Below are 144,179 nucleotides of genomic sequence, written 5' to 3' on the forward strand. Positions count from 1 at the left end.
CCTTATTTGTCTCTGCAGTGTATTCTGTCTGACAGCAAACACAGTGGCTAATCCATCAGGTTCATGACCAAATTTTATCCAAACACAAATAACAACATGTTTTCTTCATAGGAATATCGTTGGGTTTAGTTAGCTTTGTACCTTTAAAAAATGTGAAATTGTAAAATATCAGGAATTATAATACATAATGTTGTGGGAAGCACTGTATAATATAACTTTTGGAATGGCATAAAAATTACAGATTAATAAAAATATCTCTTAAAAGTGAGGAAGTATTATTACGTTAACATAGTTTTAAAGCCATACTCCGTTGTGTACCTGTATAGAACCTTGTGGACATTGTCTGAGGAAGTGTCTTCTCCCTTAAAACTCAAGGGAAGAAAAATGAGCAGTTCTGCTGAGAGTGATAGGAAGAGAGACAACGCTTCAATTTGCTATCAGTTGTTATAATCCTTTACTGGATTGTTTGATTAAACATTAAACACTTAAAAAAAAAAAAAAAAAAAGAGTCAAGGAAATAATTTTCTTAAGTAGGACCTTTCAAAATTAGTGTTATTTCAAAACCAATTCATTTTCATGCCTGATGTTTATAGCTTAAATGCAGATCGACAAATTTGACCCTTTTAGAAAGATTGCTATAATTTAGTGTCATTAACTATTTTCAGCATGATATTAATTAGAATATGCAAGTTAGCTGAGCATTTTAGAGATTAAATTCATTTGATGGGGCTGTATTGATAACAAGTAATACTGATGTAATACTTGTTTCTCAAGGAGAGCCTGTTTATTGTGTAAAGAAATCTTAATAAGAGTAGCTCTTGATATCTGCAGCTATGTCATAATTTGTGTCAGAACATTTCAAAAAATTGAATATTGGAAGCCAAGAAAAATCTGTGAGAGGTAATGCTAATGTAGAATTTTTTTTTTGGTCACTTCCAAATCTTTACTCTTCCTTGGAAGGAAAAGAGATTTTCACCAACATTTCTTTAAATTATGTGGGTTGTTACTAACCAGCTGCTAGAGTGACCCTCTGAGGATTATAGGCAGAACTTTTGTTTTTTCAGGACAAGTAACATAGGAAAGTGGTATTTATCTGCTTTTGCCACTTTTCTGTTACACTAAGTGCAGCTTGGTTTCTCCCCATCTCAATAGAGCTAGATAATTATACCATCTAGTGATCAGAGGTTGCATTTAGCAGGACTGAAATTAGATGTCTCCTACTGTGACTCTTCCTGCTCTAGAAGCCAAAAGTATTTTAATTTAGCACTGGCTGTACTTGCATTAATATGGGAGAAGCATGACAAATTCTTACTATCAAGAGAGTAAAGTTTGACATTTAAATTACGCTTTTTAAGATTCTCAAAAATTGTTAGATATGGTGGCTTAGTAATCACTGGAACTTGGGCTTCATGCAGGTGTCTGAATTCTTTATCCGATCTTTATTGAATCAGTAGGAAAAGTTCCATTACTTAATATGCTGAAAGGTTGCTGAGAAGTGACTGTTTGAAGGTTTTTTGAACCTCTGCTCTTTCAGAGTACAAACCTCCATAGGTATGCTTGAGCATGTGGGGAAAAATGCTTACAACTGTGCAGTTTAACTTAATCCTGTGAATAGTGAATCTTATTTTAGCCAGTACAAATAGATGCCATGTATAAATAGTCATTCACAGGGTGTAAGTGGTTTTTGGGATTAGAATTTTACTTTAGTATATTTGTTAATACTTAAGGACAACTGATTTGATAGTACTTTAGACCTTTAAAAATGCTTTTGTAATCAGCAAAGCTCCAACAGGATTTTTGAAGTAAGCTTTATGTAGTTTGCTTTTGTCTTCATTTGCATTTATACACTTCTCAGCAACAGCTCAGCTGTGCCTGGCACTGACACTGTCTTGAGCTGATTTCCATTTCTTAGTATAGAAAATATTAAAGGTTTGACAGAATTGTAAAAGTCATTAATACCAAAACTAACATCTGGCAGTTCTTAGAGCAGAAACATGCATAATTTCAATTTCTAGTTCCGTCACTCTAATGCACTTTGTTGGAGAGAAAATTATTTAAAGGGCAACAAAATGGTAGAGATGTACAAGCAAACAGAAGCAATATGGCTAAATGAATGTCATCATAGTGTAGATCATGATTTTCATAGTAGGCACTATTTACATATTAGGGAAAAGTATTTTTCACAAAACACTGTGAAATTTATAAGAATGTCTAATCCATCTTCGGAGTTTTTTAAAAATGATGCATTTTGGTAAGTCTATATTGATAAGTGCATTATTATCTTGAAAATTTTCAGTTGTCTGTCAGACCTAGAAACAATAAACTTCATTGTGTCAATTTCAGTATTTTTTTTGACTTAGGTTTTTAAAACGTATATATTCTGACTTAAAAAAAAAAAAAAAAACAAAACTTGGAAATTGTATGAAGAGGAGAGTTTTATATAATTCTTTTTTTTAAAGACTTTTACAGTAACTTGTTGCTTAGATGAAATTTTCCATTCTTAGTTTCTGCCCACAACTTAAATATTGTTTTTAAGAAATAACAAAAGACTCTCACCTGGTTTTTAAGTTGTGTAAGAATGAGGTAAATAGGATTACCATTTTAAAGGAATGATATTAAAAATATTTTTTGGATAACTTCAGAAATAGATGAATGTTAGCTCTTCAAAGCTTTTTGGTTGGATAGACTTAACTCTACTAATTGCTTGATTAACTGTATTCTGGAATTCTAACTGTTGCTGTTTTTTTAATCAATGGTTATCTAAAGGAAAATGAATGAGCAATTTGTGAGCATGGGTGATAATAAATCAGACATAATCTTGTGCCTTAATTTTTCTTAGGGGAGCTCTGGAGGCTCTCCAGTTTGTTTGTAGGAGTACTGCATATTTAACTCTTCTTCATTGGTAAATTTTCACATCTGAGGCATCTATAAGCATTCATCTTGGTCCAAGGGCTGGCTTTTTAAGCACTGAAAAGTCCAAGGAGTCAGTTCTTTGGTCAGCAAGTTTCTAAACTGTGGCAAATGTAGAAGGCTTAATTGAAGTAATTCGTTTCATTAAAAAAAAAGTTATAAATGTTTGTAGACTCCCAGATTATACCTCTGCTCTACTGAGTTGTGCATCACTGACAAGTGTAAGTTGTATTCCTACAATCTGAAGATGAGGGAGGAGGGAGGGGAAGAAGCACAGTACATATTTTCACAAGGAATTGTTGTCTTGCAGAGGCTTGCGGACATAAAGCCTGCTGACAGCTCTGGCTGGGTAAATTTGGAGTGTTTCTTGAATATCAGGTACTCCATCAAAATGGAGTACAAATAAGTAACACATATGGAAAAACCTCTTTCTTTTTCATTAATGTTACCTGGCCAATTTTTTTTATTCTCATGTGGAGTATTTAGTAATGTATATTTAACAATTAAAAAATTTACCAGTTTAGGAGATACTAAAGCAAAAGCACAATGACTAAACAAGGCAGGATGCATCTAATGTAATTAACATACTTCAAAGTAAGATAACTTTTTACTTTTGTGATTGTAAATCTTTCAAGGTAACATTAATGAAGCCATGCTGTAACTGTGATGTACATTTTTTTTTCTTACGAAATAGGTGAATTGCCAGTGGAGTTAATGGGACATGGTGGAGTTAATGGGACATGGAGTTTCAAATATTAAAATACAGTGGCAGCAGACAGACAACTTTCAGGGTCCCACAGTGGGATTTAAACATGCTTTTAGTCAAGCAAATGCTTGTGTTGTCAATGACAAGAGTATTTTCAGTATAAGACTCTTTGACTTTTTCTTTTGTAGAACCGGAGTCTGAGGGGTAAATATGAGTTAAATTTAAGTTAGAATACATTAGGAGAAAGTATAACTATGTAAAGGTCTATTTTTATCACCCATATTCACCCTTACCCATTATGTTTTAAATATATGCTTCTGTCTTGGGTTGGGTCAGTTGATTTTTATCCAATAGGTAAACTCTTGAAAAAGATTTTCTTATGTCCTAGTATTTCTTTGAATTGCTACTTGTATTAAGTACGTGTGGCAAAGTTTTGGTAGCAGGGGTTAGGGGCTGCAAGAGTGGCCTCTGTGACCAGGAGCTGCCCTGTGCCAGACATAGCTGGTTCTAGGCAGCACCTCGATGGACCTGCTGTAGGACACATCTGAGTCCACCCACCAATTTGGTGGAGTATTTGTGAAAACATTTACAAAAGGGCATAAAACCTTAGACAGAGGAGGAGGGAACTAAAAGTGATCAACAGCAGAGCGAACGGCAAGGTCAAAGAAGGAGGAGGTAATCCAGGTATCAGAGCAGATATTCTCCTAAAACCTGCAGAGGACCCATGCTGGAGCAGATGGTTATTTTGGAAAGACAGCAGCCTGTGAAGTGCCCATATTACAGCAGATTTTTGCTGATGGGAGCTGTGTCCCATGGAAAGCCCACACTGGGGCAGATTTCCTGAATGACTGCGACCTTTAGGGAAACTGCTCTAGAGCAGAGGAAAACTCTGAGAAGGAGCAACAGAGAGACACTACTATGTACTGACAGCAGCCCCTGTCCTCAGCCATCCCTGAACCTCTTCAGGGGGGCTGAAGAATCTGGAATGGAGGAGTGAAGCTGAGCCTTGCAAAGGGGGCTAGGAAAGGTGTTTTAATATTTGTCTTTTTGTTTCTCACTACCTGAAGCTGCATCAGAGAGGTTCAGGCTGGGTGTTTGGAAAAGGTTCTTCACCAAGAGGGTGCACTGGGACAGGTTCCCCAAGGCAGTGGTCACAGCACCTGGACTAACGGAGTGCAAGAAGCATTTGGACAACTCTCTCAGACATGCGGTCTGATATTTGGGTGCTCCTGTGTGCAGCCAAGAGTTAGACTCCTGGGTCCCTTCCAACTCAAGATGTTCTATGGTTCTGTGATCCTATGAATCTATTTGACATTTTGTCTAATTGACAATAATTTAAAGTAATTTTTTTTTCCCCAGGTTGAGTCTGTTTTGCCCACTATGGTAACTGATTAGTGATCACACTGTCTTTATCCTATCCCATCCTATTTTCTCCCTGTTGTCCCACTTAGGGGTGGGGAGAATGAGTGAGCAGGTGGGTGGGAGTTCGGCTATTAGCAAAATTTAATGTACAACATTCTAGTAGAAAACAAGATTTAAATCAACAATGTTAACGCTTTGTTACAGGCATGAAAGATTGGGTATAAGTTCCAACTAAAATAATTTTGTGATAAATCTGTACTGGAAAAGATCAGACTAAAACTTTCCCTGTCTTGTTTTAATGGTGGCAGCGGTGCTGTATGAATATTGTAATGGTAACCATGTGTTATGTGGACATTAATGGGTGATCTCATGGATAATTAAGAAAACTTAGAAATTCCCTGTTAAATTGGAGGAAGTGAGCTGCTTCGTGAAATCAGTTTCTCCTTGAGATCTTATAATCCTGCAACACAACTGATAGCTATTAAAGAAATCCAGTTAGTAAGTCTCTGAGATACAATATCAGGCTGAAATTTTCAAGGTTGCTTAAGGGAACTAGGTGCCCATGGAAATATGATTCTCTTCTGTTACTTTTGAAATCCCATTGCTACTGATTCTATTTTTTTCTTTTTCCCTGCTGATCACATTTTGACCAAATCCCTCATGAAAATTAGAAATAAACAAATTTCTTTTGTGTTAATATTAAGTGATTCTAGTATCTAAAGCTTTCCTATATTTGAAGAGATCCACCAAGGAAGGAACATGTATCTCAGCTTTAAGCTAGGTCTTATTAATGATATTTCTCATACTTAAGCCAAAATAAAGGTTTTGCATATGCATATTTCCTTGTAATGGATGTCCTTTTCTGTGGTAAAACAACAACACTGCTGTTAAATACCCTTCTATGTGTCCCTGGGGTTATTTATATTAAACAGAAGCAAGCATTTATATATTTGTGGAACACTTTAGTTCAGTGTTTTGTTGAAGTATTTCTTTATGTTCTTGGGGAGGAATTAAAGGTATTCTGGATTACCTGTAAATCAGTTTGTGATCAGTTCTGTTCGGGGTTCCTGTTTCTTTATTAAAATATGGATGAAATTGCTTTCAAATATATGTCAAGTTGTTAAGAATTTACTTCTCTAATCCATATAGAGACATTCAAGATTTTTAGATTAAAGACTGTAAATATATAAAGCATTCTTCTTTTTATACAAAAATAAAAATATTGTATTATAATTGATGGTTGGACTGGTTCAATGTTCTCATACATCCAAAATGCAGAGTAACACTTTCTGGAAGAAAGAAACCATCCCAGTGATAGCACTGTTATTTTTGCCTAATTTGTTTTTCCACTGCTGATTATGATTCTATTTTTAGTTTTATTTTGAATCATTAAAATCTTGTAAGCAATACTTGCAGTTCTGTCATGTTTTGCTGTCTTACAGAATAAAAACAATTTCTGAACTCTCACTAAATCTATAACTGATAGCAAACATGGTTAAGTAGTCCTAATTTTTTGTCTGATACATGTTCCCACCCATTCTAGTCCAGAAAATTTTGATGCTAACAATATAAACTGATCTAAGTATTATGTTTCATCTGAATGCTTCAATAAGACATGGTATTGTAATTATATCAGTTTAATGAAAGGGTTAAAATATAAGAATGGTGTTTAAAAGCCATCAAACATTAACTTGTAAGTATATGTTTTTATGGCAGAGATGGTCAGAACAAAATATTCTTGCCTACTGCAGTGAATAAACTACATAAATCAGTTTTCTGTACTTTAAAAAAAAGTATTGTAATATAAGCAGAGCTTACTAGACAAAGTAAAATCTTAGTAAAAATGCATAGTCCTAAAGAATAACATGCTGTTCTTTTTAAATTATAGGGAAATATTGTTGATATATAAGGATTTTATTATACTCAATATCTTCTAATTTATAACATTGCGTTTCATCATCTACTGAAATATCCTACCATACTGAAGAATTTTCTAATTCTGTCATCTTCCATAGCTTGTATGTACCATAAGAAAAAAGTAATTGATTTTTATTTTTTTCCCTGAGAAGGCTGAGGTCATGTTGTAAAACACATTGATATATTAGACACAGTTATTCAGACTTTGCTGTCTGTAAAATTAGTAAACTTGTGAAATTCCAAAGAAGAAAAATGTTTTGTTTTGTTTTTTCACTTGCACCTTCTAAGTTAATTCTCTTACCTCAGAGACTGGACACTGTTTCACATCCTGGGACTGGGTAGCTTTAGTTGACAATTAAAGTATTGCTCTCTCTTCATTGCCATAGTAGTAATGTACAAACAGTAGTAATTGGTTTTCCTTCAAATTAAAGGAAAGGTAAATGATTATACAATAAATATTACAATTTATGAAATACTGTCTCATAAGTATGAGAACCGAATGGATCTTAAGGTTTGCAGATGGAGTGGAAAAGCTGCATGTGCATTATTAACCTGAGTCTGTGTAACTTAGAGTTAAAATGTTTCAGCTCCCACCTATGTTAAGTATTTTAAATAACAGGTGCATTATGACTATAAGGGAAGTGCTCTCAGTTGCAATATGATTCAGATATCTTCAAAATATATTTTCTCTTGACTTGAATTGCTGTAAATCACTCTGAATGCTAGTTGTAAACTCTGTCATTTTTTAACAGATGTAAGTGGAAATTGAGCTAGGCTGGCAGGAATGCATATGTACATCTCATGTCATTCTTTTGCTGCTATTCAAATTCAGAACAGTTGTGATACAGTCAAGCTAAAGAAAAAACAGCTCTGCACAGATATTTGGTTAAATATTTTTTACATAAAAAAATGCTGGCGTGTACAGTTGCAGTTTGTATAGAATTTATTGAATACTTCTGATTTGGATTTTTTTTAAATTATATCAGGTACATCATTTTAAGGACAACATTTTTCATTTTATTATTGCAGATCAACTCAAAAGTTGATTTTCTATTCTCTTTAGCCATATGATCTCTGTACAAGGCTTGCTTGATCTAAAGCTGTTCGATTTTAATAAATTCTTGGATTTGAGTATGTAGGACAGATATCTTTTTTGAAACACAGAATATATGTTAACTCAGGCTAATGTAAATTTATGTTGCAGTAGCATAAAGAAGTTTTGCAGATGCAAAATCTTTTCGGTTCTGTAAGATGGAAAGTATGCACTATGAATTAGACAATCAACTGTTAATTACAGTTCACCAAAACCACTAATGTCATGTTCTAATAACAGTCCTTCCTGGTATTGAGCATATAATGCCATAGCAATTTAGTAAAATGCTGAATTTGAAGTAAGTTCCATACCTAAAATTTTAAACAAGCAGCAATTTCTTTAAAGTTTGCTTAAATATGATTTATTGTGCTTTTTGTATGAGAGGAAGCACTGTGGTTATGCTATCACTTCTGTAGACTCAACTAGTTAGGATACTACCAACACCAAGCTCTGCATGTGCCCATAACTTGTCAGCATGCAAGACAGACAGTAGTTGTTAAATGTGGAATAATTTTCGATTAAATTATTTGAACTGCAATGCACAATTTTTTTTTTCATGAAACCTCATGAAACACTTTATTTTGTATATTATTGAGTAGTATGGAGGTGTTTAGAAAAAATATCTTATGTTCAAGTATAGAGATTTAGTTTTAATTTATCTTATTATATTTATATGCGAACAAAACAAGTGGTGCTCTTCTGGAGGATTACCATATTAACTACAACATCTGACCTTGTTTTCTTCAAACAAAAGAGATCCATGCAAGCTATATGTAGTCTTTAATGTAAACAAATCTTGCATAAGCAAAAATTTCCAATTTATTGTCTCAGTTCACATAAGATCATGTAGTATATTTCTGTTTGTACTATGAAGCATGATACCTCATCTGAGTATTTTGAACTATGGAGCAAATGTGAAGAAGCTAAAGGACTTTTCATTAAATCTTACTTTTGCTGCAAAGTGTTTGAATAAGGGAGTCAAATCACAAAACAGAACATTTTAGTAAGTCAATACTCCATATACTGCCCCATCCCAACCCTCACAGTGACTGGTTAGTAGTTCATTTATCTATGTCTTAAAATGAAATAGACATAAGCATTCACTTTTAATTTAACTTCAACTTGATACATACATCAAGCAATTGTTGCTTTCCATAAATATGTAGATAGTTATATGACATGAGTTATATATTTTTTTTCAGGGTTTTCAAGGACCTGGATAATACGAAATGAAAAGTCAGTTTTGGAAGAAAGAAAACATAACACAGAAGGGAAATTAATTTTTGTGTGCTCCATTTCTTTCAGAATATCAAGTAAGTCACATGTGTTCTTCTTTCTTCGTTCAGAAGTATTATAATAACCTGAATAGTAAAACAGTAAGATAACTGTCAAGAAATAATAATTGTAGTGTTCCATAACTGTGTTTAATTTCTTTGTATGTTTTTGCATTGTTTAGTCTAGCTGTTGATGTTGAGATCTGTATGAAAGTCCATCAGATATAAAAGTACTTATGGATCCAAATGTCTGTGTTTATGTATATACTTGAAAGTTCTCACATAAATAACCAGTTTGAATCTTGCTTTATTTCACATGCAATGCATGGAGAATTTCACAAACCTTTCAGTGGTTATAGATGTAATTCAAATAATGATAGTACATAGGTGTGTGCTTTGAAGGCATGGTGACAGAAATAAGTGCAATCTTTTTTGAGCGTGTAAACCAGTGTAAAATGTACAGTGTATACACTTACAATGGGTATTGCCTCATATTAAAAGGAGGTTTGCACTGAACCATACATAGGTCAGGTGCTGGACTTCATACGATATTTGAAAGTCGTTTACATATATATATATATATATATATATATATACACACACATATAAGCTAATTTACATCTTTCAGCTCTTAGTGATTCAAGCTGACATTTTCATGACTCTGTGACCAAATATAAAAACTTATTTATTAAAATTATCATGAAATACCCAGCAAATGCAAGCTGGCAATACACATATAATGTAGTATAGTTTTGAACAAATCTTTGCTTCTCATTTCTCTTTCCCTGTTATTTCTCCCATCTGTATTCAGGCCTATTTTTCTCCCATCTGTATTCATCTTCATTAGCATAAGATAGCTGCCCCAGTTTTTGGGACAAAACCTGATTTTGTTTCTATCAATTAGATTATCTTTCTGTTTTTTTCTTCTTACTCACTAATAATGTAATGTATTCTGAAATTATAGCTGAATAAGCATGTCTGGCTTTTCTTAAACACTTTTAGAAAGTTTCTGTTCAGAAAGTTACTGGTTGGGTTTATCGAGACAGTTTTTTTATTTTTCACACTTTATAGTCAGCTAAAATTTACTGTATGCTTTTTACTTTGTTTTTTCTTTTAAAATTCCAAAATAATCCATGTTCTATTTATGTTATATAGAACCATGTGATAGTTGTGTGGGAACCAGGCTTTGAATAGCTTGTAGCTCCTAAGCTTTAGCAGCTTTAAAGGTTTCATCCCCTCTACTTTATAGTTCAGAAACATTTCTTTTCTGAAAATAATATTCATGGGGGAAAAAAAAAAGCAGGACTGAATAAAATGAAACAGCCTAAAAACAAGGGTGTGTACGTATTTTTTTTTTTAATTTATTTTTTCAGCGATGGTGAGCACAACTAAGTTTGATGTTTGCATTGGTAACTGGAGAGTGATTCCATGGAGGAATATTAGTTCAAGTGTTTTGAATAAGATTTAAAAAGTCATGTGGTTTAGGGATATAGTGGCCTTTAGTGGGACTTATCTAAACACAGTAATTTCAGCTGGCTGGGGACTGTGTTCCATACAAAGGATTATTCTCATGTGCCAAGGCCAACTAGTATGGCACAACTCATGCCCACACGAGCTAAATTCTTTTCCCCTAAAATGTATTTACAATTAATTTACAATTCTTTCCCTCCTTATTTTTTATGTCTACTAGTTGGTTTGTGGTATTTAAGTATCAAAGTATAAAAAATTATTTTGCAATTTATGCAAATTGTATACAATATGCACTATGTATAGAAATAGCAACGACGAAAATTGCAAATAGAAGGCATAATATTTCAAAGGTAGCCATGGCTTTGAAAATATACCTGTAGCTATACCACTAATGCACGGGCTGATGGAATAAACATTTTGCATATCGTCAGCTAGTCATATGGCTATCTGTTTGTGGGCATCTATACAAAATACTCTGTATAAACAAGTGGTGTCAATGCTTGCCATTAATATGCAGTTGAAAATCACTCCTATGTGACCAGAAAGATTCAAGCTGGTAGCTGCCACAGTTTCTAAATTACATTCATAAAGAAAAAAAAAGTACAGTACTGATGTAAGCACTTTCTGCTTTTGTAGTTCCTGAATGTGCTGTAGGCTATCATTGGAATATTTTTTTTCCTTGTGCTTCACTAGAGTTTTGTACATGTGAAATCAATCACACCAACTCCTGGCACATATAATGAACCACACACAGCTCTCAAGTCCTTGAACAAAACATCAGGAATGAAAAAGATCCCATTTTGTCAAACTGCTCTTCGATTTGCTCAAGACTGCAGGCTAGTATATACACTAGGTTTGCAATTAATCCAAATACTGGCATTCAGGGCACATAACCTAATATAAGTAAGACTGATATTCTAGGATGCCAGTAATTAATCTTGTAATTGAAAATACAGTAAACATGAAGTTAATTTGAAAGGAAAATAAGAATTAGAGAAAAAATATATATTGGATTCTGGCCAAAGGGATGAAAATACGGTTCTCAACAGCATTATTTTGGGTTTTTAGGAAATCTGAACACATGTTTATCTATGCAAACTAATTTATAATAGTATGTTTGGTTTACTTCGTTTATAGTATTCCTGACTAATGAAGAAGCAATATAAATGGAATCTGTGGTTGTTGCGTTTCTTCTTTTTTGGTATTTAGGGGTAGTATTAAATCAGGCTGTTTCTCCAAAACACAGCCACTATAGTTATCTATAAACATAAAATACTAAAGATGCATTCTTTCCATGATTTTACTTAGGTCAATACATGAGTAATAAATTCTATTTTCACTTTGCTGGAAAGTTTGTGTCTCACACCAGTTTATTAGTGGTATGTGAATGAAAGGGCAAGTGGTAGAATGCATCTTGAAAAGGCACATTCATGTAAGCATGCTCCTTTGACGTTGGCACATGATCATGTAAAGTCAAAGGTACTTGATGGCAAATCAATTCTTTTTGGTCATCAGATGTGACCAATCACTTTGAACAGACTTCTTGATGCCCTCTGTAGCTTTTTTTTTTTTGCATTTGCTTCTTTGTTTTGTCCTCATGTCATGCCAGTCATTTGCAGCTGGTTTCATTGAAGCTTGCTTTTCACAATTCTTGACATATGTAGAAGTAATGTTTTTGTGGGCCAGTTGCCCAAGCCACCTAGATAAATGACATGTATCCTCCTACTATTTTATCTGCCACTCATTAATGCCCTGTGCTGGAAACAGAGAAATATGCACAGATACCTTCTGAATGACACTGCAATGTCATCCTCAGAGTAATATGATATTAAAAAAAATATTAAAATTAACAATAACATTAAAACAGTATTAAAAACCGCTTTCTTCCCTGATTTGGTGTCATTTTTGTGACTGCACCTGGACTCTGGCATCCCTTTCTGGTCTACCCCATACAGGAAAGATACTGATGGGTGTCGAGTGGGCCCAGCCCAGGGCACTGGAGGGAGTGAGGGGTCAGGATGGACAGCGAAAGGTGAGCAGTACCAGGCCCACGCTTGCAGGTGGAGACAGCCCAGCTAACAAGAGGAAAAGATTATCTCTATCCTAGCTGAAACCAGGACAGTATCCACTCCTTATTCCACACCATTTATGTTGTGCTCTGGTCCCACACTTTCCAATGAATCACCACTTTTCATATGTGTATATGAAATTTCCACTGAGTTTGTTTAGTCTGTGACTGACTTTGGGTTCCATCTGCCACTCTGGTCTTTCAGGGCAGATGAGATGGTCTGTGGTGTTGGATCGTCACATGCTGAAGCCAGTTCTGATTCCATCACACCACTGTGCTTGTCCAGTTCTATCAAAATTCATTTGTTATTATCTGCGTGACTGTTACCGTGATACCATGAATAGGACATATAGCAATCAAAGTAGTGATGACATACAGTATTATACAGTAATTAACATAATACAGTTCAAATCATGGGCTATTCTCACCCATCATTTGGCATTTGGATCTTCAGCTCCTCAAAGTTTACTTCTCTTTTAAGAGCCTCAGTACTTTGGACATTATAGTAACTCTTCCAAATGAATATTATGTTTTTGAATAATAATAATTTTTTTCTGTAGAAATGAGCTTAAAGGCAAAACCAATCAGTTTTGACCTTTTTTTTTTTTTTGTCAAAAGCAGACAATATTTTTATCACAATGGTGCCACATTTATTTTTGTCTGTATTTAAAATTAAAAGAACACCTTATGATTTGGGAAAATTATGTAAATACTAGAGAACAAGTGGAAAAAAAAAAGGTGGTGAATTAGAGAGTTTACCAGCTGTTTTTGGAATAACAAGTTCTGAGGCTCTTCAGCATTCCTTCTTAAATTTCTATTGTGTAGTCTTTTTGCTTTTATTCACAACTTCCCTATCTCTACTTGCAAATAATAATCATTTAAAAATATGTTTCACTACTTTCTCTAAGTGTTGTATAGTCTTATAACATATTGTGACCTGGTTCTAAGTCATCATCTACTGAAAGGAAGTATTTAAGAGCATGATTGTAAAGCTCCATCACCATGACTCCATGTTTATGTTGAATCCAACTCATAGCAAAATATATTATCATATACTCACATTCACTAATGAATAGTCTGTTATTTTTAAAATATATAGTTACGTTGCTAGTCCTTCTGCCCTAACTTCTAAGGGAATCATTCATCATTCTAATTTGAACACTGAAATCTAATTTGATTTGAGTATAGAACACAGAAGTAAAATTTAACGTGCTAACCAAATCTTGGAACAGTGAATAGAAGGTGCGCAAATTAGAAGGGTAAAATAAAGATCACAGTAATCAGATAATTAACAAATTCTGAAAACTTAGGCAATCATACATATTTACAAAACACCCCTTAATGCTATTTAGCAATAAGAAGAGCCTTAAAAGTAGCACAATTTTTTATCTCAGCACCCAATATAAAGACCTATTTTTTACAAAGAGTTAACTGTTTTAAAAAAAAATAAATCTGGAGGTTGGAGTATGTTTTGTCCCTTCTCTTTTGCTACACTTAATAAGTAAATGCTCTACTGCTGGGAGCCTAAATTTGTGCTGCATTGTGTCTGAGGGCTTCTCATTCTCTGATCATTAAAAACTTGATTATTGCTCACTTTCACACTGGGTTTTCCCATCCACGGAGACTGAGATGTTGGTTTGTGCCCAGTCTCACCAGGATGAAGAATCAATGTATGGGTGAGGAATGTGCTTCTACCCCAAGGCACAGAAACACATGTAGCCCAAAATGAAGATGTTACTTGAATGAGTTCTTCCCTTGGATGTGTAACTCAGTGATACTATAGCACAACTTTTTCCTGGCTTTCATACTTTTGTGTGTGTGTAAAACAGTATCCCTAGATGGAACAGCTGAAATCCTTTTACTTCAGCTAAAAGAGTCCACTCTGTTAGGCTGTGGGTGTTGTTTTTCTTCATTCACTCCTTTTTTTTTTTTTTTTTTTTTAATTTCTTCTGGTTCTGCAGGTGGGTAAAGAGCCACAGCAAAGTTTATTTCTCTTTACAGTATAGTTTCATGATTAGCATTTTGGTTCTCTTTAGAATAGATAGATATTAAATAAATAAATAAAAAAATAACAAACATAAATAAATACAATAGATAATAAATAAATAGATATTAAATCCCATAACCTCTTGTTCTGTCTGTCTTTGTTACAGACTCTCCACAGTAAACCATGCATTTAGATTTTGGCAAAGAAAAATCTTTGCAGTTTTTGAAGTATGGCTACAGATAGTGAACACGATTCAGTTTTTCTCACAAAGTAGATTTAAGTAAGAAAGGTGAAAAAAAAGCAAGGTTTACCGGTCTTGCAGAACAGGCTAGTTGCTAGTATTATCACTGCTGATTTTCTTTGAAAGGTTCTTCCTGGTCAAGAAAAGATTATTTTGCAGACAGAATATGCATCTGGAGACTCCCTTCAATTTTATAGGCATACATTTCCACACAACTACTCAAAGAGGAACTTCACTAGGTGATAATCACTTTCATTTGTAGAAAATAATTAATTACAGTGTTTTCAACTGGACAATGGCAAAATGTGAATCATATTGTCTGATGAAAAGGTTGGTAATTTTATGCCAGACTTTTGGGTTTACGAAGTCTTTGTTATAGTTTTCTGTTTACGTTATTATATAAATGAGCAATTATTCATTCAACTATATAGCATACACAATACAATCTGTTTTTAAATGTACTTAGAGTCATAGAATCATCCATAGACCTCTCCCTCTTTTGTACATTTTTCTTTGCATTTTATAGAAGGAAAGATACATTTCTTGATTTTTATTTAAATACATATATAAAATATAGCTAAGATCTTAAAAGGATTAAAATACAAAATTACTGCCTTTCTCAATTGTGAGATGGTTATGGTGTTCTGCCGTTTATTCCCTTATACATGACCATCTGAGAATCCTCATAAAAGACAAAGGCATGTGTTTTGCTAGCTAGATTAAATGCTAGGATAGATTTTTCAGCATTACAGAAACAGAAATAAGAGAGTTTCCTCAGGTGTTAATCAGCCAAACTCAACTGCTCACTTATATTGTCCTGGCAATTAATCGTAGATATATTTAGATATGGCACCTGTATAATCAGTGTTGGAACTAAAGATACTTCATGTTCCCCAGCCTATATACTAAAACCAATTGCTAGCAAAGATTGATGATGCCTGTTTTCATTTGGAAAGACAAAAATATCTGTAGTTAACATTTAAAATTTCAATACTTTGAAATTTTATTCAATATTATAAAAATTAGCTCATTGTTTAAAAGCATTTATCATGAGACAAGCTCAGTGTTACTATTTATTTCATTCTTCATAAAGATTAAGATCTTCATATATGAATTTTTGTAAGAAAAAAAACCCACAGTTGCATAAAAGTTGTGAGTAGCAGAAGGATGTAAATTTGGAAAGACACATGATTCTAAACAAACTCCACCCCTTCCCACAACAGTTGTGTGGATGCTTACTGAGCCACAGATATACAAGTGCCTTCTCTTTTCTCTGCTGCCATCACAGAATACAGTTGTTTTAGAAACAGCTTCTGATTTTGTAGTCTTAATGGATCTACCCAATTGCTTAGACTTCTCTCTCAGGGTCCTAGGGTTCTTTTTGTGCTCTATTTCTTTTGGTGGTTAGGAGCAAATTCTTATGTTTCTGTAGTGGGTTTACGTGGCAAGGTTTTGGTAGCGGGGTCTGCAGGGGTGGCTTCTGTGAGAAGAATCCAGAAGCTGCCCCATGTTAGATAAGGGCCAGTTTCAGCCAGCTCCAAAGGGACCCGCTGCTGGCTAGAGTACAGCCGATAAGCGATGTTGTTTGCACCTCTGGGAGAGCACATTTAAGAAAGGGGGAAAAGACCTGCTGTACAAAAGCAGCCAGGAGACTGAGGAGTGAGAAAGAGCCCTGCAGACACCCCCAAGGTCCGTGCAGCAGGAGGGCAGGATGTGCTCCAGGCACGCAGCAGCAGTTCCCCTGCGGCCTGTGGAGAGGCCCCTGGTGGAGCAGGCTGTCCCCCTGCAGCCCATGGGTCCCACATGGAGCAGATCTCCACGCTGCAGCCCCCCCGTGGAGGAGCCCCCGGTGGAGCAGGTGGATGTGGCCTGGAGGAGGCTGCGGCCCATGGAGAGCCCGCGCAGGAGCAGGCCCCAGGCCGGAGCTGCAGCCCGTGGAGAGGAGCCCACACAGGAGCAGGGGGTCTGGGGGGAGCTGCCGCCCGTGGGGGACTCGTGCTGGAGCAGTTTGCTCCTGGAGGATGGACCCCGTGGTACGGAGCCATGTGGGAGCAGTTCTTGAAGAGTTGCTGCCTGTGGGCAGCCCCCGCAGGCTCAGTTTGGGAAGGACGGCATCCCGTGGGAGGGACCCCACGTGGAGCAGGGGCAGAGAGGGACCATGAAGGAGCGGTGGAGATGAAGCGTCATGGCGTGACCACAACCCTCTTTCCCCCATTCCCCAGTGCTGTTCAGGGGGAGGAGGTGGAAGACGGTGGATAGGGTGGAAGGTGTTTTTAATTTCTTTCTTTTGTTTCTCTCTTCTCTAGCTTGTTAGTAATTGGTAATAATTTTCCCTAATCTCCCAGTGCTGAGTCTGTTTTGCCTGTGATGGTAATTGTTGAGTGATCTCCCCATCCTTATCTCAACCCCTGAGCCCTGTGCATTGTATTTTCTCCCCCTTTCCCTTTGAGCTGGGGGAGTGAGAGAGCAGTTGTGGTGGAGCTCAGCTGCCTACCTGTGTAAAACCACCACAGTTACATACCAGTTCTTAGGACAAATTCTATACATGTGACACTGGACACTGGAAGCCCTGCGATATTACTGTTGTTGCGTAGATCTAAAGGCAGACAGCTAAGGTTGCATTAACAACCTAATTCAGGAAATCATCCAAGTTCATTTCAGTGTCAGATGCGAATAGGAGCTAAAGTTGAGGATATTTAAGAATGCACATACAACCTGAGTGCCTCTCTGCATCTTTTCCTGAAAAATGGTGATACAATGACACCTCAGTGCATGCATGTTCAACTGTTTTTCTCACATTATAATAACTCAAATGGAGTTTAATTCATTGGGACTTAAACACATTCTTAACGTGTTTCCTTGAGTTAGATGTCTGAAACCAAATGTGTTTTAGATGTTAGATTAAGTGGAAGTGACTGGATGCGTGTTTTAAATTTTTTGTATCTTATATAGCTGGAAAGAAGTGATAGATATATGTTATAGCCTACAATCAATGTTTTCTGTATTCTTTCACAATAATTCAGAGATGTTATTTTGGTATTTTTCAACTAATGTTATATAATTTTAAGAGCAAAGCTCCAATGTTAAAAGGAAATGTGTTTTTATGTATTTTTGGTCTTCATTGTTTTTGACTTTTTCTGATTTTTGTAATAGGCATTTACTTTTTGCAACTATTACGTAAAATGTTCTCTATAAAATATGCAAGTTGAGAAATATGGCTTCTAGTGTTTTTGTAGTAACCATAGCTGTTTAATTTTACAAGAGTTTTAGTATTTAACGTTTTGTTAGTATAATCTGTTCTTCATTTTATAATAAAATGTAAAACTTGTCTGATGTATAGAAACAGTAAAACTAGCAGCATACACTGAAATTGACTTTAGATCATTAGTTCTAATGTTAACAGGGTTCACATGAATTTAAAATATAAAAGGCAGTCGTAAATGAGTTATTCTTAAAAGGCTATGTTGGAACATTTCTGTATGCTCTATAATTTTCAGGTCAAAGAAAACACTGAAAAACTACAAAAACAGAAACCAGTATCTGTCTTTTCAACAACAGATAAAAGCCCAGCAGCTGCTCTGGTAAGAAAACTTCCCAGATTCTTGTAATTCCTCTATTGTTTTTAAGTTATTGAATGAAAAAAGGTTTGTGGGGCTCAGCAGAACTAAACAATTTTTCTTGAAGAAAGTCCAGCATTGATTTTCTATGTTGTCTATGCAATATCTGTGAGAATAACGTATTGCAGAACACATGAAACTACAAAGTATTTTGTCAAAAGTACTTTCATTTTCATTTTTTGTAATATTGTCTTTTTAACACTTGCACAGTGATCAGATTTTTAGACAATGTGATCAAAAGATCTTTTTCCTAACAATTACAGTTTATTTAGAATGCAGCATTTCACATGTTTAGTTACACCTTCTCACATAGCATTGCATGTGTCCACAAAGTACTGGTTTCCATTTTGCAGTCATTTCAGCTGCCTCTGTTTAATCACTATAGATAGCTTCAGCTTCTTCTTGATATGGAATTAGCTTTATTTCTAACATTTACAAATTTTTCTCCTGTTTTATATGGTTACAATACATTAAGCACCTTTATATTCTGCACTATCCCTGTATAACTTGTTTTTTTTTTCCCCTATGTTTCCTTACTGGGTTTTGAGACAGTATTTTTTTGCTTTACAAAAACCAAACCAAACCAAAACCACCACCACCACCAAAACAACAGCAAACAACAAAAAACAACAACAAACAACTGATTTTCTATAGGGCCTTAGTTTTTTTTTTGTTTTGTTTTTTTGTTTTTAAACTGTAAGTAAAACCTGAATGAGACATTTTGTAATTTGGATTTAACATCCTGTTTCTCTGGCCCTGTGTCCAGGTTCATGGTCACCTCCTGTCATATTGAGCCCCTTTCCCTGGGTGGCAATGGCAGCAGCAGTCAATGGAGCTGAGGGCTCTATCTGGAACTGCTTTTACCCTCTCCTTGCTGGGCTTTGCTAGCAATTTACTTTTCATCACCAAATTTTTCTTTGTCTGAGTTTTCCCGTCTTTTCTTAAAGTCTTAGAGAAGATTGAAATGATAGCATCTTTTCATAGAAATTATATCGCGTTGTCCCTGTACTTTTACAAGCTTTTAAGATCTTACCTTAAAAGATTTGGATTGTATTTCTAACTGGCTTATCTGCCAGTGTGTTGTAATTTCCTGGTTTATCTGCAGCACTAATTTTAAAACACGTGTCAGGTAAGTATTGCAAATTTTGTTAGCAGATCCTTTTTGATAAAATCAGAGGGTATGCAGTATTTACTTCATGTGACTTCTATTCCTCATTTATTTATTAGTTTGTTGTAGTATGATTTTTTTTTTTCCTATAGCTGGGACCTATCCATTCAACATACATATCCATTTGATTTTTTATTTTTTTTTTGAAAATTTGTTGTGTAGAATGTCTTTGTCTTGCATGCTTTCATTTTACTGTTTCCCTCACATGCTTTGGGCTTCCTTCTGTCGTTTTTCTGGTCATGTCTTCCCATGGATTTGAATATTCACTCAGGTGGTCTGTTCATACTTAACTGTTAAAATAAGGGTTTTTGTTGTGTTCTGTATGCTGCTTTTGTTTGCTTTTATGTGTTGCTTCTGCAACTCAGTTACAATATGTTTAACTAGCATCTGTTCTATTGCTATGGAGTTCGATGCCTTCAGAATTTAGATCACCTTAATTAAGTAGCCTCATTCTTATAAGGATAGGCTATTGAAAAAATATATTTGAACTGCAATGTTTGAATGAATTTGAGGTTCCTATAGAAAGGTTATGTGACTGTAAATGGGTATGTAGAGTATGATAAAGGAGAATATCTGAACAAATTTTGTTCAAAAGAAAACACAGTAGTCCACATGAACATCCCAGTGCCATTTTCAACAACACTTCTGAGATTAGCTCTGCATTGTAAGGCATTAAAAAAGTTGAATATTTATTCTGGAAAATTATGCTTATAACTGCTGCATATTGAATAACATGGAAGTCAGAGTTAGGAAAATCTAATGGTTAAGCAGTTTGGATGATCAGGAATCTACTGGTTGACCAGTGTCACATATTCTTTTTTGTTTACATTATCAGTATACAGTTCTTCAGTGAAATTATTGTTAATGTAACTTGCCACTTGGTCTCAATGCCCTGCCTGAAACCTTTTTCTGAGGAACAGAACACTGGTATCTGAAACTTACGGGAAAGAGGAAATGTCCCTGAGGATATCACTGGCCAGATGACCCCAGAAAAATCATTTTCTGTATTTACGTAGGAATTAATATGGGATGATAGAAGCAAAACAGTACTAAAAAGGAAGAATGGGTTGATTCTTTCGTCTAAAGAATCGTTACCATCACTAGAAAATTGCAGTTGCATTCTCCCTACCTATGGGCAATGACTGACTACTTTGTTGTATCTTTGAATTCTCAAGAAGCTGTGTATTGAGACTAAGGGTTTTAGCAAGAGAAAGGCTCAGAGGTTTTTACATCATTGCCTTTGGTTAATGAAGAACTACCTGGAACTGTCAAGAGGATATCAACATTTTCTGTCTTTCCCGTAACTCAGTAGAAAAAAAAATAAGTGCCAGTAAAGACTACTACATTTATTTTTAAGTTAGGCATCTTTGTCAATTCTACTTTTTAAAAAGTTAGTCCACTGAAGAGCTAGGATAAAGAGAAATACCAAAAAAAGTCTCGCTTATCTTGTCAAAGACGTTAAGGAAACTTGCTGCAGTTTCTAACAGACAAATACTAGCTTTTTGTTTTCAGATTTTCCTTGAAAATGACACTGAGGCAGAGGTGACTGTAATTTGTAACCACGGTTGTGTAAGAACAAGTTAGTAGTGTAGACACCTTTATAATTAGTGGAGAAAGAATGTATTTTTACGGCTAATATGTTCTAAGGTAGAACCAAGATGTATGTTACAGATGTTCAATGAATTGAATTACAGCCCATGGAACAAATCTTGTGTCTGTATCAGACGCTTGTGCATATTCTATGAATGAAATTATTACAATTATTTTGGGTCTTTTAGTATTCTCTTTGATCTCATTACTTTTTTTTTTTTTAATGGAATGTTTTTATGTGAATAGGGGGTATCACTCCAGTCCTGGTACTAGTCCTGATAACTAGACCATCTCTTCTAAAATAACACCCAAATGGGGAAGATAGTGTATCTGTGTTACTGGGCTGCCTAGAAAACCAATAAATCTTTAGTAGATCATCAATGGTGTCGTTGTCTTGCTTTAGAAATATGGCACATAAAACAGCCTTCTGTCTAATAAAGGCTCTGAAAGTAAGTTGTTCAAGGTATCTTAATTGCATGCATAAATAATTTTATTCTGATTGAGTGGTAGAAAGAATTGGTGCAGTCACTCAACTGCAAAGCATTGTGCACTACTTTACAAAATTGTTAACATAATATATATCTTACAGATTTACTAGGACCAGGTTAATTTATGTAATACTTTTAAAAACATTGACTAATTTATTTCACCAGGAACTGCTTAATGTAAAAATCCTTGAGGAAGTAGTCATGGATAGCAATTATGAAAATGCCATTGTGGGCGCATTGAGAGGAATGATAAGAAGCCATTGATATATCTGAATGAAATAACATTGTAGACTTGGATGAGTTGTGAATGTGTAGGTGTCATGGGAAACTCTCAAGACTCTAGGAAAGACTTTATGGGCAGAGCCATTGGTCCTGGTCCCTTGGAGCCTATCATTACTCTCCAAAAAGGAATAGGAAGACAAGTAGGAGGGCAGAGTAGGACACCCTGGAGAGATGGAAGTTTTTGAATCTCTCTGCTACCGTTTGTCTGAAACAACCTCTACCTTGGACAACTGTTGCCAGGTTATTATTTTTCAAGTATTCTAATAAATATCAGTACTGGAATATTTGTTCAGAAAATAAAGGTAGCTCTGATAAAACAAGTCAATATCAAGTGCACTTAGCTGTAGCACCATTATTATTTTTTTCTTAAAATGTTGATACTTAGCACTAATCATGAAAAACGTGTATTTTTATGTGAACATTTTCCAGCAAGGAAACAGTTTTCTTATTTGAAATTTTGATTGTTACCACAGAAGTGAGAAACAAAATAATTTTGAAACTGTGAAGATCACCTTGGCATTTAAAAAAAATGTATATTTTGAATAAACCAATAGACATGCATTTTTTTCTCACTTCTAGCTGTCATACCTGTTTGCCAGCCAACCAACTGAAAGATTGACTTTCCTTTGACTGCTTTTGAATATGACAATTTCTGTATACTTCCTTATTAATCAGAAAATTTATAATTTTAGTCCATGAGAAACAGCTTTTTTTGTGTGTCATCTTTTAATATTAATTTAATTTTCCAGTGGTGACAAATTTTAGTACTTTTTTTTTGTATCCCAAACCTTTAACAGACAGTTTATTTGTATTTATAATTTTATTTGAACAGGTACTTAAAAATTAAATGTCTGGTCATATGCAGTGGAATAACTGTTTTGGTATTACTGACATCTCATAGTATATCAGATGTATATAACTAAGTTCAGTGATGCAGCTAATCATACTTTTGAATAAAATCACCTTTAAAAAATAAATATGTGTATAAATAAAACAATTTAATAGATACTGTTTAGAATAAGTATAAATTTCAGTACTCTTCCTTGATAAATTAATCTTTATTACATTATTCTGTGATAGATAAAGAAGGCGCAATAATATTTGAGAACGTTGTTTTGCCCTGTCATTGTTAGTATGCACATACAAAAATAAATTAATGAAAGATTTTTAATTATTTCTGTTCTTTTGAAGGGTCAGTAGAGCAAATAATACCAAAGGTAATTAAAAGAATATAATTCAAAATTGCTTTGTGTTATATTCAAATATTCTTTAAATATCCTTTTTATTTAGCATAATAACTATTTCAAAATTGATCTTCATGTTATTGTTCAAAAGAATAAAAAAAAATCAAGTGATTACATACTTTCAAATATAATGAAAAGGTAATATTTAACTTTTTTTATGCTGACAGCCTTTGAGTATGACACAAGAAAGCGTTTCTCTTTTTCAGCCACGTAACGTAAATGTGGATGAGTCTTTTACTAGCATTGGGGATTTATGCTGCAGGGCTACTCAGCAAATAGTATCTGCATTATAGTAGTTATGCTTGTATAAGAGGCCATATTTGTAGGAAGGGGAAAATTATTTTTGTTAGACCAATTACTTTTGTTAGACCACATAGTGTACATATGTGTGAGAGAAGATGTGAGAGGTGGAACAAAAGCTTTTGTGAACTTTAACCCTTCTTTAGATGATGTGTAAATAAATATTTTCCCAGGAAGGTCACATTAAGAATGGCTTTTAAAAATTTTTTTATTTTTACTTTTTTTTTTTTTTTAATGTGAGAATGAGCTCATTTCTCTGGTTTAAATAAAGTACTCCAGTAAATGATTAACTCTTCATATGAATTTTGTTGCCTTAACACAGAATGCTGAGTTCATTGAGTGTACAGACTGTTGAAATGAATAGGATTGCTCATAAATTGAAGCACATTGAAGGGCATGACAAGCTTTGATAATCTGCTTGTTATTCTTTGCCAATACGCCACTTCTCAGTTTCATCAGTTGCAAATTTTTTTTGCGTTGTTTTCTGAAACTGAATTACATCTTTCCTTGATATGTCACAGGCATACTTGCATGTGCTATCATACAAGGCAAGTTAAATAATTATAGTCTATAACCGATGTAAGTTGCAGAAAGATTAAATGGGTGAATGTGTTTAATGTATCACATGTATGTCTGTTGAAACATGCATGCTTTTATCTCTGTGCCTATTTTGGAGCAGGTCACAAAGGACAGTCTCTTCACAATGCTTTCAGTGAACTAAAAATTAATCCAGTTATTAAAATCTACCATGGATAAGAATAAAGTTTCTGAACTGTAAAATAGGCTGAAGTTGGCAGGTTTAATCTGCTATTAAGCTGTAATCATGTAAACTGCTGGTAGACTGCCATTAAGCTATTAGCAGTGAGCAGTACTCCTGAAGAGGACTTAATTAAATATAGTCTTTTATGGCTGCTAGTACACTGGTGTATTACTTTTGGAGAAGAAGAGACCCCTTGCTGATTCTGGCCTTTACCTAATCTTTCAATTTTCATGCCCCTGAAGTATACTGAGATTGATTAATCGAAATTGCTTGGATTAAAGAAAATAGAATAATAAACTGAATTCTTTAGAAAATGTTGAAACGTTTTAATCCATAAAGTGCATTTGTAGTTAGTTTGTTTTTGTTTCAGTTGACATATTTTATTGTTTATATGCCATCAAAATGTAGTTCAAGTCTACTTATGAGTATATATTAGTAGTCTGAAGATAAGCATTTAATTCTTTTGTTTTTTTATATATAGCTTTTGTATATATATATTTCATACATATATGCGTATGTGTATATATATATATACATATGCAGTAATGAATACTACTTTTATGGGAGGTAAGGAATAGGCCACTCATATCTTTTACAGTATCCTCTGTGATTCCTTTTCTGTAAAACAGAACAGGAAACAAGCAAACAAATGAAAAATACCCACTTCTTTACTTTCCTTATATTTTAAAACTTACAGGAAAGGAAAAACAAATTAACAGAAATCAGTAGTGAATTTCCATATGTGTTTTAGGTAGTAAAAGTTAAAAGCATTTATAAGGTGATACACCTCATTTAAAACTGTTTTCTTATCTCTTTACTTTTAGAAGGCCCTATAAACTGAACAACAAAAATTGCTTTGTGTTGTGTCTTAAAATTAATTTTCTTGCATGCTGATATTGGTATGTAACTGTTCTTGTTTTGATGATTTTGTATATTCATCAACGCTGAAAACTTGATCTTCATGTGTTCAAGTGTCGCATCTCTCACTGCTGGAAGTCTATCTTCAGGAAATTGTGAAATAAACATCTGAGGTAGATAAATGTGAGGGGTATGGTAAGACTGATCTCTGTCAAACATGTACATCAGTCCTAGTAAAACATTTTTAGTACTAAGAACTTTCTAGGGAGAGCTATCTAGAAGTCTGGATAATTAAAATGGGATCCCAACTGCTCAGGAACGTATGGAAGCTTTTTATTCTCTTTCTGAGCATCCTTTGTTAAGAGTTGTTTAGCTTATTAAGATGTTTAGCTTATTACTTTTCATTGTTTTGTTTGACTTTATCTTAGAGCTACTTTAGTTGGAAAAGCTAACAAGATGACTTCAGTTATGACAGTGTGTTATATAACAAAACTAATCGATATTTGAAAATATTGTCGACACATTTTATATTTACTGGAAAAAATAGCATTCTAGGTGTCACTTTATGGGGCTAACAGTCTGATTTGGATTGAGTAGCAGCTGTAACAGGAGTGCTCCAGAGGATACTCTCTGAATTACTAGCAGAGTTAAAGTCCATGGAAATGCAGAACATAATTTGCAGAATTCTGATTTTAGAGTGCTTAAGTAAATCAAACAGCATGCTAAACTGTCTTTTGTGAATAGATAAGCGATAAATGAAAAGAGTTTCAGGAGATATAAGAAACAATACAAAGACTGATAAAGAGGCAAGTGGGTTTTAAAGGAAAAAAGGAACTTAATAAAAGAATCATCCTTAGAAGAATGGAGGAAAAAAACAATGATAGGGTGATAGGGATGAAATGTAATTGGAAAATAGCAAAAAAAAAAAAAAAAAAAAAAAAAAAAGCAAAAGGAAGGTCAGGAATTATTTTGGACCTGATTTTGTGAAAGACAGGAAGAAAGTAAAGAATGAAAGACAAATTACACTAGAAGTTATATGGTTTTAGTAGAAGTCTTTAGGTCATATTTAAATCTGAAACAATGAAAGTGCAGTAGTGGTGCTAGTAATGATGGAGAATGTGGGTGGAATGTAAAATATTGTTGATTTTTGTCTTTTGGAAACTCATCTTTGTTACTTATGGCAAAATAGAGTCTGAGCAGTGTTTCTCAGAAAGTTTCTCCTGTTCTAATATGGTAAGATTTTAACCATTCCAAGTGTGAAATGTGCCTGTGGGAGATAGGAATAAATATAATTCTGAAAATGGCTTAGGCTTTTTAATGTTATTAGTCTTTTTTCATATTAGCAAAATCTCTGAGAGTTTTTTTTATTAAAAATAATTGTTGTGTAACCTCATTTTGTTTTCAAGAAGTGAATGCATGTGAAAAGCTAAAATATTAAAGACAAGAAATATAGAAAATCTATAGCTTTTTGAGTGATTTAGTAACTGGATTGCTTCTAGCTTTGTTCTTTCTGCAAGTATATCTTGTATAAGCAGTTAGGTGGCTTCTATTTCAAGGCCAAATAATTTTCAGTATATTGGCAGAATTGCCTCTTTCATACTGAATTGTTAGTACAACCACTTTGGGGCCATACTATATGCAGTGCACACCATGTACCCCAGTTAGTTGAAGAACTAAGGTTTACAGGATGACTTTGTTGTGTAATTGCAGGTTGATGGCCAAAACTTTAAACTTATGGATCGTAAACCTACTGTAAACCCTCAGCCCCTCTCTTTTGCATGACTACTCTGCCTTCAGATTAGGTTGCAGACATTTTCATTGCATAAAATAGCCACTTACACTGTGAAAAAAAAATGGTTACATTTTGTGTTGGCAGATTTCTCATATTTTGCTTCTGTTTAAGGGTTTTCTTAGTGTTAAATTGACTGCTTAGACTGTTTTGTGTATTTGCACAACATTTTTTTTTAATTTGAAGAAAATACTTTAACATAATAGATTAGAAAATAAAAATAATAAGTTTATGATTATAAAAGAGCATGGGACTGAAAAACAGCAATAATAATGCACATATTTCAAAATAAATATATGGAAGTAAGATTTGCTAAGTATCTGCTAATTGTATTATTTATAATTATCTTTTTTTTCTAATAATTATTTTATAATTATCTTTATATTTTATTTATATCTTTTATTTACTCTGTGTACATCTACTAAGTGACAGGTAGTAACTTTCACTGTTTAACTCCAGCCAATTTAGTGGTAAATATTGATGTTTGAAAGGTGATTGTCAAGATGAAAGTGGGCAGAATAGCTAAGAAAAATTATTCATAGGCAGGTAGTTTGTTTCCCACGCCTGTGATTCTGTGGGAAAAAAGATATGTATTCTAGCAAAAAGACACATACACTTCAGGTTGAATTAAATATGTAGGCTAACCTTCCCCTTGCCCCTATATTCTTAACGGTCACTTTCCACTCAGGAGAGCAAGCACTCCATAAAGCAGGTATGTTATGCCTTGGAGAGTGTCCTTGGTATATTGCTTTGCAGTTCAACTTCATCTACTCTACCACTGTTATTTTGTATTATAGCTATACTCCTGCCTCCTTCAAACAAAGCAGTCCAATTACAATGCCATTTAAATTGGCTGTTCGAGATTTAAAATTTTGTTAGGTAGAGATAATAAAAATTTAATTGTCTGGCATTTATGATACTGGTAATTTGTTGAGACTACAGTGCTTTGAAAACACATGGCATATAAGCACTAGAACAATAGTAAAGCCAAATGCAACTGAGGCTTTCTGCTTACTAAGGTATTTAGATCCTGGAAATTTTTACATGTTTTCACGTGGGATTTAAAAATTCATTTTAAAAGATAAATTACTCCATTAACTTTACAATAGGTAGCTATTATTTTATGCTCATCTAATGCTGTGATACCATATGGCAATGGAGATCTGTGAGCCTCTAAATGCTTCACATTTATTTTTTTTTTCATTTTGTAGTAAATTATATTCCTGGAAAGGAAGATCTTTTTTTGTGCGTGTGTTGTGGCTACAATGATTATATTTGGATACTGCTTCTTTCCAAACTTAATTTTTAGAAAAAATCATCCTCAGTTTGCTTTCGGGAAATTGTGTGTGTTAACCCTGTTAAGAGAAAATACACATATTTTCACAGGCACTCGGTGCTTCTTGCACAAAGAATATCCTTTCTTGGTCAGTGCTATAAGCAGCTTGTTTTGTATTTATGTTCAGTTTCTGACAAAAAACAACTTTCTATGTTGTGTATTTGTCTTTATTTCTTAATCCTTCTTACAGTAGCATCTTTGGAGATGGTCTACTGCAAAAATGCAATTATATGCATTGAGGTTTAAAAACCAGCCTAACTCTGGATTTGAGTATCTCTATGAAATATTAATAACAAAGGTCCTTTGTAATTTTTAATTTGCATTTAAGATCAATTCTGTTTTAAAAAGTTAACTTCTGAGATGATGTTATTTTTTTTTCTCTATCAGAGTTGGATTTTTATACTCAAAAGGATAAAAATATTATTTAAACTTTTTTTTTTAGCTCCTATATCCTTTTAGTAACAAGCATACTTCATACTCTGTTGTAACTGACACATTGCATCAGCAGTGTCCCAAAAGCCCCTTGCTGTCTTTATAGTCCAGACCACAAAAAGTTAACCTGCTGTGTAGATGGCCAGCTATGAATGCCAGTTTTGTGCTTCTCATACATACCTGCTGTTCAAAGGTTAAGTTTAGTGACATAAAACATTCTCTGTCATGATGATTAATTGAAGGATATCAGCTGATAGCCCCTGCACTGAAGTCAGAAGTTTCATACCTTCTTGTTGCTTGACAACAAATTCCTAAGAAATAATGTGATACAATGGCTTTCTACTGGCTAGTCATTCTTGTATGTATAAAAAAGAGGATGGATTTCCTGATAAAAGTAGAATGCTGTTAAGGAACACCTTTTCAGAAGTACAGAAATAGAGAACTGTAAAGCTTTTAAACTAGAGATGGATTAAATACTGTTGTATCCTCTGCAAGTATGGAAGCTGGCCCAATTACGACTTCAATACAATCTTGGGCAATGGTGAATAAACAGGTTTTGAGGCATGTCTGAATTACTGCATCTCTGAGCAAAGTGAGAAAATGACAAACGAATACAAGTTTCCTAGACAAGTAATAAACTGCAATAAAACTTTAAGCGAGTCAGTTACAGTTATTTTGTACCAGCAGATTGTCAAAACTGCTTGTAATACCCTAACAATGATAGTTAGATAGTTAGATAGATAAATAGATAGATAGATTCAGTTACGTTTTCTTCACCACATGAATTTGCACCACAGAAGAGCAATATATAAACAGTCATTTAAGATAGCATAGTCAACTCCTGTAACTATTACCATTGGCCCCCACTGGTGAGGGAAGGGCAAGTCTTTCTTTTAAATTAATGTAATAATGTAATGTAATACTTTCTCATAGTGGTGCCACATACTTGCCTTTGCGGGTTTTTGCTGAGAACTGTGTGAGATAGTTTAATAATTATCAATGCTTATTTTGGTCAGTTGCAACTTCTAGCCATTCTAATAATATTTGCATTTTTTTCAATACCTGCTTTACTTTTTCATTTCTGTGAAAACTGGGATATCAGTTCATGCATGCGGAGGAATATCATGCTCAGCAAGGTGGCATCTGTTCTAGAAATAAACCTTAGCTTTTGTTTGTGTGTATGAGTTCTTTCTCAGTTTTGATAGTTTTGAAGGTATTGAAGGAAAACAGTCTGATTTTCCACTTCCTGATGTATGTGTGTCATCAAAGATTTTGTGTTTATTGATTGATACTTGAAAATTTGGTTTTATGGTTAAGGTGGGTTCTTTTAGTACCTTTATTGTTACTGCATCTTGTAGTTCTTGAACATTATAATATTCCTCCTTTATGTACTTTTTGACCATGGAGATTGTTTGCTTTGGTTTAAATATTCTTTAAATATTCTGAATTTTTAATCTGAGAAGATGGACTGTTCCTGAATAGGTATTTTTAAAGGCGAATTGAATTGTATTTGAAAATAAAATTTCACTAGAATATTTTCCAGCCACCTATTATTCATTATAAAGAAAACCACTCTTCAGCTAGTGTTTCTTCTTTGTTATGAGATCTTATTGTTAGCAAGAAAGTTATAATTAATAATAATTGATAGTAGCAGTTTTGGATTTGGTGAGTGACACCTTGTTATAGAATGCGGTATAACTACCTAAGAAGGACTTCATATGTAAGCTGCATGCATCTAAAATCAGGGAAGTAAAATGAAATGTTTAATCCAGTTTGAGGGTTCAAAGGGAAGGGAGTGCAATAGGCAGAACTTAAATTTACATGTAGACAACTAGAATCTAACTGTGTATATGAAAAAAATAGATAAAAATCACTTGCAATGACATTAAAAAATATATATCTTGTTTTATGCTCATGTCAGTGAGCATGAATGTGTCAACTGTTAGGGCTGAAACGTCTTCTTTTTTTTTAATACCAAGCCGAGTAGACAAGTCCTGGCGGCATGGGCTGATTGGGGACCATGTGGAAATGTTTCTTACTGGTTACTGCTTGTACATGCTATATCTTGATCAACACAGTGAAAGATTCATATTCTTAACTCCCAAATAGTTACAAGACATCTGGACTATTTTCATGGAACAAGAAGCAAAATTTCTTCTTTATGAACCCTTTTCTGTGTTTCTTAATTGCAGACCATTTTTCTGGCAAGTACTAATCATGGTATGTTTCAGTTGGGAGAGAATCAAATGAAAGCAGCAATGAAAGGTATTTTATTTATTTCATTAGTGATGATAGTAGGAAAGAGCAGCTAAAAACTCCAGTAACATAAATAGAGTGAGAAGAAACACCCATGTGACTCTCAAACTGGCAGGTGTAGAAACTGGGGAATTTGTCTTTTTCAGAAGGACTATGATGAAGGAAAATAACAATCAACTTTTGTTCCCTGGCCTCCTCTGATGTTTTTCAAAATGCTTCACAGAATCACAGAATGGTTTGGGTTGGAATGGACCTTAAAGATCATGCAGTTCCAACCCCCCTGCCATGGGCAGGGAAAGGTTCCACTAGAAAATATGCACACTTAAGTGTGATATTTTTGTTTCTGTATAATGCTTTCTCTGAGATATGATTTTGCTTTCTATATCTTTAAAGGACCTTTTGTTCTGAACATCAGTGCGGGAAAAGGAAGTGAAAAATAATAATCTGTTCCTGTTCTTAAACACATGCTAGTCTTTATGGGGGGAAAAATATCAAAATCTGCTGCTACATTTATAGCATTGAGAATTTGGCATTTGCCTATAGCATCCAGCTGCCTAAATTCCTCACATCTTGCTGTTTAGAAAGTCAATTTATTTTTTGCAGAACTTATGTTCTTATACAGATAAATTTGAGACTATCACAAAATGAGACACAGTAATCAATTTAAACTCAGCAGTTGCCTGCTATTAATTGCCATTTACACACATTTAAATGCAAAGCTCATGATAGCTCTGATTCATAAAATGTTAAAGATACTTTTAATGGGGAAAAAGGCTTGAACTCTGTATGTGGCAATAGGAATTTGCATTCCTTCTCAGGTAGGCACCTTACAATTCTGTAAAGGTTTTCCATCAACACAAGCTTATTATTGTGGCTTTTAAAGCTAACCAGGAAGATATTTCTTGATTTGCATTATAGCGCATATATTTATTGCAGCATATTGAACAATAAGTTACAAGAAAATCAGGTAATTTAACTAAAATATGGTGTTTAATGTGTTTTGGTTTATGTTTATCCTTAGATAACATTAACTGATAAAAAATGATGGGTTCTGTAGATTTAGAATGCTTACTTTCATGTGCTAGCATTATTCACAGAAGAAGGCCCATGCAGCTCCGACCTGCATAATCTTAAATTTGGAGATGTCAGAGAGGCATAGTCATGTACATCTCTAGTCAACACTTATTCTGGAATTAGTTTATGGGTAATTTGTACATTTTATTAGCACAAAGAAAGAAATTGAGAAAACACAACAAATGGAAAACGAGATAAAACTAATTTTATCTTGATAATTTTCTCTCTATATAATTTTGTATAATCATGTATATGCATACAATAATATATACATATATTGAAACTTAAATATCAAATTTATGTAGTGTTCAGAACATAAAGAAAGACCACTTTCTTTGGTTCATCCAGAACTATGCTATAATTGAGGCAAATTAAATTTGCTTTGGAGTTCCAAGAAAAAGTACCCAGATACTGGATTCAAGTAAAAACTGCATAAACTGCAGTTAATCGTTTCTTCCTGTGTTTAGATTTTAAATAGACAGGATGTCAATATTTTATATAATAAACAGAAAGCTAGAAACATGAATAACTGTGTTATTTTATGCCCAACAAGTAAACAGTTTTGTGATTCGCTGAGCAAGTGATTTACTTGGGAAACCATTTGATTATACTTGCAATACTGTCTGGACAGAATCTAGTGATCCAGTACAGACAGTTAACAAGCAGCGATGAGATGTAGAGGTAAAAGTGTTGCAGTGTAAGTGTAAGGCCTTTGCAAAGGAGTCAGTCTGAGACAGTTTGGTTCCATATCCTTTGACTAATGATAGTGAAAAGTGCAACTTCAAGTGAACTCAGTAAGATTAATTTGGTGAAAGGAGTAAAATTCCAGCACCAGGAGTCTGTGATTAGGCTGGCATTTATTCGTTGACATTTATTGCCTTTCAACAGCAGATAAATAGAGTGATAAGATCTGGAACAACTTCATGCATTGCTATCAACAGATAGTATACAACAGTTGTATCACTTGGAGTAAGTGAAATTTTTCAGGTTATTTTTAAGGTGATTGAACAAAACTTTTCTTTGGAGAAATGCTTTTGTCTCTCAACCGTCTTTTCTCTTGGTTATATCAAGTGGTTTTAGAAAAGGTAAGATATTACCTCTTTCTAAGTTCTAGGTTCTAAGGTTCTAGGTTCTAACTAAGTTCTAGCCCTCTTTCTAGGTTTTAGAAAAGGTAAGATATTACCTCTTTCTAAAAGCCTTGCATCCACCTAGATGTCTGCTGGAAAAGGTACACAGCAGGCTGTAAGCAATCCAGGGGACTCCTGGAGTACGCTGAGGATAACTTCCTGGTCCAGGTGTTAAACAAACCAACCAGAGGATAGGTGTTACTGGACCTGGTGCTCACCAGTGCAGATGAACTCATTGAAGAGGTTAAGATTGGAGGCAGTCTGAGCTGCAGTGACCATGCCCTGCTCAAATTTGTGATCTCGAGGAATATGGGCCTGACAAAGAGAAAAAGTCAGAACTTGTGAAGAACGAACTTCCATCTGTTTAAAGACCTAGTGGACTAGGTTGGATGGGGCTTTGGGCAACCTGATCTAGTGAGTGGCATCCCTGCACATGGCAGGGGGTTTGGAACTAGGTGATCTTTCAGGTCCCTTCCAACAAAAGCCATTCTATTATTCTGTGTTACCCTTCAACCACAGCAACATTACTTCCACATTTTATTTTTAACATTTAAGTAGATATAAAAAAAAAATAATCTTTGAATGCAAACCTTCAGTAAAATATTGATTAATTTGAAAGTTCTAAATCCATGTATTGTTACTGGTGGTGTTGATCCTGATTCAAAGCATCCAAGATATGTTGATATCCACCAGTGAATTCTACCTCAATGAGATCTTTTTAACACTAGTATATAAAAGCCTATGATGTCATAATTGCATGATTGGTGATTAAGCAGCTTTTTTTTTTTAAGAACATCTGAGCAAGTCTGTTTAGCTCAGTGTCATGCTTTGAACAGTAGTCAGTATATGTTTGGCCAATATATAACAAAATAGAAGATGTGGAAAAAAACACAAGGCAAATTCCACAAGGAACTCTCTTGATATACCTCTTAATTAAGTGAAAAAGAGCATACACACACACTCACAATGTGAATCTTGCCATACAGGAGGATTTCCACCTAGCATAAGTTTGAGAACCTTATTTTGTGGCAAACTTCATTTCCCGAGGTCCAGCTTCTAATTTATAGGAATCTTAATTTTGTGGGCTGAGCGTGAACTCATTTCAATATGTAAGAAAGTGACAATTACCCTAGTAATTGATCTTAAAATTTAGTGGCAAGAAAATGTGGCAGTAATATCTGATGAAAACAAGAGAATGATAAAGGAACAGACAAGTAAATGTCAAGAAAAGTCTTGTGTAACAGTTTTTTTTGTGGTTAATTTGGAAGGGTGTATCCAAGAACTCAGTTACTATATGTGTTGCAGGCAGTTTCATACAGTATATCCAATTTAATCAGTTTATGTATTTTAGATGAACTAAATCTCATCCTTAGTGGTGGTAAATTGATGTAGTCCAATTATCTTTTGTAGTTGCAAATTTAACTAGTATCTTTGCAAGCCTTCTGTCAGTTTGTTGTTTTTATGTTTTATCTTGAGGAGAGTCTGTTACTTATTCTCCCGTGATTCTGCATGCTATAATGAACTATGCAAGAATGCCTAAGCTGGAAGGCTTTTATTTATCAATTGATTTGCAGAAACAGCTTGTAAAGATTTTGACTAATTTTGTAGGCTGCTCTTACTTTTATTTACTTATTTATATATTTATATTTGCACCTAGAAGCCCCAGTTAGGGATCCCATTGTGATGTACAAACATTAAAAGACATAGCCATTTCTCAAATGAATGAAGTTATGCTCAAATATATTTAAGAAGCTGAATTAACAAACAAAAGGGAAGATGAATAGTGACAAAATGTCTTGGCTAGATATTGTGTGTGCACCTCTTTACTTAGGGGAGGTTCAGTTAGTTGCCTGAGCAGGCTGCTAGACTAGAAGGTAAAAAAGACCTCTCCTGACTGTTCCAAATTAAGATCTACAAATTGTTCATCACACGGAATTGTAGCGTTCTTTATTATTTTTATTATTTAAATCACTGACAAAGGTTAAGATGCATCTCGGCAGAATGGTTGAATAATACCGAGTATTGGAGTAGTTATTTATTTATTTTTAAACATGAAATAATGAAATAAATGGTTTGTTTCAGAATAGAATCAATCTTTGGATGCTTTCAAGTTCTGCGAAGGATTTACAGCTGTCTGTTCTCAAGATACTTCCATACTCTTCTAGTTTTTTTAATGATCTTGTTATCCATAGGTTTGTGCCTGGTGCATCTCACCAATAAGCATACAGAGTTGGAATCCACACCAAGGTCTTTTAATTAAACAATTAGTTATATAACTGTATAGTCAGGTGCTTGGCAATCTTTCACAAAGTAAGCACAGCTCTAACTCGAATCACTGTTATTTATATACAGCAAACTTGTAAAACTATCTCTCTGGCTACTTTTGACTCTGTTCTTTTGATTGGCTCACCTAACTTATCTCTACCGAGTTTGTGCATTACAGAGGACCGATGGGGTGGGGTGGGAACAAATCTCATATTTGTATTTTGATGGGTGTGTTTTTAATATGTTAATGACCCTTAATGAGCAAAAGGTTACCATGGGTCATTCCGGAATCTTCCTTCAGCTGTTTTCCTCCTTGTTTTCTAGCTTTCATCCCTTGTCTCCTTTGCCTCTGCTAGCTCAAGGCTACCTGATTACTTCAAGGTTTCCTTGTCTTCTTCAGTTTAAGACTACAGTCTGAGAGATCCTGAAGCTTAAACACCCTTCTCGTGAAAAGAAGGGGGCTCCTTGCATCTTTTTCCTTTCCTTTGTAGGTACTACTTTCCTTTATACTGTGATGTATCTCAAGGTCTAAAGTAGCTCAGATTGATCTGTAGAGCAAGCTGATAAGTCAATTTGTCTGTATAAGCAAAGATAAGTCTTAAGCATCTTGTGTAGGGATGTTTTTAATGTGGTGGTGACACCACTGTTTGAATGTCTGGATGGTGAAGGGAAGAAAATGCTGATAACTTGGCTGATTTCTTCCTTGGAGCCTATATACAGTTATTTTAAGGTATGACAAGAATGCCTTGAATGATATAAATGGAAACTGTCTCTGTAAGAGGATGCAATTTGCTATATGGATATCAAAAGCTAATTACCAAATTCTGGGTCATTTTAAAACTTTGAGTATTTTCAAAATTACTTTCACAGTGTGGTTGCTGTGACACAGATGTAGGAGTATATATAGTATTGTGATGTTTTGCTTGTCGCTCAGATTTTTTGGATGTGCTAAGTCTAAAAGTATGGTTACTATTAAGTTCACTGAAAAATATAAACTTTTTTTCTTTATAACAATTTTTAAAACCACAGAATTCTACTCTATTGATGTGTATAATTTTATTTTTATTATATAATATTACTATATGAAATATATAGCTTATATATAAGCTACTGTTCTATAAATTTACTATTTAAAAAACAAGTTTGTATCTGGGTCATTAAAATGCAAAAATCAGTTTGAAACCTCTAAGGACTGACGACAGTTTTAGATCTTTAGAAATAATCAGATGACAGTTATGTGGTTTCATTATTTCCATTTTCTTAAAACCATTTCTAAGTAGCTGTACTGCTAGTTTTAAAGAAAGATAGTTTCTTTTATTACCAAGATAGAAGTGTGGAGAAAAATTGCATTATTGAGAAAAGGCTGACAGAATCTTAACTGTAGAAGGCGCTAGCAGGTGTCACTATAAAAAAAAAGAAAAAGTGATTGAGAATGATGGCTATAAATAGATGAGCCATTTTAGTCATTTGCCTTTGAAAGCAATTTAATAATTCCATGCTGAGTCCCCTTTCAACAAATTTAATGAAAATCAGCATGATGTTGTGGCAGTTACTATTGGATTCTTTTACCATCTTCTTGTGTTTCATGGTGTGAGAGATTAAAATAGCATCTAATAAACTAGTATTAACGGTTCTACATTCCTCATCTGAGGCACAATTGCATACAATTCCTCCTCCTCTGGAGGGTGCCCCTGTTTTTCTGTTCATTGTTACTACGTCTAGGAACTACGAATTGCTAAATAGCAATTCTGTGGCTTTATTCCCTATTCATTACAGTTGTCAGTGTGGAGTTACTCTGAGGCATTCTGAACAGGAAGTAATGATTTGATTTGCAGCCTACTGTGAAAATTTATTAATCTGAATGGACCCTTCTGAAATTCTACTTGATGAGCATAAGAACAGATGCCTGTATCAATGCAGTTTTCCATTGCTTTCCATAGATACGAGTAAGAGAGCAATCTTTTAAGCCTAAGAAAATGTTTTTCAATAAACATTGTGTTTCTGTTCTCAATATGTTCAAATGTTCTCAATAACAGTCACTTAAAAGTATTTTTCCTCTTGTGTTTGCTCTTTGCATTTAGAATCAATGATCAAACTGTGTGCTTATTACAAAGCTTGAGGAACTGTGCAATTTCAAAGGAGTTCAATACAGGGTTTAACTGCTGGGTACTTCTTATGACTTAATTATTTTTATACTTCATGGTTTCCAGTAAATTCAGAGTCGGGTATAGCAATGCAGAAAGATTCATGACTGCATTTTAAGGGGCTATTTTAGAGATATTTGTTTTCTTGTGAAGTTTCAGTATACTGTTGGGCCAGTGGGAGACATTAATTCTTCTTGGATGCAAAGTACAATATTTATAGTGTTCTTAGTTTTTTTCCAGGTTTGGGAACAGCTCTTAGAGCTACAGGTTAGCCACAGTGGAAGGGGCAGGCTAGTTAAATATTTAGACTGTGTATCTATACATGTAATATATACACAGTACATTATGAATTAGATGCACCTTCTCTAGTAAATAATGGAAGTTTTAAAATAATCAGAAATTTGTATACCTTGGACTCAACCAAGAGATAAGTCTGCAAGTAATACAGACTTGCTGACTTCCAACAGCAATAGAGACAAAAAAAAAATACATACATATATATATATATATATATATATATATATATATCTTTACGGTTTACTTTCTAAGCACAGGAAGTCTTATTTCTTGATTTATTTATTTTACATCTAAGTTTGTGTTTCCTTCTCAGCAATATGTGGCTCACCTATTCCTGCAAGTGTCATATCAAGGACTTCCCATGCCTCCTGGATTTTTACACCAGGACTAGTTTCAAAAAATCTTTTACATGCTTCCAACTTCCAGTGGTCTCAAATCCTGCAGGTTTCTGGCTGTTTTGTTCATTTTTGCTGAATTTCTGGGACTTAAATGGAACAGACATTTTATGGTAGCCTCTTGCAACAAATAAGTTGTTAGAGAATCTTGAGTTGGAAACATAGTGCAGCTAGAAGTTTTCCTTTCCCCAGAGCAGGATACATAAAATAACATTAACTCATCCTATTACCTTTAATTACCCTTAATTCTCCAGTTCCCTCCCTTCTCCCCTGCCCCAGTAGTCACAGTCCTCTAACTTACTCTTCTGTGGCATAACTTTCATCACTTTCTACAAGCATGAAGAAATATGATTTTGGGGGTCTGATACTGCTATTAAAAAGATTATTATTATTATTATTTTTAAATCATGAATTAAATAAAGTTAAATCCTGTGAGTGGGTGCTGTGATGCAGCATATTCGAATGCATCTATTACTGTAAGAGTCTGTTAAAGGGTACTGATTTTATACTTTTTTCCTCTGATTTCCAAGCAAAACAGAAGCTTTGTTCCTAGAAGAAATGTTTCCACTTACTATAGAAAATGATGAATACTTTGTTATGAGTTTTCCTGTTCATTTAAAGATGATTGTTATATATTTGAGAAATACTGTTTTGAATAATTCCTTTGAAATGAATGTGTAAAGCTAAAATGTAGTTTTATGGAAAAAAAATATTTATCTGAACTTGCAAGCAAATTGAAACAACCCTCCCCAAAATTGCTTGTTACAAAAAGTAGTATTACAGTGCCATTTAAAGACTTGTAGAGGATACAAAAAGAAGGGTTGAGTGATAACAAAGACTCAGAAAATCTATTTGAAAAATAAATATTGTATGCCATAGATTAAGGAAAGGTTGGATATGGTGCTTAGGGACATGGATGTGGTGCTTAGGGACATGGTTTAGTGGGTGACATTGGTGGTAGGGTGGTGTTTGGACCAGATATCTTGGAGGTCTTTTCCAACCTTAATGATTCTATGATTCTTTGTATTTTCAGAATACAGAGATGTCTTTTTTCATATCAAATATAATCTTATGATTTTTTTTCCACTGCATATGTTTCTTTAATCATTCTTGCAATCACATGTAGTTATGTCATGTGAGGGAGTTTTGATAATACTATAATACTCGTGTGCAATGACTGTGTTTTCACGGTGAACAGTGAACGTGGAAAAAAAACAATGTGATTACACGATTACCAAGTTAAAGCAGAACAAAAAGGCAAGGAAAAGGCATAAATATTGTCCCACTTCTGGGTAAGTTTAAGTAACTATTGAGATCTACTATGAAATATGTAGCTTTCTCTGGTATAAGAGTAAAGGTGATTCACATGTTCAATATTTCAAATGTTCAACAGTGTCCTTGATTGAATTTATTATATTGTTTCTTCCATTCTTAGTTCTTTTTTAGTAATAAATGGTGTATGTTTTCCAATAATAACAGTGATAACCTCAGTGTTGAGGGGTTTGGGAATTTTTATCATCAGCTATTAGAGAAATAAAAATACTTGCACTCAGCATGAGCTACTGTAACTGCACAGTTGTCGAGGAGTGGGGATACATTTTCCTGAAATGCTTATTTTAAGTGAGAATACTTAGGGCAAAGGAATAAATTTCTTCTCTAATTTTATGCCCTTTTGTAAAAGGCTTTGTGTTTGATACAGAATTTGGAATTTGGTCCTTGAATCAAAAAAACAACCAAACAACAACAAGAAAACACACCACCAGAACCCCCTTGTAAATCTAGAGTTTTCACTGGGATCTTATTACTTGTATAATTTCTTTCTCTTTCATATGCTCTCATAGAACCAAAGTCTCCTTGCGACAATGGAAATACATGCTTTGATGCATGATATGAAACTACTTACAAATATTGTTCAGCCAATTACAATATAAGCCAGATGAAATGCTTTGAACGCTATTCAGCAAATTACAACTTTTTTTTTGTTTTTGAGATGGTCCCCATGTGGGGATGGTTCCTCCATGCCAGAGTTGTGGATGGAAAGTGTTCCATTTCCTGGAAGTGTTGAAGTCCAGGCTGCGTGGGGCTTTGGGCAGCCTGGTCTAGTGGGAGATGTCCTTGCCCATGACAGGGAGGTTGGAATTAGATGGTCTTTAAGGTCCCTTCCAACCCAAACGATTCTGTGATTCCTTGATTCTATATTTAAATTTCCCGTGGACAGTAGATCATTTTTCACAGATACTTTATAGAGGTAAATTACAGTGGGATGGCATTTTACACATAGAACAGGGCTGCTTGATAATAAAATTTCAGTTTTGTGTAGAAAGTTTACCTCACTTACGTAAGGTATTTGCTATTGCATAATTTATTTTTCACGTGAGTACATAGTAATGTTTTTTAGTACTTGTCCAAGTTACCAGTACACTGGAAAAATGTGTTAATCTAGTATTAAACTGCAAAAAGTAGTGGCAATAGAGAAGTAGAGAAAGGTGGCACAAACACAAGAGAACTAAGGAAAGGAAGAACCAAATATCATGCAATATGGTTTAATTGAGCAATCTTGCATGAACAACAGCATGACTTTGAGAAAGGAGAAGTATAAATGGTAAATGCAAGGAGCTGAAACTAAAGAGGAGGATGGTAATGCTGCCAATAGTAATGTTATTGGAAGTTCTGATTGTCCACTGCCTTTTATATGAGGGTATTGATGAAACCAGTTGATTTCACTAAGTCATGGAAAAAGTTCATTAAAAAAAAAAAAAGAAATATTAGGAACTTTCTAAAGATGTGATTGTAGACATTTCTTTCTAATCTGATAAAGCAGAGAGCAGCCGTCTACTGATGGTGGATTCAAGAGAAATAAGATTATGAAACTTACAGAGTTGCATTACAGGAGCAGTGAAAGCTTAAGCGCATGTGGAGCAGTAGCAATGTACAATGCAAATGAGTGGTGTTGGTGGATGGCACCACCACAGCACCTGAACCAAGGTTCAGGTTTCTGGACTAAGCGAACTAATTGAAACACTTTAATACTTTGAAAAAATGGGTCTTATTGCTTGAATTTGAGATATTTCCTTGTGCCTTAGACTGTTAGTCTGTTAAAGAATAATATTTAATGACTAAACTGTTTATATTAATAAATGTGCAGTGATTTAGAAATGAAGACTATATAAAGTATTATTCAGTATAACAATAGAGCATTCTGTCTGAAAGGATCTTTTGGCTAGGTATATGTCAGAATATAACTGCTTAATCTTCCTGTAACCACAAATTTAAATCTTCTCAGGGCCCAGCTGAGCACTCACTGGTGGAGCAATAAATTTGCTATTTTTTTTCATTTTTTAATAAGCAATGAAAGTTATTGGAAATAGAAAGTCTGAAGGGCATCCAGTGAACAAATCAATGGAAGCTTTTTCTTCTATTATGACAGTAGGAATATTTCAATATCCTTTCTGTCTTGGTAAACCCAAATAAAGAGATGCCAAGGATTTTGTTTTAGACCTAATTTTCTAGTGTGTGCTAGTCATATGTTATTGTTTATTTCATTTATTATTCCTTTATTTAGCAGGAGGATTACTAAAACTGTAGAGCATTGGACTGTAGTGGTACCGCTCTTGGGTCTAATTTATTGCATCTTCAATATTAATAAGCAATTGATTTTGAATTTAATTCTTGATATTGATGGATATGCTGCACTGATTTCCTGATCAGATTTACTGAGTGTTTGTTATCAGAAGGAACTGTTGTTTCATTCCAGATGCAGAGCAGCATAAATCAACCTAGACATATGTCATTAAAGCCTCATAACTATGAGCAAATCATCTGAGTCTACAGAGACTGTTGCTGTGCACTGCAAGAGTTTGCCACCTGACACTTAACATTTTCCATCACAAATCATTTGAAAAGCAGCTTTAATCAGTACATCAATGTTTCTGGCCACCCCATTTCTTTTCATACTATATTCAGGTCAGGCTATAGGTCTGCGAAGAACAGCTTTAGTCCTGTTTCTACATCCAAATAAAAATAACATTAATTTTGTAATAAAAATGTCTTTGAAACACTGCAGATAAAGACTTGCTCGAAATCAAATGTTTATATAACACAATTTCAAGGAATACTTCATAATTCATTTCTCCTTTTATGTGGGTACCATCTAATTTGGTTAGAATATTCTTTTGTTATATACTTATAAATGACTAAGATATAGGTGTTTATGACTTTTTCAGGTGTGAGGGAGTTAAATTCAGATGTTCTGTGTTTTGATAAGTTCTTGAGAAAGCAGTGGCAATGCTTGAAACTTTTCTTCCCTTCTGAGGTGTATTGGGTGTTTGCTTCTGGTAGGTATGACATCTGTGAGAAGAGGCTGGGGGATGCCCACAGCCAGTTGCAGCTGGCTCCACAATGCTCTGCACTGCAGGACACACATATCTAATAATCAGATCTTAAAATATTGTAATATGACTTTTTCCAGAGTTTCCTTTATGTTATCTGAAAGGCCTGCATAGATCAGTTAAAGTTGGAGTATTTTTTCCTAGTCAGTGAAGCAGTCCTTAGTTCACCCATTGTGAAACATTGAAAGAAACCTCACTATAAAATATATACTATATCAAGTTGCATATTTTCCCTTAATAATTTCTAAATGCCTAGAAGCTGAATTTGTGAATAGTTGTAACTCTGTATGGCCTGAAGTTCTGTTTCAAAATCTGTTGAAATCAATGGAAGTCATTGCATTTATTTGGACCAGATTTAGGTCAGGGTTTGAGATATTTAATTGGGGTTGTTGCATAAGAAATTTTCATAACTTATTTATTTTTTGCTATGGCTCTCTAAATAATTTTGGTTCAACATTGTTGTACAGTTTTGTTTAACCTATGCAGTTTTATTGTAGTCTTTTTGAGTTTTTACAGAAATTTATACTCTTCATTGGAAATTGAGATTTTAAGGTTTTTGAAAATTCTGAAATTGAGAATTTAAGGCTTTTCATATCTCAAGCCTGCTGATGTATATCTGTAAATTTTTCAATAAAAGATCAAACTCACCATTTGTATTTTTAAAATAGTTGGGTTTCCTTTTAGATGAAATTATATCTAGATCCTGATTTTTGGCTGAATACCTAATCATCTTATACTTGTTCTTGACCTTATACTTGTTCTTGAATAAGAAATAGGAGGGGCAGAGCGTAATACTATGATATACTCTTCACTTCAGAAGTCTTTCTTAGCAAGAGAGAAATTTTTCCAGTTCTACTATTTAGTTTGTTGCAAGAGAGAGGAATACCTTGGGAGTTAACACTATGTATTACGAGCACAAGAAAAATATAATGAAGATGATGTTTGCACTTAATTAACTAAAAAAGGGAATACATTAGTTTAAAAAAATGTTTGGAATAATTTTCTTTGAAATAAGCTAATATATTTGAGTCAAATATTAGTTTTTCAAGGAAGTTGTAACATTTACGTAAAAGTGCATGCTGTGCTGAAAACATGCTGAAGAATTGCTTTTGTAGGACCATAAAAAGAAAAATAATAAACTAAGCTTTTGTTATTTACTTGTGTGGGAAAGATCAAGTTGTTTGTATTTAGTTTTGGCTTTTGCATTTTCATGGTGTATGTTATGACTGGAAGAAAATATTCTAAAATAGCTTCCTGTTGAGTACATTTTTTCACCACAGTTTGTGTTTTGTACAGCAGAAGAGGAGATTAAGAGCATTGAAAAGAGCATTTTATTTCTTTGTATCAGTTCAATGTGTTTTGAGGAGTAAAGCTTACGAAAGCTCTATGATAGTTGAAGCACATCTACCTGTCCCCACCCCCGTACTGTTGATGATTCCTTCAGAAAATAGAGGTACAGAATCTGTATGTAATGGCCTACAATAATGAGCAAGTTGAGAACCTTTTCCAATCTTAAGAAAATATTCATTTCCTCTTAGGGATGTTCCTACAGCATTGCAATATAGTACAATACATAAATGGTGAAGTGTATATGTCTCTGAACGGTGTGATATTTGACAATACCAAATGGGATACCTCCAGGAGGAGTTAAGGCAGATGCATATTTTGATGGTATATGGCTTACATCGAGTATTTGTTTAAATGACTAGCATCTGTTATTTAGTAAATTAAAAGATCCAAGCGGTCCTGAAAACTTTCACGTTTCTTAAATGTGCATGTATCAACTGCTTACCCATGTGTACAAATACTTAAATCTGTATACACGGCATTCACAGTTCTATTAAATTATGCTATGGTTTTGTAACTTAGGTAGGATTTGAAGCACTGAGATGTAACATTTTCTTGCACCTTTACAATATTGAAAGATTACTTTTATGGATTTTGAAAATAATTAACCATTGTTCGATGGAATCTGAATGGTTGATGGAACTGGAAATATTTGTACTTTCTACTTGCATATCTTGAATGCTATAGCCAGATTTTTTCTATTTCATTTTGATGTGTTAAGCTATAGATTCACAATGACTATGATAAAGACATTAAAAAATTATGCAATAAATAATGCAGAAGACAATTTAGCTTAATCCTGCAAAATACATGGGAAAAGTCAGAAGTAACTTTTTACTATGACAGTTCCTCAGTAATATTAATGAATGATACAGTCATTTGGAAGGTGCCTCATCTTTTTATGTCTAGTATAGATATTAGTAAAATTGCATTATATTCTGAATCAAAATGAGTTACAATTACATGACAGTTCTTATGCATTTAGATATTTGAAATTGATTTGAAAACTACAAGAGAATATGATTATATATTTTTAAAGAGCCTTCCACTGAAGAATTTCTATTCCTTAATGAGTATTGCGTATCCTAAATGTTCCAGTCAACCTACTGTTTTGCCTAGTAGAAATAGACAACCAAGTTAAAATATACTAGGCATCCAGGAACCATCAGCCACACAAAATGTGATCGTGAAGTCATTTTTTGATTATACAAACAATGAAAATGTGAGGTCATTGGTATTCAGATAAATCTAATAGATGCCACCATCTTTATTTGTTAGCTTCCAACTCTATATATTAAGAAAAACAAACAAAGAACAAACAAATAAAATGTAGAAACATATGGACCTGAGATAAAGATGAAAAGCTTGAAAGAAAAAGAGAGAAGGGCCTCTTAAGTGATGCTTTTTTTGTGTTGGTCTTCCTGGCATGTGGTGTGTTTACAGATGGTTCAAAAAAGTATACAAAGGCAGGGTGAACAGACTAAGGTTACTTCATCTTTTATTTGTGCTACAGTCACTCAGAAGCTTGTCAGATCATCTGTGTAGGCTATGTAGAGAGTACACAGTAGGCAGTACTCCATGTCGATTGTCAAAAATCATTACAGTGATCTTACTCATCAAGCTGTAGACAAATGGGAAGTGTTACATTAGTGTTTAACCTTTATATAAGTACTTGAAAAGTTGCAAAAATGCCAGACTGAGGACATTGTGATCCTGAAGTTTTAAGACTTAATATACAAAGTAGTAAACTCATGGCCTAATTTTGCAAAGTGTTGTTTAGCCAAATACAGTATTGGTAAATGCACCTATAAACCTTTCCTACATAATACATTAAAGTTGTCTTAGCTTCTGTAATCTCAGTCCAAGTTCCACTATAGTGAAACAAATCTATTGCTTTAAATGAAGTAGGATTTCATATGTATTTATTTATCACCTGTTTATATTATTTTATATTGGGCTTGATGTTATATTCATTTATATATATTTCATGTTTTATATAATTTCAAGAAGTTTCAAAGCTCATTCTTTTCACAAGAAATAGTGGTGGTGTGTTTTTTTTTAAATGTGAAGTAGTCAAGTCTATTTCTGGGACAAGGGATTGTAGCCCATGTGTCCTTGTCTCCAAAGTTGGTGCTGTAACTACCAGGCTCGATTATCTATGTGTTGCTGTGTAGGCTTTTCTGTGAGGGTTAGAAAGAATGAGTGAGAGATTGGCACAGCTGGTGTGTAGTTAATGAAGAGTAGAAGCCAATGAACCAGAAAGTACCTGCACAAACTGAGCATACCCTCCCCAAAGCTATAAATAGGCAGAGGCCAGGACAAGCAGCAGGTTTTGTCCAAGTTGAAGTTGAAAGACACTGCAGGTGGACAGTGAAGGCTGTATGTGTTATATATCTCTTTGTTTTCTTTATGTTTTGTTAAAAATATTTGAAGAAAACAAAACAAAAAACCACTACATTAGATAAAACACATTCCTGGCAGCATCAGTCTGGTACAGATTCTCCCATACTTTTTGTATGTGACCTCAGAAGAGAAGGAATTGCTGGGTTGCTTCTTTTGGAACACAAGATGCCTGCCTGAATGCTGTATTTGGATCGAAGACTGATTTGCACTGACAGAAAAACCAAAGCAACCATTCTGAAATTGGTGAAATGATTTGAAAAGATGGCTTCTTAATGTTCTCTGTTGGTTATTAGATGTTTGTCATGAATAAGGGAAACATTAGGATATGCTGCTTCTTTCCCGGAAGTACTTTAGGCAGAAGTATTTCTACTTGAAGTAAAACATACTGGCTGATTTGCTGTGGCAGATATGTTAACCTTTTGATGCTCCTTGATAATTAGCACATAAACAGAATTTCAAAGATCTTTTTTCTAAAAAACAAAACACAAACAAAGTCCGATGCTTTATGAGGAGTGGATAAGGGAGCAGGGGTTTAGTTTTGAGAAAAGGAGGCTGAGGGGAGACTTCATCACTTTCTACAACTACCTGAAAGGAGGTTGTAGTGAGGAGGGTGTCAGTCTCTTTTCTCAGGTGACAAGCAATAGGGTACAAGGAAATAGCTTCAAGATGTGCCAGGGTGGCTTAGATTGGATATCAGGAAGAAATTCTTCATGGAAGGGGTGGTGTTGGGCATTGGAACAGGCTGCCCAGGGAGGTGCTGGATACTGGCTGGAGACTTGAAATTTATTTATTATTATTTATAATTTATTATTTTTATTTATTATTTTATTATTTATTATGCCAAGTTTCCAAGTGTTTGCTAATAGCTGTCTGTCATGTGAAGTGGAATGCCTGATTTATCTAAATCCTTTTATTTTGATTCTCCTCAGAGAAGAAACTTCCTGCTCATCTCTGTTGTAAGGTGGATAGAGTTGGTGAAGAGTAAATTTGGTATGTCAGTTGCAGTTGATTATGGTCTTTCTTTGGAGTGATTTTTTATTTCATTGGTAGCTACGTATGTTAAGAAAGAAGCATTATTCAGGCTGTTTTTGCTGTCCAGTATGCCTGTTAGCCAAGATGCATTTTCCCTCAAATGATAAACAATTTGGAATAACAATGGTAAAACAAACAAAAATTGTAACCTTTTAACAGCCCTTCTGTGGTCTAAGGAGACTGAAATTACTTTGTCCAGTATTCATGATGTTCCTCCAAAAAGGAAGCATTGTAATAAGATGATGTACAAAAATAAGAAGTCAAATCTTAATGTCAGTGTTGGTCATTTAAGGGACTTGAAGTAACTATTCTGTTTTAGTAGTGAACCTTTTTCAAGTTATTGTAAAAAATCAGATAGGAATTTTGCAGTCCTGGGGAAAAAAGTCCAAAGTTGAATGCCATTATGTGAATTGTTGAGGGAACACTTCCTGTCTATTTCCTCCTTATTTTAGAAAGATAATTTCATGAATTTCCCCAAACTGGTTAAAAGCTTGTTTTTGTTTATTTTCCTGTTAAGTAAATGAAATACTACTTGTATGATAGAAATTCTGACTCTGTAAGAGAGCCAGAAAAATGAAGACTTTTGGACACTTAAAATACGACTTTGCAGATGAGGTGGTGAATAAAGCTTTCTTTGATTCTGCTAGTTGTACTTTAATAGCTGCTGCATTCATTTTGACCCAGCACAATATCTAATTAAAAGTTTTTTCAAATGACAAGTGAAGAAAAGGAAGCTTAAAAAGATGTGAATATATGAGTAAGTGTCTGACATGATACAGGATCCTTTCAGGGTTGTCTTCTGTGGAGAAGTGAGAAAGTAAATGTGAGTCTAGCAGCTTTCATAATTAGGCCATTGTCCATCACCATGAGGATGTCCTGACAAAGGGGTGATTTCAGCTCCTTTCTGACAAATGTCACTCATGTATGTGGCTCAAAAATGAAAATTAATGTATACTGTATTCAGGACCAGTGTTATTGCTTTGTTAACAAAACAAAAAATTATTGTTCTGAGACAATCAAAAAATTGTTCTGGGATAATATTAAAAAAAAAAGGGAAAGAAATCCAGAATAAACACACCTTTCTCCAGGGTTTATGCGTAACTCACCTGTTCACCTAGACTAAAGTGCTGGACATTAGTCCTAGGCACAGTATTGAGTCCCCATCCTTTAGTTTGGGTGGCTAATATATCACAAGCCTTTCAAAATTTTTCTTGTTCTAGAACTTTAGTGAAACATGAATAGTTTTGAATTGGTAAGAATTTGAAGCCAATAACTTCCAATATGCCAGTACAGTAATGGTAATTCTTGGCTTTATTTGTATAACGGACAGTTTAACTTAGCACAAATGAGACTGTAAGTTAAGGACTTGTCTGGTTGGTAATGTGGATATGAATTACTCTTCCAGCAAATGAGAGGAGAAATTGAGAAGGCTGGAAGAGCTTTAAAGGGCTGAGTAACCCATTTTTTTCTTAGCATTTTATGTTATGTGTAACTGTGAAATTTAAGGAAGAGTCTTCTGAAACCAGTGTACCAGTGTGTCTGAGGCAAACCAACTAAAAAAGAAGATTGAGAAATAAAAGTACAAGATTATTTTTTAAAATCCCTCAAACTGTTCCTCTTTGTTATACTTACTCTTTTTTTTTTTTTTTGTGTGTGATGTTTCGTTTTTACCCTGTTTTGTTGATTTCGTGCTTAAAGATGCAAAATCTCTGGATAACTTCCAAATGTAAGATGCACATGTCAGATACTGTGCTTGACTTGCAAGACAAAAATTACTCTCCATGAAAAGTGAACTTGACTTTGCAATATATAGAATATATAACATTTGCTGGTTGCCTTTCATGTTTTTTTTTTTTTTTATGTAGTATTGATTAATATATTTTAAAACTTCTGTATTGTGCTTAGAGCATTTTGAGAAATATAAATTGTAGCAAACAATATAATATTTCAGGAAAAAAGAAAAAGCCATTTCAGCTGAATGCTGAATTGTTGTGCTGGAGTGCATTGTTTCTTATGTTCAATTGTCATTTTCCGTATTTTAATTTATGGACGTTGCCTCTTGTCTTATCTCTGGATACCAAGAAGAAAAGTCTGGCACTGTCTTTTTTACTTCCCTATATCAGATATTTATATACAATAAGATCCCTGTGAGTCTTCTCAAGAATGGGAAATGCAAGGCTCCTGTCAGCACTTTTCTCCAGCTTGTCCAGGTCCCACTGAATATGGCTGTTGGGTGTACTCTTCCTGATTTTTTTTGTTGTCTGCAACGTTGCTGAAGGTGTGCTCTGCCCGATCTTGCATGTCATTAACAGAAGATGTTTAACAGAATTAGCCCCATAACCACCCTGTGGAAATGACTGGCCTCCAGCCGGACATTGTGACACTGGTTGCAACTGTTTGAGCCTGGCTGTTCAGCCAGTTTTCAGTCTTCAGTGGCCAATCTATTCATAGATATGATAGCATTACTTACTCTTGTGGTTTAACCCTGGCAAGCAGCTGAGCACGCACCAGCTTCTTGCTCAGTCACTTCACAGGGAATTGTGTGTGTGGTGGGGAGAGGTGCTGGGAGGGGAGGGGAAGGTGAAAGCGCAAGAACTCATGGGTTGAGATAAAGATGGTTTACTAGCTAAAGCAAAAGCTGCATGTACAAGCAAAACAAGACAAGAAATTCATTCGCTATTTTCCATCAGCAGGCAGAAGTTCAGCCACTTCCAGGAAAGCAGGGCTCATTATGCATAACAGTGTTTTTGCGAAGACAATGTCATAGCTTCAAATATCTCCTCTTCCTCCTTCCTTCTCCCCAGCTTTTATTGCTGAGTATGATGTCATGTAGTGTGGGATATCCTTTTGGCCAGTTTGGGTCAGCTGTCCTGGCTGTGTCCCCTCCCAGCTCCTTGTGGAGCTTCCTCCCAGCTTCCTTGCAGGCAGGGTACCATGAGAAGCAGAAAAGTCCTCTGCCATGTGTAAACACTGCTCTGCCACAACTAAAACACCAGTGTGTTGTCACCGCTGTTTTCATCACAAATCCAAAGCATGGCACCATGCAAGCCTCTATGAAGAAAATTAACTCTATCCCAGCCAAAACCAGGACAATGTCTTCATAACATAGAAAACGAAGTCTGCCAAGATACAGGTTCAGAAAAATCATTTAGTAAGTCCCTTACTGGAATTCATTTACTGTGAACCATCATACAGGTTTCGTGTGAAAGTATTGATTCAGAAGACATGAGCTCTCACAAAGGATATATGTAGAAAATTATTGTACATGCAGAGTATTTTATTTCCTGTAGATTTAGTAAAAATATGTAGCTTTGTGGTTGTATAATTAAAGGTAGTGCTGGCTGATAGCTGCATCATAGCACTGTGACGTTATGCAGTTAGAGAAGACAGCTTTTTTTTCCTTGAAGTTATAAAGAGGTTCTGCAGCTGAAGAGTCCAGGTTAAACTTATTTAAGGTGTTTGCTCCTGCCCTTTGTCCCTCACTTGAAACTGTTATTTTCTGGATCGTAGCAGCGGTTACTGCGGAAGCTGTAACATCATAAACATGGAATTAGGCCTTCATGGAGAGTAAGGGCCAATATAAATCTAAAAGGAAATACATTTGCTCATACACATTTTTTTTTTTTATGACACAAGTACAACAGAAGGAAATAAGCAAAGGCAAAAAAAAAAAGTTGTATTTAAATGGAAGTTTTAATGTCCACAGGGAACTCTGAACTGTTAGAGCTTGGTGTACAAAACTTCAAATATCAGTCTAGCTTTATTAACATTTTTATTCATAGTTATGTTGCTTTGATGTTGATTAGCGCTATGTTCTGGTATTAATAATTTAAAGTTTTAAAAATGATGAAAGGGTAAATGCTTTATCTTTACTGAAATAATTAAATATGAAATAAGGAAGTTCATCTCGTAAAATAAATGTAGCAAGTTCTACAATTAGAATGAAATGAGGTATTCAGTTAGAAGCTATGGAATAAATAGATGAACTATATTTACCTCCATATTGAGTAGAAGTTATACATCTTTTAAAAACAGCCAACTTACTCCAAGAAGAAAGGATGTTCCTACTGCCAGTCATTCACAGCACACCTGTGCAGGCTAGAACATGTGAAAGAGAGTTGGGTCCTTGTGGCTTGCCAAGACATTCCTTGAAGAATATCTTTGCAAATGGTGTGTGCATGTGTACCTTCCTGCCCTTATACACAGGTGTGTTTCAGAAAGTGTGTGAGTTGCTTCTCCATATTTGATGATTAGCACCAAGAATGAACAGACCGATACTTGTAAAAATCCTGCTAGCAATAGCCCTAAGATCTGGCATGGTTTTTAATAGACACTACTTGCAAAGTAGGAAGCTCTTGCTTCCTACCAGTATTAGGAGGTTGTTTTGACACCAGGTAAAAACATTACTGAGTCATTGATCTTGTCAGTTGCCTGTTTTTTTTTTTTTTTAATAGTATTGTTATTAGTTGTTATTATTTCAGCAGTGTATATCAAAGCATAAACTAGTACTAGTGTATATGTGCAGGTTTCAGTGTGTTGGTTCATTCTAGATCCCAAGTAACATACCTTATTAGGCATAGGGGGAAGAGAGAGAGACCCTGACTGGTGAGGTCTGTGGATCTTCATCTCATCTGTCATGCCTTATTGTCTTCTAGGCCAGTGAGAAATGTATTTTCTGCCATTGGCTAGTTTCCAGATATAGTTCAAGATGCATCAACACCTACCCAATATTCTGTTGCTGGAGACTAACCTATGGCTCTAATTGATAATTTGTACTCTGCCTCAAGAGAGGCATTCATGAGATTCCCTCATCTCCTAGTGCTGCAGTCTGCTTCACCACATGCCTAAAATAACTAAGAATAGAGAACCGCTCATACAAAGCCTCTAGATAATCTCCATTACCCATTCAAATCACTTCAGTGGCATCCTCCCTTAATGAGTTGTTCATTGGCTCTCTAGAGTCATCCTTGTCTTGAAAATGGTCCTCCATGCTTTTCTTCTCAGTCTAGCCAGTTAGGTATTTGCTCAGGAGGTGGGGATTTTAGAGCAGCTCAGGGGTAAAAAGAAAACAAAGGATGGCTTAGAATTTTTAGTATTAAGAGGCAGTGAATTTTGGTTATTTGTGAATTTGGTTATATTGTGAATTTGGTTATTTTGGTTATTCGTGTATAATTTTGGTTATACTTCTTTATATATGTATATATATTTATATATATTTTTCCCTGCTTGCCAAGCTTTCCCACGAGTAAAGGGAAAAGCACCATTAGGTCACGTCCGTGCTTCCCTAGCAGCTGAAAATGTGTGGATGTACAACTGTTACACCATTGCGTTATAACTTGGTGTTTAAGAATATATTGAGTAAATTCTGTGTTGTTTCAGATAATAATCAGATAATACTGATATAGGAATTTCCACCACAATATCTTATGAAGTCAAAAAATTGTATGAAAAAACACGTTCAGTATAGGCCTCCTCATACCGTGCTGTCTAAAAGAAAGCAAGCCTCTTTTCTTAGTACGACATTTAGAGACAACTTACTTCTGGATGGCAAAAACACACCGGGTGAGTCTTTTTATTTTTATTTTGTATTTTTTGTCCATATTATTTTATTTTATGACAACTGGTTTGCAGTGATGGTGGACTCATTTAGCCATTGGTTTTTAGGTGGGGCTATTTCAAATTTTAGGTTTTGTCTGTCTTTTGATTCTGGGTTTTACTTTCTTTAATTATAGACTTAGTTTTCTGCTTATGATTGGATTGGATTTTGTAGTCAAGCTTTTTGATTCATTTTTAGTGCTAATCTAGGTCTCAATTTGGTTAACAAATATAATGCAAATGCAACATGTTTTTTTCAATGAGATAAATGACTTGGAATTGCTTTTAGAATTTGGAAACTTCAGATAAATAACAATTCTAAACCATGTCTTAGAAAAAAGTGCAAATCTGCTTATGAAACCACTGCTGATGTTTGTATCAGTTTTATGGTTAATATTTCATTATTTAATGTATTGTACTGAAATGTAATGCTTTTACTCACAAGTGTGTTGTGTGAGAAAATGTATTGTTTTAAGAAGCATCTTTGTTATGTAGGATAGTTTGAGGTGGTAAATTGATTTAATAACATTGCAACATAGAGTTAAAACTGCAAAAGTATTTTAGGATATCCTAGAAGTATATCATCAAAAATGATCAGAAAAGATTTTTTTCTATAATTGCAAAATGAATCTCAAACACAACATTTCCTAAGTGTTGTATTCCTAGAATTTAGGGTGGGTCAGCCTGATTTTGGAATTTACCTCTTTTTTCTTTTCTTATTTTTTTTTTTTGGATCAATTTTTAGGACATTGCAGGTTGCAACATTTTGCAGGAAATGTTGAAATAAAGCAAGTTAAATAAAAATTCGACTATGAAATCATGCTTGTGATAGAGTTGGTAATGAAATAACAGAAACTTGTAAATGAATCAAAATATAAATCTAGATGGTTGTAAAAACTGTCCTTGGTTGTTCCTTTGCGTGAAGCTAACTAGACACTTTCCATGTGTGGTTTCCAAATAAGAGGATATGTCACAAATTCCTCTCTGCACTTGCTATAATTTTTTTTTTTCTGTGGTTTTTCTTGAGGGGCCAAATGTTGCAGGGAGATAATTGTTATGAGAAATAGTTCCTCAGAAGCAATCTGATGTATCTTGGTATACTTTTCAAACAAAGATTTTTCTGAGTGTCAGAATGTTTTGTGCCTACTCAGGCCTGTTTTTAAATGAAAAGAATCAAAATGAAATAGGAAAATTTAATTCTAAAACATCAGTTAGAATACCCAAAGTTACTAACTGGCAGAGTGCATAAGTACTCAGCTTAATATTCGAAAGTTGTTGTGACAAGCTTAAATGAACCAAACTTTGATTTGGTGTTTAAGATCTATGGTTTGGAAACGTCTAGTAAAAAAACAAATGTGGTTACTGAATGTGAAGTTTGACTTCTACCATTCTTGGTACCACAGTATGTAGAAGATTGCAACATTTTCTTTATTGACAGGTCTTCCCCTATCAGTTTCTTGATACTAGCTAGAGTAAATTTAGACCAGGACAATGTGCATTTTACTTTTATCTGCTTCTATGGGGGTATTTTATTTGGTATATTTTTTCCAGTAATTGTTTAGAAAACAGGAGCAGGCATCCTGTAGATTTCATCATGAAAAGCACTGTCTAGTAAAGAGTTTTCATTTATTGTACTGAGTTTTCATTCTGAGCTTTGCAAAGGATTTTAGAGGGGAATGTTTCTTAAAAATATAAAAATTAAAAAACAAAGCAAAAATGCAGAAAATCAATGTAAATTTCCAATGAATTTCCAAAGGTTTATTCTGTAGTAACTATTAATAGAATGTGGCTATTTGTTGATGGGCTTATTAAAGTGTTTTTTTTTTTTTTTGAGGAAAAAAGTAAGCTGAAAAATAATGGTATTAATAAACCTCATATTAGGCTAGATTTATTATCATATGTATTTTATCTTCTGTTCCATATATGTTTTATACAGTACTGAGTACAGGGCAGATACTGAGTAGGGCAGACAGAAAATGCTATATCAAAGTCTGTCTTTCTCACAGAGAAAAATATTGAATCTTAATCAAAATATCATTGTTTTTCTAGACACAGTCCTAAAATAAATTACTTTAGGTAACAAACAGAACTTATTTTTAAAATTAACTGTACATATCACATGCAGGTAGTTCTGTCCACTTTTTTTCAATGACTACAAGCAGTACCTTTGATATTAAAGTCAGCGTTGTGTGAAAACTAATTATTTCTTCTCTTTGCTTGTTGGATTGTAATAGTGTGCATACAGAAACACTGAGTTTTTAAAACAGTTCAGTTCTTTGACTGTTCCATTGTGTGTATCCTGAAGTTTTTATAGGATTTTTGTTATGTTAATTGGTCTTTTCTTAAGGAAAACTGCTTTTGTACTAAATTATAGTCTTTTTTTAAATCGCATTGGTTTCCCTCTGTTGGGTATTCTGTATTTACTCTACCAGAAAGAAAAACATTGATCTGTTCAATTTGACTCAGTGTGTTTAAAACAGATTTGAAAATACTTCCATTATTCAAATCAAGATTCACAGAATTAAATAGTACAATAGAACAAAATTAGTTTGATTCCTCTGCAAGCTTGATTCTTCCATTGTTTGTACACTAGTACAATTTGTAGAGAAAGATCTTTATCTGACATATTATTTTTTAATCCATGAATTAAAGTATTCTTGTTTATAATAGTGCATATATATTAGGACACTTTTGTATACAACTACTAAGTTCTCTTTAACTAAAACCCACTTATAATGTTTGCTGTTAGACCTTTGTATTTTTGTAGGTTTTGTGCCAGAAAAGAGAAACCAGTGAAAAATTAAGCAGTACTGAAATATTTAACAATTAGTTACTCCATAAAAACCAGTTCTAAGTGCAAAATTTTTATTAAGGGAGAATCAGTCATATACAAAGGCAGAAAGAGTAGATTATTTTATAACTCAGATTCTGACAGTTTGCATTTTTTGACATGAAATGAAAGTCTGGAAAAAGCTATACTGTCAATTTTGAAAAAAAAAAAAAAAAAAAGGCCTGCAGGTGTTAACAAAAGTTTTACATCTGTAATTTACACTTAACTTTAAAACTGCTAGAAATAGTGATACCCTTGCTAGTAAAATATATAAATATACATGTATATTAATTTAGCATAGTTTACAGGCTTTGGCTATGCTTGTGTGTTTGTTCTCTGCCAATGTGCTTCCTCTCCCGCTACTTTCTCCATGTTTTGAACCAGTTGGACAATTTTGTTCAAATTAAACACAAGAAAAAGTGGTAGTCTCAAGCTACATTTCTATTGTGATCATGAGTGTTGCTAGCCAGGTAGAAGAGAGAATCCTAGTCCCTTGCTGCAGTAGAGGTTACAGTGAGAGTTTACACATTAGTAAAGGAATCTGCAAGGCAGAGAGATTTTGTGAATTCTCAGCTACATGAATAGCTTCAAGAGTTTGTTTATTAGACATCAGATAATTCAACCATGTAACATGAAGCTATAGGAAACCAAGTATCATTAATTCTGTTGCTTATGGAACAATTAATCTTTATAATGTATTGAAATAATTTGTTCATGAACTACTAAAATATGAAATTGAAGAATATAAATTATGAGAAGTGGAAGGGAAAGCTGAAGAGGAGGAAAGTGATTCAAAATCCTACTCAAATATAGAGCATATATGTAAAAATTGTTTACCTTCAAAATGTATTTATTTTTGAATTACTACTTATTCACAGCTTTTTGTATAAAAAATCTTTATTGAAAATGGATCCCAGGTTATTGGCCTGTTCTCCAAAAGCAGGAAGTCATAAATATTAAATCCCAAATTTGTGTATTTAAATACTCTCAGCATTTCCTTTTGATATCTGGTGATGATATGCTTCAGTTTTCAGTAACACTGCACCTACTGAACAGCCCAAGCACTTATTGTTGCACTGTAGTTTAGAGTACTTCAAAACCATACTGTTTTGAGGTGAATCTCCTGATATTCCCTTGTTTCTTCACAGTAACTGTTTGGAGCACAGTATGTTATCAGAGTGCTTGAACGCTTTGCATAATTTTTGAAAAAAAAAAAAAGAGCTGCAAGTATTCTTCATCTAATAATGGGCAATTTGTCCACAGGACTGCATTAGAACTAATTCAGAGTAAAATACCTGACGTGTATAGAGTGGATGTTGACTTCTCAGCATCAACTGTTGTGATTTGTGAATCTTTTCCTTTAGGGTTGCTCTACCTGCAACTACAGACATAGCTGGGGTAACTGATTGTCTGAGGACAAGTCAAAATCAATTAAGGCCTGAACTCTAAAGGTATTACTTACTTTCTGAGAGTACTTCTCAATGATAATGTCCCTGGTATTGCTTATTTTTACCTACATTTCTTTCATATTTTTAATGTTGCAAACAGAGACCCAAAATTTGTATCAAGGTATTTTTGCCTTTTAGCAGATGTGAAAACATAGAATACAAGCTTCTTTTGAGTTTATTTATGCAGTTCTCTACTTATGCAGTCCCAAAGAACCAATACTACTCTGAAACCAGTTGTGATCCTCAACTAATCTTCAAGGACAATTCAAAGCATCATTTTGATGAATGAAAGAACATGGATATAACTCCATGTTGTTCCTCTAAAACTGGCAACATCTTATGTGTCTTTAAGCTGTGCTTCGTTTGTTTAGCTTTTGAAGGACACCATATGACTAAGATGTATAAGGGAGCTCACGGAACTCATAGTTACCTCCTTGAATCTGCTCTGTTAGCTCCAGCACTACTTCTGCCCTAATGTCTCTGTTTGACCTCCTTCCTCAGTGCAATATCAGCAGACTGCTTACAGAACCAAGATCTTAAAATTTCTTTACTCTTCTTTGGGGACCTTTCGAAATAGCTGGTGTACTGTGTGGCTGTTGCTTTGGTTAATATATAAAGCTAAAACTTGAAAACAGCTGTTATGCATTTACTTATTTCCAGATGTTACATGCACTTCACTGACTTAATTTTAAATATAAGTTACAGTGGCAGTACAATTGCACCTTCTAAAAAAGAAAGTGAACATGTCTTTTTCTTGCTGTCATGCCTGAGAGCACAGGTGTTTTGTGATTGTCTTTAAGTAGTAGCTGAGCTAGCCGAAGACAGGGATGAATAGAATGTATATGCTTGCAGTTTGCAGTTACTGGAAGCATTGAATTTGCTAAAACTGCTTTTTCTACTTATGAGCAATTTTTTTTTTCCCTTCTGCAGAAAGTAGAAAGATTTAGAGTATTTTAGAGGCCCATAGGTTTGCAGAGGACCATAAACTGATAAGTCAGTACTATCAGTCTTTGTGCGTACCTTTGAGTCTTAAAAGACAGGTACTTGTTTGTGTCAGTGTAGCAACTTCTTTTCATAATAAAAATGTCTCTGAAACATTTCTGCATCTGTAAGTAAGCATCTAGATGGGCCTGCCATTTTATCAATCATTAGGGAGTTGAGAAAGAAAATGTAGAGCACTTTTTTTTCCGAGGCTGTAAAAGTAATGGAGGATACTTTTTATTGATCCACCTTCCAACAGAAGACAAAGGAAAGATAGTTTAATGGTTTTCCCAGCAGTGGATTGAAATGTGAGGAAGAAATGGGAGGTGGACAGAGGGATCAGCAGTTTTAGTTCTTGCAAGAATATTATAGGCTTCTTCTGTGACTTTGTGGACAGGCTCCATGTCTTGTTGCTTTTAACAAGCCTGGCTTTTTAGTCATAACTGTAGTAGACTTATACATAATACTATCAGAGCTGTCACTTCAGATGCTTGTTTGTTGGAAATTATTCGCTTGAATTTTGACTCAGTCCTTCCCTATTTAGTTGATAAAGTCTAATTAAGTCACAGTGTGCAATGATTATAGCTGTAGTGTGTTTGATTCTTTGTTTGTATTTTGTTTAAACCTCAATTAAGTAGCAAATTAAGAATAAAAAGGAAAAATATCTTTACATTTGGGAAGATACTTTACTAGACCCACTTTCCCATTTCCTACGCATGAGGAAGCTTTTCTCTACCTTTTCCAAATTTTGAGATTTTTGGAGCCTGTAGAGTTAAGTTTAAAAAAAAAAAAAAAAAAGGCAGTTAAGGACCACAATGCTAATCTTGTAAGAGTAGGCTTGAGTTGTCACCAAGGCAATATAAAAGCTATCAGTTGATGATAAAACATTTTGAAATAATGAGGCTTTTGAGTATAATCATGTAATCGTGAATTCTAAGAGTCGCTGACTGATAGAGCAAACTGCCAGCAATGTATTACAGAATGAACTAATCCAATAGGACAAATAAAGCTGAAGATTCATAATGGGATTATTACTGTAGTGTATTGTCTAACATTTATGAAGATAGTTCAGTATTCACTTAAGCTCTTTGGAGTGCATTAGAACTTCTAAAATGGCTGGAGTGACAACAATCTGCTTAAAAATCTTGAATTTTCCAATATTATGGAAATGGAAAGGCAGTGTTATTTACTTATTATGTATATCTAGCACATTTCAAGCTGTGAAAGCATTGTGTTTTGTCTCTCTGGTATTTCAGAAATCAGCCCATTTTTCAGATCATAATTATTTACTTGACTTTTAGAAAATGTTTTTGGCTAGATTCTGGGTTTTTCTTCAACTGCTTTCACTGGTTATCAGCTCAAAGAACAAAATATGTGGCTGAATCTCTTTTGAGGGAAACTGAGCAGTACTGAGAAAGGGCTACACTTGACTGTCAGTGTTGGCAGAAATTTAATTGAGCAGAGTTTCACTTACAGTGCTCCAATGTACTTCAGCTGCCATCTTCTTCCTTTTGTGTTATAGTATTGCTGAGAAGAATTTTGAGATTATTTCAAGGCACGAACAAATATGCAAAGAAGGAAAAAAGATCCTGCACAAAACATTGTAGAAATAATAAAATCCACTTTTTTCATCATTTGGAAAATTTTAATGTCTTAGAAATATTTAGGTTGGAAGGGACCTCCTAGGATCATCTATTCTTACCTCTGACCCAAAGCAGTTAGATCCAGTTGCACAGAGCCGTGTCAGATTCTGAAAATCTGTCCTTTTTCTGATGCAGCTGAATATACAGTTAGCCTTCAGTGCTATAAGAGTACACTCTTGATTAAAAAATACTTCAGTTTCTGGCTACCTTGCAAAATACACTGCTGGGGAGATAGTCTCTGGTCTTAGTGAGTCATACATATGGCGTACGTTACAGTTATTCTTCTCTTAGGCTGGTCTTGAGTACTATCATCCCTGGTTGACAAATGCCACAGCTGCTCTTGGAAAAATGGGAAAATGTCCTCTCGGACATTATTTGGAAGACAAAGAAAAGGGTAATGTATCAAGAAGGCTACTTTCTCTACTAACTTAGCATAGTTCCTTTGTGCCTAGTTCTTTTTCAACACTCCTGCTCAGTGTTCATGCTACTGCTGCTTCTGCCTCTGCTCCCTCCAGCAAGCAAGTCATCTCTAGACAGCTCGGTTATTTCTGGCTTGGATCACACTTAGGTCTGTCGGGTGAGATTTGCGTTTGTTACACAGAACACACCTCGCTCTGTGGCCATGTCCTTAAGGGACCCCTATGCCATGTAGCATTTACTTTTAAGACTGTAAGCAACTGACTTTCTGCTTATGTCCCAAGTCCGTAAGACAGTTGCCTCTTTAAGAGTGCAGAAAGCCTCTGCCTTATTTGTATATAGCTTCCATTTTATTAAGGATCAAATATGTGCATTTGTTGAACTATTCAAGCAAATATCTTAAATCTTACATGAAGATAGTTTCACTAAGAACTCTCACATTAATTTTAAATACTACTTGATAAACAGGATGTGCTGATACAAGAAAGGACTGTAGGGAGAAATTGTAAAGAGAATAGTGATGCACAAGAATGTGACGAGATGGAAGGAAACTAAGTGGATGCGTGTTTGCACAGGAAAATATTGCAGCAGAGGTGATAATAGGAAATGGAGTGTGCATATATATGTACTTGTAACTCATGTAAAGGAATGCAAGTGCTATATGAAGCCATGAGAGTATATTGAGCGTATGCTTGCATAATAAAGACATTACAATTTAAAGACTTATTTAAACGGGAAATCAGACTTAAATGTCTGTTGCAGTCTTGAAGTAGAATGTGAGAAAGGTGTAATATTGCAAACTCAAGAAATTCAGATTTTAGAATTCAAATTTTATTTAAACTAAATCCCAGACCATGTCGAGTAGGAGCTCACAGACAAGACTCAACTGTGCTCTCGGAAACCTGCAGGATATACTTCTTGCAGAAACACGATTCAGCGAAGTTCAGACAAGCGTATCATGAAAACTAGGTTCATGTCTGCAGCAGCTATTGCATGTCTGCACAGATCATAGCTAGCCTCCTAGTAGTCCTGCCATTACTCCACACTGGAAGGAGTAACTCAGTTATACAGTGGTATTATTGCAGGACTCAACAGTAGTAAAACCAGTCGAGAAGCCTTTAGTATCAGCATGCCTGAACAGCTCTAAGACTGAGGGTGTTTTGCTTCTTGTGGGGTACAAGTGTTATATCTTAAGGGAACCTCTCTTTTTCCATTGACATTCATTGTAGCTTTATCCTGTTGTTTGTTATACCGTGGTCTGTCTTTGGCATATTTAGTATTATATAGAATTGGTAGAAAATTTTATTTGCCTATTGCTGAGCACAGAAAGCACAGCAAGCCACAAGCTAGATTTGTTAAATACAAAATATGACTTAAATCGAACAGGTCCGTGAGGGACCAGGTGTCGCGTAATGGCGGTGGCACAAGGGAGGAGACGTCGCATAATGGCAGCCACATGAGTGAGGAGGTGTCACGTGATGGTGGCTGCGTGAGGGAGGAGGTGTCGCGTAATGGCAGCTGCCTGAAGGACTAGGTATCACATAATTGCGGCTGTGCCATGCCGTCTCCACGCTGAAGTGAGGCTCTCGCCTTCCTGCTCCATGCCCTCTGTCGTAGCGGCCTCCCCTCGCCCTTCTCTGCCTCTTTCGTTCACTGCCTTCCCTGTGCTCCCAGGGCGGGCTGGGAGGTGTGACCTGCATGGGAGGGCTGCCATGAGGGCGAAGCCCTCTTCTCCAAAGATAATTGGGTGACATTGGCAGTAGGGTGATGATTGGACCAGATGATCTTGAAGGTCTCTTCCAACCTTAATGATTTTATGATTCCATGTCCTTCTTGTGATGAGGGCCCCAGAGCTGAACTCAGCACTCCAGGTGTTGAGACCCCATGAAAGCAGAGTAGAGGGGGAGAATCACCTCCCTCGCCCTGCTGGCAACATTTCTTTGGATGCAGCCTAGGATGCGGTTGGCTTTCTGGGCTGCAAGTACACATTGCTGGCTCAAGTTGAGTTTCTTATCAGCCAGTACCCCCAGGTCCTTCTATGCAGTGCTACTATCAATCTGCTCATCGCCCAAACTTTTTTTTTTATGTTTGGAATTGGTCTGACTCAGGTGCATGACCTTGCACTGGGTCTTTTTGAACTTCAGTGAGGTTTGCTCACACCTCTACTAAAACTCTTAGAAATTCAGATTTTTTTACCTATTCTTCTTGTCCTCAGGTATTTTTCTTTCAATATTTTCTTTTCAAAAAGTACTCTCATGTCTCTTCTGGCAGGATGGGGAAGCAACTAGTTCAGAAGATGCCTCTTGTAGTTTTCAGCTGCGGAGAACTCCCCAGTTTGAGCACTTCTTATTTGGACAGTATTGAAATACTGACACCATTGAAACCAATGGCTTTTTTTTTTTTTTTTTTTTTGTAATGGAAGCTTTAATTTCCCTGTGAAGGTCTTTGCACTATCTGGTTTATGTTCGTCATTTAATAACACCTCTGTTAAGCTAAAAATGCTCTGATTATGCTTAGAATTCAGATGACATTGGCATTTACACATGCATAGGATTCTCCTTATATTTATTCTGCTATCAGCAATTTTTTTTGGAAGTTTGGTGAAGGGCTACTTGAAATTAAAACCAGGACAACAGTTCTTTTCCATCAGTTTAAATTTTTTTTTTTTCAGATACCTTGAATCCATTGATAAATTTGAAGGATATTGCAATTTTAAAAATTCAAACTTGCAATAAGTGTTGTATTTAAATCAAATATAAAATGAACACTGAAGAGTCAAAGCTGTATGATACAAATTTGCATAGGAAGTAAGGTACATCTCTGTCTACTTAATTTTGTGCAAGTAATATCTGTAGAGATAAACAGTGAAGACAACATTGATCAGTTGTTATTTATTGATGCTTTAAAATGTATTCCAAGACTATAAGCATTAAAAAGGAGGGAATTGGAAGTTGCAGTTGTTTTCCTAGTTCTTGAGCCATTTTTAGTGTATCCTCATGTCTGTAATGGAAGGAATCATTTAATTTCATATTATGAATCCTGAATTGCAGAATACTTCATACGTTTGTAAATCATAGCCCTGCTTCTTATAAAAGCAGACGACTGCTTGTATATAAAAAGAATTGTATTGTAGCAATCTGTACCAATTCAACTTCAGATGGGAATACATTTACTTGTGAAAATAGTTTCCCCATGTTGCGTTTCAGTTAGTTGGGATTAGTTTACTTCTGCTCTGCTGTGTGTATGCAATGTTTTGGAGATGTCACAATATAGATTTAACTACATTGTGGGATTGTGATTGTGTGTGTGATTACGTGATTGTTATTTCATGCAAAACAGTCATTTTTTCATAATAAGTAATATTGGGAATATCTTTGTTTTCAGCAGAGAAGGAAAGCTTAAAAAAAAAAAAAAAGCACTTCACTGGAGAATGAAAGGAAACATTTGTGCTACTCAAATTTATTTTATAAAGCCTGGTCCCCCGTACCATTCCCCCACATCTCCCAGGACCTAAATTTAATGTCTAGTCTGATCCCAGCTGGGAGTTTTGAAAATAGCTGAGTGACTTAAAAAATGTTAGTCCTTGTTTCAAGAGTAGTAAAAATGCTGGGAATACACCTGAACTCTTAACTGCCAAAGTTCAAGTCTTGAATGTGTGCCTCAGTTCTTAAATCACTTCAACTTTTAAAAGACTTATCTGTGACAGAAGGGCATGCTTATACCCTCCAAAAAAAAAAAAAAAAAGCCTTAAGAGAGCCAATTATGAAATAACTCATTATTACAACATCCTGCAGTACTGTGTCTAAGCATGGTGTGATCAGAGAGACGACCTTGAATGTGCAGTCAAATCTTACGCCTGTGCACAGCCCCGCTGAGATCAGTAGGGCCTTTTCTGGGATAGAGTTGTTCCATCTAATCCTCTACCATCTAATCTAATCCTCCATCTAAACCATCTAATCCTCTTCCTCCGTTTTACAAGTATTGGTTTGTACATTGAATGTTAGCTCTTTAATTGCACTGTTTTATTTGTAATACAATTCTAACAAAAGACTGCAATTTATTTTTTTATTCAAATTAAAAGTAATGGCGCAAAACAGCCATTAGAAGACATTATCTAGCTCCAGTGGCTTAAAAAATTAGTTTTTCTCCAATATATTGCAAGGTGATTGTGAAATATAGGTATGCAGTTTCCCATACTAACAATGGACATATGCATATGCTTACTTTCAATTTGTTTTTCTAATTCTTTTTTTCTAAGCAAAGGAGAAATGCAAAACGTGTGCGTTATTAACAACTTGCCAATCAGTGTAGTTACGGTGTTTTCAGTTAAACAGGATGTATTTGTGTCCAAAGACCATAAAAGTCTTGCTTATATGGAAGCAATTTTACATGATTATGGTGAAGTGTTTTTTTATGTTTCCATCTCAACATTGCTTATTCAATATAATTTCCAAACTTTGGGTTTTCTGGCACCTGCATTAGAGCTATCATATTAAAAATGAATTTTCATATTCTCTCTCTCTCTCTCTCTCAACATTATATATTTTAAAGCAAATTTTAAGAAATGCTATAGAAGAGGAGATGCTCCAATTTGTTATATTGGAGCATAAGCTTTACATGTAGTGTTTATCAACAATATTTAGTATTTAATTTTTAAATCCATAACAGTGCTTCTTTTCTAACTTTTTTGATTGTTTATTCTGATCCTTTCGAATTTTGGTGTTTTCTGAAAATACTCAAGTCCTAAAAAAATAAGTTTTAAAATACAGATCTGTAATTGCTGCAGACAGTGGCAGTTACTGTTTTATAAAACCAGAATGTGTTCAGAGAATTAAGCTATTTGACCAACACCTGAATAAGAATTAACTTTTTTTGTTTTTGAATGTACCATCTTAATTTATAGTATCTATGACTATGCAATTTGAAAACAAAAAAAGTGGGTGCACAGATCAAAGAGTCAGAATATGTAAGTAAAGGGATTGGGATAACTATTGGCATCTACCTGTTAATATAGCATTATAATGTATTTTCATCCTTATTTTACATTGAAAAATACTAATCTTTCAAATAAAATAATCATTCATTAAGTTTTTTTCCATTTGCTTTCCCAATACTTTCCTAAAGGATTTCCATTGTTAGAAAGCACAGGACAATGGTTGGTAGTGCAGAAATTAAGTTTTCATCCAACTTCCTTCTAATTTGTGTTAGTTGGTTATAATAGATGTAAATATAGTGAGCGTTGTTGGAGGTTAGTTTATTCTAGTTTATGTTGAAAATAGTCTTAGAAATCTTTATTTGTTTAGCAGTGTTATAATTGCAAGATATTGCTTATGATGTATAGTTTGCTCTGTGCAATGTCAGCGGTGTTGTTGATCAGCAGAGTTGATCTTAATTCAGATACACCTGGATGCTTTCTCTTCAAATCCTGCTCTCATTTCATGAAAGCAAGTGCTGAATAATCAGCTGTAGGAAATCAAAACAATAAAATTAATATGAGTAAAAACTTGCAATGCTTTTTCATGGTTTCATAATTATTGAACAGATCAATTCTCAAACTCATTTAATCAGTTTGTATATGTGAAAAACAACTAACTTCTAAGTAGGATCCTGTTCAAGGGTATTTATACGTTAATAAAGGGCCACACAAACTCACTGAATATTCCCTCTATTTATAGTGACTGCTTTTATATTACTTCAGAATAAAAGCAGACAAATATTTTGACACATAAATGCAAAATGAAGTTTTAAATCAGCTGAAATAAAATCAGACTACGTAATTGCAAAACGAGATGTCCTGCTCTTGTATTTTCCTAAAATTTAAGAATAAATTAGGTATAAAAGAATAAGATCTCTAAACAAATGGTTTAAACTGTACAATTTCAAAGGAGCAGGCTTGTGGAAATTTAATGTTGAACAGTATCAGCTGTAAAAAAAAAAAAAAAAGGACATACAAAATCTCAGGGAAAAAAAAAAAAGCACGCATCTCGTAAACAGCACTATTTTTAGTTCTTGGGAACCCCATGTAAAGGGTGAACTGCTTCTGTTGCTTTTGATGCCTTTCTAAATGACCAGAAGATTTGATGATTCTCAACTGGCATTGAAAATTTGATCCAGATTTCTAGCTGGCAATATGTGGTATCTGGTGAATGAACCAGACACCTTACTGACTTTAATGATCTTTGGAATGAATCCTCAGATTATAAATGAAGTGCTTTTGTTTTGTATTGGTTTGTTTGTTTTTCTTTTTTTTCCTCCCAACTCCTCTTTTCTTTCCTTCTTGTAAGTAGATGCTGGGAAGGAAGACTGAAAATAACCAGAAACACGTTCACGCTTTTTTAATATATTCCTTAACTATGTAAAGTCCGACAATAAGAGAAAGTAGTTTAGCTAAATGTAGTAAAGTACATATGCCAGCCTCACTAGCTAGACACCTACGTTCTTTCTATTTAAAGCATTTGTTTGCACCCTTATGGGTGTATCTATACACAGCATTATTAACTGAAGAATATTTCCCAATACATGTCAAAATCTCTCTTTATGTGCAAGCATTTATGATCTTAGTGGAGATCCTTTAGACAGTTTGCTGTAATCTGTTATTCTACGTGTTTAGTCATTTCAAAACACCTTCTGATACAGAAACAGCCAAACCAATTACTTGAACCAGAATTTTTCTGTGTTATGATGCAGATTCTCTTTTTGGTAGTTGTTTATCTTCTAGGATAACACGTACGTTGATGCTATGGCGTGAGTTAGAGATAAATATGGAATACTTCAAGTCATGTCAGTGCTGTGGTTGGATAACATCTTAAAGGTAGAAAACTAGCTGTCTGAACTCATTCTTCTTTGCCCTTTGCCAAAGACTTGCCCTTGTTTTAAGGAATTTGGGGAAAAATGAATCTATTGCTTATAACAATATTAAAACAGGGGAGCTAATTAATGTGGTTTCTCCTCCCTCTCAGAAGGTACCTTTGTTAGTTCATCCTAGTACTCGTTAATGAATTCATTAATTAATTGATGTCCATGTCCATTTATTGTCTTAGCTCTATTTACTGTTTGAGCTAAGACAAAACTTGATGAATGTTTCAAAGTGAGATAAATCTTTCCAGATTGTCTTTGTCTAGATCTATTCTAGCAGCTACTATATGAAGTATTGATTGTTCACATCAGAAAACTGACTAGGGACTGCTTCTCCTTTCTTCCACTTTGCACTCCTCTCTTACTGTCCCTTGAAAAGCAGTGAAGTGGATGATTGTGTGTGCCTAAAACATTTCCCAGGACTAAACTAAGACACTTGCAGGATAACACAATAATTGACAATCACTTCCAGGTCCTGCCTTTTATGCATAGTCTTCGCTTTCTATCCTCTCTAACATTACTTTACCAGACCACTTGCAACCTTTTCCATTCTGAGACTACCCTGTAGTTTCTACAAATTAGGAGGGTCCTTTCATCCTCAGACTATTGTGATCTTGGGAAGGTATCTGTGTATTTGATGAAAATAACTTTTTCCACGCTCTTGTGAAAAACTGTTACATCATTGCAGATTCTTATTGATAGAGAGGATTTTATCTGCTACTGCTAGACTAAATTGCAATTTTCCTTTATTGTAATGGCAGAACCATCAATCTTCTGCCAAGCAAGTAATTAGAGACACTTGTAAAACTTTCCTCCATTTATCAATGCAATTGTATTAACTCTGTACTGTGTTAAAATTGTTCCCTGTATAACTTTGAAACAGTGATCCACTCCATATGTTACTTTGGAAACCCTGCTTTGCTTGCTCTCTTTCTCAACGCTTGAACTACAACCACATGGATGGCGATCTTCACTAGACTCATTACCTCCATGTGTTTCATCAGTGCATGCACAGTTTATTTTTCCATCTCTTTAAGGATGCTCTCAGGCTTATGAGAAGTCCTAATAGTATATTCCTAATTTCATGGGAAAATCAAAGCATCAGTAGTCATAATTCTTCAACTATTTCTCTTTCTCAACTCAGGAAAAAACAGTTTTGTCTGAGTGGCTGCCATTCAAATGTAAAGTTGAAGTGATACGAGTGTTATAAACTATGTTTGGACATGTTTTGTCCTGATGCTTCTAATGAAGGGCTGTCATCTGTAGTCATTCCAATAAATGGTCCAATTGGAGTTATTTATGGTGGAAGTTGTTCCAAATTATGATTAAAGTTGAAAGCTTGTGACCCTGCATAATCTTTTTTCCTAATTCTATTTCCGAGTCCCTGGTTTTAATCATCTGTTATTCAGCATCTGAATGTACGTTTAAAGCTGTACCACATTCAGTTACTCAAAAGTAAGTTATTTACATTTTTTTAATTCCCTTAAGGACACATGCATGTAAAATATTACTGAATTTATATTAGACAATAATTCTCTTATGTCTGTGTCTGTGGTAGACACATCCCCATATTTCTCCATCATATGTTATTTGTGAGTACAGGATTGGTCCATGGGGATCTCTACAGTGCATTTGACATTTTGAAAGAAGCTCTCAATGTCAACATTTCATTTCTCTCCAGGCTTCTGGGATTTAGTGGTCTCCAGACACTTGTTATCACGTACTCCTGTGTTGAAATCCATTTACACTGATGCATGGATAGACTAGTGTTTTGGAACTCTGTTAGTGTTTAGTTTGTGATTTTTCGGACTTCTGACAGAAAAGCATGGGAGTCCACATTAAATTTTAAGTACTGAAATAGTGACAGATAAATTCATCCTTACATTATCAGATTATGTCTGGATTTTTTTTTGCATGAGAGGTTAATGAAGGATCATCTTTCCAGATTGGTTAGGACTAGCCTCATATTTGGGCCTTGTTAGGTTGTGCAATCCATTGACCAGTGCTGGGAAAAAGGGAAGAGCAGATGAGGAAAGGAAAAAAAAAACCAAAACCAACCAACCACCACCACCAAAACCCACACCAACCAACAAAAAAAAAAATCAACAAAACCCACCAACAGCAAACAACGCCATCTCTCTTCCCAGCTGTAGCATCTATTTTTGTTTGTATGTTTATTTGCAGGGATGTACTGAATTGCACTTACGTAAATTTTAGATTACTTCTTTCTAGCACTGAAAAAAATCCGTTAGAGTTATTGAGAGAGTCAAGAAGTACTTCAGCCACAGTATGTGGCTCTCAGAGTATTTGTGCAGTTTACAACCAAGCCTGTTTTATTATTCTCAGAAATAGGTTTCTCTGCATACTCCATTTCCCATTCTTAAATTCTGAAAGGAACATTATCAACTCAAAGCTTGTTGGGAGTTACCAATGAGAACTAGTAGAGGGTTTGGTCTTTGAGGAAGAAATCTCAGAGATGGATTTTGAAGTATAGCCTGTTCAGATAAAAATTCCTTGATTTGCTTAAGCAAGGAGCAAAGTTTTCAACACAATGTCAATTAAAAGTAGGTGGAGATTCTGGAAAGCCATATATCTATTCATTAGACCTCACAAGACATCCTGTGGCATAGAGCTGCCCCTGTATTTTGCCAGGTGATTATGCTTCACAACCTTTATCCAAGGGCCAAGATCTGGCCAAATTTTTGGGTTACTTTTGGATATAGTAATAAATTTGGAGGTAATCATTAATGGGAATTTATCGTCTAGTTAAATAAGCTCCTGGGAGCAGGCAATTGTTGATCTGTCTTGGTCACATACATGATTCGAGAAGTGTGCATTAGTTGCTGTTGTCCATTATTCTGGAATCTTTCTTTGTTTGCTTCACAGTAGGATGAACATTGCCCCTACAAAAGAAGGCAGACAAATTCAAAACTTGGGTATACTTAATAGCATGTAAAATATTTGTCAAGGGATTATATGCGTTTCAAGTCAATCTAAATCATTTTTGACAACTCTAAAATTGTATTCACTACAAGGAGAGAAAAATGGTACTATAAACTCATACCATCACAGTAGAGTATGAGAAGAGATTATAGTTGTATGGTAAGTCATTTTATTTCTTTGTAAATGAAATTCACTGTACAGTATCATTTTCTGAACTGTGTTTTCCACTCAAGTTATTTTGTAAGGATTAAATTAAATTCATTCCAGGGTACATGCTTTCACAGATTGTAACAGTTCCTATTTGTTTGAAATATACCATGACTTTTTTAACAGTGTAAGAAAAAGTTCAAAAGACAGTTTTCTGCCTCATTGCTTCTTTTCATAACAGTTCTCATACTTCAATGAAAGGATTTTATTGAATACAAATTGAAGTGAACCTATGTCAGAAGGGAAATATCAAAATCATATAGAGGTGCTGTGCTTTGCTCTTTGCAAGTAGGGGTAAATGTTGCACCACTGTGATTATTTAGAACTCAGGCAGAAAGTTTGTGATGTTTGAGTAATTGTTGTATTTAAAGTACTGTGAAGGTATAGTGATTTCTCTCCATAAATCTTTTCCAGTATATGACTTTTACTTGCTTCTGAAACAGCAGACTCGAATGTGACAATCTGCTTAACCTTTCATGGGAAAACGTAGAGCGTTTGGAGTTGAAAATGTCTGACTCTCCATTCCTAGAGATGACCAAGCCAGCATATTTGCTCTGTGTCATCACTAAAAGAAGTAAAATTAAAATATGCAGTTGTAGCCATGCAATGATACTTATATGGCAGGTTTATGCTTCCTTCTGTTATGCAATGTATAGTTTTCAGAGATTAGCAGTATCTTTTAAATTAAAATTCAGTTTTTATTTTTTGACCTGTGAGCTAGCTTGCATTTCCAGATGGCTTAGAATGCCAATGTTGTAACAACTGGTTGGTTGAAGGCACAGGTCTTGCAATGCCCGCAGAATTTTTTTCGGCAGTTTGAAGCTATCTGTTCTTGTGGAGAATACAAGGAATTTCTGAGTGAATCGTCAGTCATTCCCACACCCATCTTTCTTATCTGGAAGCTCAGAGCAGAGCTCAGAAAGTGTTTGATAAAGTACTAAAATTCACTCAAAAGCACTTTAATCTTAGTATTTCTGGAAATATCATGATGTTTTAGAAAAAAGAATGCTTTCATAAAGCTTTTATGAAGCCAAGTAAACAGTATTTTGTATGAAAAGACAAAAGGATCTGGAAGAGTTTGTTTTATTTTCCAATGTTGTGTACTTTCAAGCAGTTTGCAAACAAGGAATAATATTGCCCTTTCTTCTGCTTTTACTTGTTGGGTATCAGGAGCACCAAAGAAGTGTTGGTGCTGGGGCTGGGTTCAGTCATCCTGGAAAAGGCAGGCACATGTGCCCAGTGAGGTGGTGGCTGGTGGCTCCGGCCTTTTCCTGGGGTGGTTTAACCGTGTTAGAGTGGTGCAGCAAGTAAAACTTCTTGAGGGTCTCAGCTGTGCTGTACAGAGTTGGGCAAGCATGCCAGTTAAATCCCAGTCATTATTAGTAGCTGCTGTACTTTTCTAATATCAATATATTTCTGTGACTGGATTCTGCTCTCCAGTGCTTTCCTTTTTGCATTACATGCTGGGTGCATATACATCGGCTACATTTATCAGCTATTAGGTCATGGTTCTTAGCTCTGACAAATGTTTTTAAATTATGGCAGTTTTTCCATTTGCTTTTAATGTAGACTTTTTTTTTTTCTATTTGTCTTTTAATCCCTGCAAGATTTAGGAGAGATTAGTTTTGGGAGGAATTGTGTCACAGTCTTAAATATTTTGTTGCCGTGAGTACTTTTTATAATTTTATTTTTAAAAAAATGTATTGAAGTCTCTGCATTTGTATGCGCATGTTTTTATTCTGAATCATAGCTCTAATAGAACTAGATGTACAATGGGGAGAGATTAGAGAAAAATGTTTTTGCATCACAGAACCCAAATTCCTGTTAGAAATAAGCTTTGCCTCATGACGGTCCCAGACAAACTCATGTTTTAGCCTGGATTGTCTTATGTATAAACACCATAACATTAATGTAATGTTGACATTTCTTTAACCTTTCTTCTCCACGTAATATGTATTGTAGCTTTAGTAATTGATGGAAATAGTAATAGATTTTATTTAATTTTTGAGCTCTGTCCTTTCTGACTGTGTGATTTTACTTCATTCTGAAGAATACTTTCCAGAAAATTGATGTGATCTTTAAATTCTTTTCAGGCATAGCCTAATGTTATCCAGCTTTTTGGAAGAAGTAGTTGAATTGGCTTGGATGATCACAGGCTTTCTTCATCTTTGATTCTTTGAGGATTTCTTTGCTCCTGTGAAGATTGACTTTCATCTGACAAACAACTTCCAATAAACTTCTGTAATCAATTTCACTCTTCCTACAATAGATAAAATGTAGGAAATATTACCAGGGAGTCAGCAGAGGTAGATTTTTTTTTATTATTATTATTTTTTTTAAAAGATTGCTCATTATGCAAACTTAACGTCTTGCAGACTCTAAAATAGTGTCTGGGCAGAGCAGTGAACTGTAAAACTCACTGAGTACACGGTTTCCTCTTTTTTTTTATTTTTATTTTTTACAGCACTTGCCACCTGGTTTGAGAGCACATTAGTACTGCTGTAGCAGTTGTGTTTCTTCCCTTTCTCCCTTCTTCTTTTCCTTTTCCCCCTTTCCCTGTAAATATATTGAAATTTAGAACAAAAAAATCTCTGATTTGCACGTATATAATATTTGCAAAGTACTTACTTCCAAACAGGTGCTCAGTGAGAGCTACAGTGTTTATCTCAGTCTGTTTTTCTTGCATCTCTTGCCCTGTATTAGATATGTTGAAAAAGCTGTTGCATCTGTGTCTTGTGAAGATTGTAGTTTCAGAATTAACTTGTTTTTCTCATATATAATTTATTTTTAAATTGATTACCTTCACTCACAAACTCCAGTGTAGCAGACAACTACACCAATCTCATTATTCAAGTTTTGATTTTCTGGGGCAAGTATAGTTTATCATATATAATAGATTTTCAGTCTGTTTTGACTATAGGCAAGCAACAGTTGCTGGAAACAAGCCAGCAACTTCAGTTCCAGATCAGACTGTTGCCTCAAATTCCCTTGCCATTGGAACTCAGTATTAGTGATTTCTTTTCTCTCCATGGAATGTTTCCTTGGTCCCCTTCCGCAGTCAACCATATGTGAACCATTTGTGTTGCAATTTCTCTAGAGAATTCAAACACATTTTATAATTTTAACTGTCAAGCACTAGATATCTGTTACTTAATATATTTTGTAGTTAGTTCATGTCTCGTTTTATTTCATGTGAGTAGCCAAGGAGTGCTAACTACCTGCTGCTATAAAAGAGAAGGCATCTAAAAAAGAGAAGACATCTTAACGTCCATGATGAGACCTCTTCTTTTGGACTTTTCAAGTCTATATGTGAAAATTCCTCTAATGTTTTTACCTGAGTAGTATTGTGTTTACCCACAGATTACCTTTAGCAGACTTTGCTATTCACCCACGTTCTATATTTTTACTTGGAGTTTCTTGTGATTGAATTTAGTTAGAGAAATCGCACAACCTTTTGTGTTGCAACAAAACATCAGTATTGCTCTTCAGTAATTACCCAAATGATTATAATATTAATTTATCTTTAATATCTCTCTATTATTCTCTTTAAACCATACTACACATTTTTTACTTCTCTGGAAAAAAAGATGCTTTTTCAGTTATAACTTTGTTTATTTTTTTCTTTAGACAAACTTTTATTACATACTGCTGTAACTTTGTAATGCTCATCTATTTCTTCAGAAAAACATCTTTTCATCTAACATCAGGAAGCTCAGAACAGCCTCTGAGCTTTTGAAAAGCATGACTTTATATTTACAAAGGCATATTTTGAAGAAGCTTTTTCTTTGTGAAGGGAACAAAAGGCAAAATGAATTAGGAAAAATATTCTCTAAATTTACAAATGTTATGCATGGAAGACTTTTGATATGTTTTCCTTTTTGTTGGTTAGCAACGCTATTTACAACAATAAGAAATAAAATGACTATTCATCGAAAAGGTTATTTTTGCTTCTTTGGTGGAGTACTCATAACTGATTTTGTGAAATGGCAGAAAAAAAGCACAATTTCCCTCCCATATAGAGCTCTGTTCTTTTTCTTTAACAAGATTGATGACAGATATGCTATCAGTTAAGTAATTAAAGTTTCTTTCAGAAGGGTATAGAAGCAAAATAAAGCTATGAGCATCTCAGAAAGATAATTCCATATTTAATTTGGAAATAAATTTACATCAGTGAATGGCTTCCAATCAGACAGCGATGAAATACCCCAAGAGAACTGAGCTGTTGACATACTTTTCTGAAGTATATTTTTACTGATTTTTCTTACTAAATTGGGCTAATCAAGTGGAAGGAAACTGTACGCTTAATGTAAGCGCAAGACAATGCGCTGTGTGTGTACTACTTCTAAGAAACATAGAATAAGACTTGTTGAATGTAACACATACACTTCGGTCATGAACACTGTGTTCTGCATGAAATTTGTTTGATAACTGTGCTTTTCAGATACTTAAGCTGACATTTTATTTTTGTGAAGTTTATTGATTACCTTCAGAAGATGCTTGTTCCCACTTTTCTCAAAGGGAAATAAAAAAATATATCTGTGGAACATCCTATTTTCATTTGATGGAAGTAGTTTGTGATCAGCTTCTACGACATTGACCTTGACTGGGTTTGTCTACTTTTCCAAATATTTCTTTTGAAAATATTAGTAGTTTAGTGTGTATATATTTTTTTAGAAGATGATGATATCAGGAAATTAGTGTATATTGGGATCTAAGAACTCGTGTAAGGAATGTTTTTTTTTTTCTTCTCTCCAAGTCTGTTTTTATGTGTAGTAGACTTCATTTTGAAGGCATGAGTATGAAATGCTGAGAAATACCTTTATATTGATGGTCATTGTCAAGTCGTGATACCAGCCAGGATGCCGTTGGCCTTCTTGGCCACCTGGGCACACTGCTGGCTCATGTTCCGGCAAGCATCAACCAGCATCGACCAACATCCCCAGATCCTTTTCCTCTGCACAGCTTTAGAGCCACTCTGCCCCAAGCCTGTAGTGTTGCATGGGGAAGTGTATGTAGGATTGGTCTGTCATTTCTATGGTGTAGTTAAAATAATAATTATGCTATGATGAACACGGACTGAAGAATGCATAGGAAGAAAAAAAAAATTAATACTCAGTGGGACTGCACTTCATAGGTTGAAGTAATTATCTTAAGAAAAAGTAATGTATAGAAGCAAGATTCCACATGTAAAAAACAGTGGACAGGAAGACAATTCTGTGTATGTCTTCTAGACTGTATAGTTACTTTGATCTCTACTAAAAATATTTTATAGTTTTTACGCTTACAAAACTTGTGGGAGAGGATAGGCTTGAGTGGTGTAAGGAGAAATTAAAAGCCTTTTTGATTTTCTTGGAGTAATGAGTAACTTTCCTTAGGAGTAAGTCTGGAAACATTTGTTTCGAAACTCCAACATACATACCACTTTTTCATATTCTAAGTTCCCCATGCAAGAGATGAAACCAATGATCATTTAAATACACAAATGTGTACCTTGGGATGGAATGCGTTGTCACTCGTTATTTTCCGTAATCAGCTTCTGACCAGGAAATCTGAGTAGACCCTCATGGTTTTCTGGCTTTATTGTCATCCCATGTAATTCACTAATTCCAGAGTTCTACCTGCATAAGAAACTTTAATACCTTCAATGCACTCATGTTAGAAAATTGATGTATATGTTACTTTCAAATGTGTAGTTTTGTCCTACAAGATCTCTCAACTCCTAGCTTTCTAAAATCCAGCTTTTTATTACTATTTTTAAACATACAAGATATATGGGCTTATACAGATTCAAAATCAAACCTTTTCTGGCATTTGTACTCTTCCTATTTGTCCAAATTGTTTTTGACCTTCTATTTCCACATTGTCACCATTGTTTCTGTATTATTCTTTGCACCTTCTATCATACAGAATAAGCTTTCTCTCCATCTTATTCTTCACTTCTTCATAAATTTTATCAAAATTGCTTTTTTTCCCTTCTTTTTCTTATTTTATTCCACTATTATTTATTTAATTTTGTATCGTATGAAATAACTCTGGTAAAATTTGCAAAGTTAAAAATGTATTTATTTAGAGTCCTATGCTAATCAGCATGTTTACCAAAGAAGCTGCTTTTGCCTTGAAAATTCTGTACAGCTATAGGTAGATAAGATGGTGTCTGTGAGTATCAAGCTTTTACCATGCTGTTTTCCATCCTTGCTTATACTAATAGTGATATCATTTCAAAGTCAATACTAACAATAACATAGAAACACATTTGCATTTTCAGATCAAATAAGGACATGATTAAATGTATAGCACTTCTTCCTATAATTCAATGACTGCTGCAGCAAGGCTCAATACTGTCTGTGGCCTGAGAAAAGCAAGATGACACTATTTCTCAGAGGAATTTAAATGTGAGATCAAAGCTCAGAAACAAAGAACAAAGGATGCATACAAGTGATTTTTATTTTCTTTTGATAGAAATAGCATTGAAGTTATTGAATACATTTAAAAGAAAAGCAAGAGTTACCAACATATGTTCTTATATTATATTGAAAGGATGAGAGCTATTGAATGAAGCAGAAAAATGTTTACATAACTTAAGATCAGAGAGATGTTTATGTGGCATTAGAAGAAGTCTGAGAAGCTTTAATTTCATAAAATGAAGAAACTTAAAAAAAAAGTTCTTAAGGATACTTTTTCAGGCTTTTAAACTTTTTTCTTTACATAATCAATATCATATTGTGATTTCACTTAATACAAGCATAAACTATATACACATATTTCTTCTAATTGGTAAAGAATATTTAGAATCCAGTGGGAAACATGATTCATTTGAAAAGGTAAGATTGGCTCTTTGTGATTTGATTTCAAAGTTACCAGATAAATTCACAGATTATGTTCATCAGTATTGCGAAACATGTAGTATAACCGTAAGAGTCTTATTGTTTTATTCATGTAGTCTTTAGTATGATCAATAGAAGAAAGATTTTACCAACTCCACAAAATCATTACCGCCTTTGTTTCCCTAAGTGTGATTGATTTCAGGACTGGAAGGGGTCATGTGACAGTGTCACAGTCAACAGTTTCCATTTCAGATCCCAGCAGCTATGTTAATGTAGATCATCATCTTAAGGAAAAATTCGAGTCTGTTGATGAAGAATTTCAAGTGATTTATCTTGATTTCAACACATTATTTCAGGGTTCATTTATATTTACTGTTAAAATAATCTTATATTTAGCCTGAATGTGTCTTTCTCTAATGTTTTCTTCCCCCCCCCCCCACCCGCTTACTGTACTTGTATCTTTGCTTGCTAAAGTACAGTAACCCCTACTGACTTCCCCACTGAAGTAAGATACCAGAGTTAGTTTATAGTCTGTGATCATGTCATACCTTAACTCTATTTTTCATAGGTAACTTCCTTTAAGTTTGGGAATAAGACTTGTTTTTTAGTCCTTCGGTTTTTCTTCTGGCTCTCCCCTGAATCTTCTCCGATCTGTTGAAACAATCCCTGAATTCTGGTCTTCAGAATATGACAGTGTATAGCTAGGGAATATTCCAGTGCCCAGCATTAATTAAACAGGACCTGTACCCCTGCTTCATATCTAGAGATCTTTAACCCCCAAGTTATCAAATATGACTTTTATGGGGACGCTATTTTGAGGAGGTAACCCTCATGATTATAAACACAATTCAATTATAAGACTTTTATGAATGTCTGCAACAAAGATCTAGTTATTGTCTTGTGTCCATTTGGTCCAGATGCTTGTCACCTTGCTGTTTGACATGAGATAAAGGTCTATCGAAGACAACAAAGGGTAATCTTTTCATTCTTTCTCAAGTCACTGTTTAAAATTTATGCTGAAAAAACAGTTCATTCTATCTCCTTCTGTTTATTATCTAACCTCTTACCATTATTTTATAGGAAAAAATGAGGTGTGTCTTTGTTTCCTGCCAATTTTGGCCTGTTTATTTTGAAATCAAAGTGGCAGCTTAATTGTTGCCCCTTCCTATCCTCCATTTTTATTACTAATTCAATGTTCTTCCAAACCTAGGCTGAAAAGAGTAATTTTCTCTGGTAGACTTAGAATGGCAATTTCCTGCTTTAAATTTCATGAAAAATAATCTTCTTTATAATATACAGATTATGGCATCTAAAAAAGCCTATGAGAGAAGCAAAGATTCTAGAGTATTCTGAGCCTTTGAAGTTGTTGCAGCAAAAACTCCTAATAGTTCTGCTGGTGTGCATGCCAGTGCATGATGTTGCTCTCCTGTCTCTCTGTAGAGAAACAGAAATTTTACAGAACATTTAAAAAAAAATGTTCTGTCTTTCTATGAATTCTTAAAGTTGTTTTGTAAATACTGACAGGTACGCTCTTTGTTGGGTTAAAAACTGGCTGGATGGCCGGGCCCAGAGAGTGGTGATGAATGGAGTGAAATCCAGCTGTCAACCGGTCACCAGTGGTGTTCCCCAGTGGTTGGTGTTGGGGTCCATCCTCTTTAATATCTTTTCATTGATGACTTGGATGAGGGAATTGAGTGCACCCTCAGTAAGTTTGCAGATGACACCAAGTTAGGAGGTAATGTTGATCGGCTGGAGGGTAAGGAGGCCCTGCAGAGGGACCTGGACAGGTTGGGCTGATGGGCAGAGGCCAATAGGATGAGGTACAACATGGCTAAGTGCTGGGTCCTGCACTTTGGCCACAATAACAAATAAAAAAATAAAAATTTAAGATTAAAACTGCACTGAATTCACCATTTTTTGTCCTAATCTTTCTTTCAACCTCTTTGTTTCTGGAAAGCTTGATATAAACCCAAAGTAAGGTTTCTATGCACTTTAAGTGAGCTTTGAATGAGATTCTGTCAGTGCTCCCATAGATCATCACTAGAATACTGTACTAATTAAACTGGTGTTTCCCACCATCCTTGCAGTTGCTTAGTTTGCAACTAGCTATGCTTCATTTAAATCTGATTCGCCACCTCCAAAGTTCAGTTTCAGATAGTCTTATAGGCCTCTGCTGTGTCTCTTTGTGTAGGTATGTGAGAATGTTCACCCTGCTGCTCTTCTCTCTGACAGTCAGCTCTCAAAATGTCATCCTCAAACGACTTTATCTACAGGCAGCTAATATGTGGCATTGTTACCTCTTTGATTTATTTTCTTTAAATTGCTCAGAGAGGTACTTGAAACGCTGCCCAGATAAACTGTTTTGTGTGTTGACATTTTTTTCTTCAGCTTCTAAAATATTTGCTCCTTTTATGTAGTCTGTCTGTTAAGGTATATCAATAACTTTTTCAAGCTGACAGTAACGAAGACATCTTGTTAACTTGAGCAAAAGGTGCCTCATCTGGACAGATGTTTCGCATTGTAGTCAAATTATGAAGAAAGAATTTGCAAGACTTAAGGTTTGGAACTGAGAAATAGAAAGAAATGAACATCAAAGAAATCATCCTCTTAGGGAGAGGTAAGATGGTGATATTTTCTTTGTTACTGAAAGAAGTGCCATAGACTAAAATGTAGGTTTCATGAGTCTTTATGAAATGATGAAAGTTAACAGTAAGAATTTATTAGAGACAGACCAAACTTTAGTTTTCATAGGAGGATATTTGCCTGGTGTAGAGAAGCAGTTTCATGATTCATGGGGCTAGACATGGAAATTAATTTTGCATTAATCGATAATAATGCCTGGAGCTAAGGTGTAAGAGAAAGACAAGAAGGAGAACAACCATGAAGTCCTGTGGAGAAAGTGGTGGAGTAAAGTGTTATTCTGAAGTCCTTTTGCAAAATTAGATCATTTTAACTCTTTTGCAAATATGACAGAGAGCCCTGAGATGCTGACTTTAATTTCATTAAAGACTATTATCGTAATCATAGTTTATTTCTCCTGAAGAATGCCTCCAAAAGCATTTGTCTTCTGTGTAATTATTTTGCAGTGCTGAATACAAGCTAGTATGTTATTTTTCTTTTTAAGGATCTATCTGATATTTCCTTTTCTATTTCTTAGAGGAAAATATGGCTTTGTACTTTGAATATGGTAACGGATGGGATTATGGAAATCACACTGTAGTGTAAGGTTTGCCCTTGCAGATCATTTAGCTTAGCGATGAAACTGAGCATACTGCACTATTGCTTGAAGCCTGTGGTTCAGTTCTTTTCTATCTTTTATAGCCAGTGGGTCCAGAGTTGCCTCTGTGCCCTTGAATTTAGACTTAACTTCTGTTCATTATTAAGATACTCTTCATTTCTTTATCTTTGTGAATGTGAAGTCACTGCTGTTAGGCTACCAAAGTGCTAAACAACGTCTGAGGAATGAGTGTCTTCATAGTTACTTTCATCTGCTCTTTCCCACATGCTCAGTTATGAAGTTTCTCCAACATATTACTGTTTTACATGAAGCTGTCTGTTATCAAGTGGCTCTGCAGATTTATAGAATAGCTAATCTGAGAAGAAATACAGTGGGTGTGCTGTAGTGCCCTGCTTTTCATGAACCAATTTAAGGGGGTTAGAGATGAATGGATAGTGCCCTGTGTTGCATAAGCTACTAAGAACTAACAAAACAGTGGTGGTGGTGGGGGGGGTTAAAATCTGAAATTTGCTTTTGAAATAAACTCTGAAATTTGCTTTTGAAACAAAGGTGATTATTTGACATAACCAGAATTACATATTTAATGTGGTGGCAGTCCAGAGGCTTTATATTCTGTCCCTGTAATTTCCACTCATTTTTCACAGTAGCTTTTTGTATTTCATAACCCTCGTTTAGCAAGTTTTAAGCCTACTCCCCTGTTTGGTAGGTAAATAGCATATTTTATAGAAGAAAATCAGATGAGTCTTGTCAGGACAGAGCACTTCTGTGCTCCATTTACCTCCTGTTCCAAAATGGTCTTGGATAGACTTGGAAGAGTACATGATAAAATAGTCCAGCAATTAATGGAAATTGCAGTAGTTGTTTACTTTCATCGAAGTAGACAAAACTGACTTGATGCCTTTTGGTTTATGTCTAACCTACTGAGTTGCTGTACTTAGAATTGCTTAATATCTGTACTTGGTGAGTCAGCCTTCAGTAAAATTCATTATGGCTTTATGGGATAATTTTGGGATGGGAGACTTACCCATGGGATGGGCTGGAGATGTCATATCTGCTTATGCCACACAACTACAATATAGCTATTTCTTACTTCATATAATATTGCATAGCACTTCTACATGTACAAATAGGCCTTAGGAAAAAGGCTTGAGAGGATTGTTGGTCTCAATGGAGAAGAGGCTCACAGTGTCTGTGAAAATGGATTGGACTTGTTAGACACTTGACCTTTTTTTTTCCCCTTGTGAATTTGGGATTAATGTACATAATTCTCCTGCATGCATGTGCATCAGATTTGAGGATATTAACACAGTATTCACTTACCTGAATCTGAAAGTTTAAGGTGGAGCTAAATGTTTTTTTTTTTTTTAATGGTCCTAGAAGTGATTCACTATCATTTGATTCTTGGAAACAGAAGAAATACAGAACACTGTTAGAGTAATAGTGCTTTTTTACTGTTTCCTAAATCTGCTGCTGCATTTCAGATTTCAAAGAGAAAATGTTCTTTATGTAAGTATATAAAAAAGAAAAAAAAAAATACAATGCCTGTTGCAGAAGGATTATTTAACTTTTTTTTTGTTTGTTTCCTATGTGTGTAGAGTGAATAATCGTTTTAGAAGGAAAACTAAAGAAAATGCTTGAAAACACTTGGTGAAACAGGAATAATGCATTTGGCTTGAACGTGGATTCAGACATTGAATTAATGCTAAAAAGAAACACTGTGATATACTTAAGGATAAACTATTAATGATCTGATCTGAAGATGTTTGTTTATTTCTGCTGGTAACTTTTTTTTTCCTGCATAGTTGTCTTATTAGTATGTCTGGAGTGACGTTAGCCTTTTGAAGAAGTTAGTAGAGGGGACGCTATGGTTTCATTCTTTAATATAGTAACCTCTATTTGTTTTCTAAGGTACTGTTCTTTAATCAACACACTAACAAGACATCTCAATTGCCCTGTAGCAAAAGCTCTGTCACTGTTCCTTAACTAGTATTAAGTTTCATATTAGGAATTATACATGTTTAAGTGCTTGTATTTACTTTGTAAATATAACAACAGTTTTCCATATACACGTAATAATTTACTTATTTGAAGATTTTTTTTTCTCCAGTGGATTTTATTGCTACTGCTTCTATAGCTATAATCCTTCCTCTTTGCTCATCTGCAAACTTTCTTCTTCTGTACTTCTGGACCTCTGTGTCCTGGGTGAATCTCAACCAGGGAGAAGATCGCTATAATGACTCTACTGAAAGGCAGATCAACTTTGCAGTGGTGTTGCTGCACGATAACAGAAAAATAGTTTGTACAAGCACAATTTGGGAGGCATACATGTTAAAAGATGCTATTAAATAGCTTTGTCTGAAAGAGTGAAGACAAATCAGCTGAACACTTTTAGTAGCAGCGATTTGGATGAAGCTGTGAAATGACAAAACCACACCGAAATTGACCCAGGTTGATGCTAAATGTATATAAAGTCACTGTATGTATTTGTACAATCTTTATCTACAAATTATCAACTGGTTTAAAAAAAAGAAAGTTTTTTTTAAGAGACAAATTCAAAAATAAACTATGAAATTTGGGTTAAATGCCCATGCTTTTAACAAAAACAATGACAAGAATTGCAGATAACATGAGACATTATTCTTTCTATGGGAGATAAGCAAATGTATTACTTTGCTTCATTCATCAAAGCTCAAGTAAAGGAGCTTTATTAATTAATAGGCTGCCTTTCAACTGTAACATGGAAAAAATATTGAATGTAGAAACGACAATAATCTGGATCAAAATGTGTTGGTATCAGTAGCAAGAAAGATGTTTTCAGTCAGCCTGTGTGATTGGATCTATACATGCCAATATCAAAGATGTCATCAAAGAAAGGTAATTGTGTAATGGAATGGAGAGGGTCATTATTTGAAGAGATGTGGCAGGAGTACTATAATTTGAGAAAGAAATAATAGCTGTATAAGAATAATGTTTGGCCTAAGGGACTGTGTAAATACACAGAGTGAACACATGAAATAACTTTTTCTGAAGTGTTTGAGTAGACTGTCCACAAATGAAATAAATTCACAAATGTGGTGTGCATGCTAAACTGAAGCTTCACAGGAAAGGAAATTGCCAGGAGCCTATCTTAGTCTTCAACTATGACTACAAATTAAAGGCACATGATGTAAGCTATACACCGCTCAGTATCAGTACATGTATCACATCAGTGCTGTCTGTGATGTAGTGACTAGGGGATGCTTTTTAATTTTAAGTGAAATGATTCTATAATTCTGTTCTATAATTTAAAAAGAACATATTCGGTAGTTCTAAGTTCCATGTTATAATCATGCAGAAAATCTTCATTATTATTCTTTTGGTCTGGCTATCTAATGCTACAGATAATCTGAGTAAACACAGTCAAGGACATTTTGTAATTTTCAAAGGGATGAAGGTTTTCTGGAGTATGGATTATACACACAAAACATTTCTATCGTTCTGGACATGCTGTGAATGTAGTTTTATGAAGGTTGTTAGTATTTTGGGACAGTTTTTAAAAAAGATGTAGTGTTTATTTTTTTCTATCACTGCATGTTTTTTAATAGATAGTAGAGACCCGTGGAGTGTCAGTTACCTACTCGTTATGCACAGAAGTGAAGTCTTAGTTGTTTATTTTCTCTCATAAAGCAGAGTTGTCTTTCACAATTTTTAATGTTCTTCTGTTTTCATCTAGCAGACTCATTAAAATCATAGAAGTGTGACCAGATATTTTACTCTATGGTAAAAAAAAAAAAAAAAAAGTATCTTTATTCCTTTTCTACTACCAAAAGTATTTAGAGCTTGAAAATAAAACAATCCTGTCAAAAACAAGCAAGTAAAAACAAACTGAGAAATATTTTCCTGTTTGAAGACTGTGCTTCTAGTCTGGGCTCAAATTTGAGAAAGTCTGTGTGAGTGAGATTGAGAAAAACTGAATATGTCAGGAAGTTATTCAGTATTACTATGTTAAAGGAGACTATATAAGGGAAGGTTTTGCAAACTTGAAAATTGGCCCAGTCTGTAAATAGAATGGAAAATGTTTTATCAAAAACTTTAAAACTGAAGGTGATGGTGATCATCTGTTTGCCACACCGCTCATTATTCTAAGAATATCTTACAGCAGTTTTATGTCCCTGAAAATAATGAGTTTTCACTTTCATGGGCAAAATGATCACACACGTGAGAGAACACCATACAGCAAAACTGTATCAAGCCTTGGCCTCTTTACAGAATAGCAGTTAAAGATTACTTTTGTTTTTTTCATATTGCTTAAAAATAATTGGCTGTGGAATAAACTGAACTTGTTGAAATGACATTTGTTTTTCTCCTAACCCCAGTTACACATCACATTGTACAAGTAGTTGTAGTCACTTTTGTTTCCTACCATGTTGAGACCTGTTCAGACCATTCTGATAGTGGTTTCCGATTTGTATGAAAGGACAGGGATCTGCAGCATTCCTTCCAACAAATCTCTTCAGTCTCTCACAGCTGTCCCATGTTGTACTTCTTTCATTTCTCTCTTTCTTCCATTTTAATCTGTTTCACCTAACCAGAAGCTTGAAGTCTTAAATCAGAGGTGTAATAAGCTGTGTTTTAAGTTGATGGATATTTTGTGGTTTTCACAGGTACTTGCAAGTGTAAGAGACTGATGGTAGAAGAAAAAGTAGGAAGCTTGGTGGCACACAGGCCCTTCTTCAGGTCTGAGACAGGCAAGCAAATTTCAAAGCAGATTACAATGTGCAAACAATTGCTTTGGATGCAATTTTCTATGCTTCAAATCCTCTCAAATGAAAGGCAGCTGTTACCCATGGAGGGGAGAGAATGTTAATGAGAAAAAAGGATAGAAGGGATATGATGGTTATTTACTGGGGAAAAAGGATACAGAACATGAAATTAACGTAGAAGAGAAAGATTGAGTAACATCATAAAAGCAGTCCCTGTATTGAGTCTATGATATTTTGCATCCAATAGAGTTATAATTTTCAGTTTTTAGCTTCATTTTTGGAAGAAATCCTAATCTCTTGAGGATTAGGACCAAGAGATAAAAGAAGTAATTGGTCTATAAAAATACACTCCCATGTGCTGCTGGATGTTTTTCTTGTATTGATTACCTGAGTTAGTTTATTCATGTTTGTGCAATGTGTTTTCTTAGTTATGGGTTAGCACTGGATTAATCATACTACATTTCAGGAAATGCAAGACTGAAATCCTGGAAATTTGTCTGTTCTGTTTTGGGGAGTGTTTATCATGACTTTTTTCCCTTCTTGAAGTTCATGGGGAAGTGATTTAACTCTCATTGTGAAGTTAAATAATTACGTATGTCTTTCTCTTTTGTGGCTGAATGACTGATACTGAGTAATTCTGATGTTGGTTACGTTGTAGAGTTTCCACAAAGCTGGGTTTGCTCTCTGTTAATTTTGTTGAAGTAAGCATATAATTGGTTGTAAAATGGTTGTTAAATTCAGGCTGAATCTGTATTTTATAAACCCTGTTTCGGAAAAGAAGGTATATAAATAGTGTATCATACTTTTATATAACTGTGGCTTCTTAAAAATCTTTCTTAAGAAAATAATACTCATACGCATATGTTGGTGTATATTTATCATATGCTTTTAGTTTGAGATCTACATTTTATCTAAGAAACAGAGCTTATGAGGTGTTTTTTTTATTTCATCTTATATCCAGAGCTTAATCTTAATGTTGACAAAGTATTTGGTATTGAGCAGCTTGTAGGTTTTAAGCAAGTGGGAGGCATGACATTAGTTCCAGGCATCAACAGACCCTTTCCTTTGAAAAATACACCTTTTTAGTAGTGTTATGAATACTGTTGTTGGCAGATTTCAACAGCAGCGATAGCTGTTAAATAGCTATGGCCTTTCTAATGGTGTCACTGTATTCAAAAGGTTTTGAGGGAATATGGGATAATTTGATCAATGAAAAGGTCAAAGAAGAGGTGCATTGGGGGAAACTTTTTTTTTGTATCACTTGAAAGGAAATTAACACATAATTTTAGAGATTGACATGAGTGGTATGAGTGGTATGAAGTTAAATATGCTGTAATTGCTTTTTACTGATGTGATTTTGATTTATTAGACCCATTAAGGAAATTTGCTTGTTCTCATGTTCTTTTATTCTTTTAGTATCAGAGATACAGAAGAATCAGAGGTAGGGATAGTTCAAAATTTGACTGAAAGCAATATTGGCAAATGCCTCACTTTTGAGGTGTTACTATGAATCCATAAATTACATGATTTGACAGTGAAACCATGTTTCTTAAAGTCCTTCTTAATCTACAGCAGCTACTGGGTTGGCTGTTCTTTGCTAGAGCTAATCTGTAATTCAGGATAAGGTTGTCTGGAATTGCTAATACAGCAAGATCCAGAAGCAGCACAGTGTCAATGAAATAAATTTGTTAGAAATTCAATTTTATTTAAGAAGTGAAGGATTAAAATAATGAGAAAAAATATATGCTTAAGTAACATGATGACATTGCTAAGTGAAGGTTTTCTTGTGGTGTTGCTTACATCAAAAACTTTTTCTAGTTTCACAGAAATAACATCGACATTCAGATCTTCTAAGTTACAGTGTAATTAGTAATTTCAGACTAGTTTTGTAGGTATCATTTCCCATAGATGAGTGGCCTGTTGCAGCTGAACAAGTGCATAGTTAGGGACTGCTGCAGTGGAAATGTTCGGATAAACCAGAGCACCACTTTGCTGGGCTGATGTTCATTAGTAATACACTTTGTGCTAATGGCTAACTCTGACTCATTATCAATCGTTGTCACTAAGTAATCAAACAGATGGTCCTTAAAGATCATATCCTACATTAGCTGTGCGTGTACAGTCCCACAGAGCAGATGCCATGTTATCAGCACTGGAAGCTGTGGTCTGCACGGGTCTCAGTTGCTGAGGGGACCAGCCTCCAGCCTCTTTGAGGGAAGCTGAAGCCATAGGGTGACCTTTTTCTTCTCAATTTGTAATGCTCATCCTTGTTTCATGCTCCTCATCATGCTTGAAAAATGAGAGGATTTCATCTGCTCCTGGTAGTTCATCTTATTTTTTTTTTGGATGGGGACCTGTTCAGACTTCTCCACAAATGTTCCCTTCATGTTTGAAATCCTATATTCAGGATTTTACTGCTTGCACATGTTCTCCTATTCTCTTTTTTCCAACGACACCTTGAGTCTTCATTTGACTGTGTGCAGTTACATGTTGTTTATATGTATATTTGGTTGTATGAGAAAGTGCTCTTAAGGTGTTGCTGGTTACTCATTAGCAGTATTACAGATTATTTACATGCTGCCACTAGTTGTTTTAGTCAGCTTAAATTGAGATTCAAGTCAAGCAAGTAACATCCTCTTCAGTTTACTTCTGTCTCTTAGGTGCAGCAAGCCTCTGCATTGGCTACAGCACACTGGGGTACTTTTGTCTTGGAATTGGGGCTCAGATGCTAGGGGGGAGAATTTTCTGCTGGATTAGGTTCCTAATTCAACTCAATAGAATTCCACAGAAACAGGATTTTATTAGAATGATGTATTTAGAGAAGGGGGTTCTGGGTAGATGATTGATAATCTGGAATAAAATAGATATTTTCATTTGTTTTTCCAAAGATATCGTAGTACAGTGTCAAACTTTCTGTGCTTATCTCCACTGAAACGTAGTTTACATGGGAACATCTTCTGGGAGGGAAAACAGTCATGGGCTGTGAGGACTAAGAAGAGCTGGTAGTTAGAATTTTGACATCTGAGCTGGCCATCAACTATTCAAAGTTCTGAATGTAGGTTTTTGGCATTAAATGATTTCCTGCTTTACTTTGTGGAATTCACTGTATGTTTCAGTGGAGTTATCTAACTTTTTTATTTCAGTGAAATGAATTTTAGACTACTGACATCTTATAGGCAGGAAGTGGTAGCTTTCTTTCTTTTTTTTTTTTTCTTTTTTAAAAAAAGGCACTGGATCTGTTTTCATTTTCAGCCATGAAAACAAGTTTTCTCAGTGTTTGTCTTATTTTTTGAAGAATTTTTTCTTAGAATAAAGAGTACAATCTTGAGTTTTTCCCAAATTCTTATGTTCATTATTTAACAAAAAATGGAATAATTTAAAATTGCTGGTAGGAATATGAGCATAAAATTTCATTGTAGCGTGATAATACACTTCCTTTATAAGGAAACAGTATATTTACAATTAGCAAGTTGCTCTTAAGGAAGGATAAATGCATTTTATATAACAAATAAGCATGGGAAATAATGTAGTATCATTTTTCATCTAAGTGCAGAACTCACCAATTCCCTTCTAGGCTTGAACAAATATTACATGAGTGAGGGCTCTTGTAAAATGTTATGTTTTGAAATAGATTTCATTAAGGGTTTCTAGTGATAATTTATTTCTTCCTTTATGCCTATGTTTTTTCTCATACTAATAATGGGTAGCTTATTTGCATATAAATAGATTTCAGTATTTGCTGAAGCAGAGACCTAATGTGTTTCTCTTTTATCCATGGACATTGTTAAATAAGATAGAATATTGCAGTGATCAGCAGTCATGAATTGTAATAATTTTCTTGGTCAAAACTCTTTAGAGTGCATCAACTGTGACACTTTTGTAAATACTTCAGAGTTTAGATATTAGTTATAATATCAAAAACATGAAAAATAGTTTGTTTCTACAAAGACGTTTTTCATACTATTTTGGGAATATTTACTGAGAGAAATAAAAACTGGTTGCTCCTATTCTTAATTAATATTTTGGTGTGCTTTCTTTCCATTTCTAATCTAGTAGTTTGTGAATGTTTTTATAATGCAAACGCAACTCTGCAAATGGATATGATTTAGTTGTCTTCTGTTCCTCTGGATTATAAGGATCTCGTGGTTCTAACTGCTTTTCTTTAAATCAGAGGTGAGCATTTAATAGAAGAGTTTCATGCCATCATTCTGACATACTGTAAAATAAATAAATTTGATTTATACTGCATTAAGGATATGTAAAACCAGAGGTTTCTCTTAACACAGATTTATATTAACTACGAACAATGTTTAAATAAGATTTGTTAGTTATTTGATCAGTTTGTGATCTCCAAAAAAACCCTCACAGAACGTGCAAGGCTGCGTTCCAGATTCAGATGTGTCTTCCAGAAAGAAGAGTGGAATAAGCTGTTTTGTACCACTTTATTACCCCAAATCCATATGTAAAAGAAATTTCTAAGCTTATAGTTCACATGCCACTAGTTATTCATTGGCTTATTCAAATATGCTGCCTCTAAACTAAGTTCTAGCTGCATAGTTCTTTAAAGGACTCAGGTAGAAAGATAAACTTGGTGCGTCAACACATAAATATAGTGTTGCTTCAACACTGTCTGAGCATGCAAACGCCATAATTACATGTATATATCTACCTGATATAAGGAAAAATGAGTGTGAATGTGCTTCTGTATGTGTATGTACATGACTTAATGGTAAATGTGTGTTTAGTGGAATTTTAACATGTCTATAAGTTATTTTTACCAGCAGAGGTCACTCAGTGTAAAGTGAACAAAGGCTTCATCTTCTAAGGAAGACACAAACTTCATCATGTGCTGTGAGACACATGCTGAAAATCATTTGTCTTCAGAAGCACACAGACAGTTTAAACTTGCTTTTCCTTTTTTTTTTTTCATATCTTTGCTGCTGCATGAGTTGCAACATTTATGGACAATAAAATGTCAAACATATTAAAAAAACAAAACAAAACTTGTAGCCTCACTGCTGCATTGTAGCTTCACACTACTACACAAAGTAGTCGGTAAAATGTTGGACTGTAAGGCCACTTATTTTTTACTGCAGTTTATAAACCAACACAATAAATTTGTAATGTTTGTTTTATATATTACTTTACCACAAAGAGATAGCTTTCTATGGGTTTACCTACTTTCCTGAACAAACTCTTATGCATCAGTCTCAGTTATTACTATTTTTTTAAAAGGCCTGTAAAAACTAATAGTTACCTGGAATTTATGATATTATGTACTACTTTCTCCTCTATATGATGACTCTGTAAGTGGTGTTCTCTTAACAGATTTTCTTAGTATGCATATTTAATTATATCTAACACTTTTAGTTACAAAATGTATTTTTAAAACATTTTGTTCCTACTATCAATGCTGATTTAAAGCAACTTTTGGTATGAAAAAGGATATATTCCCATGTAATTTCAATATAGTGAGTTGTGCAGGTGTAACTGAGAATGTAATGTGGCTTGTGGAATCTTTTTTTTATATGATAATGATGCCAAAAGAGAAAATGTCCATCATGCTGTCAAAGCTCAGAGACTGATAAATATCTTTGAACTGAACAGAAGAAGTTGAAAGGTGATAAAAGTAGAAGCTGATGTTATAGTTACACTCGCTTTTCTAGAAAGAATTTCCTTTAAAACCACCATCAAAGTCAAAATAAGAACGAAGAATCAAAGTTATAATACATTGCAGTTGTCAGAAAGGAAACTTGTTAAATATGACATGTCTCTACTGGTTAATGAATGGAAAAGATGGTTCCAGTTGTCAGTCCACCCACAGAAGCTCAGCTATCATATATCTGAAGAAAATATGTAGAGTTCTTAAGGCAACTTTGTGACTGGTTAGAGGACTGTGTAAGTCATTTTGGAAGGGTTTGTCCAACTACTTGACATCAGAGTATTCTACACTACCTAGGCCAAATGAGAAAATAAATTATTTCAGTATTATTAATGCTATTTATTTTTTATTTTCTTTTATATTTGAATCCTTATGCCTGTAGTCTAGGGTCTATGTGCTTGCTTTGGGACATTCATAGAATCATAGAATGGTTTGGGTTGGAAGGGACCTTAAAGATCTGAGAAAAATCTCAATAATTTTCTTCAGACAGGACCTTCTGTGAAGCTATTTTATTTGTGATTGCAGTGGTGGGCATCCTGCCAGTTAGGAGCGCACTATAGTAAACATGTCATAACCTTTTATTCCCTACTGCATGACACCTGATCACCTCCCCTGTTTCCTCATTGGCTGAGTACTACAGGTTTACAAGCTACTCGACACTCCTCTATACTATATATGTACGATTTTTTGATTAACCCTTTAATTTCTCCTTTTCCTTTTTTTTTTCCTCTCATGTTTTGAGAACGTGTGAGAACAGTAAAACAAACATCACACTGCTCATCCTTTTTTCTTTTTTTTTTTTTTCCAAGCTTCTACCTTATTTTGGAACAGTGAGGCCTTCTACCGTCCACTTATCTACTTAGCATTTCTCTTTGTTATGACTTAACAACTACCTTTGAATACAGTGTTCCTAACACTACACAGAACACAGAGTCCCTCCCCAGCTTTCCTGTAGGCCCCAATTCTCCACCCTGTCTGTATTTGTACTTGGGATTGCCCTGACTCAGATGCAGGACTTGCACTTGGCCTTGTTGAAACTTCTGAGGTTCTCACAGGCACACCTTTCAAGCTTGGCCAGGTCACGCTGGATGGCATCCCATCCCTCCAGAGTGTCAACTGTGCCACACAGCTTAGTGCTCCCTCAGCAAGTTTGACAATGACACCCAATGTCACTGTTCGTGTCACTGACAAAGATATTGACAAGCACTGACCTCAATATTGACTGCTGAGGAATGCCACTCATTACTGATCCCCACCTGGATGTAGACCCGTTGATCACAACCCTTTGAGAGTGACCATCCAGCATATTCCTTACCTGCAGAGTGGTCCATCTATCAACTCCGTGTTTCTCCAATTCACAGAAGTCTGCAGAATTTAACATCATACACAACTGAGATGAAATAAATAAATAAGGTGGAGTTAAGGAATAAACCTAATAAGCTTTTATCTGTATGTATGTCTTGTGGTTTTCTACGGCTTGCATCTTTACCCAGTGTAAAGCAACTTAAGAAAGCCAAAAGAATCATTTGACCTTACAGGTACCTCCTATTTAATTTAAGCCGTTAGATTAAGTCATAAAATAGCTGAGAAAGGTTTTATTACTGGCAAGATTACTTACTTTCCCTTTTATTTGTCCTATTACATTTTTTTTGCTTGCAATCCTTGGTCACAGTTCAAAATTGCTGAAGTTGCAAGCAATTGTAAAGAATAAATTTTTAAGAATCACGTAAGTAGATACTTGTACTCCTCTGTATCTGATGAATGTATCTGATATTCCAAGAAGCAAGCAGTGTAGTTCTCAAGTAATTCAGTGTGAAATTTTAGGTATCAGCCCTTTTTGAAACCAGGCAAATACAAATGTATGCATGTACATTATATAATACTTGACAGTTCAGGCATTCTAGAGAAAGGGAAAGGATAATATTCTAAGAAAACTATGGTTTAGAGACATATTCATACAGGTATAATACTGCAATTTCTGGTAAACTTGCATCTCTTGCCTTTTTCAGTAGATAATGCTAAGACTTCTTACATTTGTACTATAGAAACTACTCATTGAATAGTATGATAATTTCTTCATCTCTGCTCTGTGTTGGTGCAACCTAACCTCGAGTACTGTGTGCATTTTGAGTACCACAACATAAGAATCACAGAATGGTTGAGGTTGGAAGGGTTTTGAATATCTCCAGAGAAGGAGACTCCACAGCGTCTCTGGGCAATGTGTTCCAGTGCTCTGTCACCCTCATAGTAAAGAAATTCCCTTTTCTTATTCAGATGGAACTTCCTGTGCTTCAGAAGGACATAAAACTACTTGAGAGCATCCAAGAGATGATGAAGGGTCTGGAGGGGAAGGCATATGAGGAGTGGCTGAGGAGCCCTTGGCCTGTTCACCCCCGAGCAGAGCAGGCTGAGGGGAGGCCTCATGGCGGCCTGCAGCTCCCTCATGAGGGGAGCGGAGGGGCAGGCGCTGAGCTCTGCTCTCTGGGGACAGTGACAGGACCTGAGGGAACGGCATGGAGCTGGGACAGGGGAGGGTCAGGCTGGGTGTTAGGGAAAGGTTCTGCACCGAGAGGGTGGTTGGGCACTGGGACAGGCTCCCCAGGGCAGTGGTCAGGGCACTGACATTTCCAGAGTTCAAGAAGCATTTGGACAACTCTCTCAGATGTACCGTCTGAGTTTTGGGTAGACCTGTGTGGAGCCAGGAGTTGGACTCGATGATCCTTTGTTGGGTCCCTTTCAACTCGGGATATTCAGTGGTTCTATGACTCTATTCTACTGTACTAAATTCCTTTCTCAAGTACATTTGTTGTTAATGAGCTAATATTTATGAATCAGAAACATGCAAATATTTTATATTAAAAGTAAAAAATCCTAATGTCCTTAATCAAATTAGCCCCATAAAATTCTTTTAATTCATATATATGTGCTGATTAATTGTATCCAACTACAAGTTTTGAATTCCATAAACTGAAAAGTAGTGTTACATAATGCATTTACATGTTCCAGGCACTAACATTAAAACAGAAAAGTGTTTTATTTTCTTTAAAATGTTTCCCAGAGGAGATTCAAGATCCTCTTGAGTTCCTAAGCCTCTGCCTTTGATTTCCCTACCCTTTCTCTGTCTGAACTTAGATCCATTATAATGGCACCCCAACGTGTGTTTCAGTGGTTAAGAAATCAATGAGTTTCACTGGTTTACAAAGACGGTACTGTAGTTTGGTGGATATTGCCTTTCAACTTCTGGAATCTTTCTTCCACTGCTTGCAAAATTGTGCCATGTGGGAAGCTGATCTTGCTGCTATGTTTACAGAAAACAGGGTATGAAATCTCCTGGCTACTGCTGTTTAGAAGCATACACGATGAAAATGTATTTTTATATCTACATTTCCCCACAATTTGTATCTGTGTACATTTAGAGCTTAATGTGCCTCTCCTATGTATTAATAGTTACAACATAATTGGAGTAACTGCAGCCCATAAATATATCCACTTTCACAACCTGAAGAGAGAATAGTAAAAGATGAGCTTTGCAGCCTGGTTAGAGGATTGACAAGTCCAGGCTTCAGAAAAACACTGTTCTTTCAGCAGCTTGTACTTATTATGCCTCACATCTTAACCTTAGGGTATTATGTCATAATCTACAAAAAGATCCATTAGATAAACTTATTAAACTTTAACCTTGAATTAAGAAAGTTTACTGGTATATTCACAAATTACAGATTTCTCATCTGTAGAACATAAAAGCTCTTTTACTGCCTCCAGCTTCATCAATAGTAGAAAATCTTATAAAAATTTAATCTTAAAGTGTGAAAAATGTAAATAATTGTTGTAAAGCCCTTGTAGAAATGGAAAGAGAAAACATAAACATCTGTTTTCTCAAGAAAGGGGAGAGAAATACTTCCCCTACTGACTTCTTTTGCTCAGGCATTTCATAATGTCACAGAACCTGAGATTAGGACAGGGGTAGGGTCCCTCTTGTCTGTTGCTTTGGCCCTGTGTCCAAGGCTTATTTTAAGAGGGACTTAGGCTGCTTTGCATATTGTTGCTCCACTGATAGGAAAGAGGGAAGGAGATGCTGGAATAGAAGGCAACATTGGTTATTTTATACTCATTAAAGATAAAAAATTATCACACCTAACGCAGCAGGGAACTTTCTTACTGAATTACACATTGTAAAAGATATAGACCATATGTGCAGATGTAGGAACTAAGGCAACTAGTGAGGAGAGAGGCTGCTTGAGTGGAGACATTGCCACACAATATCCATCTATCTATATATATTTTTTTTGATGGAGAAAGAGCTTTAAATGAAACAGAGCCTTCACCATCTTTGCTGTATTGTATTTTTCTCCTTGTAACTACCGTGAACTCTGACTCTTCTGCTTGCTTGACTTAATCACATGCAGCTGAGACAAATTAAAAACTCTTGTAGATGTAAAAACTGCTCTGTTACAGTGACAATTTTCTTGAATGAGGAGAACATGGGTAACAGTTAACAGTCTTTTCTCTAATAGGGTGGTAGTTAAAATAAAGTAATCTTTAAATTCCCAAAGTGGATGTTTTTTCCACAGCTGAGCAGCATTTGTTCAGCTATGTAGGCTCTCATTTGAAAGGTGGGGAAAAAAAACTATGGTCAGTTGGTTTGGTGAGGAGAGTGACCTGGGAACATGAATCATAATAATTCTATTTACAGGTCCAAACTGAACTAGGAACCTGCTGTGTTATTTTCTGAACTGTTGTTCAAGGGATTCATTTCATTATTGTCCACTGATGTCTTGTTTTGAACAAATCATCTATGTAGATGAAGAGATTAATATAGCCCAACTGCACCCTAACAAAATAATTCTGGTTTAAGTATTTAAAATTATTTATCTGCCTTTTTTTTTTTTTTTTAATATGTCAAATTGTGGAGGAATCTCTCTCTCTCTCTCCCTCTTTTTTTTTTTTTTGGTAAAGATTTTGGAGTTGTTTCATATTCAACTTGCTTGAAATCTCCAGCAATTTTTCCTCTAACACTGATTTTTAATAGCTCTGGAACAATTAATGTGATTTTCTTATTATAAACAAAGGTCAGATCACACAAATCCAGCAAAGTCTGATACAAAATCTTGTGTACATGCTCCTATGCAATATTTTTCTTAGCATATTTCATGTTTTATTGAAGTGTAGATTAGTTAGTAATAAGTCATTGTTATTTTGTGTTCTTCTCTTTTTATCCAACTCCTCTCTGACAGAATTATTGGAAGAATAATAAAACTCCTGCTTCTTAGATGGAATATATTATTTCCATTATATGTACATTTTCCCATTTCTTGTTGCTACATCAGAGTTCAGGGAAAAGAAGATCAGAATATATCAGAAACTTTACTTTACAAAACTCCTATATGAAATTCCATTTTCCACTCTATTATGTGTCCTCTAGTAAACGTTTTTATGCCGCAGCATTCATTCATGGTAGTTTTTTCTAGGTTTTATAAAATATTGCAAAAGCAACAGTAAAGTAGAGGAACAAGTGAATAATGTGTGGATGACAAATTCTTTCCTCATTTCAAAGACAAATCCATGCTTCTAATCTAGGTTGGATTTAAAATCTTTTATTTGCAAAGAGCAATTCTCCAGACCTCTTCTAATGTGGTAGAATGCTCAGACGGAGAAGCCAGAAGCAGATTTTCATTTTAAATTACCTATTCCTCATGTTCTCTGCTGTTTTTGCCCTGTAGCATTGGTTGACATTTCATGGAGAGTGAGCTACCATATGGCTGGAAAATATAGAATTATAAGAATCACCTGCTTTTGATTTTTCCTATTATATACCAATCGGGATGCAGACATACCTTTCATAGGTATTTGATTTCTAATGAGAAGTTTTTATTCTTCATTGACCTGTGATTAAAGTGTGGCATTTTAGTAAATAAACTAAAGATACTTTCTACATAATTCAACTCGGAAGTTATGCCTGAGAGGCTATGCAGGTCTTTGACCTGTATCTTGTGAGTGGCAGCATACATAATAGAGAATATATTCTTAAACAAAAACTGCAGAGTACAGAAACATTTTAATGCTTAATGTTTTAAAGCAACTATAATGTAGGAAGAGAGAAAGATAACGTCAAGCAGCTTGTCAAATGATATCTTTATCACCCAATACAGACAGAGTTATCTAAAATATAATAAAGTTAAATCCAGAAAATAATTCTTTATATACACGAATATACATGCTTTGAGAAAGGTTTTTTTAATAGTAAGCTCATGACAAATGCTAAGAGCAGAAAACCTGTTAGGTATCAAACTACAGCTAAATTATTTTTGCAAGTGATTCACTAGAAAATGAGTATTCATATTCTACGAACTTAAGTAGATCTTGATCCCAAGATGATGTGTATTTGTCTTTCAGTTCAGATTAACCTTGGTCTAGACACAGTTCCGAGATAAATATGATTCTGATCCTGTTCTGATAGACTTAGTTGTTTGATTGAGCCCTGCATCCAGTCATTTCTAGGCCCCTGTCTAGGAAAAATACTCTATTTTCTATTTTTTTTTTAAATTTTATTATTTTTTAATCACAGCATTGCCTGGGAGCAGTGATCAAGGCTCTGTTGTGCTAGTTGCTGTACAAATACACAAGATCACTGAGAACACAAATGTGATACATCTGGGCTTGGGTAAAGATAGGAGAATAAAAGGGAAAATACATTCACACTGAAAGTCCAGAGAGATACTGCAAAGTGAAAATTAGAAAAGGATGATTTCCCATCTAGTGTTCCTTATGTAGCGATCTTCCAGTTTTATGGTTAAATTAATCGTGAAGCTCCTGTCTTCCATTAACTGCTGTGTCACTGTAAGAAAATCTACTCATGCCACAGTAAAGGCAGAAACAGTTATAAAGAAATATAGCATGAACTGTCTAGCATTTATGCTAGGCAACATAGTATTAGAGTAGGAAAGGGAGCGTATGACTCAGCTTCTATCCAGATGTACTTGTAAACAGATTGAATATTTCTCAGAAGCTGGAAGGCAACAGAGTGCATGCACTAAACCAAGTATGAGAATAGACTAGAATAGTTCAGTTGGAAGGTACCTACAAAGATCAAGTCCAACTGCCCGACCACTTCAGGGCTAACTAAAAGTTAAAGCATATTAATGAGGGCATTATCCAAGTGCCTCTTGATCACCAGCAGGCATGGTGGCAACAGCCACCTCTCTAGGAAGCCCGTTCCAGTGTTTGACCACCCTCTCAGTAAAGAAATTTTTCCTGATGTCCAGCCTGAACCTCCATTGTGGTTCAGCTTTGTGTTCCTGCATGTCCTGTAATCGGTTATCAGGGAGAAGAGACCAGCACCTGCCTCACTGTTTCCTCTTCTCAGGAAGTTGCAGAGAGCAATGAGGTTGCCTCTCAGCCTCCTTTTCTCCAGACTGGAGAACCCAAGTGTCCTCAGCCTTCCCTGAGGAAGAAAAACTTCCTGTGAAAATGGGTGTTGTTTAGCTTCCAGATAAGAAGAATCTAAGGTGGTGGTGATATGTATTTTTCTTTATTTTTTATTTTTTTAGAGGAAAGATGAATCTATATGCAGAATCAGAAGTCTTCCCAAATGATATGATAATAATATAAACATTTTCTTAGGTATTCAAAGCATTTTGGACAAAATAGCAATAAAATCACAAATACAAAGTAAGGAAATGTTCCTACTCCCAGCAGTGGTGCTTTCCAAAGTCACTGTAGGCACATAGAGATGCTGTGCTTATTTTCATATATTCATTTTATCATACTTTATGAGGCCTTAAGTAACCTAATAAACCAGTATGATTAAGCAGGGAGAAATTTAATGAGGGTAAAATGGCAGAAATTCTCCTAGACAAGACTTGGAGGCTTCACTGATCTAAGAAAGATTAGGTGCTGTTAAAACAGTCTGTTTTTCTCAGATGTGCAATGCTGGATTATTCTATAAGGATGGAGCTGCATTTGTATTGATTACCTTTTTGTAAGTGAAGAGAAACCAGAAAGAAAAAAAGTATTAGTTTCCAGTGTGATTCTCCAAACTCATCATACCTGATGCCCTGTCTAGATATTGCCTGGTTGCTACTGTTTTATTATAGTCAAATTTGGTCCCGTCTATGGTAGCTGATTTGTTGCTAGAAATGCAAAAGCCCCTGTAGAATGGAGACTGGGTGAGCACTTCCCACCTCATAATTCTTCTAAAACAGAGCTAAGCCATTTTGCCGAGATGGTGGAAATATGTTGGTACTACGTCATAGTAGCCTCTTCTAGAAGATTTAAATGCATGATCTTTTGGTACTATTGCAAACATTTTTAAAAGTTCAAATATCCTACTAACTCATTTTCCCCCCAAAATATAGTAAGAAGTGTGTCTGCATACAGAATTAGACGAAGAAATGATTCAGTCCTTTTTTAAAAAAGGGTATTCATTTAATAATTTCATTCTTCCTCTCTAATTTTGTAGGTCCTGGAGCATACAATTCCGTGATGAAGTCAGATTCCCACATATCTGCATTCGATTCCAAAGTGGAGCGTTTTAACGAACCAAAAGAGACCATCCCTGGCCCTGGAGCATATCAGGTATGTCAGTACTGTCATTATTAGGAATGTCTTAGGTCTGACTTTATCTGAACACAACTAGACTGATAGTTCCATCCTCCGAATTTTCCAGATACAAATGTAAGCCAATACCATGGGCTCAGACAATATGTAGATGCAATAGCATCATACCAAGGAGTTTGTTATAAGTAATGGTTTATATAATGATGCATCCTCAAAAAAGCACATAGGATGTTATGATCTGTAGAAACCTAGGTCTTCAGTGACCTTTATTTTAAAAAAAAACACCTTTGTAGCTGCAGACATTTGAAACACTTCAGAATATAAGGTTGTCTGCAGTTCTATGAAATGCTTTTAAAACATACAACTTCAGAAATATTTTATAGGTATGAAAAATACAAAATTTCTTTCAGCTAGAGATAATGGATTTTAGGATTTTTTATTTAATTTTGTAAACTTATTTATAAAATAAAATCACTTAACTTGCCTGTGCTCTATTGGATACTTTAATTTAAAGTGTAATTAAAAATAATGAGCAGATAGGCATTTGCTTCATTTTAAATGCTGCTTCTTTTTAACCAGGCAGTATGGGAGTGAGACTTTCAGTCCCTTTGTTAGCAGATCTGTGTGAAATTTGTTTATGTTCCAGATGGCAATTTTGTTCATTTTCTTGAATGTGGAACAATTCTAGCCTTCAGTAGGGGCAGCACTAATCTGATCTTAGTTTTGTCATCTGATTTTGCTGAAGTGGTAGAATTTGGAGATGTTTAACAAACATGGAAACCAGTGTGCTAAGCTGCATGTATTCAAGCAAGACTATGATATAAAATACTTTTATTTTTCTTATAAATATTATTGCTATGTATAATATATTTATAGACACAGTCAGAACTGCTGGGTCCACATTGTGAGAAGATTAGAAATACACTTCTTTCTAGCCTTGCTGACTAATGTAGTAGCTTTCACATGTGAAAATTAGACTTATATTAGGCAAATGTTCCAAGTAAATTGGTATAGTGTTTGCAGTTAATTTGAGAGTAAAAGAGGAAGCCTACTTCTTTGGGAAATTTTACTGAGTGATTTGTAAACCTAAAAACAAATGTGTAAGAACTGTTCTGGCCTTTCCACTTATTAAGTGTCTTCTTTTCATGCGAGATAATATAAGTGACAGAAATTTTTGGATGAGTTAATCTCAGTTGAGTTGAAATTATACCTTAATCTTAAATTGCATATAGTTTTACGTCCTATGTTCACCAGAGTATAGTAAGATTGATTCTGGTTAATACAACATTGCAGATAATACAAAAGTCATGTATACCTTGTGTCACAGAAAGCAACATAGTTCATAAAACTCAGTATCATAATTACTATTTCTAGATCTAAATGGTGCAACATCAAACTTCTTGGAGTCCTATTTCCTTTTCAAGTATAATGGCAATGGTCACTTACTATACTATTTTTTTTTTACTTGTACAGTTTATAAATTACATTAGTGGGTAAGTTTATTTCTTTAAGAATAATTTACATATTTAATTGTATTTGTAGGCAAGATGATAGGTAGCATTTACATCATCTCCTTGTTGTTCTAACTCGTATTTGCTTTAACTAAGAACACTGCTATATTTGGTAGTAGAGCCTCGGAGAAAGGCTAGATTTCTTTAGGAAACTTGCTGTTTACTGTACAAGGTTACACTCAGCTTGCAAGACCTGAGAAACTTCACTGATGCACATGAAAAATGTATGAACGAAGAATCTCTCAGGTCATACAGTGTCATACATTTCTCAAAAAGTCCATAGGGAGTAAGAAAGAGTAAGATAACCCTTTGGGAGATATAGTTAAACTTCAGTAAGTGGAGATTAATCTAGCATTCTTTTCATTCAAATACTAAATATGAAAATTAAATGTTTATGGTAGTTTACCTTAGTGTAAACGTCATTCAGAAGATGTCCGAGCAGTTTGTCCTTATAAGAGAAAGGAACAGTATGTTACCTGTTAATGTTGCTCACATAGTCCTTGCAATTCAGGCATAACTTCTCCTTTGCTGGGTTAAATCAGCAGATGATCTGAGATTCCAGTAGGCATGCTTGGCTCTCAGAGTGGGTCCAATACATACTTTTGTATATGTCACCAATCCCCCTTGAGCTTGAAAGTCATGCTTACCTTTGTACTCTTCTCCTTTCCTGGCTTGTATGTTGCATTGTCCTGTGTATCTGTATACTTATGATCTTGCTCAGGTATTTATTGTACAGGTGGCAGGAACAGCTGTTTAAGAAAGACAGACAGTCACAACTGTCAGAGTAAGAGCTCTCTAAGTGAGGGCATTTGAGAAGGGAAACTGGCATAACTGACTAGGAGAGACTGAGTGTTTCAGATTACTAAAAGGAAAAAACAAAACAAAAAAACAACCACCACATTTGTTTACATGTTGCCTTAATAAGCTTCTAAGGGATGAATTGCAGGCTGAATGACTATTTGTTTCAATGGATTCCTGGCAGAACAAGCTTTTTGTCTGTTCCAGGGCTTTCTTAGCTCACAATGAATAAATGTTATTTTTCAGCTGCTTCGGAGGCTTTCTGCTAACAGAAAAACACTTTTTACTTATTTTAAAGAATAGTGGATGTAAATAGAGAATTTAATGAGAAGCTTTTTAACTCAAATCAATACTGTAGCACTTCAGCAAAGCTATCTTGTTTTAGGCTAACTGGATGCTTGATGTTATATTTCTGTTTTAAACTTTTCTGAGGTTATCTACACGTTTGTTCTGTCATTATTTTTCTATCTAAGTGCTCATCCCCATGCCATGTCAAAAAATTAATGACATATACAGAATACACACAGATTCTTTGGCAAGTCTTTCATCCTAATTTGTAAATATTTTTACATTTTATTAAAAAAAGCCTTCAAAACTCCTCATGGCAATTTAAATGAAATAGTTTGTTTCCTCCATCTAAATTACCCAGTAATTAACCTTAGTACCTTCATCTAGATTGCAAGTCTGCTGGAGTTCATCAAGATCTTCTGATTGATTTCTCTGCATTGATTGGTTAGGATCACTGACTTCAAGGATATGTAATGACGTGTAATGCTGTAAACCAGAAGTATTCAACATGTATGCTCTGTTCATCATTTGTTTTCTATAGCATAGACAGTTAAAAATAGCAATAACTGTAGTAATTGTAATGCAGAATTACACATATTGTAAAGTACAATATGACAGCAGAACGAAATTGTTTGTGGAGTCGATAGCCATGACTTAGTTTTAAGTATACAGAGCCTCTTATTCAAAACTCTGCTAGAATTTAATGTACTCTAAAAGATTCATTGGTCCTATAATTCTTTGAGATAACTCTGTTGGGAGAAAAAGCATTAGAAAGAGAGAAAAACCTCATGCAAGCCACTTAGTTCTGTGGCTGAAGAAGGCAAATGGAGCCTGTCATATGTGTGTAGAGCTCAGTGTAAATCTGTATGTTTCATTGCGTGTGAATATCATGGATGCGACATTGCTCATGATTAAGGTGTAAGAGGACATCAAGAATGAAACAGAATTGAAATTCCTATGTAACTTAATTTAATAATTTCCTATTCTTTCCTCTTGTAATCTTCAAACCTTACATGTAATAATTTGAAGCAGAAGAACATGTTATGTACTATGCATAAAGAAGGATTTTTTTTTTTCAGTTGTATCAATAACTTTAACAGTGACCTTTTCACAAGTAGAGGGTACTCTTTGACAAACTAAGCAAATAAAGTAGATGTTCCTATCTTTGAGAGAGAGAGAGAGAGAGAGAAAAAGAAGGGGGGGAGGTACATGTTCAGTTGCTCATTGGAAATTTGGGAAGCATTTTTTGTTGACCCGAGGGAAGCATACATGTAGCTTAATTATGTACTGCACATACCATTAATATTCTTTGTGCAAATCAGAGAACTCTTAAACTTTTACAGCGGCATCCATAATGTTTACAGAGCTAACCAGCAGCAGTAATACAATCACTCTGCATATGCTCATTTTTTCAGAACAAAGAGTGCCCTCCTTTTATTTAAATGAAAGAAATCAATGTGAGTTTTCCCCAATTTAAGGGGAGAATTGCATTGAGTAAGTTTTCAAAGACCTATGCAGGGTTGGGGAGGTGTTCTTTTATGTTCTGTTTTAATGGAAGTTCCATAGTAATTCCCTTTAATTTGGTAGTGTACACAAGACTTTTATCCTGTTCTAAGAAATCCAACTATTTGTATCTTGTCCTTAATTAATGTTTGCATTTAAGTGCCACTTCTGAAAAAAAAAAAGTGTATTTACTTAAGTGCCCATGTTTAGATTTATCAAAGTGTATTTATGCACAATTTAAACAAAGCAAATGCAAAAACCCCAAACAACAAAGCAGAAGTATACTACAAATTCTCTATCCTTTATTAACTATTTTACATAATGATTGTAAAGAACGTAATTGAATATGCTTGACAAACCTGATATTAATTATTCTACTGATTAGCATTGGGATAACCTTTGGCTCATAAAATACTTCTAGAGAAGCAATAGTTGTCTTTATGAATGCATAAAATTTGATTACATGTAAGCAATTTCTAGTAATATTCAGAGGAATGGATACACTGAAATAATTTATGAGGATTTCCTTTTTGTGTTTGTTTGTTGATATGTATTGCAAAAAAAGTACAAGCATAAACATTATAGTACTCAAAATTAAGATTGGCTCATTGAAATTCTAGGATAATGAGAATTAATAGGGAAAGCAAACAATCAAGACACGGGTCTTTGGGGAAAAAAAGGCATGTATCACATTGAAAATATATTTATTAATTTGAACACGGGGAGGAGTAAAACGAATATAATATGAAGGAAAAAATTGTTTTTTAAACAAGTATGACTCTAGGAGGAATGCAGATTTGCAGATTTAAAAATTATACATGATGAGTCAAATGTTTGGAAGCATTTTATTTTATTTTATTTTATTTTATTTTATTATTTTATTTTATTTATTTTTTACCTTGGTGAAGATTAGTGCTATTACAAATAGCATGTTTTCAAGAAACCATCTGTGAGTGGGGCCTGGAGAAAGAGAGAAATGGGAAACACAGAGATATCTGTTGTTGTAGGCTTACGGTTTTAGCTGAACACATTTGAATTGATCAGTTCATGTAGGAATGAGGTAGAGGCAGAGAAAAGTGAGGACTGATGGAGAACCTACCTTGGAGAGCTGAGAGGAAAGAACATCTTGCTAACTGCTGTGAAAGAGCATAGCAAAAATGCAGAGTACCCGATTGTTTATTTCACTATAAAGAGTCTAGAAGTCAGGAGACTGCAACCCAAATTGATACAAAAATAGTTTCTAAAACCAAATTTTTTTAGTTTCTATTAATTTAAAATTTACAAATAGTTTCTTTTAGAAAACTATCTATTTCTAAAAGAAACTATTTGCAAATCATCTATATACAATATCTATATCTATATCTAGTTTGAAACCTCTTTAATGTTTCTGTATTGAATATCCATATGAGTATAAAGTATTATCTGTTTTATGGTAGATAAATGATTCTTGAAATAATTAAAAGAAACAGAAATTTTTGAAAAGTACATACAGCCATCTTATCCTTGTGACCATGATGGGCCTTGTATCAGGAATAGCGCAGCCAGCAGGACCAGGGAGGTGATTGTCCCCCTGTACTCTGCTCTGGCGAGGCCGCACCTCGAGTGCTGTGTTCAGCTTTGGGCCCCTCACTACAAGAAGGACATCGAGGCCCTGGAGCGTGTCCAGAGCAGGGCTACAAAGCTGGTGAAGGGCCTGGAGCCCAAGTCCTGTGAGGAGCTGCTGAGGGAGCTGGGGTTGTTTAGTCTGGGGAAGAGGAGGCTCAGGGGAGACCACATTGCTCTCTACTGCTACATGAAAGGAAGGTGTGGGAGCTGGGGGTCAGCCTCTTCTCGCATGTAACTAGTGATAGGACTACAGGGAATGGCCTCAAGTTGCACCAGGGGAGGTTTAGGTTGGAAATGAGGAGAAATTTCTTCTCAGAAAGAGTGGTTAGGCATTGGGTCAGGTTGCCAAGGGAGGTGGTGGAATCACTGTCCCTGGGGGTGTTTAAGAAAAGGTTGGACATGGTATTTAGGGACATGGTTTAGTGAGTAACATTGGTGGTTGTGGGATGGATGGAACAGATATCTTGAAGGTTTCTTCCAACCTTAATGATTCTATGATATATGTATTTCATCTATACCTGTTAAAAACACCACCACCACCAAGCCAACAAAACCCACTAAAGCCCCTAAAGATTGAGAAGTTTCAGGATGGAAGAATCTCTACATCTTGCTTGTTAAGTGGTTAATAAAATGCAGACTAGGTGGAAGCAAGTGGGTTGTGCCAACAAAATGTGGATAATGTTTCAGCCAGTAGGGATAAATGGCCATACTGGTTCAGACCAGTGGTCCATGCTGCTGAGTACCCTTTCTCTGGCAGGGATAAAATACAAAGATAGCTTTGACTTAGCTTTAAAGGCATGGGGTGAGCTCCTTAGCTTTCTCTCTCTGCAACTCTGATTTGCTGTCAGAAATGGAAATGGCCTGGGAAGGGAGGAACAATCGTCAGAGGACAATCAAGGGAAGCACTGGATAGACAGGGAAACTATATTGCATGAAAGACCCGGTTGCATAGTTATAGCATGGAGCCTGAAAGAGAGTGTCCTTACAGAACTGTAACTGCATGTTTGCCTTGTAACTGCATGCATTCATATATATTATATGGGTATCAGAGTTAACTTTAGTTTTTAAAAGTGCAGGTCTCCCATGTGTTATTTTAGTATTAGTTGATCCATGTAAAAATACTTGATCTGTGATACTATTTATAGTTGAATATTACTTTAAATGCTGTAGTGCTTTTTAAAAAAGACTCTTTAAATAAGAATACTTAGAGGCTTTTACTCTGTTGTCTTTAGTTTCCTTGGTAACTGGACATTTTTAGTTATTTACATGTTTTCTCCTGTTACTTAAGCAGGCTTTTGTATTTTTACTTTTGTATTGCAGAATAGCAAAAAAATAAGGCAATCAGCAAAAGCATCACACTAGCATTATTTTTCATTAGAAAAGAACCTTTACTTTTTTTTTGACATACTACAATAGACTTTCAGGCTGTATTTAAAACAAGACCACAAAATAAGATCTTACATAAATAAAAACTTGTTCATTTATGCAGAAGATTTTTAAATGCTTTAAAGATACTTCGTGAATAAAAGGATTTTGTTTATTGCACATCATCCAACACTGAAGTACTGTTGTTTCTTTTGCACAGAACATGTATGCCTTTAACAAATACATTAGAAGTGGTATACATTAACTATGTGGTATAGAACAATAAAACACATTAACTAAATGTGGTTTATTCACTGCAACTGCAAGGATAATTCAGAGGAAATATATTGCTGGCTGTTTAACATGGAATTTATTTGGGATATCAGGGTGCAAATCATAGCTCTTACTCGAGACAATCTTTTTTTGTAGTCTAACAGTATAAGAAATATATCTCAAGCTACCACTGGAATATTAATACATATTGTTGGGTACCTGATTTTGCTTTTTATTTGACTTCCAATATGGCATAGTAAATCTGATCCTAGTGCTTTACTGTTCATCTTGTTGGAACCAAAAGCTATGTGGTGTATCTCTCAGTACTGTGCTGTAGATCTGCTTTAGGCTGATTCAGAAAGAGAAAAGGAAATTGATATGAAATATCTCTTCCTGCAGCACTTGGCTGAAAGTGCCAGTTTTCAGCTAAAGCTTGTATTCCTGCAGAATTATATTACAAAGTTGGTAGCTGCAGATATAAAGAAGCATAGTCTTAAAAGTTTTATTTTCTGCTCTCTTTGGTATGAAACTGTTAAAATTATACAGTATTGGAAAATGCATGCCTTCACATTAGAGCTAGGCTCCTGTGATGCTGTATTGTGTACTTATTGTCACCTGCAAAGGGCAGGCTGTGAGGTCAGATTGTGCTGGAACTAATGATTATGGAGGAGTTGCACTTTCTGGACTTTAAAAAATGGCCAGCAAGTTTTAATGGCATTCAGTGCATAATCTCTACATTTTAAATAAATTCAAAATAGCATTTCCAGTCCATCATTATGTTTAATTAGATTCACAACAGACAGTTTTCCACAGCAGATAAACTCCATAATCTGGTGACATTTTAGCTTTTGTACTGTTGGGAGATTAGATTGCTCCAGTGAAGGGCTGTGATTTCCTCAATAGAAATTATGTAATCAATTGATTTTGGCCTCAAATTACTTTGAATAAGGACTACAACAATGACTATATTGTGCTATATTGAGATTTTAAAGATGTGGGGTAGTTGCTGAGACTCAGGAGAATAAGACAACTGGCAGATCACCTACACCAGCTGAAAGTCCATGTGTCATGCAAGTGAGTAATATGTAATGTGATTCACTGTTATACTGGATGTGCTGCAGAGGGTATAAATAAATAGACATGGTGATTGGTGCTGCCTTGTGTTATTCATGGAGCTAAAACTGCTTTGCTAAAGTCTGCACTCCTGTTTCCCCTGTAGGAATGGATGTACTGGGTTAGATCAAAGGTTTGTAGCCCAGCATCCCTTCTCCAGTAGTTGTTAAATACAGGTAATCTAAGGAAATGTGTAAACTTGTGACAAGTAAAGAGCAGCACTGGTATAAATGGCTCTCCTGGCATCCAATCATTTGCATCTCAAGGAGATTGGAAGTCTATTTCTATGCATTTCTTGAAGTAAAACTGAAATGAGTTTCTCTTACATGAGGTTGTCTAACCTTGCTTTAAACCTGTGTGAACTTCTTGCAACTATGACATCTAGCAGCAGGGAGTTCTGCAGGTTAACAATGTTATGTGAACAGTTTCCTTTTTTAGTCCTTTTGAAATTTGTTAGCTTTTTTTGCTGCTACTTTTTTTTTTTTTTAAGAAAAAATCCTTTATTATTAAAAAACAAATAATTGCCGCTCCCTACTTAGTCTCTGCATGCCTCTCATAATTTATAGACCTCTGTTACAGCACTGCCCCTCATATATGTATATATGTTTTTCTTTACGTAGATGAGTCCTACCACACTTAACTATGCTTGTTACATGCCTTTGGTCACCTTTGCTGCACTCCTGAAATTCTTCCAGGTCTGTGTCTCAGTAATTCTGAAATACAATGGACCGAAGTCTGTCCTGCTGCAGAGCGTGCTCATAAATGTAATTTAATCTTCTAGGCCATGTGGTATTGCAGTTGGCAGGATGTGCTTGGGAAGCTTTGTGGACATCTGTCTCTGTAGTACTAACCTGTTTCAGTACTAGCTTCAGAGCTGCACATGATTTTCAGAGCTGGGACTCTATCATACCAAAACTGTCACGGATCTGCTGTCACAAAAGAAGTGGGATGACTGCTTTGCAAATCTGAGGTCTTTCCATGAGTTTGAAATGGGACAAAGTGCAGTTACTGTTGATAATGTGACAAGAAAACCTTAACACCAAATTCACTTGGTTTCTAATCCACAATACAACAATACAAAAGAGAAATCAGTGGGTTGGAGAAATATTTACAGAATATACTTCTTTTTTTTTTTTTTTTTTTGAGATACCGAATTACCATATTTCTCACCATCTTTTCTATGGCAAAAGCACTGCTTATAACAATACACTGTTGAAATTATACTGTAACTTATAAATGGGACAAAATTAACCATAGTATTATTATACTCCAGTCATCATTTGTTGTTTTTCATGATTAAATTGGTCTCATAACTATAACTTGTTCTGCATCATCTACTAAGAAAGCAGTAGAGTTATTAAAAAGCAATAAAAGCCCTGGTACTTTGTCCAATAGTTTAACACATTTAGTATTTTAGGTTTTAAACTATCTTAGGAGGAATTCTCAATCTTCAGTTAATGAAAAAAAAAAAAAAGAAGTATTCAGTGATTAGTGATTTATGCAACATACCTAATCAAAATTTAAAACATTCCTTTGGAGAATAGGCAACTCATTTTAGATTTTTCCTGAGGTTGTGATGCTTTATATAGTACATAATAAATATACCATTTTTATCATCACATAGTGAACATTTAATTTTTCCTCTTAAGTTGTAGTAAATCCTTGCTTATGTGGGGCTCTGTATTTTAAATGGAAATGATCAGTGTGCTGCATAAAAAAATTACCAGATACTGTTATATTAGTTAGTAATTACTGTAGACTTAGACATTCCTCTGTTGTGTATTGTCAAGACTACTGCTATGAACCACTGGCTCATTGTGTCTAGTCTTAATACCTCACTGTATTGAACATATGCACTAACAGCTATTGTTGTGTGAAATTTTGATAAATTTTGATAAACAATTTTTGATTGTTGCATGAAATTAACGTTAACAATTTTGAATATTTATTGGCAGTATGTATGGGTTTTATCCAGTCTTTAGTCCATGATAACGCTTTACTTACCCATGTGTTCTGTTTTTTCTTGATAATCTCATAAAAATGATGGTGTTAAAAGCTTTTTAAAGATGCAGATAAATTGTGTCTATTGATTCTCCTTAATACATGTTTTGGTTTGGTATCCTCAGAACAGTCTAGTAGAACAAATAAAAAACCCCACACTGTCCGATTACAGAACTCATGTTACATTGTTGCATTTTATTATTTTTTTGGTTAACTTTCAATTTCTGTTTTAACTCTTCTGAACCAATAAACCTAACATTTAAGTTGGATTTTACAGTCTCTAATCCTCAGGCTAATCTTATTGCCTTAAAAAAAAAAAAAAAAAAGAATATGAAAGAAAAAGTGGCCCATCCATTCCTCCAGTAGAACTAGAGACAGGAAGCAAAAACCTTTTATTTTTTGAATAATTTTAATACTTGCAGCCTAGTTTGATATTTCTTCTGTGACAATATTTCCTACCTATTAAAGTGAGGGCAGGAAAATAAGCAAATGAAAAGATCTTGAGAGAAAGCATTTACCTATCACTAGACCTATGCTCAAGCATAGTATAACATATGTTTGTTTAACTGAATTGATATTGCCAACTTTCTAGTGGTCTATATGGTCTTAAAAGGGTATGAAAACATGCACAGGTAAACAGACCTAGAAAAGGGCATAGGGGAATATCAGTATCAGTGGAAAGGATGCATCTGACTCTTGCTCAGGTGAATATCAAAGTTCCTATTGATTTCCAAGTGAATAATGTATTACTGTTTCCTTGGCAGGATGACTCTTCTCTTAATGGAAATGTAAGGTCAGAGTCAGCAACCAGAGCCTCAGCAGCTGTTGTAACTCCCAAGGTTGTGTGTCTTGTCTTGTGTATAAGTAAACCTGTCCTGGAGAGAACGCTTTTTGGGCTTGCAGGGCTTTGTCAGTTGTGTTTAGTGACTGCTTTAGTGACATTTAGGCTTCATTCTGTAAGAATCCACTGATGCTCTTTGGTTTCCAACGACAGTCAAACCTACACCTTAAACTTACGTTTTGGCATCTGATCAAATCTGATTTGACCTTTTAGGCTTTGTACAAGTCGGCTGAGTTGCAGAAGTACCTAAGAGGCCAATCTATCTGAATTGTGATTTTATTTTAGCTGGGATGGGGCATCCATTGCAGTGGCAAAAGTGTCTCTGTTGTCTGCAGAGCCAGCGTAGGTGATTGGTTTGGACTAGACATCTGATTTATTTTTGCATAGGTAAGATTAGATGAGATAATTACACTCAGCATACCTGAGTAATTCCTGAAAAGTATTATTTTCAATTTTATAAAAATTATAAGCTACTCTTATTTTCATAAGCTGTGTGATCTCTGATATAATTAAAATTAAAATATGCATAGGCATTTATGGTACTTGCATATTAAAACACCCTAAATGTAGGGGCTGACAAATATGCTTGCCAAAACGGTAAGTTTATGGGTTTTGTATGGAATGTGTGGGTTTTGCTGGAATGTGGGAAGTGTGCCTGCATAAAATTTTACAGTGAATAAAGCTCAGGTCACTTCAGCAGAGGTTTCCCTGAGTACAAATTCAGGACCTAAAGCTAAATTCTTTACATCTGTAGTCACTGTCCTTTTTTAAATGTGAAAGCTGAACAACCAGTAGCTATGTCCTTACACAGGTAAAAGGTGACCAACAGAGTCAGCAGGTTTTAAATTGCTGTCATTGATGGAAGTGCAAAGATAGAGATTCAGCATAAGCTTGAGTGAGCAGGCTGGACAGTAGAAATGTCATATCAGTTTTGAGGGTGCCCTCAGTGCTGGTGAGCTCTGTGACAGAACACTGGCCTTGGCAGACTAAAATTCAGGATTTTCCTTCAAAAGCTAAACTCTTATTTTTGAGGTAAGTGCTTAACTTTCAAGCAGTTAAATCCAGTAGGCTTGCTCTTTGTTGTTGGATACAGCCAATATTACAGCTGAAGGCTGCAAGGACTGTGAGAAATATTATGGCATTAAATTTTAGATAAAGAGCTCCAATGGATCTGAAAAAAAAAGTATCTGCTTCAAAATATATTTTTACATAACAGGTAAGGCTCTACTGAAATAATTTCCTTGTTTAAATGGAAACATAACAACACGCTACTTGTTTACATCTTACCTTGGATATTTGACTCTTGGCAGATTAAAGCAGCTTCTAGGGTACGAACAGGGTGAACAGTGAACCTCTGGCCTTCCAGAAATGTTTAGTTTAATTGGCTGGAAGGTCCACGTTCAGGTGTGACATTAACTTCCTCAATTCCAGGTCACTTCCTACGTGATGTAGTAGTTCCATACCCTATATAGAAAACTGGAATTTTAAATGATCACTGCAGGGATTAAAATACATACAAATGCAACTACAAGACTTAATTAAAATCCTTCTTCAACTACTCATAAACACTGTTAAATTAGATTTAGACAGATGGGACAAATTATTATTATCATTATGGGGAAAAGACACTATCATGAAAATTAACATTCTCCCTTGTCTCATCTCCATTTGTAAAACCCCATGCCAATAGAAATCCCCAAGCAAAACTTCTCTGTAATAAATAACTTGTCAGTGAGATTTTATGGGATTGCAACAACACAACAAAAATCTATTACTTAAAAATATGCACAAAGGAGAATTAAATTTCCTAAATCTTAACAAAACTTTTCATATAATTCACGTTACAATGATCACTAGAAAGGCATTCAAAAATTATGGGAAAACTTATCAATTGAATTAATTGAAAAAGAGTATATGTGGAAGTGTTGCTCCTTTCTTAATAAAAAAAATACTAGGATCAATTATTTTGGCACAGATTACACAGCTGACAGTGATTCTTTTCAGTGTTGGTAGCCCAAGGCAGATCTGGTTGTTGTTTTGCTTTTCTAGATTGTGAACTTGTAGTAGAACAGAAAATCTTTGTGATTGCCCTACACTTTAGACATGGACAAAGTGAAAATGGGCATAATCCTGAAAATCGGTTTACAATCTCTGACAGCAATCAGGTGTAAAGACCCTTAAACTGAAGCAGTCACAACCTTAGAAAGAATACGGGAAAATCAAAAGGTGGGGTGGAACCTCTGTTTTTGCCACACTAATTTCTGTCTGTATTGTTTCGAGGGTTGTTTGCAACAAGAGCTGTCCTGCTACTATGTGTTACTACAAGGGGAATGAGGTTGCAAAGATTTACAGATTGATTAGGGCAGTGCAAATATATTTAAAACACACACACGCATCTATATACTTTACTAAAGTGAGTTTTAAGATGCTTTATCTTTTACTTAGAGCTTTGGATGTATTCAGTGCTTCACTGTGAATTCTGTATCATAAAGAAACCCGTACATGTGTGGAGAGAGGAGGTAGTAGCTTGCTGTTGTTTAGTCATTAGCTGTAGTCAAGGTGCCTTTCATGAAGAAGGGATGACAGATAGGTAATGTCCCCACTATCAGATCCACTGTCTGGGGATGTACTTGTCAGGGACAGCAGGAGACAAAGTGCATGGGGATACAGGTGCACCTTTCCTAGCACAGGAGTAAGATAAATGCACCTATTGTCACCGCTCCCCTGCCTTTCCATAGCCATTAGTATGACAATGCTATAATTGATTACCTGACATAAGACCAGCTTTGAAATTTTTCTCTTTTTGAAGCTGTCCTTTTAGCTTTTCAACAGTGTATGGCTATCTGCTGTGTCAATACACGGGTCTTTCTAGTTCAAGCCATGCTATCCTTGTAGTGGCAGAAAATTATAGGTACGTGTAACAAAAGGAGGAAATATTTATGTTTGGTAGCCATGTTAGCAGCTGTGCTTGGCAATGGTCTGTTACGGAATAATAGCGAAGGTTAGGAAGGTATTTTTCAGGGTAAGGAGAATTGTCAATATAATTTAACTCACCAATTTACTGTAGCAACATACTTTGCACGCTAAAGCTCTTTATTTTGCTTATGTGTTTTCCTCTGGATGCACTATCCAAATTGAAAAAGAAAGAGTTCTGCTCGTTCTGCTCGAGACGATTCTGCATATCATAGGTAATCACTATGCATTAACCAAATTAAGTGCACTGGACTTGAGACCAATCCATAGCAGAATGTGCACATTATGAAAAACTCACTTTGCTTCCATTCTAATAACTTCCTGAAAAGTACTGAATCCTACAGAATTTAATTATGTTTTTAGGGTTTACTTTGTAATTACTCATCAGCTTATCAATAAAACACATCGGGGAAAATACCAAGAGAAAAACTATAAAACATTTTGGCAGTGCCCACAAAATATTGCCATATTTCCAATACAAACTCTTTTTGTCATTCCACAGTATATTCTCCTACTTTTGACAAGTCTTACTGGAAGCTGCAAGTATTTATGAAAATACATATGGCTTTTGATTTGAGACTCATTTTATTTATAGCTCTTTTTAATATGATGTTTCCATTTTAGGACAAACTGGAAAGTAAATGTATTCTTACCTCACTTTGATAGCCACCCGTTTTATATGGAAAGATGACCATTTAAACCACGTTGAGACTTGTTTAGAGGCTTGCACTCAGCAAACCAGTATCTGAATGTATTAAGGAATTTTGTGTATTTACATTCCTGGGACATTCTCCAGCTGATATAAAGGTGGATAGTGTAGATTTAGCTTTAAGACTTTTTGCTTCTAGTTTAAACTGGCTAAACAAATGAAAAAATCCTACATACAGGTAGAAGGCAGCTTTTAAAATTATTACATACTGTATAGAGTCTAGATTCTTATCTTTTAAATCTATATTTATGATTTCATGAAAATGTTCACATGCTAAAATTACTCAAGGTTTTCAATTCTTTTCTATCCCTTCAATAACACAGAGAGGAACATAACTTTAAGAAATAGATAAATGCTGCCACAAAACCCAGAAATAATCAATATGAGAAACAGAATGATGTAATGTTTAGATGAACTTTTACCACAACTATAATAACACTATGATAATTTCCTATTTTCAGAAATAACAAAAATCAGCTAAAGAGTTGTTATGTTAAGTCTTTTACGTTGTCTGTATTCCCAAGCATGATAGTTGATGAAATTTTCAGAGGAAGACAAAGTTCTTAATTGTGCTCTTAATGAAATTCCTAACATTGGTAATGATACTGTCTTTTTATATTTTTCCAAAGAGCTGCATGAACCCTGGTCATGGATAGCTTTGATTTATGAAAATGGTCATATTTATAGTGCTTGTTAGTCATTCAGAATTGTTTGTTTGGGCAAACTGTTAATGTCAAACTAGTATAATTTTATTGATGTAATTATTTCTTTCATTATAGCAGTGCCTGCAAGCATTGCTATAGAGTTATATTAGCATTCTGTTCTAAAACCCTTATTTCCAGGATTTATAAATTAGCAGTAAAAGTTTGCTCCAAGCTAAATCTTGATATATAAAGTGTGAAGCATGTGTACAGTTTTGGAAAAGTTTCATAGGATGCACTAAAACTCTTATTTTTAATTCTATTGTTTCTGAGAGGTGGACAGAAAGCCTGGGAGAAAGATACCAGCTAAAGTAGGTTTGTATATATAGAATAAAGAAAATGGTTTTCAATTTTGCAAGAAAGGAATATTATCTTGGTAGGAATCCCTAATTTGGGCCTTTATAATATTTGTTTTTACTTGTGTGTTGAAGCAGATCATGCTAGCTGATGAGTTTACTCCTGATGGTGGTAACTCAAAAAGGTTCGTGGTAGGCTTAGGGTTGTTTTCATCCATGCACTGCCATCTGAAAAGGTGGCTGTAAAGACATGAAGGTGTCCTTTCATTCAAAAGATTCAGTGTCTGCATAAAACTGCTATTGATGACTGCGGGAAGAAATACGTGTAGATAAACTCTAATGGAATGCCACGTTCTGCTGCCCTAATACACATTCTTGAGTTTCCTACAGTAAAGTAAGGAGAAAATATCCCATTGAGTTAAGTTTTGTATTTTTTTTTTTAAAGTTAAATCCTGTTTCTGACGTACCTCAGGTGACATTAGTTCAGGAAACATAGTAAATGCATTTACACATTTCATTTATATGTGTAATTTTCTGGCTCATCAGATTTACACTTGATAGTATCTTTTTCCATACTGCACATTTTATTATGAGGAAATCAATATGTTGGGGATTGCTTTGCAAAATGAAGAATTCTGCATCATTTCTGTGTTCAGGATCCTGCTTCTGTGGCTACCACACCTGTGATGTTTCTTTTTGATCTCTCTGTGTTACTTTACTGCTCTCTGTTGATTTGGCTCATTCTGAAAAGTGATTGACAACAGCACCCTATGGCCTATATCATTGTTTCTCCATGATTTCCATAGTGAATATGCCGCACAGTATAAAAATAGGTTGGTTGCTTTTTACTTTGCTATCCCTTCAAATTATCTCCAGCATGAGAGACAAGTTGTCTTCTTTCCATCTCTGGTGCTCTTGTCAGCAATGGAAGTTCTGCAGGCCAGATTTCGCATCTGCTTTATCTCCTCTGTACGGTGGGTGAGGCACAGTATTGTCACTCATTGTCACTTGCAGCCTGACATTTTGTTCTTGGCATCAGCCAAAAGCTGTGGTGATGTGGCACAGTGTGTCCAGTAACTCTGGTGGTAAATATGGTCAGCAAAGTCCAGTGTCATTCCTAATTTTGCTTCCAGTGTGATCCAACCCTTCCAATGTCTTCCAGGCATATGAGCTTGTTTGCAGGCTCATACATTTTGCTGTAAGTCTTTTTAAGTTTTTGCACAACCATGTCTCAATTCCCATTTTTGCCTTGTGTTATTCCCTTTTTTCTTTTGGCTTTGAATGGTGTTGAAGTGTTTTAAAAAGTAAGGTTTGGGCTGCTCTGGGAAAACTCTGTAGCAGTTATCATTTTGATGCTGAGAATGGCACATGAGGTAACTGCTGATTTTTGCTTAAAAGGAAAATTTTGTGTGGGTGATTCAAAATAACTGTCCTGTGATGTTTTCCTCTGCAATACCCAATTTATAAAGGTCCATGGAGACTGCTAGCTAATGTATCGTAATGTTATGATGAACCTCATCTTCCCTAATAGCTTTCTGGGGATACAAGAAAGTACCAAGATCATGGTGGGTATGTGGTTGGAAACAAAATTGGTTTAAAACTGTTTTTCCACTGCCACAGGGACTTGTTCCTGCAGTCTTCGTATTTACTGACTGCTTCTGTCAGAGCTGAGGCCGGACCAGAAACACCGGTATTCCTGCGGGAACTTAAGACAATAGCGTTAATATGCATAGCAGATTGGTTAAATGGTTGCTTTGATTCCTTGCTAAAAAGGCAATAGCAACTCCTGAGAAAAAAAGATATGCATCATGTTGAGAAAGTTTCTTTTCTGTTTTGTTATTGTCTATTCTGCCTGCTGTTTGGAATGTGTAAAATGATTCTGACAAGCTTGATATGTGCCAAAACCCAGCATGCCCACTGGTGGGAAGATTATCATCACCCAGATATAATAAAAAGCTTCTAGAAAAGTGCCTTTAATGATGGGCTGCCTTTCTGGCACTGACAAGGATTTCTATTTATTTTAGCAGCAGCTGCTAGCACCGCTGTAGCTAAAGGCCTGTTCGCATTTTCATTAGAAATTCATTTCAGGACTTTATAACTCAGCTGGAAAATTTGCTTTGAACTTGAGAGCAGCACAGAAGACTTTCATAGAGACTTTCTTATGTTTTTGGTTTGAGCAAAAGTAAGATATTTAGTCAATAATAAGCAGATGGGGAAAATGAAAACATGTTAACTACTAAGAATTCCACTCAGGAGTGTTTGATATCACCATCTCTAAACAAGAACTTGCTGAATCTGGGATGAGTGCTGCAGTGTTTTACTCCATGGAAATTATCTTCCTTAGGAGCAGCAAAAATGCACTATGAGGCACAAATATATGGCATTTGCCTACTTTTCCAGCTTTTCCACCTCAAAAGTACATGATTGTGATTTTAGCACTTATCACTTCTGATTTTTCTGTTCATAAGTAATGAACACATATTATTTGAGATCATTACCAACTACTTTATTCTCATTGATCAAACATTTTCTCAAGTGTTTTGATTATTTTTTTCATCCTTGTACTCACTGGGAAGTAAATAGACACTTGCTTTTGGAAGTCTTAATATCACATATATAATTACTGTTATGCTTCTATAAAATTTTAAAATAATATTCAGATACATTTTATTATTGAAAGGAATTTAATTTTTTTTTTTTGAATGTAAAGTTTTCTTAATACTAAAGAAAAATTGTATATGATTACTTTAATATATAGTTTATATCTGTTTGGGTATGCAAAGTAAACTCAGATATCTTAAATAATAAATACAAAACATTTGTATGTTTCAGTGAAAAATTAATTTAGATTTAATATAGGGATAAAGTCAGCAAAAATATATTCCTATGGAAGGCCTTTCTATACATAAATAGAACCCTGGCACTCTATTAAAAGCAAATACACAGAAAAGCCCAGCATCAACAACAACAATAAACAAACAAACAAACAAAAGCAAACAAAAACATATATGCAATATGATGATATTTTCAGATTATGTCTAACTTGCTTCATGAACAAATATATACAGCCTCTAACTAATATTTTAAGTTTCTTAAGCATACAAACATTTTAATATTTTTTTTTCCACCAGAATATCTTGTTGTGGACTTTGGTTGACAGTATTATTGATTATTATGACAAGAATCTGTGGAATGCTTGCAGTATTTATATGACACCTACAGTGAAAACAGCCATATCAAAGTCTGGTTAGAATGGGTGAAGACCAAATATATTTATTGCTGTTGTTGATGATGTTGATAAAGGCAATTCACATGATAATGTTTAGAAAACTTTGTTTTTACATATACCAGATGCAATCACCTTGGTTTTATGGTGGAGATACTGAAAAGACTTCTTCATTCAGACGTAATCAGGGCGCAGCTGAAGCTTTCTGATGTGTTTAGCTAAGCAGCGATACTGTATGCATTTTATTCATGTCCATGGAAGAATTTCTTGATTTCTGCCAAAACTGAGTCTGGCATTTCAAACAGGTGCAAGCATGTGGCATTATCACCATGTAGAAGAGTACGTTTAAGCACTATGTGTCTTAACGTGACTCTCTACTCTCTTTTTGGGCCAGTAAGAGAATGCTCACGAATGAGTTTTTGCTTTTGTAGAAGGATAGACTGGAAATAAAATCAATAGCAGTCATTAAAAGAAAATAACCCCCCCCCAGCTACTTCTCAAGATGGTATTTGCTGAGGCATTATCCAGGTTATTCAGTCAGTGAAAATGACAGTTACATAAAGAGGATTTTAGTAAATACTTTTCTATACGTGTTTACTGCATTAAGTGGGATTTATTTTGTATGTGCTATTGAAAGTTGTAATAACACCAATAGCTCAAAAACCTTGTATTTAAGTAGTGCCTCTTGACAGCTTCTTGAAATGTTATCCATTAAAACCTTTTAACTGAAGGAAAAAATATTGCTATCATGTTGCCACCATCTAAGCATAGCACAAATAATATTAAAAAAAAGGTTATTAGAAGAAGTCAAAGAACTTATGAACAATTTAAGAGAGTGTGACTCTTTAAAGTGCTGAAATTTTTTAATGTTTAAACAAACATGTTTCTCAAATTAGACAGAGGACAAGGTTAAGAAAAGGTAGATTGGTAAGTGGTTTTTCTCCCAGTTTTTAACTCTGTTCTATAGGCTATACTGAAGTGCTTGGGCATTGATGGGTCCCACTGTGCCGCAAACCTCCTAAGTGAGAACACCTTTTTAAAGCGATTGGGATGTATGTCACATTCATGTTGTTGCCATTAGATTTTGGAAAATGGCTACCAATTTTGACATTGTGTTTTCTCTGTGGAGGTATTGTGCTTTCTTACAAAAGAAAGAAATGAAGACAATATTTGGAAGAAGACACTGGAGAGTAGATTCTCTTATATGAGCATGACATGGGAATGAAAAATCCTCGTATGGATCCAGAGCTGGGAGAGTTTGCTAATGACTTTGCTGAGAGTGAGCAGGGCTCTTTTTGAATTCTTACCTTCCCCACCAATGGTCTTCAAGGAGTATATAAGTTTCATGCTTTCTGAGGAATGAGGACACTTCATGCGTTTCCGTAACAGAGCTCTCAAGGCATATTCCTGGAAGGCACACTCTTCAGCTTTAATTAAAGCGTGGAGAGATTAATCAGTTTCAGGAGGAGCCAATATAATGGCGTCCATTGACCTCTTATATAACCCAGGCCACAGAGCTTCGCAATAATTCTCACTTCCTGCTATTACTTTCTGGCTGAGGAAAATGTACATCTCAATTTGAAGTCTGTTGATGATGAACAGTTCACGTAGATCTTCAGATGAACTGTTTTAGTTGGTCATTTTTGTCACAGTTAATTCATTTCCCATCTCATCTGTTTGGTTTATTTCTGGCCTTTAGACCTTACCATGTCTTCACCTACTCGTACCAGAAATTTGGTTCCTGATAAAATACTTGCAGGCCTTGATGAAATCAGCTCTAAGACTCTTCACTTTGAAGAATGAAATTGAATTTACTAGGTTTCTGATTGAGAGATATATACTTAGTGGATTTTATTTTATTCATTTATTTTTTTTGTGTGTGTGGTTTGCACAAGACCAAATTCAGATTCTTCACATAACCTAAACATTTCATTTGGAATTTGAGAAATCAACAAATCCTAATGTTTGTATATCGTAAATATAATTTGTTTTCTGGACTGTCAATTACATTTTCTGTGGAGGTGTTTGTGTGTGAGGAGGAAAACAGATATAACAAAATGATATCTATTTTATTATTATTATTTTTTAAAGTTAGTCCCATCTCTGCTTTGAAACTTAGGACCTTTTAATATCATAAATGAAGACTGCACAATGCCTTCAGACAGAAGGTGAAGAAAGACATGGAGCTCAGCTCTGAGGTGCTAAAGATGACCGGGAAGCTGGCTATATGATCACAGCTTGATTTTTAAACACTTTTCAGATTAAACAAAACAAAACAGAAATCCTAACCAGCCCCCCCCCCAAAAAAAAAACACAAAAAAAACCAACCCAACCAACCAACCAAGCAAGCAACCACCCCCCCCAAAAAAAAAAAAAAAACACACCAAGAAACAGATTATCAAAAAAAAAAGCTTGAAATTATTTGCTTCAGAATATCTATTTTCATGTTCTGTCCTCCCCTTTCACTCTGATCAGACCTAATGTGGAAACTGAGACCTAGGAAAGCTTTCAAATGCAGTACATTTGTCAAAAATGTTCTGAGCAGTCCTAGTGGATGGGACACAAATACTTGAACATAAAATTAACCATACACAGGGGCTAACATTGCTAACATCTGACAAATGCTTCTGGGAACTGTAATAATCCAAAATGAATGCAATGTTTCTGTCTGTTCCTACAATAACTTCTCTCCCAGCACCTAAACTCATTTAAAAGATGGGTCCAACAGTAATTTACATTGCCTTCTTTTGAATTAGAAACATTTCTTTCTTTAGGCAGAAGGATTTTGACTGTCATTTTAAACATTGTAGAAATCCACCTTATAGCAACTTATAAATTTGACATACTGTAGGATGAAAGCCTTGGTTTGGCACTGTCTGCAGTAGTTTCTGGTCCTGAGCCTTAAAATTTTATTTGTGTCCCAGGAGATGGGTTTCTTTCTCCATGAATTCAGTAAATAAAAATTTAATTTGAAATCACAGAGATCAAACATGGTTAAATGAAATTGGCTTAGTTTTACGAAAATAACCTTCTTTTATGTTCTTACTATGACACTTTTTAATTAAAAAATTGAAAAATATTTCTTCTAAAAAGCAATCAGAATTTCTATTAGCTCTTAAAAAGACATGGGTTGTTTTTGCAGATAAGTCCTAATGTTTTGAATAATTCAAATTTTAAAAGTACTCACAACAGTTTAACTGTAATGTCCTTTGTCAGTTTTCATGGCCACAGACATCCTACTGAAATAGTCGTGTGTATGCATGTTTGGTGTGAATTTGTTTTATGCATCAGGACTTTGTTATTAGCATTTTTTTTTTTCTGTAATGGAGTAGTCACTATTCTGTACATATTTACATGTGCCATTTTATTTATCATACATATAAAAAAATTCCTCTGCTTTCCCTGTTATTACCTCCTTGACTTGTCTTCAAAGCAATTCATGCAAATAAAAAGTCTATCAAAATTTCACTTACAAAGACAAAAGCTGTTTCTTAATATGTATGTTTTAATGTGATACATTTCATTCATATGCCATCTATACGTGCTAGAAGCTACTGAACTGAAGAAGCATGGTTTCAAACTCAAAAATCTCAGCTTCAAATCTGGCATGTTAAAAAATACAAATAAGTGATGCATGAAAAGGAGAAAACAGAAGGCAAGAAACAGACTACTAATAATCCTGGTTGAATAACTCTGAAGGTAGCATCACTTCTAGGTATTCTTAAGGAGGAAATAACAGATCCTTTTCATATAAGACATTAGTCTTCTCCCTTAGCACAGAGTCCTTCTCCTTCCCTTTGAGTAGAATACTTGGACCTAAGAAAAGGTTTCTATGACAAAAAGTTTCTACCATATTGAATATCACAGTTAAATGAATTCAGAGAAACTTGCAACTTCAGCCCAGAACTCGAGGTAACTTGTATATTTCTTCTTTAAAACCTGCAGAGTAAGGTTTGCAAGAATTTTGTCCCTGGCAATGGCAAACAATTTTGTTGATGCTCAAAATGATAGAGTGCAATTTGTTCAGTCCTGATTTTGTTGATATGCAAGTCTAGCACTAATAAAGAGAGTGGCTTAATTTTGTCAATAGAGGAAGCACATATAAGCTTTAATAAACAAACAGACAACATCTTTTGACATAAAGAAAGGCACAATGATTATGCAGCCCTTTTTGCAGTGGAAAGGCAGTTTGGTGTTGTCTCTGTAATTAAGCTCAAAGTACTGGTATACCTACAGATTTCTGCTCAATCATCTTTCTGAACAGAGCTGTTATGCAAAATAGAGAGATACATGCTAGACCTCCCTGGAGTTTGAAGGTTTTTTTTTCTTTTTTTTTTTTTTTCCCCTCACTGCAGCAGAATCTGAAATAACTGATGTGAAGAGCTTTCATTATTTTACTGTTTTTGCCTTAATGGTAATTGGAGTACAGCTGTTTTGCACATGCTATGGCATTTGAATAACAAATTAACCACTTTATTGTATCACATTCTGAGATGCTTTTTTTCAACCTTCTTTTCCTTCAACCTTCAATATTATTTCAGCTTTTAAGAAATATAAATCATTATAAAGCTATTATCAGTTGAAAAGCATTCATCATGAACCTACAGTACCATGTGCCATTGTATCCTATTGTGTGGTTATTTATAATATAATACAGAATTAGAATAGAATTCATCTTGGAATATATTTAATTTCATGATAGGTAATTCATAGGATTCAGAAGGTTAGTCCTTATAAATGTCAATGCTTTTTGCAGTGACAAATATCTTTGATGCTTCATTTTTCAGTGTAATATAATTGAAAATATTCACTTGGTCCACAGGATTTTCCAAATATAAAAAAAATTAAATGCTGCTAACAAAATCTGAAGAGTAACTCCAGGAAAATTTTCCCTGTTTAGTTCAGCTTCAGTGTTACACGTAAGTTGTATTATGTCCTTTATACAGATGCATAAACTTCAAATCCAAATAAAGTGATCGGCTGACAATTATGTAAACGTTTAATGAAAGATTTAAGCACAAAATCATTTTTCAGCTCTGATCAGAAATTAGTTTTTTTTTTCTCTGTAAATGAGGCCATTTCGTAGCATGTCCTCCAGTTCTTTTGAGCTGGAATTTTAAATTCTGTAGAAACTTACTGTGTGAATGTTTTAGAATGTAATGAAATTGTGCATTGTTAACCCTACCTACCATCTGTGTAGCTTTTGCTTTGTTGCATACGTTCAATCCTATTCATCTCTATGTTAATCTGTTAGTCCAGTTATGCTGGACTGTTTTTTTGTTTTGTTTTTAATAATGCAGGCTATTTTTGTTCTATTTGGTTCCTATTCTTGGTTCCTATTCTTAAAACAGAGGTATAGCATGAAAGGGTCCTTAATAGTAAATGCTCTTACTACATTTCTGGTATCCATTCATCACTGATTTCTAGGACTGCTTAGTTGCTTTAAGCCTCATAGTTCATTCCCGGTAAAAGAAAATGTCTTAATGAAGCCCTTCACTTACAAAAAAAAAATAAAAATATATGAGCTTGTACTTACCATAAAGCGCCAGTTGTTTCAATGTCTTTTTGGTACAGCTGTAAACAGATGCTCTCCAATGAGCTCTCTAGCTCTGCTTATGCCTTGGCTACTTCAGTTGCCATCTGAACCTGCTGCCAGCTTAGCCCCCATAAGATGTAGTAATACCCTATAGCAATTGCTAGCAACTGGCTATAGGCTTTGCACTGAGGTTGCAAGGTCTAAGGACTGGGGCTTGTCAGACTTTCTCTCTCTGAACTTTTCTTGACCTCCTCACGGCTTTGCTGTCCTTGGCTTAGCTGTTGCAGCAATTTCTCTGATAGACCTGGCTAATTTGTTCTAGTTTTTCAGAAATCTATGTACATTGCAACAATAGTTTCTTATAGATAGCTGCAACAAGCAATTGTTCTAGGTAGAATAAGATATTTGTTATCTAACATGATGTAGCGTTGAGAAATACCGGCCTGGTATCATAGCAGAGGCCTGGAAAACGATTCACTGTAAAGGAGTGCAGGATGGGTTGTAGAGGAGTACAGGTGTGGGATAATAAGAGCTCTGAATGAGTCATTCATGGTGAATCAAAGACCTAGAACTGAGCAAAAGTGGTTTTAGGGGTAACAAAGAGAACAAATTGTATCTCACATATGTAAAAGCCACCATAGATGTAAATTCATATGTAATGTGGAACTGCAGCTCAGTGAAGAGGAAAACAGGATGTAAAACCATGTTAGCAAGTATATAAAAATGACCCCAAATAGGTTCTAGACGGAGGAAGAAGCCATCAACAGGTGATGACAAGAAATTGTAGCACATTTATCACTAACATCAGAATGACACCACTTGCTGTAGGCCCCCTAGGAAGGGTATGCATACTGTCAGGAAAAGTAATCAAGAATTCAGAGTGCAATAATTTAAACTGTACTACTAATATTGTTATTATTATTATTACTTTGCATAGAAGCATTTTTTTTCTCTTTCCCTAATAATAATTACATCTGTAGTAATAACAATGCTTTAATCAGACTCTCAAAATTTAAATACTATTGATAGATTAGATTATTATACTAATGATAAAATTCTGGTTTTATATGTGACACATCCCTATAAAGAAGATTTTGAACATAATGCTCTACAGTAGTCAACATCCATTTGTATCTCAGACCTTGACTGACTCCAGAAACCCTTAGCTTCAAAGTCTGGAGAGGCAAAACTCCACAGTGTATATCTGGCTTACAGAAGAGGTTTGATCAAAGTGAATAAATAGTCAATTCTTAGAAGAGCTTTTAAGGAGGAAAAGTTCAGCAAATATGCTTCATTATTTATTCTTCTTAGACTGTAGTCATTAACCTCCTGATGTTATTTTTGAATTTTCCTGATTATGTCAACTTGTTTGGTTTCCTTAAAGGGAACAAAAGATTTTAACAGTCCATGCTACTCACATACTTAAATTTGAATTTTACAAGCAACCACTCTGAGTGTGTTTGTTTTTCCACTAGCAGCAAGCTGTCTGCTTGAAGACAATCAGTCCTATTCTTACATTTAGATAGTAGCTTGGTCACTTAGTGAGTAAAATTTTAATATAGTTTGGTTGGTTCTTAAGTAACATTATGAAGCTGTTGGATCAGCTTGTATCTGATGTTTGTTTAAAAATGATTTATATGGAGCTTCAGCAGGTGCCTGATCATATCTTACTTTGGACAGGATGGCTACTCCCAAAAGATGATTTTTTTTTTTTTTGTACAAGTAGATTGTAGCTGAGGCCAATGCAGTCCCTTTGTGGAAGGATCATCACTGAGTCTGCAACTCTGCAACTCAACACAACTGAAGCGTACTTCTAAGTATTCCTTTTCTGGGAATGGGTTCCAGGCTTCCATTTAGAGTATATTGATCTGTGTCAGTATGAAAGACCAAGGTTTACGAAAGTGAAATCTAAGGTTAGCTGAGATTATACTTAGCACCAGATAAGTGGTCTGAATTTCTCTATCTGTTTGTGCTTGAAAACTCATGTTAACTGTGATAAGAGCTCCTTGACCGTTAAAGTTGTGGTTCGAGTAATATATAGACTTTCCATCCAGAGACACATATTCAATCTTTTTTTTTTTTAAATGAAGAAAATGACTATTTTGTTAACTTTGTTCCATATTTATAGTTGGTTGGGTTTGTTGTCACTTCTGTTATCTATGGGATAGATAGTCTGAACTTACTAGAAACTGAAATAAATAACTGTAAAAGCCACCTAGGAAAATGCATGATAGTTTGCTCTTAACATCTGTGATTCTTTTGGAGTAAGATAATGAAAGCAGATACAGTATTTTCGTATGCATGCAGATCCTCACTTCTTTATATTTTCCTTCTTTTCCTGAAATTGTGACTTGAAAATAATTGAGAATTCTACAATCTAGAAAAACTTGATAGATGAGATAGATTTTTTTTCCTTGTAATACTTTTCAAGAAGTTATTCTATTCTTTTGTAAATAATAACCTGTGCCTTAAAAGTGGATGACAAATGGTGCAAGTCCATGTTGTTTTGTACTAGAAGATAAAACCAAGTCACTTGCAGTACTTATCATTTTTAATTTTTGAGGTTGGAGGAAGTGGACACATTCCATTGGTTATATCTGACCAAAGCCAGAGAAGAGTGAAGGAGAGGTTTGTGTATCATCTGGTGAACTTAATTTCTGTTAAAGAAGAGTCTGTAATTTCTCAATACCATGTCAGCTTCCACATTTTGATGAAAGTGAACCATGAAATAAAAGGATAAATGAGAGGAGCATTCAATATCCGTGACGTTCCCTGACAAATATTTTTTCCACCCCTATTAAAATACAGGAGAAAATGTAGAAGAAAAAAGGCAATTGACTGGCAGATTGAAAGACTTGAAAGACACAGACTCTTACCTCTTTGACACAACATTGCATTATATACAAAGTATTCAGGAAAATATCTTTTGCTTTTGTTTTTCATTTTAGGATGCCTGGTTGAAGGCTATGTAATCTTTTGAAAGCTGACTTTCATTTGTTTGCAATATTACTCTGCTGACTTTTCCCATGATCAGTTATATCCCAAAATATAAAAGGTCATGTAGTCAAAGGGATAATGAAATGGAAAATAACAAGAATGCCTTAAACTCTTTCCTTAGAAGGGAAATGTAAGGCACATGTTGGGTAAAAATCATGCCTGTAAGGAGGAAAACAGAGTGAGTGATAGGATTTATACAGTATTTTCCCTTTATGTTGTTTGTGGGTGAATATTAAACAATAAGATACAGATGGAATGTGGATCTCAGTGTTAGTTTGTAGAAAAGTGGTGTCATGTGGAATACTTTAAATGCATTGAATTTGCAGATAGCTCTAGTTCCAGTTCATGGTAATAGGACCTTTTCAAAAAGTTCATGAGATGTATCAGCTCTTTCACTTAAGTCTGTGCCAGTGCCCTCATCCTATTTTTGTATTGTTCCATATTTCATTCATCTTTATTACAAAGCATATTCACATGAAAATGTTTGTTTTGCAGTTTATGCTGCTTAGCCCCTCTCTGAAGAGACATGTCTGTATATCATAACAATTTCCACACCGGTAATTTGAAACATCCAAAGAAAAGATATTAGATTAATTTGAGAGAGAAATCAGCACAGACATATTCCTAAGAAGGTACTGTTGAATTTCTTCTCCTCCACACTTCTGCTCAAAAAAATACTTTTCAAATTCTTGTATCTTCTACCAGAAAGTCAATGGTCTGATGCTAAAACAAATTTAAAATCATGATTTGACCCAGAAAAGGACTCTTCCACTTCTCAAGCTTCTAGTGAAAAAAGATGTTTTTTGTTTATTTTGCCATGCTCTCTTTTCATAGATCATTTTAAGTTGTAGGTCTTCCTGTTCCTTCTGCGTAGCCCATGTGATTTTTTTTTTTCTGTTAACAGTGATAATTCTACAAGTGGTTGCCCATGAAGTCTTTGCCAGTCTTACTGCTCTGTGTGTAGTAGTATAGTAGTGCTCTAAATTATGTTTCTGAAGTAAGAAAGCGAATGTGGCTTTTGTTTCAGATGGTTTGTGGCTTTTCTGCAGTTGAGAGGGATATAAGCTTCTTTTGCCAATCCAAGCACATTTCTAAAAAAAAAAAAAAAAAGAATTCTCATTTTCATAGAGGTGAAAGCAAAAAACCAAATGATATAATGTACAAAACAAGCGCACTAACTACTGCCTTTAGAGAGACATTGAGGCTGGAAAATAAGTGCTATCTGCTGAAATTCTCAATTAAAAAGAAAACATCTTTCTTGTTAATATCTGATGGTTGCTTGTGAAAAAGTCAACTATGTTGTATTTTACAAAAAGAAGTTGGGGACGTTCTTACTCATGTCTGGTAATTTCTCTCAGGATTAATCATGCCTTAATTTAACTACTATTTTTAATTCTTGGGTTTTAAAAAAGCTGTCATTTTAATACAGTCTCACTTTCAGTTTTGGATAATTTTTTAGGCAGCCAGTTTCTAGACAAGATAATGTAGTTCATCTTATAACTAAGTCTAGATGAGCTCTTTTGTTCTGTTCTGTCTGTCAGGATTAGTCTTGGAAAAAGTCATCTTTACAGTCAACATGGATTTTTGCAAGGTGCTCACCTGGGAAAAGGATCCATCTCTTTTTTGGGGGTTGAAATACAACTCAAGTATTCATTATCTTAACGCGTAGATAATATGTGATTCCTGAAATATAATATTCTGGATGTTTCCATCACACACAAAAAAGCAGGAAATACAGAATGTTCTGCCTACGGGAAAGAAAATAGCTAGCCACTGTTGTGGTACATTTTATGGACATTTTTTTTGTTCGTTTGTTTGTTTGCTTCCACTAAGAATCCATTTAGAGAAAGGGAAGATATTTCAAAATATCTATGAAATAGGATATTTTGTAGGCTGGATTAGGGTTCAGAAATTTCTTAGTCACAGCTCCTTTCCTTTAATTTTTAGATCTTTCTGCTGTAAAAGATATTTCAGTATCAAAACTGCAAAAGTAGTACTAACGTTAAATGAAAGAAGTCTGATTACATGCATTTCGGTGCCAAACAGCCTCAAGATTTACTCCACAACAGCTATGACAGTTTTGAAGGTGTGAGGTTGAATTCATGATTTCGGTAAAGCACTTTGAGTGCTTTATGCTGTTACACATTAGTATTTTTGAGACACAGAATGTAGTCACAGACTCATACACTTAGGGAAAGCAGTTTTGCTGTGAAAATCTTGATTGCTTGCTAGAGTGATGTTCTGTCTTTAGTATGTTTATTTTCACACATTCATGCTTTTCACTGTCCTTCAGTGAAATGTGTGGATTTTCATTCAAGTATTTGCCCATATGCCCATTGCACTGCCGATGTGCATGTGCAGCTGTCTACTTGAGCTCAGACTCTCTGCCCAGCAAACTTGTGCTGAGAGATTATTAGTGCTTTCAAGGGCAAAATACTTAGCTTGGTCTTGACTATCTGTTGCCTCAAAATGTAGTTTCTTACTGTCTGAATTTAGGTAACTTGCTCTTTGGAGTTTTAGTAAATGATCACTAAATACTGTTGCCATGTTGAAGTCCCTTGCCTTTCAAAACTGCCTCATGGCTTAGAGGTACCAGTGCAACTGCTTGTGTCTTGCAACCAAAGCATCCTGAACAGCTCTTAATGCCTAGATAAATCCCATATTCCTGGGTTTGCTATATCCTCATCTCCAAGAAGAAGCTCAGTTTCAAGTTTATCTCTAGGGTATGTTTATGGGGGAAGGTTGATGTCAAAAGTCCCAGGATTATTTAAGTGGTCTTCAAAACTTCCAAGTGTACAAACACAACAGTTTTTCAGAGCACCAGGTTTGTACTCCAAATGTAGCTACCCACTCCTACTTGGACAAGGTAGAGGGCAGGGGAAATTCCCCTTCCATGCTGGTGGTACTGATATTAATGACACAAGAGCCTCTCCCCTTCTCTCAGGTCTCCATTCCATGAGCCCTTATGGAGGTCTTCTGAGCTCTTGACTTGTGCTTCAGCTGGATGATGTGGCCTTCATGAAAGTTGTGTTATCCATCTGATTGATGAAAATATAGCCTTGCTGGATAAATAGAAAATGTCAATCTTACATTCTGAAGTTGTGCTGGACACACAGCAGTTTTTGACCCTCTGTTCCTCCACAGATGTTTTAGTCCTCCCAGCAAATCAATCTGTTTGAGAGTGACCAGAGAACCCAAGTTTTTCAAAGGGTTAGTAGCTCAAATAATGAGTTTATCCACCTTCTATCACTGTAAAATGTCACTCTAGTTACACCACCAAACATTTTCAATCTTTGGATTTCTCTGTTCACTGAACTGAGGTGACTTGGTTTGCTACCTTACATCCCAGTACCTCAAATCACTGTAACTGAGCCACTGTATCCTTAGATTTCCCTTTCATAAGTTATTATTTATGGTAGAACATTTTTTTTGCTATTTTATTGCTAGCAGCAATAATAATATTCCATGGGTTTAGAATTTTCAAGGAGTTTGAGAATATAATGCAGTATTACCAGCTATGAGCTATGCTTTTGGCTCTTTTGAAAATTGTTAGTCTTACTGGACTTAGTTGTATTGGAACTCAAAATGGGAATAAATGATGTAATGTAAATTCCTAGCTGCAGTCATTTTCTGCTGATACAGAAGGTGCTTACTCTCAGGATAGGATTTTTTAGGGAGGTTAGGGGAGATGTCACAAACTCTGATGTTTTTGCCATCGTGCATTAAATGCCATCATGCATTAAAGATGGAAAAGCTGATAAGATTATTAACAAGAAGTGAAGAACACTTGACCTGTGTTCATCCTAATGGAACTGGATCCAGGATCTACCACTGATGATAGCAGTGATGGTGTTTATTGTGTAACTACAATAGATCTTTTTATTTCTATAAAGTCTATTCAAAAAAATCAGTAAAAATTTGTAATCCTTGTAGATACTGTAGCCTTCAGTGCTTTGTCCCATGTAAAGCTGCATGAAAAGAAATTTAAAGATATTAGAAACCTGTGCCAATTTTGTATTTACCATAAGACATTCACCCATACCTCAAAGGATACCTAGATAAACAAGAACAGTCCAGTTCTCTTTCATTGGAAAAACACTACTGTTAAATAAAACTTTGAATTCACTAGAATGCTGAAAGAGGTTTCTAATCATCAGCCATCTAAAATGTTTTTCACAATGTATTCCCTTGCTTTTTAGTGTGTTTTAACTTGTAAAATAGGAACACATTGCTTTTACAGTATAGGAATTAGATTGAATTGTTTCAAATTAAGTTTTTTTTTTTTTTAATTTTATGTAAGACATTACTTATTCTTAAGGAAGAACTGTTGCAATGTATAATGCTAAAAATGAAACCTAAAATTGCTAATATAATGATTGACTATGTTGTCTTAAGTATAGTGATTGTCATTTTATAATGATTCATTCCTTTTTCTCTTTCTAGTTACTTAAAGTTAGCTTGACAGAAGTGTAAATCAAATTGTCAGTATGGAGGTTATAATTTGTTGTTCCTAAAATGTCAAGATCTATGAAAAATTATTATGGTGGTCTAACTTCAAATACGATGTATTATGTTTACTTTGTGTATTTTAACTTTTGTATCCTATAATGGAGTATTTCTGTAGAGTTAAAGAATAGCTCTCTTCATTTGAATTCTTATGTTTTTGAGGGGTGCAGAAAGAAGGTTTTTTGTCATTTTCTTCTTATGTTACACCATTCTATCTTTTTTCTTAGTTCTATTACTAACTGAGGGGGAAGAAGTCAAAAGATACATATTCTGCTTTTCTCACAGTGCATAGCCTTGCACTGTCAAAAATGTCACAGGTTAATGGTACAACTGAGCTCCATTTATCTTATTCTGACAGCTTGCCCAACCTCGTACATCTAGCAACATCATCTTCCCTAAAGTAGTGACATTTTTAGCCTTTGTTCTCTTCAGATGGGCTCGTTAAAAGGATTTACAGTAATTCTACAGAGAGTTTATAATACATTGTTTCTCATACGGAATTACAATGGAGAAATTTTAGGTTAATTTAGTTCTATAGAATAATTAACACAGTATTGAAAATCAAAGTCTCACATTAGAAATATAAAATTGTTGGAATGGTACAGTGCCAGGGATTTTGTGAAAAATGATGGTATGTATTTTTAATTTTACAACCTTTCTATTACATTTGCTTAATTATTTATGTAAGCTAAAAAGACCAGCATGTGGTAGTGAGCAACTAATTTTATCCTCAAAAGAAGTATGATTCCTAATCAGTAGTTACTACATGACTTATAAAATGTATCCTAATATTTTTGCTGGAGTGACTTCCATAAAACCAGGTCTGACTAAAATCTTAATATTTCATGTTTAAAAATCTGAGGTTGTTTCATTAAATGTTAAAACTGACCTATTTTGTCTTTACAGGCAATAAGCATATGAAATCAAACTGAAAACTCTCCCAAACTTTTAACATTTTCAGACATGCTTGATTAAATTTAATAGACTTTGGTATCATTGTTCATTTTGGATGGCAGAAGACATTTGAAAATTTTACTCTTGACTTAGAAGTAGCAGTAGTTGAAATCATGTAGTGTTTCAAATGCTTTTTTCTTAGTTTGGATAAGTTTGCTGTTTGATACAGAGGGATATTTGTTTTTTATGATCTGGGTACAATGCAGCTTTTTTGAATCCCATGGAAGACCGGTCTTTTGAGTATGCATGGGCAAGAGTTCTAGATACCTCTTTGTTTTGTGCAAGACCATTCCCCCTTTTCTAAATTAAATTCTCAATTCATAGGTTTGAAATAGGATTAATTTCCTTCATGAAAGATCTGAAATCTCATTAAAAGCATGTCTGATTATAATATATATATATATATATATATATTTTTACTCTCCCCATATTTACAATAAAGCAGAATGCATAATTTTCTTCCCTGAGGAAGCAATCTTTGCAAAACTATACTATGACAAAGTTGACAAATATAAGGATATTCCTCTCTTCATATTTACAATACCTGGACCAAGCTCTCTACAATGTCTTTCAAGTCAATCTCTTTTTATTTGAAAGTATTTAGCATTAGCTCATATCAGAAAGTATAACTGGTAGGTTAAGTGTTTCTCAGCCTTTCAGATAAAGGCCCCAGAATACTAAAGACTACAACTTAAGCAAGTTTATTTTTTTTCCTAGCATATAACCAATGAAGTTTTTGAAAAGATTACCAGATGCCAGTACTGAGGGACTTGAAAATCATAATAGTTTCCTTTTAAGAAGACATGATTTTTCTGCTAAACTGGAGGGTGGGGAAAAAAAAAGAACGTGGTATACACATCGGAAGTAAGGAGACGATAGCTTCTGGCTTTCCTAGCATCTGCAAATACATCTTCTGACAAGAAAATGTTAAAATTCATAGCAGCAACATAAATATAAGCATAAATAAAACCAGTAGCATTGCTTGGCTACAGTTTATTCCCTATAATTAACAGTGACAGATGAAGGAAGATAACACTAGTCTTCAAGGTGGTTTCATCTTTTCAATGTATTTTAAAATAATTTATGTTGTTTGATAAAAATTGAGCTACTTTTTCTTCAGTCAATTCTTGCTAATAGATTTCTAATGTAATGGAACTTACACGACAATGAGTCAAGTTGCTGCAGGTATAATGTAGCAGATTGACATATAGTAATAATAACCCAAATTATTTCATTTCAGCATTAATAGTAACTCTAAGAGATTAATAAATCAAATGAAATAGGATCTTCAGGTTGTTGCATTTTACAGAAGGGTATCTGTTACAAATCGTACTTCTGTGCCATCCATATATTTCATAGGAAGTTATGGTGAAGATATTTTGCATATACTGAAACTCATGCTCTAAAATTTTCTTCGTTCATGATATAAATTTTTATTTTAGTATTTAAAAATAATTATTTTATATTAATTTCTGTGGATGATGAGCTCCTGTCAACTGTAGTTAATACAAGGATAATCTGAGTACAGTTCATGTTCACCATGTAAGTATTAGCAGAGCACTTTTTTGTAAAGTGACTAGATAAACTCAATATAAACACTAATTTTAGTAAGCAATATATGTATTTTTTCAGTAGCTCTGGAGGATATTTTTTTCCCCTTCTCAAAAGTTTTTTCTTGTTTATCCTTATCACACAGCCATCTGTCAACATAATTTTGTGAACATTTCTTTATTTTATTTTTCTTTTAATTGCTTGAATGACATCACCTGCAACTAGCTGTCAAATTGAGTGAGTAGATAATTCTGGACTGGGTATTTATACTCTGTCAGTGTCAAGCTGCCCTAGGTAGACTCTTATCATTTAGAATCAGAAGGAGCTTAACTATACTGCTATGCAAGTTTAACTGGCATGTAGAGTACTATAAATATTATTGATTATTTTAATGATAGGTTTTCAGTCAGAAGTTGATTTAATATATATGTTTAATATCTGACACAATATAAAATAACCATGAAAATAACATTTGAGGCAATCGCATTTAAAAAGCATTTATCAGACAATGGTTAAAACTATGCATGTATAAATATTTCCATTGTGTTGTAGATAATAGTTGCAATAGTTTACTGCTTATTTTTAAAATAAAAACCTCTTTGTAATTTTAGATGATTTTGACCTCTTCGTCATTTGATGCTGGGGATGCTTTGGGGGTAAGTGCTGTGTCGAGTTGTGGGCTCCCTAGGACAAGAGAGACACGGACGTATTGTAGAGAGTCCATTAATAGGCCATGATGATGATGAAGGGACTGGAGCATCTCTCCTATAAGGAGAGGCCGAGTGAGCTGGGACTGCTCAGCCTAGAGAAGAGAAGGCTCGGGGAGAATTTTACATGCAAATATCTGAAGAGAGTGCAAAGAGGACAGAGTCAGGCTGTTTTCACAGGTGTCCAGTGACAGGACAGTAGGCAATGGGCAGAAGCTGAAACACAGGATGCTTCATTTGAACATCACAAAACACTTTTTAACTGTGTGGGTGATGGGGCACTGGCACAAGTTGCCATGAGTGGTTGTGGAGTCTCCCTCTGTGGAGATCTTCAGTAGCTGCCTCGACATGGTGCTGAGCAGCCCGCTGTAGGTGCCCCTGCTTAGCAGGGGATTGGACCAGATGACCTCCAGAGGTCCCCTCTGACCCCAACCATTCTGTGGTTCTAAGATTTCTTAGAGATGGAAGATGGGCTGTTTAAAATGCTGAATATGAAACCAGTGGATCTGATTTTATCCTGAAACAAATAAATCTACAATAGTGAGCTATTCTAGGTTTACTTCAGTGTAACTGAGACTGGAGTGACTTGCCCACATTTGACAAGCCAGTGGCACAGCTAAAATAAAATCAAGGTCTTCATAGCTCCCCCTGTTTTGTTTTTAAAATAAATAAATAAAATCAATAAAGGAAGTGCATGAAATACACTGTTTTCATTCTTTAACAACCTAAGTTTTCTCCAGAATGATGATAAGATTTGAATGTGAATGATTCTTTCTTATTCCCTGGAAACTTATATGTTTGGATTTTTTTTTTTTCCTGTATAACCTGAAGTCATCCCTATTTCTTCCCTTAGCTTCCATTATTGTGGATTTATTCTGCCACAGAAAAGTAGTTTGAAGGGCAGAGTATCTTGGAGAAGGAATGAAGGACAGTGGGTCTGAGGTAGATCGATGGACCTTTCAGAAATGCTGCATTGACTAATTGCTCTTTGTAACAATTTTACAGAATCTAATTATTTTCTCTACATAATACATATAGTAGATAAAGAAGATTTGCAGGTAGCGAGATGCTGGCATTTCTCACTCAGTGGTAGGACTGACTATCTTAGTCATTAGAGAAGCATTACAGAAGACTGCCAAAGCTGAACATCGCCATTACTGAATGCTGGAATTTAGCCAAGAAACTTGAATAAACAGTGCTTTTCCTGGAAGAAAATTGATATCCAATTACTCAGAAAAATCAGATTTACTTCTCCTTCAGAACACTTCAAGTTGTTTACTTCTTTTTAGCATAGTAGACCAAGCATGTGAACACTGTATAGAATGATCGGTTTGGTACCAACCGAGGAAGAAGAATATTTCTGAAATGAAGTGCCAATGAATATTATAGTTTATACTAATCTCTCATGGCTACACAAGGTCAAATTTTCAATTTTTTTTTCTTTTTTTTTTTCAAATAGAATTGGGTGAGTTTGTTTGCATGTGCACTAAGTCATTTGTTACAGTACTCTGCTTTTCCCTTTCTCATTTTCCTGCAGAACATATTTCTATTATTACAGAGCATAAATCTCCACAGAAATTTCCCATGTATTTTTATTTTATTTTGCAGAGTTGGGCTTTTGCTATGGGATCATGTTTTGATCATGTAAATGTAGCATTTTTACTAGTGTTTTAGCTCTCTATTAAATGCACAGTAGTGTGCTACTTTATACTTCATTTTATCCTGAGAAGCAGAGGGATCATATTGCACTGTGAAAGCAAAGGACACTAAATGTTTGAGCTCCATGGTTTGTTTGATATTGTGCCATTTTTAAAGTATTCCTTGAAGATATATTTCACAGGTCAATCCACCCAGACCCATGACCATTCAAAGTGATTGATATCGTTATTGTGTCTGATCTTAATCGCCAGTAATCTGTAGTGACATAGTAATAGAAATCCCTTGTAGATATTTATACCAAAATATTCATATAAAGTGTGGGTGAATGGGGGAGCCAATTTAACTACTGCATCTTCAAGGAAGGGTGGGAGAGAGGAGGGAAGTTGGACTGTTTTCATGGGCATGTTTGAGGAAAGTAGGTTTGCGCAGAGGGAGGCTGAATCCTATTGGGACTTCTGGAGAATCCTTCCTAAACGGTATAAAATCTTGTTCAGTAGATCAGGAAGGGGTTTCCTCTGTGGTATGAATGGGAGGTGTACGACATGCAGGAAGACACAGTTATGGGTTGCAGGGAAAAAAAAAAAAAAAAGAAAAAACAACTGAATCAGGCAGAGATTTCTTGGTGCAAATAAACTAACCCTGATTTTTCATTTGCTTCTTCACTTACTTCTTTTATAAAGCATTTTTAACTATGCAGTCTATTTTGGATGTTGAAAGTAAATATTTTTACTTTCATCTAGTTTTATATTATGTAATTTCAGTGTACACCTCTGTCATTAGTGTATCCCTCAGACAATGAAATTAAACATTGGGCTAGTGCAATGCTGTAAGAAGGACTCAGCTCCTCAACCCATTACTCACAGGCACCTGGAAGATAAGAGAGCATGCCTAATGTTTCACAGGTCAGTTTGATTGCAGGTACTGTAGGGATTAAGTAAGGAAAAGCTAATGTTGAAGCATAAGTAGTCTGAGGAAGTGTTTGACAACTCCTGAAAGCACAGTTTCAAGAAAGACAAACTCTGACAATAGTGTTGATTTTCAAAAGCTATGTGCAGTTGCTGAACACACTGAACATCACTACAGAGTGACTGAGCTGAGAAATTCTGGTTTGGGAAATGTGTAAGAGGTAAGTGACCTTGTCACTATTTAACATCAAGTTTCGCTGTTTTTCACATCACAGTTTTTCTAAGTACTTCACCAGTAAACTTACCCAAGCTTATTTTGGGCAAGCTATAGCGTCTTAAAACAACTTTGCTGGGAACCATCACAGCATCACATTAGAGGGCAGTAACACTGTCAGGAAAGGAAAGAAAAAGTGCTTTTTAGGAAAAATGGGCTGAGATTTAGGGCTGATGTAGGCATGCACGTGCTGAGAGGATAGCTAATTTGCAGCTGTCTTCTTTCTGTGGCTTTTCATTCCTCTTGGTGTGACAAGTGCATCCAGGGCTGTTAAAAGTGAACATTCACTTTGTGGGAAACAGCTGTGGCTTATGCTTAATGAGGTTGGTTTTGGTTTCCAACTCTGTATGACAGTACTAGGAATAATAACAGTTTTGTCCACTATTGGTTGCCAGTGGAATAGCCTAGCAAAACATATTTAAATTGCTATCGGCTCAATTTGCTCACTCTTCCTCTGTTGATTTGGCATAGGTGAGCAAGGTAAATAATGCTGTTGTCTTTTTAACTGATTAAGAAAATCCCTCCATGTAGGCATCTGGAGGTGGACTAGAAGTTTCTACCTAAGCGTGAGCATCCAGGGGGCTGTGCACAGTCTTGCTGTGGTCATCTTTTGTGTGGGAGTGTAATGCTTAGAGAGGGCACTCACTCAGAAGCAAGTACCCACATTTCCTAGTGCCCAGGAGAGGCAAGAAGGGGATATGGGGATGGCAGACTTCCTTAAAGCAAGCCACTTTACTGAGAGGACTGCCAGACTAACAGGATATAGATTAAGCAGGAGGGCAGGACAATGCTCCCTTTTTTTTTTTTTTTCCAGGTACCAGAAAAAATATAAGCCCATTTGAGACAGGGACAAGAATACCACTTCCTGGGCAATTTCTTTATTTCAGTGCTTTTGTATAATTTTGGTCGTGCCCACTACTGCTTGCCAGCACCTCTTTCTCCTCTCATCATTGTAGGCTTTTCACTGCAAAGGCATGCCTGAGGCACGTAAATGCAGGAAAAAAAGTTAGGTCTTAGATGCGGTCTTGTCTGTGTACCAAATTTGTGTTTTTACCTTCCTATCAGTTGACTCAATGCCTTCTTCCCTTCCAATGCCCTGTGCTGATGAAGGTGAATCACATTTTTAAATGTCCACCTTTTCTTACTCATTGCACTGACAGTGCAATTGTTGAGCCTGCGTTTATGCACCTTATTCTGGACCTTGTTCTGGTTCTGAGAACCTAAAAGTGGTGGCACTTGGTGTTAATTGAATGTGATAGGAACATTAACATCAGGCAAGTTCATGTCTTCCTAATGTTGCTTGAGAGGCCATTACTGTTATTGATTATGATCAAATGTCCCACTGCCAATGCTGAAAAATTGTTGTAATTTGCAGCTGCTGAATATATATGAGGTAAAAAATGTTGGTGGTTATTCACTTAGAAAGATAGTACAGTGATTGAATGATAAGTGGTTTTTTTTTTTTTTCCTATACAACAGTACTGAAACATAATTTCAGTTAGTGGAATCAAAGTTATGATTTGTCAAGTGAATGAAGCGTAGATATAAACAAACAAGAAATTCTGTAGTAATGCCACTGGTTGAAGAGGTTTCCTGTTCTATTTGAGTCCTTTATACAGCTGTGGAAAAATCTAATTCTTCTCCAGGAATTGCTTCTTTCCATTTTTTTTTTTAAACCTCCCATACTGTTGAGGTATTTTTGGAAGAAAGAAATTAAAATTTCATTCAGACTTGAAAGAGCTGATGTAATTTTAAAATCTGAAAAAGTGTCTCCTTTAGAAATACAGGTTATCTAAGGACATTTTTTAGAAAGTAAAATAAATTTGGAAATCATCTAACTCACAGTGAGACAGATGGATTTTTTTTATCATTTGTCTTATATACAAATAATGATTTTTATATGTGTAGGCTACAATCTCTTATGACTGAGGAATAGTTGTCACAAATTTTGATGTTCTTATTATATTGGAAATAAAACCAGCTGCTGAATGATTTAGAAGTATATTATCTTTTATTATGTGGCTCTTTCAGTATTGTCAATAAAACGAGGTAACCGTTGAGGCGGTGTATTACTACTTGAAGTCTGACCCACAGTTTTGTTTCCCTGATGATAAATATAATATTGGTACATTCATTACAAACCTAGAAGAAACTGTTTCTTGTTAGGTTATGTGAGCATGCACAAATAAGAGAAAGTGCTTAGTGTAGTGGCTTTGGGACGGCTATGAAATGTCTCCTACACAATCTTGATTATTCTCAGATTCTAAGTTAATGAAGCTAAACATGCAGTAACTGCTTTCATAATGTGATTAATCATGGCATAGTTGGGCAATTGGTCTGTGACCCAGGAAAACTCCTAAGCACATGCTTAACTTCAAACATGTGAGTAGTTTTGAGGAAATAAATAGTAGTTTCTCTGCTAGGCACCATTTTTGCCTTGGAGCACTTTGCTGTGTCTGGCTTCTGATAATTAAAGAAGTTAAATTCTTGAAAATGCTCTAGTCTTAATTACAAAATATGTTTTAGTCATGCATTTGACAAGTTTAATTAAAGTGGTTTTATATAAATTACATAACATTTGATTTATGTACCCAATATGCATTTATGGGCTTAGAATTTGTCACAAGGTCTTTTCAGAATATAAAAGTTATTGTATTTATGTTCTGTAAAAGCAATGAAGTGATAATATCCTATAATAACATTTCATTTTGCTATTAAGAGTTTGGTGAAAAGGACAGTGAAGTATTCAGGGGTTTTGGTGAAATACAGCACATCTGGAAAATAGATCAATATTTTCTGTGTATGTAATGAAAATCTAGGTATTTGGCTTGGGTTAATATCACACAGAATTAGTTCATCATTCTGCTGTAGATGTAAATGAATACTAAATCACTATATTGGGAATGCAAGAGGAATCAATGTAGAGAAACTGAGTTAGCACTAAACTGTTCTGAACCAGAAAGCACTTTTTCATACCTTGTTTTTTGCCCCAACTTGAAAAATATATGTAATCACTTTCTGTAAGAATTTATAATTATTTATAATTATTATTTTTTTCTCCTCTCTTCTCTGGAACAGGAGTATCTTATTTGTGTGCAATCCAACAAAAAATGCAAACACAAAGATGCTGCTGTTTTAGTCTGTGAAAATACTTCATGAATTTGATCTTGAGGGGTTGTTTTGTGTTTATTTGACTCCTGAAAGAAAGGTTTTTTAAGAGCTAGGACTGTAGACACAGGTAGCTGCCGTTCTGTTACCATGGAATGTGTTGGGCATCAGAGAAGTCCTTCGGAAATGCAAATCTCCGGCTCAGCAGTAACAATTATTTAAGGAGGATAATTTTCATAATGCTCAGATTTTTGGGTGGGAATTAGGATCACCATTTCTGCTCTGATATTTACTTGGATGCATAATGGACCATGACAAATTGTTCAGATTCATTCACAAAAGTAATGGCTGTGTATTTAAATTCTGATGTACCGTATAACGCAGTTTAACATTTTATATATATACGCTATTTTCCTCTATCACTTAAAGGATAATAATTGCTTGTTTAGTAACTGGGAAGGTTACAGAAATAGCACTAAATGAAAGAATTTACGACAATTAAGAGCTCATCTGTTCTGCTGAGGTTCAGGCCAAAGTCAGGCAGCTACTTTGTGGAGAGCAGCAGAGGTCTGTCTCATATGGCCCTTCCAGGACTGGTAATATGCTTGGAGAATATTACCAGAATTATCACTAACTCTCCTGGGAAGATGCTGCATGCTCTTTCCAGGCAGCAATGTTGGCCTGAGAAACTGAGACACTTCCTTCACCCTGTCCTTTCAAGGCTCTTTTCCTGGGTAAATACAGAGTGGAAATCGCAGCTTGAGGAAAGCATAGCAGGGTTTCACAAAATCATGTTAAAAATCAGACTAGGGAGAGCATGTGGATTTCCTGAGCTCTCAATTGTAATCTTCGTATGATGCCATTCAGCACAAAAGGGACCAGACAGAAAGCCTGGCATATTGGGGGAGGAAGTAATGATAACAGAGTTATAGAAAAAAATTACTTGTTGAATTTAAAAATTAAGTATTAACTGAGGTAGGCAGAGATGAGGTAAAATTTTTGTATTTCAACAATTCTTTCCCCACAGCTCCTATTTGTTCTTATGCCTCAACTGTATTTGGGCTATCATTGGAACTTGCAAGTTCTCCATCTTCTTAACCTTCATCTGCTTATCTTATCATCACACTGCTACAACCATTCTTCATACACCAAACGATTTACTTGTTAAATATGGCAATATTATATTAGCCTTACTGCACGTTAAATAGAACCTTCTCCCAGCTGGCTAACCTTAATTTTCTGTTATTCTCTTTGATCGTCTCCAAAATACCATTGAAAATGGAATTTTTCTATCCCTGTCATTACAACTTTGGCTCTTGCTCTTTGTTTATCACATATATACTCACCTGAGCCTTCATGGATGTGGTGCTCACCCTCACTCATTAAATCCTACCTCCTTATCTTAAAATGCCAGACCCTCAATGAGCTCTATTGGATATTCTGCTCTTGAATCTGTGTTTATTCATACAAAATAACAGAAGCAAAAACAACAGAAAATTAGAAATTAAAATGTATGTAGTGCTGTACAGTTGTAACCCATAAAGTATGCATGAAGAAAAAAATATTCTTTCTTGTTTTGCTCTCAACAATGATGTGACATTCAGAGTCCATATGCTATAAACCTGACTTTATGGCTTGTCCTCAGACTTGCAGCAGCTTAATTTATATGGAGAGAAGGACAAAGACAAAAACCAGACCTAGATAAGCAGTTAAAAACAAGGGTGGAAAGATAGCAACTCAATGAGACAAAATGGAGGAAATTTACTGAGGGGAATATTTTAATTAATTTCTGTAATGGATGAGGAGCTGACAGACATGCTTAAGTATTTGGTTGATGTTCTTGCACTTTTTTGTACATGGAAGATGTAGACTGTAGCCTTCAGCAGATGCTGGATGTTGATGTTGGTATTTGAAGAGCCTATACAGAAAAGAACTAAAGTAAAGTAAACGTGGGACATATTCACCAGAAAGGACTAGAGTACACAATAAAGTTTTGTTGGTCTTTTGAACAAGAATATTCATGTGGTGGTTTAAGATCTGTATCATCAAAGATAATTATTTAAATCAAACAATTTCAAAAGAAAAATAACATCTGAGTGTATTTATAGATCACACTGATCACATATACTTGCAATTTCATAGAAAGGATTTATCATTTCACATGTTGCTTTAATTCCAGACGTGATTCTAGATAGGATCTGATACTTTCGCTATGGCTCTAATACATTTTACCTGGGATGTTTTTAGAACCAGTATAACATAAGCCGCTTTTCCATATATATCTTTTTGTATTTGGGTGGTTTATTTTCTTTGTGACTTGGACACAGTTATCATGTTTTCTACCTGGCTGAAATTATACAAAAAGTTTTTGCTACTGTTATATTACAATTATTTATATACTGTTATATTACTGTTATATTACAATGCTGCTTGTATATGGTACACAAATTTATATGCAGTTAGTGGCGGTCCTAGTTAGTTGCTATTTCTATGGACTGTATTTTGCTCCCAGACATCCCAAAAGTATGATAGCTTCACCTGAGAAATTCTCTTCTGAATTCAGTGAGAATATATGAGTGCAAAAATATTTAATGAGTATCTAATATCATTGCTTGATCAGATAAAATCAACAATGGACACCTCATTTTCTTCTAGTGCTAGTAGGTTACAAACTAAAATCCCATAATAGATGAGTATTTCATATATTGCAAAAGCTGTGGAAACCTGTTTGTTACATGCTGGAAGGCATTTCTTCTGTTAAGCTAAAAATGGTGATGGTTTTCATTATTTTCGCTTTTCAGTAAGGTTCAGTTTAGCTAGATTTGATGTTTCGATTGGAATTGAAGCTGTTTGCATACTGTGCAGAAGATGCTTCCTTTTGCACAGGAAAAATCATTGAATGCACTTTCTAGAATGATGCTATTTGTGTTACGTTTATTGTAGCTCAGTACACTGGCCTTCAGACTCCTTATTCTGTTTCAAATAGAGATGCACTTCAGTTTGCTGCTTAATTTCTGGAAAGATAGAGCAAAAATGCAGCAAACAATAAACATTTCTTGTCATTAACTGGATATTCCTACAGGACATTTGTAGATATAGAAGGAACACAGTTCAACATGCATTTGTTTAAACTGCATGAATTTATATTAATGCTGCAGATGAAAAACAGTTTTAAATATCATAGTTGGTTTCATTTGATATAGACATGACACACAATG

General features: G+C 35.0%; 1 long non-coding RNA gene across 1 annotated transcript; it reads left to right on the forward strand.

The window, feature by feature from the left end:
• The first annotated feature begins 9,188 nt into the window (after positions 1 to 9,188).
• Positions 9,189 to 99,591, forward strand: LOC126913278 (uncharacterized). Its single transcript, XR_007708162.1, has 3 exons — positions 9,189 to 9,301; positions 18,526 to 18,609; positions 99,464 to 99,591. It is a non-coding gene; the product is annotated as an uncharacterized LOC126913278 (long non-coding RNA).
• Positions 99,592 to 144,179: the final 44,588 nt, after the last annotated feature.

The sequence above is a fragment of the Cygnus atratus genome, chromosome 4 (assembly GCF_013377495.2).
Source record: "Cygnus atratus isolate AKBS03 ecotype Queensland, Australia chromosome 4, CAtr_DNAZoo_HiC_assembly, whole genome shotgun sequence".
Classification (NCBI taxonomy): Eukaryota; Metazoa; Chordata; class Aves; order Anseriformes; family Anatidae; genus Cygnus; species Cygnus atratus.